Raw genomic sequence first — 121896 nt, 5'->3', positions numbered from 1 at the left:
TTTTTACTATAGTAAACAATGATTACATTAAAAAAATATATCATCTTGCTGGAATAGTGTGTTATTAGTTTTTTTTATATGTATTTATTTATTGATAGTTGTCCTTTAAAGAATAAACAAAAATTGTGTGCTGCAAGTATACTTTACAGTGACAAAATGCAATATTGTTTCAATTATAGGAGGTAACTTTCCTAAAATGTTCATTCCTAGAGGACAGCCATTGTGAAGTAATGTAGTCAGCCACTCCACAAATGTCAACTATTCAATCAATAAATAAAAATTGTTTCTAGGGATTTTTAGAGGAAAACTATATAATAAATAAAATACTTATAAATGTAAATGCAGGATCCAGATATCAAAAGCAATTTACATGGGCTTTAAAGTTAGGGATACTAATTTCTCAGTGATGAGTACATGTTGAATGAGAATTGCATGTGGCTGTTACTTAGTAACAATACAAAATCACCTTATTCATATGAGAGGTGGAAAAAGCATCCCACCACACAGATGTGACTGAATCATTGTACCTTTAATTCATGAATAGTGCAAGAAATCTGAGTATGGCAAGGATCCCATAAGATGATGCAAAACTATTATTAAGGCATACTATAATATTGTGTGTAGCAATTAGCTCACTACACTAAAATATATCCGGTCAGGACTACATAACATTTTAAACATACAAAAATTGTTTATTGGTATTACACTAAAAACATGACTAGCTTTAGCAGTCAATCACCATCCATCATAAAATAATATAATACACCAAGTGTTACCATATAATAATCATTCACAATTAATTAATACATACAATAATTACCATTCCAATACATATAAATAATTTAAAACTATTTTATATAAAATATGACTTTTTCAACAAATTATAGTATGTTTATAGATATAAAAATTAGAAACACACCTCATATTTTGTAACCCTATTCAAATCAACTCCAAATTGTAATCTAACCTAATAATCGAATACACTTCCCTTGATAATAGATTATTATACATATTGTATTTTCTACTTTTCAAGCCCATTTATTCTCAATCTAGTTGTCAAACTATTATGATTAATGCTGCTCCATTGCTATTTCCTTTACTTTTTACATGAGAACCGGAAGAATTCAACACTAGCTCCTGGTGACAGCTGGCAGGAATCAGTTCACAATGATAGTTACAAACACTGTCTCTCAATCCTGTAATCAGCGCTAATCAAAATGCAACTAGCTCTGCATCTGTAGCACATGCGCCAGACTTACTTGTACTTACACCTACATAAACATGAACAGAACCAGATTGACTCTGGGCCTAATTCATTAAGGAATGGAAAATGAACGTAAATTGCGTTTTTTGCTTTTCAAAATCACACATAATTCAGGCATCTGTATTTAACCAGGACCGGATCTGAATAAACGTCTTTTGTTGAATACAGGTCTAGGTCCGCTCTGCTCTAACAGACAATACACTGCATGATACATCCAATATACTGTATAAGTGGAACATAATAATCCAAGCAGAACGCACAGAAATAAAAAAAACATTCAATTAATGTCACACCTGTTAATAATATTGTCATTAATGAAAAAAACGTTTTTAATTTTTTTTTTTCATCCTCCTGCCCCATAAAATACATTTAACAGGATGTTCTTAATGTATATGAAATTAAATGCAGTCAATGCTAAAGCAGCTAACACAATTCCATTGCAACAGCAGGAACAAGAAACCATGATTACCATGTTTAGCTGAGGAGCAGGAGTTATTGGATACCGGTCACAACATGATAATTGCAGGTAGGTACTGAATATCAGGATTACCAGGTTTAGATAGGAAAGCTGGGGACACTGAATGATTCATGGAAGAATCAGATAGGAGGAAGGTCAGGCAAGCCAGGGTCAGAAGCTGTGAAATCCACAAATATACCATGGTCAAACGAATCCAGAATTTGGGTCATAAAAGGTGAAAAATGATGGAACAAACAGGAGTCAGATATCAAGGGACAATCAGGACCAGAAGACAGAAGTATTAGAGAGAGACCAGCAACAGAGAAAACTGAACTGGAACAGTTTGCTGGAATAGGCAGACTTATAAAGGCCACACACAGGTGATTAAAGAGATTAACTCCTGCAGGTGAGGAGAAAATGGCCGAGTGTAACAGCAGCACCTATGGTATCACAGTGGTACTGAAGACCTCATTCAAAAAAGGACAGGGTCTGTATATTGTACATAAAATGCATTTTTTACAGTTGTTCCTAACACGTTTTAGCGACCGTCATCACTATCACTCGGCACTTACACCTGAACTGTAGCTGGTGCAACTCATACGACATAAAAACCTTACCTTTGAGCTTTGAGATAAAAAGTTTGAATCAGGTGAAGTTGTGTGGATTCCAGCTTGGCACATCATCTTTACTGTACATTGACTACGTGCATATGTCCATTCCCCTCCCTGTTCCACCCATGAAATCATAGGCTGTCGTAAGGGTCCTTTGCGTGCGGAGATTAATTGGATGTTGACTGACTATAGTGCGGTTCTGGGCATGTGCAGAGGGATTTTACGCTAAATATGCTACTTCTCTGCATTTTATGAATCAGGCCATTTGTGGTCACCTACAATGTGTAATCCCTTGAAGTTTATATATATATTTCATCCTACAACACACAATCTCTTTGCACGTAGGTGTAATACAATTCCTGCACGTAGAATGCATTTAGCTATAAACGCTCCATTCTGACATGCTCCTTCGATCAGAAAGAGCAAACAATGTCAGTCCATAGTTGCCACCATTTGCTCTCCTTATAACTGGGCCTTTTTTTATTTCATATGTTCTCTCTGCTTCCAACATCAAAATGTATTACATGTTGGTATGCAACATAAATTTATGTAACATGGATTACTGTTTGTAACATGTTATATTACACTGAAAGTATCATTTGAGCCCTGACATGTCTGTCACCCATTGCTCTCTATGATAATTTAAATTTACATTCTTTTTTCATCACAATACAATTCTTTGAATTGCTATTTGTTTCTGTGTTGCCTCCTGATTTTTTTTGTATTGTTGCACGAGCACACTTCTACTGATGCAGACACAAACAACTTCTCGCGTTATTGTCAGAATGGCAAAGTAGTAGACAACATATAAGTTTCACACACTTTCTGGTGACCCTAACAAAACTTAACAGAGACCAGCTCTCTAGACACTAGCCAACTTATTGAGCTTCGATCACCCTGAATAACGAAAACCTGCATGTTTTTATACATGACACTCCTCCCACAACCATAGCTTGATGGGCAGGTGACACTCCCACTTTCCCATTAAAAGGGAGTTCTCATCAGCTACTCTTGTTTGATTACTCTGACTGCAGACACACCCTGTCAGCATACTGTTAGCTATGGAAAAAGACACTTTCAAACCATATAAGTGAAATCAGACTCTATACTATTAAGTTTGTCACACATATGTCCTCCACCTGTTTATCTTTAAACTATGTGCACTGCTGCACAAATGTGTAACTCTGTTTGCATCATTTCTCAGCAGATTGCAAGCTAAATACCTTTTTTGCCATAGGAGCATCAACTCTGGCAGACATCACTTTAGAGTGGAGGGACATATGATTGCCCATTACTGCAAGTGCACAAATCAACAAAGTCTATAAGAAGACTACTTTTGCAAGAGATTCCCAGCTTCCTGAAAGTTAAAACTATGTAGAATGGAGATGCTAAAACAAAGTAGGAGATCAGCTCCTCTATCACCATCATCATCATCATCACCATTTATTTTATATGGTGCCACAAATTCCGCAGCGCTGTACATTCACATCAGTCCATGCCCCATTGGAGCTTACAGTCTAAATTCCCTAACATACACACACAGACAGAGAGAGAGACTAGGGTCAATTTGATAACAAATCTGCATAATATGCAAAGTAAATAGATCTGTACCACCTTAAAGGGATCATCTGGTAACATTAGAATGTTAACTTCCTTACCACCCTTGCAGCCAGAGGAGTAATGATGGGTCTTAGTGTCCACATTTTGTTATAATCTGCATGATAAACATGTGGAATCAACCAATATCATTGTCTGATGTTGTTTTTATTATTACCTGTGAGTATCTATACAGAGGAAAGCAGATTCCTGTATATAATAAAAACAGACTCAAACCCCTACAATCTATTTTGCACGCTGCGGCAAGATTGATTGTCCTTGCAAATCGTTATTCCTCTGTTGAATCACTCTGTATGTCTCTACACTGGTTGCCTGTTTTCTACCGAATCCAATATAAAATACTCTTACGAACCTACAAGGCCATCAACAAAGCAGCACCAACATACATCTCCTCTCTTGTCACAAAATATCTCCCAACTTGGCAACTCCGTTCTGCACAAGATCTGCGTCTCTCATCCACACTCATTACATCCTCCCATTCCCGGTTACAGGACTTTTTTCGGGCTGCACCCACTCTATGGAATTCTCTCCCTCGCACAATAAGACTTTCCTCTAGTCTACAAGCTTTCAAGCGTTCTCTGAAAACCCACCTCTTCAGACAAGCTTATAATATTCCTCAACCACCCTCTTAACCTCACTACACTACCCTATTACCACCTGTTATACAACTACCCCTTGACCAACATTGTTGTGTGACAGGATCATTTAGCTTATGAGTCACTTTTACCTTTGCAGTCTGGCTGGGTTGACTGCAAATGTAGACTTAACCTCATGTGTCAAACTCCCATTGTCCAATAGATTGTAAGGTTGCGAGCAGGGCCTTCTCACCTCTGTCTGTTTTACCCAGTTTGTTTATTAGTTTACTATGTTTGTCCCCGATTGTAGAGCGCTACGGAATATGTTGGCGCTATATAAATAAATGTTGATGATGATGATGATAATGTGCTCTAAAGTCATGATGCCTTTGCCAGACTGCTGTGCAGGAGTATTTTCTATTTCTGGCCCCAAAAATGCAGAACAATTTTATGAAGAAAAATGGATTGCTGAAAACACACTGTGGAACACTTATGAAAACAGATGCAGAGGTATCTCTGCATACATGTGATGTAACCAAAAGCAGCCTGTCAAACTTAATTATTTTAACTGTACTACAAATAATATTATTAGAATCTGATCTGGTTACCTTGTGTTACCTGTGCACCAATTTTCATCAGGCACTTGCTTTTATAGTGTAACTTTCACATAATCAATCAAAGCTAATTACTGAATGGTTGTTATGGATTACTGCACTTTCACACTTTTGCATCTATTTTAAATAATGACTTTACGCATTCTTTGTAACGTCTGGACTGTTGCATTAAAATGATTGACAGGATGTCACAAATTAACTTGTTGCTATATCCGGGAATCTGACAAGTAGTGTCAATGGCACTGTAGTTATCCAAAAACATACATCAATAAAATGAGACATAAATGCAATATTTATTCATTTGAAGCAGTTCCTGAAATATGGTATAATTGCTCTGGAGATTTCCATTTTTTATGCTTTAATATCTATGGAGGAATATTTTATTTGAATATCCAAGACTCATTGCACATGAACATCATCCAATAGGTAGATGAAAGCACACATTATAAATTTAACAATGTATTTGCTTCATTGTGCTTAGCACAGGGGAAGGTATATTCTAGATGTGTTTTTTGTTACAACTCATACAGGCTATGAGCAAACCAGCGCTTACAAGTGGCACAACTCATGATAGGCATACCTGCATCTTTTTGCAGGTTTGCCTCAATCACAATTATGCAAACACGACCTTACTGTACTTGGTTTGGGTTTGCCTGCCCCTTCCCCTCCCCATTCCATCTCTCAAGTCATAAGCAGTCCCAAGTGCAAGATGTGAAATCAGCTTAGGAGTATGCTTGTGGGCATTCCCAGTACCAATATGCATATTTTACGCTAAACAAACAGACATACAGTATGTACAACTCATCATCAACCCCAAAGTCTTTTGAAAAAACAAAGTATGGTCTGTGTAGGTGCTACACAGGAAACATAACTGCCATTGACCAAAAAGGCTCAGCAGTGAATGAAGGGGTTAAAATACATCTTGCATTCCTGACATTTATTTGTGTCACATTTTGTGAAGAGACAAATAAATGATCAAACCCCACAAATAGAAAACTTACGCAATTTAACTTTATTTAACTCACTGTTTATAGGAGAAGTAGCCAAAGCAATCATTTGTATCTGTCACTCAGAGATGATGTAGATCAAAATCCGTTCAATAGATATTTTCAGTTTTGTAGGAACAACAAAGCACACACCGGGTTACCTTTATCATTTTTTAATGTGAATGCTTCAGTTTTGTTTATGGCAAAACACACGTCTTTACTTTCAACCGATTTTGTCCGCCTTCTTGAAAACGATCTCCCTGTTATCGGCTCATTATCCATTCCTGAAGGGTTGTTCTGAAAATGTAAAAGAAAATATTGGTTGCATTTCATGTGTAAAACAGATTGTGTACATAAAAATGAACTGCTACATGTCTAGTTATTTTAAAAGGTAAATAATATACTAATTATAATATAAATGATAAACTATTTTATAAACTTTACTTACCTCGTCTTTGGCTTCATGTTGGGCCAGTAGCAAATTCATCTTGTTTTCAATGAGAGTAAAGGCATGATTTACAAAATGTGTCATTTCTGGTGAGAGTTCAGTAGGTTCATCATCTGTAAAAGTAATTGATAAGATTGTATATAAGTGTTTATCTACTTTATCCTTTATTTATAGGTGTTTTATATATTCCAAACCTGAAAGATGGCATCCTATATGTTCTGCTGTTTTTGTCCATTGATTCCAAAGCCAGACCTGTGTATTTTTTTCCATTTTCTCATGTTCTACAGGACTCATGTTTGGAGAACTCTGGATATGGCAAAAAATACAATATGTGAAAAAAATGGCCAAAATTAATACATAGAAATAGAAGAGTGTTATGCAGACTATTTAGCTTTTGGAAATAATTAACATTTAAAGAGGAACACAAAGCAAAAAAATTTAAACTCTTCACTGAGATAGTAGAAACCGCAGTTGGATTAAACCATAGGGGTCACATGTCCTTTCTATTTGGAGGAGGGGAGATTAATATTCAAAATTTATAATAAAATGATCAAAGTGCTTGATCGATGGGTCTACAGACTGTTATTATTGCTCAAGAATGTTTTCAATAGAAATTGGACACATCTCTGAAATAGTGTGATAGTTATAAGCCATGTTGCCTGTACTTTAGCATACATAATAAGCGCTAGATACTGGTGTGGAAAGATAATAATCTGGCAACCCAGTCATCCAGTTGCTTAGTCAATATAGTGGGTGAGGCACACTAGACACCAATGATGACACAACACTCTAATAATTAACTGCACCTTCCTTTTGTATTGCAGCTTGCTTAATGTGCATAACTGATTGCTCAGTGTCCTGACCACCGTCGGCTGTCTGGACCCGCAGCATCCTCCTCCTGCAAAGTCTGTGAGTTATACTTGGCAGATAACGGTTTGTAAAACCCACGTTTGAAAGCATAGGTAACTTTGGACTGACAGACAGAAGTAGGCCCAAATAAGGCTGCTGTTTGTGATAAGCACACAATTATTTAATTCAAAGTACATTAGGTATATTCAACTTATAGCCTATCGGTGTATAAAAGTTACTACACTATTTTGCGCACTTTCCTTGTTTTTATTACCAGATCAAATCTTTTGCTTGCTGTCAATGAAGAAAGGAGTAGCTGCAACTGTTATGTTCATTGTTGTATTCTGTATTGATTTTAGGCCATGATATTATTATATTAACATTAATATTGCAGTAGTTAAAACAGCCTTTCAAGGATTCTGTCATTACTCTTAATTCAAAATGTAATAATCTATACCTATCAGCCATATATATGCTAATAATTTTATCTAAGATACAAACTTTTCATCAGCTTTGAGATAGTGGTTGCATTAAACAGCTGTTTCCCAGAAGGCACCTTTGGTCACTTTAGATACACTATAATTTGTGATAATGATATATGTCTCCTTTAATTATTTTTCTATTTGCAGGTTATATAGTGTGGCAAGAGCCCGCTACTGCTGAAGCACACGCGAACAACTTCTTTCTTTTTATGTAGTTTTACTGTCAGGATGGTAAATGTTTTGACACCGTACAGATTTCACAGCAATACTTGGAGACCCTAAACGCTAGCTAGACATAGCTCAGCTCTCTCAAGACCAGCCAGCTTACCCAGCGTTGATCTCCGTGCACAAATGATATAAACAAGCTTTTATACCTGATACTCCTCCCCCAGCCTTAGCTTGATGGACAGGTAACACACCCACCTTCTCTTTAAAAGGAAACGCCCATCACTGGCTCTGTAATTCAAACAGACACACCCTGTCTGTTTGCTGAGAGGAAGGATTTCAAGTCATATACCTTTTTTACAATGTGAGTGTGTTTTTTTATGATACATGCTGAATAAATTATTGTACATAAGTACTACACTATATAGCTTTCTCCTCTCTCAATACACCGAATGAGTGGAGTTTGTGAGCAGTGACTGTGCTGTGGCCGATGATCCAGTTATCATATATCCACATAAGATATCTACACGCCTGTTCCTGACTTCTTAAGCTGACTGGAGCCTACTTCCAAGCACCTCTGATACAGATAAGCTGTTTATTTATATCTTTTTGGTACGTTACCACCTATCACTTGCTACTGATTGTCACGGATACATCTGAAATGCTGTTTTCTGCTTCCTTCTGTCTGTATTTCGGCATATGGTCAGAGATTATGAAAATTGGTTGATACTGCTTTCACCAGCCTGACATGATGAACACTCTGTACTTGCATCTCTATATACAGTAATATTGACTGTCTGGACGATTTGTACCAGCTAACACTACCGTATTTGGCGCCATCTTCCCTCTTTTTATGCTAACATATATATATATATATATATATATATATATATATATATATATATATATTATAATATAAAATATAATATAATATTTTGGGTTTGGGTGTACTCACTTTTTCACTTTATTTTTATGTCGACACTTATTTGCAACCTAAGGTTGGAGCTTTCAAATCCTATATTAAAGACTCCACCCATTTATTGAATTTGTTGCACATTGAATAGAAAGGCAATTATGCTTTTTAATTTTTTGCATTCCTTATATAGCAATATCCCCCATGATTTAGATATTAAAGCTATTGAGAAAATGCTTTGTTCAGACCCTACTTTCACGGAGGCACATTATAAGTTAATTTTGCATTCTATACATTCCATTCTTACAATTATTTTGTGTTTGAGCACTATTTTTCTCTACAATGTATGGGGACAGCCATGGGGACCTCCTTCATCCCGAGCTACATGGGTGATTTTGAGACCACCCATGTGTGGGGTGGCCCATTTGGGATGGACCTGATCCTCTTTCACCGTTATATTGATGATCTTTTTATTATTTGGAGTGGGGATGAACCGCGTGCACTTTCTTTTGTTCAATCACTTAAAGCAAATGATTATAATTCAAAAATATTTCACCAATTACATCCTTTAGCAATTGATTTTCTGGACATCTCCTTGTGAGTTACAAAAAGTGGATGTTACTAATTATATCAATTACTCATTTTAGGCCTTGAAAAAATAACATCCACAAGGGCCAACTGTTGCGCTTAAAATGCAACCATTCCACAGAAAAGGTTTTTACTTTTTCAAACCAAGGAGTTGCTCTTGAACTTTAAGAATAGAGGAAATTTGATTGATGTTTTCGAGAAGGCCTTTGAGAAAGTTAATAAGGTAAATAGAGACCTTGTTGTGCTTGAAATCTGACTATGATTATAAAACAACTGAACAATGAGAATCAGTTGTTGTTCCTTGTATTGAAAAAGGTTGTGTTAACCTGCATTCTTATAATTTGGCCTTTATTTTCAGAAATAATAAGAGGACTGTGACAGGATGGATCTCCTATGCCACCCTGTCCGTGTTGCTGGGGACTGACAGGACCTGCCTTGCCAGCATCCCCTTTCTGTATCTCAAAACTGCGTCCCTCTAAACACAGTATGAGGGGCTTGCTGCTGTTACCACTAGGCTCCATCGCCAGCACGTAGAACCACTTCCTTCTGGGTAACTCTCGCTGTGTACCCCCTTGCTGGGCACCTGGGCCGGTACACCTAACCTCTTCCTCTAGATCAGAGTTGCTGTGGATGGTTCACCCTGGCCTATCACACCAGCCAGAGCTGCAAGGTAGTGGGCAGAATCAGGCTAGATTGGTACTGGATGCTAGGTTCCAACCTCAGAACAGCTGGACAACAGATTCGATTTGGTCTAATCTGTAAATCACAGGAATTTACAGTAGGCAAGTAAGCGTCAAAGCAGGATCTTGAAGCAGTGATATTTTATTAGTTCAAGTAGCCCTTATAAGGACAGCTACACACTAGTTTGTGTTACTCGTGATCTCCAGAAGGTAAAGATGAAATAGTACATTTCAGGGTAAAACAGTGTTCTTTTTATACAGTTTTGTATATTAAGCCTGGCAGGAGGTAATCCAGCCTCCTGCCCTTTTAACCAATCTAGCCTGATTCATGCAGCCTGCATGTGAATCAGCCTGGAGGGGTTAACACCTTTTTACATTGAAGTTAGTGGCAGGGGGGAGTGTACTTCCCCCCTGTCCACGAACTGCCAGGGAGAGGGGGGCTCAGGCCACTCTACTCCCTGGTGCCAGTGAGTCTACAGTGGGAGATTTATTCTGAGGTCTGGCTCTCCCCCTGGTCGAAAATAGTACCAGAGGGAGAGACAGATCCTGGGGCAGCAGTCCATTGTGTCGCTCCAGCAGCAGGAGATGCTAATTCCACCACTTTGTTTTTTGAAAATATATTTTATATAGCCAATATATTTTTCATATATTGTTCAATCTTACTTTGTGCCATCAGGAGGTTGTGTTTCTTTTATCCTTTTACACTGGCTTAACCGGTTTCCCACTACATTCTGTTTGGGGGAAGTTCTCCGAGGACTTCATTAGTGTAGATGGGTTATGCAGTCATTTAGTATTCAACGTTAGCTGCTACCTTTTACTACACACCCTTTGAACCCTATTGCACTTATACAGCCAATCTTATGTGGGCAATCTCCTACGTATATATCATACAATTCTTGTTTCAAAATAACCTGAAGACTCATAAATCTTGATAGGAAGCAGGCCTCAACCTATTGGTAGATTTAAAGGACTGGTTGAACATCAGGTGCCAGACAGTGAAATGCTCCCTGAGCATACTGGTATGAGAAAACTCATACAAAAACTACAATAGGTGGTATTTTATTCTTCATCACATCTACCCAGAGACTTCAGACATATGCTGGAGAATGGGTGGCCTAGAAGGCAAATTCAAACATTTCTGGTGGACATGCCCAAAGATTAAGATATATTGGTATAAAATGATTGATCTAGTGAAAATAATCACTGTTGTATTTATTCCAATGATCATGTAGTCCTCCATGAAGTTTGAAGAAAGTGGTACTCGTCTTATGAAAAGTCCTTGCCTGGGAGCTCTGTGTAACCTTGTCAACTTTTTTTGGGCCTATATAAATACTGCGCCCACACAACCTTCTCTTTCTCCAACCTCCACTGCATGTTCCTGTCCCCTTTTCACCTCCCAAAGGAACAGAGAAGCTCCCCTAAACATCAACTCCTGCTTTCTCTTTTTTTCTCCATGCTTCTCATTACAATACTCCTGAATCACTTTGAAACGCATATATTACTTTTAGAGAGGTAGCAAACAATAGATCTTAGGTTAGGTATTTTCTTTGTTTAGCTTGAAAGAAAATGACTAACCAAAAATATATAGTTTACATGTTTTTGGACATAGTTACAAATACTTATGAAGCAGAGGTTCAAGTTGCACCTCTGTTTCATACGCCATTGATATACCAGAAGAAAATAAAGAAATAAAGAAGTTAGACTTTTCTGAAATTCCCTATTAAATAATTATCATACCAAGCATCAGATGGACCATGAAATTGCACTTTGAGGCGTAAACCTATTTTCATTGTTTTATTGTGTAGGCATACCTATGCATAAAAGTATGCTCTATATTGCACTATTGTTTTCCATTAAAAATAAAAACCCAATATGGCTATTTATTTACAATGCATTTAGGTGTAAAGTGAACTAAACCATAGCAACCAATCAGATATTTGCTTATATTGTCTAACTTACTCTTTACACATAAAAGTTAATTCCTGACTGGCTGCTATGGTAGGTCAGTGGTCATCTATAACTTTCCATTACATTGGAAGGATTTCCAGTTCTAATGTTTTTCTTAGAAGATTCATATAGTGATCATACTGACAGTTTTACATACATTATTCAATCAACTACATAAAAATAGGATATTAAAATATTTCTGCAATGTTAATATGTCAATGATGACATGGTTTGTTGTTTCTTACCAGCAGGCTGGGAACATTTGGATATTCACTGAAATGTTTTTGCACAAAATCTTTTCCTAGGAGTTTGAATATAATTTGCCTTTCTTTGGGATAATTTAGTAAGGGCTGCACTTTTTCAGCAAAAACTACACCAATTCTGTCCAACATCTAAAAGAAAAAAATAAAGTATTAGTTAATAAATGCCTACCAAACATACTTAGTTTCATAGCTGGTTAATCCTGACCAGAAAAATGTACAGAAAAGAAGGTGCATATCTAGTGTAAAAATTGGAAAAACTGAATTGCGCAAATGAGCCTGTAAATCATGCAGTATATTCATAAACAATGTATCTATAAATATGCAACCTCAAAAAGAAAATAAGTCTCTATCTTAAGAACCAATACATAAAACCACATTATTTATTTATCAATATATAACACACATAATACACATAATTTAGAACATAATCCAACACTTCTATCTAAAATTACTGGCACATGCAGTATATATTCCACCTGGTGGCTAAAAAACACAGACACATAGATATCTAAATATTTAAATATGTAGCAATAAAATAACCTACTAGACATTCATGCTATAATACTGTATTTAATCAAAAAACATTAAATGCAAAAACCCTTTTTGACCTTCTCATTATAAACTTACACTGATAGTGATTTATATCCCTTGTAGTTAACCCGAATAATATCTCCTATATAATAACAGCAGCAGACTCTGGGATCAACTCCTTATTGATCAACCAATCGAGTGCTTAAATCCAGGACAGTAATAGAGAAATCCGGGAGTGAGTGAATTGAGCACATCCATGTACTCCTTACATTTTATCCAACAATTTCAAAAGTCCATCATGCAAATATATTAATTTGCAAAAGTCACTCAATCAGGGCTCCATTAACCTCAAAGGAATTGGACTAAATTAATAGTCCACTTACTGGTTCTTTATGAGTTCTTTCTGCTGTCTCTGGGTCTCTGCAGTCTGTACTTAGCGTTCCAATTGTTGCTTTGCTTCACATGTTTTGAAGGATTGACACTTCCTTCAATGGATTGCTGCATAATTGCTGCATAATTCATACTGATCATTTACACTTAGCACCAGAGACAAATTTTGGTTTTCTGGCAGTGTAGTATTAATTGTTGCACGATAAAAGCCTACAAAATGTTTCAGTGGAACTCTGTCACTATGACAGACTTAGAGGCCAAGCAAGGCCTAGTCACATGGACATGACAATATGCAGTACAAACAAGTAGCAGTCTATTCTTCCAAAAACACCACCAAAATTACATAAACAGATTAATTACTTTACTTTACTTTACAATAGAAATAAAGAAAATATAAGATCAGCAGGTATCTGCACACTAGTGTGTTTTCCCAGTACAGCAACACTGGTACTCACAAATATAGCTCAAAATTCCACTAGCTCTAAGCAGTCTTGCCTTTCATTAATATAAGAACAAAGCTGTTTACTTTGAAAATTCAGTTAAAGCAGCTTACTGCACGCTGCCATATTTAAACCCTATTTTAAGGAGTACTCTGGTATAGCCATGGCAGGTCTCAATGTTTTTAGTCTCTTTCTTTTGTCCCCCTAAATGAGTGAACAGTTAGTTTGCAGCTGACAGGATGTTATAGAAACATAATATTCTGTACAAGTTTCAATCAGGGGAACCTATTAAGAAATAAAACAGGGTAGACAGTCAGTTTACCAAATATCAAAATGTCATAATTCTTAAAGGTATTTTAGTGAGGTAATTCATTATAGTCATAACTCATAGTACTGAGGCAACATGCTGGTAGCAATCTCCAGGTGAAAAGGTTGTTCAGCTATCCAAAGCTCTGTGGGATAGTGTGGGAGCCACATTAAAAGGTTTTCAATTGCATTAACAGGGGATGTGTTGCTTGCTTTCTGAACTGTGGCCCACTATTGCATTGGAGATCTGAATTGTCTGGGTTGGAGTGGAATGGCAGGGACTTCTCTCCATGGGATTCTTGATGGGATGACAGAATGATATTTTCAATTTCGGCAAAAGTGACAACGCTTTATCCGGGGAATGGAGCATGTCTATAAATGTAGCGGTCAATGAAGTCCTCTCAGCGCTGTCACAATACACAATAATAGATCATGGGGATACTTAACATCTTGTTGTGGTCTGCTTGAAATTGTTTTCCGTCCTCTACTTTCTTCTTCCTCTCCAGCCAAATGTAGTCCAAATCAAAAATAAAATAGATCACATGGCAATATATAAGTATGTTTTGACCAAAGAGTACACCCAACAGATGATAAAAATAGCAAGTATCAGTGATCAAAATAATCCTAATAGAATATTCCAGAGTAAATTCTCCAAGTAGAATCCCAAAGATGCACACAAAATACAGTTCCACTGTGGAACCATAATCAGTAGTTCTCAATTGTGTAATTCACAAGATACATAATCCTAATTCTCATATGGAATGATATCAATAGTTAAACATCTTAAATAAACAGTATTAAAAAAAGTCCATAACACACTTAATTTAATTCCAAAGGCTCTGTTTGTCGCCATGGAAATCCAGAAACAGTAATAATCCTGCAAGAGATTTCAGATGGTTAGATTTATCATCTTCACTTTATATTTTAAAAACTACAGACTTTGTAATGGCAAAAAAAATATTTTATAATTACAGATGTTAATTTGTGATACTTGATAATTCAACACACTAAAGGTCTGGGAGCTATAAACTTTTTCCTTAATTTACGTACATATATAGAGAGTCTTAATACCTTTTTAAAGGAATGTATCACTTACATTTAATGAACAATTATTTCTATTTTAATGGAGATTATTTTATACAGGAGATTGGAACTGCAATGGGCACCAGGTTTGCACCACATTATGGCAACTTGTTTATGGCTTATTGGGCTTACTGGGAAATAACTTTCACATGGGACTCAATTCATTTGGGGTAAGCCTGGTATCCTGGCATAGGTTCATTGACGTTTTATGTATTAGTAAAGGTGACAGAGCGGAAAAAAATGTATATACTAATCAAAATGATGAATATTAAGTTAACATTTCACATCAGCCAATGTTCAATATATTCCTAGACATGAATATATATATATATATATATATATATTATGGATGGCAAATTAATATCAAATGTTATAGAAAACCCACTGATACAAACTGTAACAAAGAGACCTATTTGCCACAGCTCTCCTGCATAGGGACAGGTGAGATCCCGGGAAGTCTGCAAGGGAAAGCTGCATATAGAGTTAATTCCCACACAGTCTTTCCCATCTCACACAAACACACAGGTGTACCATATGCAAGTTATTGATTTATTGTCTGTGATTGGGTTGTAGTGTTTGGGTGGGAGTTGAAGGACTGTGTTGTTCATTTTATGTGTGTGACTGATGCTGGGAGAGCTGGCCAGTCAGTAGAGAACTGGACTGTGTGTAGCTTAGCATTAGGGTCACCAGGAGGTGTAAACAATGTGGCATTGTTTACTGGTGTCATGCTGACTAAGAATTGCTCTTTATTGTGATGCAAACAATAAAGCACCGTTTGGTTTGAAGCTGTCTGTGTCTGATGTCTGCGGGGTATCAGTGTCAGAAGTACTACAAGTGGTGTCAGAAGTGTTACAAAACATTTATATATATATATATATATATATTTATATATATACATAGCACTACGGAATTTGCTGTCACTATATAAATGTTGATCATATATATATATATATATATATATATATATATATATATATATATATATACACAAGTTAACCCGTGCATGATACTCATGCATTCTAGTCAAATCAAGCTACTTAAGGTGTCAAAAAGGTTCTTGTCATGGATTTGGGGCTAGACCAGACCTCCTCAGGGGAAGAGCGTTACTTCCCGACGCAAGCGCCCTTTTTTAACGGTTTTGTCCACATGTCACCACCTCATCATTTTTCTCCATCACCTCATCCTTCATCTTTATCGCCACATCTATCCAGATGTCTATCCAGACACAGGGATCTTTCTCAGCGGTCCTGAGTATCACACTCTTCTCGCTCTGTCACCCTCGGCAACCACCAACCACTCCCAACTGTCACCCCCGGCAACCACCAACCACTCCCAACTGTCACTTCTCCTTCAAGAAATATATATATATTTTTTTAAAATCTTTATAAACACTTTTAACAACAAATTAAATTAACAAATTAAAAACATCTTAATATACCAAATTTCAGCCCTTTCTGAGTTTTTTCCCACACACACTAAGAATTTAGTAGGTCAGTGTATTACTCTGCCCAGCAGGTGGCGCTGCAGCTTGTTTTTTTTTTTTTTCACACACACACAGACTAACACACGCCACTAGGCTGATGGAAAAGTACGGTATCTTCCTTCACTGAAAACTCCAGCAATGAGAACATGCACACAGAAATAAAATCATAGCATAATACCATTTATTGCAAATGAGTTCCAATGTATAAAATATACAGAGATTGATCTGCTTCTAGGAGCGTACCTCAGAGAAACATAAAAACAGCAGAATAGTAAATGAGAGATGGGGTAGATTTACCCGAAGATAATGGACTCCCAAAGGCTGCAGTATTCTCTCAGGTGGTCCTAGGCCGTTATCTCTGGGATTAACAGGGATTTTTATGTTTCTCTGAGGTAAGATCCTAGAAGCAGATTATTATTATGGTATTATGCTATGATTTTATTTCAGTGTGCATGTTTTCATCGCTGGAGTTTTCAGTGAAGGAAGATACCGTGCTTTTCCATCAGGAGACTGTTTGATGTGCTGTGTTTCTGCTAGGAACCCCTCCAGCCGGCACAACACAACCCGGAGTCCGAAAATAGAGCTTGCAGCTCTCCCTGAAGTTCCGAAACAAGGTTCTATTTCCGGAGAACCGATCCGGTAAATTCATTTTGGGCTCACAGATGGGATCTGGAGGAGATTGTGAAGCTTTTGTGGCTTCTTCTTGAAAAGACATACGCTCAGCCAATCCCTGCATCATCTGATACAAAGACTCAACATGGCCTGCTAGGGTTTGTGCCGGAGACGGTGTGGATCCACTTGCATCCATCCTAATCTTGTCTCCGTGAGTGGGCCGGTTATAATGCTAGGAACCCCTCCAGCCGGCACAACACAACCCGGAGTCTACTCTGCCAGTCAGGTGTTCACTGGAGCCCCTGATGGTGGGGACAGACTGGGCTGCAGACTGACAGAGGGTCGTGAAGTGTGTACTGGCTGGGGAGAACCCAGGCAAGAAGAGTCAGGTCCACGCAGAGGTCAAAGGCCGGCAGCAGGTAACAGTAATGATGAACAAGCTGAGGTCAGAGGTCACAGGCAAAGTAGCAGAACGGGTAAACAAGCCAAGGATCAGGGTCACAGGAAACACAAGCGAAGTCCAATACGAAGCCAAGGGTCATACACGGGAAGTCAAACGTAGATACAGGATACAGGAACTGGAACAAGCAGGTCAGCAGACTGGAGCACAGAAGCTATAACCGGCAATGAGGCAGCAGACCTCATTGCCTTAAATACCCAGCTGAACCAATCACAGGTAAAACACACTCCTGCAGGTTAATAGAGCAGTCACTAATAGAGCCAATCAGGGCTTGCCCCTGGCCTGCACAGTTGCAGGCTAATGCCTGTAATTGCCTCCTATAATCTGCCCATATTAATTAGCCCACAGGCTGTAGAACGCTGCGCCCGGCTTCCTCCTATTGCCGGGACGCAGCTCTGAAGCGTCTGCTGGTTGCCCCGGCAACGGCCGGGTTATGGCCGGAAATGACGTCCCGGTCGCCATGGCGATGGCCGGGACGCGGGTGAGTGAGTCGCGGCGGCTGGGCACCGCCGCGGCTCGTAACAGTACCCCCCCCCCTTGAGGAGGGGTCGAGGGACCCCGACATCCTGGTTTTCTAGGGAATTTTTTGAAGAACTCCTTCAGTTTCTTTGGGGCATGGAGTTGTCTCCGCGGAACCCAAGATCGCTCTTCTAATCCGCGATTCCTCCATTGTATAAGGAAATGCACCTGTCCTTGAACATTTTTAGAATCAAGGACCTTTTGAATCACAAATTTTTTTGGCCCACTGGAACCTCTCCCAGGCACACTTGAAGACTGGGCTTGACCAGGATAAAGCACTGGCTTCAATAGAGAACAATGAAAGGTGTTTGGAATTCTTAACGAGCCTGGAATCTTTAACCTAAATGCGACGGAGTTCACCTGCTTGATGATAAGAAACGGCCCGATGAACTTAGGGCCCAATTTCTTGCAAGGTTGTCTGAGCCTGATATTTTTTGTAGACAGCCAGACTTTCTGGCCAACCTTAAGGGAGCAGGGGGTACGGTGTCGGTCCGAAAAATTTTTTGCAACAAGTGAGGCTTGTTTTAAAGATGAATGTACTTTCTTCCAGACAACTCTGAGATCCCTGGCAGTGGAACGGATCTCCTGAATACCAACGGACTGGAGTGAATACAAAGAGTTAGATCTGGGGTGGAAACCATAATTGCAAAAGAACGGAGAGGTTTTCGTGGATGAGTGACAGGAGTTGTTACAGGCAAATTCTGCCCAGGGCAACAAGGAGGACCAGTTGTCATGGAACTCCAATATGTAGCATCGCAAGAACTTCTCCAAGGACTGATTAACCCTTTCAGTCTGCCCATTTGACTGAGGGTGGTATGCAGATGATAAACTGACCTTGATTCCCAGGAGGGTACAGAATGATCTCCAGAACTGCGCTATGAACTGGGAACCCCGATCGAAGACGATGTCTGTAGGGAGTCCATGGAGGCGGAAAATGTGTTGAATGAACAAGACTGCCAAATCTCGAGCAGTAGGAAGCCTAGTGAGTGGAATGAAATGCGCCATCTTGCTGAACCGGTCTACCACGACCCAAATGGTATTGTGTCCCGCAGAGGGTGGCAGATCGACTATAAAGTCCATGGACAGATGTGTCCAAGGTTTACCAGGGGCGGCCAACGGAACTAACTGACCTACCGGGCGAGTCCTGGGAACTTTGTTCCTGGCACAAACTTCACAGGACCGGACGTGACTCTTGACGTCAGCAGACAGAGACGGCCACCATACAGTACGGGAATGGATTTCCAGTGTTTTGTAGACTCAAGGATGCCCAGCAGTCCGACTGTTGTGTGCCTCAGCAAGGACTGTCTTCCTTAGATGAACTGGGACAAACAAACATCCTGCCGGAGTGTTATCAGGAGCCAACCTCTGGAACCTTTGTAAGGTACAGCTCAAATCTTGAGTTAATCCGGCATGAATCATAGACACAGGAACAATAGGCTCTGGGCAGGTGACCGGAGCATGATGTGCCAGGAAACTTCTAGACAGGGCGTCCACTTGAATATTTTTGGAACCAGGACGATAGGTGATAATAAAGTTGAACTGAGTGAAGAACAGCGACCACCGAGCCTGTCGGGGGTTCAGACGTTTGGCTGACTGTATATACTGTAAGTTTTTATGATCCGTTATAACGGAGATCTGGTGTGCAGCGCCTTCCAACCAGTGCCGCCATTCCTCAAAGGCCCATTTAATTGCCAGCAATTCTCGGTTTCCCACGTCATAGTTGGTTTCCGCTGATGAGAACTGATGGGAAAAAAAGGCACATGGATGTAAGCGGTGGGTCTGGGGGTCTTTTTGTGACAAGACGGCCCCAGCACCGACGTCAGACGCATCTACCTCAAGAACAAACGGTACCCTAGGATCCGGATGTCTGAGAACCTGAGCAGACACAAAAGCTTTCTTCAGGGTTTTGAATGCATTTATTGCCTGTTGTGACCAAACAGTTGGATCACCTCCTTTGCGAGTCAAGGTGACGATAGGAGCCACGATATCAGCAAAGCCGCCAATAAACCTCCTGTAGTAATTGGCGAATCCCAGGAATCTCTGGACCGCCTTGAGGTTATTCGGTTGTATCCAATCCAGAATTGCTTGGACCTTGGTTGGGTCCATGGAGAAACCTTCTGAGGAGATTAGATAACCGAGGAAGGATACCTTCTGGACCTCGAACTCGCATTTCTCGAGTTTAGCGTAGAGGTGATGTTCCCGTAATTTCTGTAGGATTTGTCTGACATGACCCTGGTGCACAGACAACGATTTTGAATATATGAGGATGTCATCTAAGTAAACAACAACAAAGTGTCCCAGGAACTCACGTAACACCTCATTAATCAAGTCCTGAAATACGGCAGGAGCATTACTAAGGCCAAACGGCATGACCAGGTATTCGTAATGGCCCGAGAGCGTGTTGAAAGCCGTCTTCCACTCATCACCTGCTCTAATACGTATGAGATTATAGGCCCCACGAAGATCAATTTTTGTGAAGATAGTGGCTCCTCTTAATTGATCAAAAAGAACGGAGATGAGGGGAAGGGGGTAGGTGTTCTTAACCGTAATAAGGTTCAGCCCTCGATAATCGATACAGGGTCTGAGTCCACCGTCCTTCTTGGGTACAAAGAAACACCCCGCTCCTACTGGGGACTTGGATGGCCTGATGAAGCCCTTCTCCAAGTTTTCGTCAATATACTCCTGCATGGATTTGGTCTCTGGACCAGAGAGAGGATACAAGCGTCCCTTGGGTAATTTAGAGCCCGGAATGAGCTCAATGGCACAGTCGAAATTGCGGTGCGGTGGTAGTGTGTCAGCAGCCTTTTTGGAGAAAACATCCCAGTAGTCATGATACTGAGAAGGGAGCTGCTCCGGAATAGACTGAATAATACGTAGAGGTAGTGTCAAGCAAGACTGTGTACAATGGGGGCTCCACTGGACAATTTCTCCTTTTGCCCAATCCATGACGGGGTTATGGCAGGATAGCCAAGGGTGGCCCAGAATTAAAGGAACCGAAGGACATTCGATAAGACGTAAGACTATGGATTCCGAATGGAGAGCGCCAATGTTCAACTGTAATGGTGGGGTCTCCCAAGTAATCTTGCCGCCTGGCAACGGACTACCATCTAAGCCACATACCGTAATGGCAGATTGGAGTTTAATCCGCGGAATCCCAGCAGAGCGGGCAAACTCGATGTTAAGGAAGTTGCCAGCAGCTCCACTGTCAATGAAGGCTGATAGTTTCGTAGAACGAGCACTGAACGTGAGCTGTGCAGGGACCAATAGTGCATTTTTCTGGGAGACAATTTGTAGACCTAAGTGAACTCTCCCCTCGTTCCTTAGGCATGCTCGTTTCCCGACTTGTTTGGGCAAGAACGGGAGAAGTGGCCTCTTGCGCCACAATATAAACATAAGCCTTGTGACCGTCTCCTGTCTCTCTCCTCAGAGGAAAGACGGTATGCTCCCAATTGCATTGGTTCCTCACCATCCTGGGAGATAGGAACGAAGGCGGATGGAGGTGATGACGTTTCCTTTTCAGTTTTCCGCTCTTTATATCTCCTGTCAATTTTAATGGAGAGGTGCATCAGATCCTCCAGAGAGCTAGGAGACGGGTATTGCACCAGCGAATCTTTAATCTGTTCAGATAGGCCGACACGGAACTGACTACGTAAGGCAGGGTCGTTCCATCCACTGTCAGGTGACCATCTACGGAATTCCGCGCAGTATTCTTCTGCCGACCGTCTGCCTTGTTTCAAGGACTTCCGCGGAGGCCACTCGATCCGGGTCATCATACAGTAAACCCAATGCCTCAAAGAAGGAGTCTACGGACTGCATGGCCGGACTGGTCTGTGGCAAAGAAAACGCCCAGGACTGGGGGTCACCCTGTAGAAGGGAAATAATAATCCCAACTCGTTGCTGCTCTGAACCGGAGGAGCGGGGTCTCATCCGAAAATAGAGCTTGCAGCTCTCCCTGAAGTTCCGAAACAAGGTTCTATTTCCGGAGAACCGATCCGGTAAATTCATTTTGGGCTCACAGATGGGATCTGGAGGAGATTGTGAAGCTTTTGTGGCTTCTTCTTGAAAAGACATACGCTCAGCCAATCCCTGCATCATCTGATACAAAGACTCAACATGGCCTGCTAGGGTTTGTGCCGGAGACGGTGTGGATCCACTTGCATCCATCCTAATCTTGTCTCCGTGAGTGGGCCGGTTATAATGCTAGGAACCCCTCCAGCCGGCACAACACAACCCGGAGTCTACTCTGCCAGTCAGGTGTTCACTGGAGCCCCTGATGGTGGGGACAGACTGGGCTGCAGACTGACAGAGGGTCGTGAAGTGTGTACTGGCTGGGGAGAACCCAGGCAAGAAGAGTCAGGTCCACGCAGAGGTCAAAGGCCGGCAGCAGGTAACAGTAATGATGAACAAGCTGAGGTCAGAGGTCACAGGCAAAGTAGCAGAACGGGTAAACAAGCCAAGGATCAGGGTCACAGGAAACACAAGCGAAGTCCAATACGAAGCCAAGGGTCATACACGGGAAGTCAAACGTAGATACAGGATACAGGAACTGGAACAAGTAGGTCAGCAGACTGGAGCACAGAAGCTATAACCGGCAATGAGGCAGCAGACCTCATTGCCTTAAATACCCAGCTGAACCAATCACAGGTAAAACACACTCCTGCAGGTTAATAGAGCAGTCACTAATAGAGCCAATCATGGCTTGCCCCTGGCCTGCACAGTTGCAGGCTAATGCCTGTAATTGCCTCCTATAATCTGCCCATATTAATTAGCCCACAGGCTGTAGAATGCTGCGCCCGGCTTCCTCCTATTGCCGGGACGCAGCTCTGAAGCGTCTGCTGGTTGCCCCAGCAACGGCCGGGTTATGGCCGGAAATGACGTCCCGGTCGCCATGGCGACGGCCGGGACGCGGGTGAGTGAGTCGCAGCGGCTGGGCACCGCCGCGGCTCGTAACAGTTTCAAGAATTGATTTTGTAAGCATACATCCTGCGGGGACCCCCTCACGTGGTTATCCAATTAGTGGCCACCTAGAATACACTTGGAAGAGGGACTCCACCTTGAGGATGCCTTAGAGACCCCCCATTATCTTGTTGGGACTTTACTGCTCAATAATGTTATCTTGTTCACACAAGTCTTCAGTGACCAGTTCTTGAAAGATTCCAATGTGTCTACTCTTAGACTTTAATGGATAATATTTAGAAGGTAACCTAAGACCAGATTTAGAGGTTGTTTCAAAATTAGCTAGAATGGCAATATCTTTCCTGGCAAAATGCCTTTTTAATGTTAACTTTCTTATAAATATATTAATATCTATATAAAGTTGGAATTTGTTAAGCTGTTTCGTAGGAGAAAATGTCAGTCCTTTATTTAATAATGATATTTCTGACTTTGTTAATACATGCTTCGATAGATTAAAAATACCTTCTTGTTTCAGTTTTTCAACATTAATTATATTTGTCTCCTCTTTTGAAAACTTTGAGCCTCCACGTTTTCTTCTACATTTGTATATCTGCATTTTAATGGAAAGGCTAGTCTTATATTGTCTCTGAGAGGATCATCATCAACATCAACATTTATTTATATAGCGCCAGCAAATTCCGTAGCGCTTTACAATTGGGAACAAACATTGATAAGACAATACTGGGTAATACATACAGACAGAGAGGTAAGAGGATGTTTGAATCTTTCCCGAGGTGTTGAGCCTGGAGATAAAAAATCCTCTCTTTCACCATACAGTACTGAGAATCTATTTCTACTAGAAGCTGGCTCAAATCATAGATGTTTCTTATCCTCATATCTCGGGGTGTGGGTTGGCCTAGGTTTCTTATAGGGAATAGTATTCCAAGAGGTTTGTGGCTTTGTAGGTCCACAAGAGTTCTGAGATTCTTTATGTGTATCATTATAGATTATTTTTAAATTTTTAACATTATTCTTGTCATAATCATGTTTTTCACGGATAAACTTACATTCTTTTATTTTAATCACAGTGGATTTAACTCTATCCAGCTTTTTATTTAAAACCTGTTCATTCTCAACAAAGATTGGTTTATCTTTATGGGGCTCTAAAGGCTTCTCCTTCTCAATGATATCATTTTCTATAGTATGGAACATTTTCTTTTTCTCGTGATCTCTATTTAAGATCCTGACCTGAGCAGTCGCATATTCTTCTCCTCCTGATGAAGTCTGATTTAAACAGACAAAACGCGTTAAGATTACTCTATATTTTTGGAGTTTTGGGGACATCTTACCTGGGACATCTATCTATTTAGCTGCAAGTCGACTGGTATGCCATACCCAGGATCCATCTATGCCAGATCGAACATACAAGGCAGTAACTCAGATAAGCTTATTCCCCTTTTTTAAAATGTGAGTATGATAACCTTATGTTATTATGTGTAATAAACCTATGTACTAAAAGTACTACACTATGTTGGTTTTTATCTGACATTTTGTATCCAAGAGCAACAGTGGATATGTGAAGATTCCATTACTACAAACAGAAAAGCAATAAAGTTTTCCTTTCTGGTACGCACAATCACTATTGGAGAGGCTTGGTGCACATGGTCAATGCATGAAGGCTACACATCTGGTTGTTTTGCTCTTGATCACTCTGTCTCTGATTCTGGTATGAGATCTGGAATATTCAAAAACATTTAATACACGTGGAATATCCTATTTATTGGTATGCACATGTAATATTCATAAGTATTGTTAGAGGTCTAACAGTACTACGCTATTTTGGCACCCTATCCCATTTCTTTTGTTTGTAGATAATTTCCAGAAACACCATCTGGTTTAATTGGGAACTGGCAGCCGTTCTATCTCTTCTTTGCAATTGCAAAGAAGAGACAGCATTTATAAAAAAAATGTCAAAGGAGAAGATATAGTGAAAAGTTATTAGAGGAAGCTATGGAAGAAACTTATAAAGTTGATAGATCTACTCTGCTAGAGACAGAAAAATTAGTAAAGAGAAGAAGGACTATGAAAGGCCATCATGATCCAATATGGCTGTTACCACAGAAAATTAGAACATAGGACACGCAATCATTGGGATATTCTTCTAAAGGAAATTTTCCTTAAGAACGCCCTTCCATCTAAACCCACGTTAATTTATAGAAAGGCACCAACCTTAACTGACAAATTAGTCAAAAGAGCATTGCTTGATTAATCAACAACATAGATTAAGACAAAGGGATTCCACAGATATGTCATTTGTCTAACTCTCAAAACTGTCTCAAAATATTTGAATAAATTTACTGAGTTTAAGGTAAATGAACAAACACACAAGATACAACAATTTAGAACATGTCAATGTGAATGCGGTCTATGGACAAGTTTGAGAGTACTAAAGGTTCGCATAGCTGAGCATATTTGGAATACAAAATAAAGGAATGGTACACAATCAATCCCTGCTCATTTTAAAAGTAAGCATAAATGCTCTGTAAAAATGTTTGGTGTATCCAACAGTTACTATAACGAAACTTATCCATCCACGTTCCTGTGTCCCGTCCTGTCGGCCGCGCAGCACTTCCTGGTGCGCGGCAGGTCCGATCATGTGACACACCGGCGGGGAATTTGAAACCTCCCCATCCTTTAGTATATAAGGTGTGCTCTGACACTAGTCCAGTGTCAGAGCAACAGGTTGCCTTCCGCCTGTCTCCTGGCTTCTCAACTGCTTGTTCCTGTGACTCCCCGCCTGCTGTTTAACCTTTCGTGCACCAGACCCGGCTTGTTTGTAGACTACTCCTTGGATCTCCCCCTGAACTGTCTGCCATCTGATGTGTGTACCGAGCCCTGTATACTCCTGAATACGATCTTGGTCCCCTGCACTGCTGATTTGTGTATAGACCTGGCTGCTTCGTGACTCCGCTTCAGGAACATCCCCCGTACCTCCCATTGTGGCTTGTACAGCTCCCATCAAGTCCCGTTTATACTTCTCTTCAGGACTACCTCCAGGTACCGTCTCTTATTTTAGGTCTCAGGTGCCACAGATCTCAAACAGAAGTACAGCTAGGAGTCACGAATTTGGTGAAAACACTCTGTGTTTATTTGCAGAGAGGTATTAACAACAGGTAATAAGGAGCAGTGATAAATACCAGGTTCCAGCTGATGCAGAAAGTAGCATGAATGTCCAGAAACAACCAGGTAAGGACAACAGGAAATTACATCAGGATTGGACAACAGGAAAGGACATCACAGGATGGGACAACAATAACCAGCCATGTGAGCTGGGGGAAACAGGTTTAAATGGACCACACCCAGGTGCATAGAATGATTGGTGAACAGGAGGGTTAACCCCTAATGCACACAATAGCAGCACCTCTGGTGAGTGGAGGTACTGCCAATACAAAACAATAATAGGACAAAAAGGCAGGAGCTGCCATGCAAAGCAGTATGTAGCGCATAAGCTGAGGGCAGATCGCGACAGTATCCCCTCCCTTAAGGGCGGATTCCAGACGCCCAATTATCAAAAATGTCTGAATTCATCGGAATCATAGTCCAGAATTGGGGGCCCGGCAGAAAAGTCCTCGTCCAAGGGCGGAAAGGCAAAGGAGACCATGCCAGTTGCCAGTTCAAGAACTGCAGAACCTCCTCTCCTCTTACGTCCTCCTCTCTTACGGGACTTTCTCGGAATTGGGGCCTGAGCAAACTGAGTGGAGCACAAAGGTATCTCTTGGCCAGGTGAGATGGGTGGTACTGGTGATATTGCAGAGGCCCCGCAAGATTGTATAGCAGGGACAGTTACGAACTTGTTGAAAACTGCCTCACTAAAGGATTGAAAGTCCGATAAAATGGGGTGATCCGTCTCAATAAATGGGTTTGCCCAATCTAATGCCTCTCCCCTAAAATGGGATATTAGAAATAACACCTGTCTCTTAGGGCTACTAACAAGGCTTGGTGTGGAGGGGATCTTTGAAGCAAATAACCTCAGAAGGGCATTAAATTGGGAAGGATGCCCCTCAAAGAAAGGTGGTGGTTCAGACTTGGCATCCTCGGTACCAGATGGCTCGGACTTGGCAGACGACTTGGCAGCAGGCCCGACAGGAGACCCGGACTAGGCGGCAGGCTTGGCAGGGGGCCCGGACTGGGGGGAAGGCTTGGCAGCGGGCCCGGACTGGGCGGAAGGCTTGGCAGCGGGCCCGGACTGGGCGGAAGGCTTGGGAGCTGGCCCGGACTGGGCGGAAGGCTTGGGAGCTGGCCCGGACTGGGCGGCAGACTTGGGAGCTGGCCCAGGCTGGGCGGCAGACTTGCCAGCACTTTTAGAAGCCTGCGGGCAGACAGCACTTTGAGAAGCCTGAAGGCAGACGGCACTTTGAGAAGCCTGAGGGCAGACGGCACTTTGAGAAGCCTGAGGGCAGACCGCACTTTGAGAAGCCTGAGGGCAGACAGCACTTTGAGAAGCCTGAGGGCAGACAGCACTTTGAGAAGCCTGAGGGCAGACAGCACTTTGAGAAGCCTGAGGGCAGACAGCACTTTGAGAAGCCTGAGGGCAGACAGCACTTTGAGAAGCCTGAGGGCAGACAGCACTTTGAGAAGCCTGAGGGCAGACAGCACTTTGAGAAGCCTGAGGGCAGACAGCACTTTGAGAAGCCTGAGGGCAGACAGCACTTTGAGAAGCCTGAGGGCAGACAGCACCAAGTGGTAACTCGGGCTGAACCGCATGGACTGGCAACTCGGGCTGGACCGCATGGACTGGCAACTCGGGCTGGACCGCATGGACTGGCAACTCGGGCTGGACCGCATGGACTGGCAACTCGGGCTGGACCGCATGGACTGGCAACTCGGGCTGGACCGCATGGACTGGCAACTCGGCCTGGACCGCATGGACTGGCATCTCGACCTGGACCGCATGGACTGGCATCTCGACCTGGACCGCATGGACTGGCATCTCGACCTGGACCGCATGGACTGGCATCTCGACCTGGACCGCATGGACTGGCAACTCTTCTGGAGCAGACTGGAGGGACAGGACCCCCTCTGGAGCAGACGGTAAGGGCAGCGCCCCCTCTGGAGCAGACGGTAAGGGCAGCGCCCCCTCTGGAGCAGACGGGAAGGGCAGCGCCCCCTCTGGAGCAGACGGGAAGGGCAGCGCCCCTCTGGAGCAGACGGGAAGGGCAGCGCCCCATCTGGAGCAGACTGGAAGGGCAGCGCCCCCTCTGGAGCAGACTGGAAGGGCAGCGCCCCCTCTGGAGCAGACTGGAACTCAGGACCAGAGAAAGCGGCTGAAGACTCTGAACTGGAGACAGTGGCAGGAGACTCTGAACTGGAGACAGTGGCAGGAGGAGACTCGGAACTGGAGACAGTGGCAGGAAGAGACTCGGAACTGGACACAGTGGCAGGAGGAGACTCGGAACTGGACACAGTGGCAGGAGGAGACTCGGAACTGGACACAGTGGCAGGAGGAGACTCGGAACTGGACACAGTGGCAGGAGGAGACTCGGAACTGGACACAGTGGCAGGAGGAGACTCGGAACTGGACACAGTGGCAGGAGGAGACTCGGAACTGGACACAGTGGCAGGAGGAGACTCGGAACTGGACACAGTGGCAGGAGGAGACTCGGAACTGGACACAGTGGCAGGAGGAGACTCGGAACTGGACACAGTGGCAGGAGGAGACTCGGAACTGGACACAGTGGCAGGAGGAGACTCGGAACTGGACACAGTGGCAGGAGGAGACTCGGAACTGGACACAGTGGCAGGAGGAGACTCGGAACTGGACACAGTGGCAGGAGGAGACTCGGGACTGGACACAGTGGCAGGAGGAGACTCGGAACTGGACACAGTGGCAGGAGGAGACTCGGAACTGGACACAGTGGCAGGAGGAGACTCGGAACTGGACACAGTGGCAGGAGGAGACTCGGAACTGGACACAGTGGCAGGAGGAGACTCGGAACTGGACACAGTGGCAGGAGGAGACTCGGAACTGGACACAGTGGCAGGAGGAGACTCGGAACTGGACACAGTGGCAGGAGGAGACTCGGAACTGGCCACAGTGGCAGGAGGAGACTCGGAACTGGACACAGTGGCAGGAGGAGACTCGGAACTGGACACAGTGGCAGGAGGAGACTCGGAACTGGACACAGTGGCAGGAGGAGACTCGGAACTGGACACAGTGGCAGGAGGAGACTCGGAACTGGACACAGTGGCAGGAGGAGACTCGGAACTGGACACAGTGGCAGGAGGAGACTCGGAACTGGACACAGTGGCAGGAGGAGACTCGGAACTGGACACAGTGGCAGGAGGAGACTCGGAACTGGACACAGTGGCAGGAGGAGACTCGGAACTGGACACAGTGGCAGGAGGAGACTCGGAACTGGACACAGTGGCAGGAGGAGACTCGGAACTGGACACAGTGGCAGGAGGAGACTCGGAACTGGACACAGTGGCAGGAGGAGACTCGGAACTGGACACAGTGGCAGGAGGAGACTCGGAACTGGACACAGTGGCAGGAGGAGACTCGGAACTGGACACAGTGGCAGGAGGAGACTCGGAACTGGACACAGTGGCAGGAGGAGACTCGGAACTGGACACAGTGGCAGGAGGAGACTCGGAACTGGACACAGTGGCAGGAGGAGACTCGGAACTGGACACAGTGGCAGGAGGAGACTCGGAACTGGACACAGTGGCAGGAGGAGACTCGGAACTGGACACAGTGGCAGGAGGAGACTCGGAACTGGACACAGTGGCAGGAGGAGACTCGGAACTGGACACAGTGGCAGGAGGAGACTCGGAACTGGACACAGTGGCAGGAGGAGACTCGGAACTGGACACAGTGGCAGGAGGAGACTCGGAACTGGACACAGTGGCAGGAGACTCAGGACCGGACACAGTGGCAGCAGGCTCCAAGCTGGAGGCAGATGATTTGACCTCAGAGCTGGAGGCAGATGATGTGACCTCAGAGCTGGAGGCAGATGATGTGACCTCAGAGCTGGAGGCAGATGCTGGCACCTCGGCACAGGAGACAGAGGCTGGCACCTCGGCACAGGAGACAGAGGGAATGGGTGCCTCAGGACAGGTGGCTGGAGCTGGCAGATAGGGTCTCTTCGCAGAGAACAGGAATGCTGGAGCATAAACAGATTTGGAGTGCCGAGAGGAAACAACAGGAGATGGTTCAGTAAGCTGACGTGGTCTACGGACAGGACAGTCCTACAAGAAATGTGCATTGCTGGCACAGTAGAGACACAGTTTGTTGCTTACTCTGCGCTGTCGCTCCACTTCGGTCAGATGGGGGGCGTGGCCCACTTGTGAACCGGGCATTAGTTAAACTGCAGTTGTTAGTTAAATGCAAATTTGACATGGTATTATTGCAAGGTGTTGGCGGCACAGATTCAGCAGCAGACAGAGTTGGCTGGGTCAAATCAACAGTATTAGATTTCAGTGAAACAGTCTCTGATAGTCTCCTGAGTGGGTCCAAAAGCAAAGTGGAAAATTTGGCCAGCTGGGAGCGTAACAATATAATGTCCATTTGTAAGGTTTCTAGCAGTGGTAATTCCATGACTGGTAAAACAGACATGGTGCAAAAGACAAATGAAAACTTGATTGCAGCAAAAAAAGTCCCAGAATAAAACAAAACTTTCACCTGACTCCAAAGCTGTTTTTTGGGCTGGTTATACTGTCACAGATCTCAAACAGAAGTACAGCTAGGAGTCACGAATTTGGTGAAAACACTCTGTGTTTATTTGCAGAGAGGTATTAACAACAGGTAATAAGGAGCAGTGATAAATACCAGGTTCCAGCTGATGCAGAAAGTAGCATGAATGTCCAGAAACAATCAGGTAAGGACAACAGGAAATTACATCAGGATTGGACAACAGGAAAGGACATCACAGGATGGGACAACAATAACCAGCCATGTGAGCTGGGGGAAACAGGTTTAAATGGACCACACCCAGGTGCACCCCTAATGCACACAATAGCAGCACCTCTGGTGAGTGGAGGTACTGCCAATACAAAACAATAATAGGACAAAAAGGCAGGAGCTGCCATGCAAAGCAGCATGTAGCGCATAAGCTGAGGGCAGATCGTGACATCAGGCTCTTGCTTCTCCTGTCGCTCACGTTAGGGATCTGAACCAGGGGCCGCGACCTGCAGTCTCCCAGCAGCTAAGCCCATCCCGCCTTGCGGCGGGTCTTGGGGAGGACTAGGGGGCTGTTAGACTCCGTGCCCTGCTAGGCCTGCACTCACCCCAACTGAGGAAACCCCTGTGACTGTAACAGTTACAAAATAATTGTAGATAAAGAAACCTAGAAACCAGTCTAGCAAAGTCTGAAATGTCATAGATTAAATACCTTATTTCCTCATGGTCTAAATTTGGACTTTGAGTTAAATCGTTCCTTACTTAGAAAAGTATAGAAGTTGCAATTATTATATCCTCTTAGAAAAAAACTGCTTTAATATATGTTATTTTGTATACATTATGTTCTGTAACTGCAGTCAGACCTATGGTTAATTTTGTCAGCATGCATACGTTATGTGATATTTATTTTGTATCACTGTGTTATTGAAGAGAGGTCAGAAGTGATTTAATTAATATGGATTTTTGTGTTTGTTTGTAGAGTGTATGTGTACATTACATACGATATATATGCCGAAATTATATTAAGCGGGCTTTACAGTTTGATGGATTTATGTAGAGTTGTCCCCGGAGAAGACCCGCGCCATCGCTGTGCCCCTGGAGGGGCTGAAAATGTTCCTGTGCCCGGTGCCCGTGAAGAGGGCGAAGACTTCCACCATCACTGCGCCCCTGGAGGAGCTGAAGAGTCCCCGGATGGCTGAGCCCTACAAGCGGGTGAAGAAGAAGAGAGGATCCTACTCACCGAGCCATCAATCCAGCGGTGCGTATCGCTTATTCTTTCTTCCAGGTCCTGTCTGTGGAGGAAGGATGACCCAATCAGGGCTCACCTTTCTCCGCTGGCCAATTAGCGCCCGGATATGCGAGCCAATCGCGGCTCGCGCCCGGCCATTTAAAAGATTGGCGCCGACGCGAGCCAATCGGCGCTCGCTCCAGCTGATGACGTCATGCAGGCGCTCGCTCCAGCTGATGACGTCATGCAGGCGAGCCATTTTGTCAGAAGTCCGTCGGCGGAGGAGGAGGCCGGACGTGTGGAGCGGCGGAAGACTCCAATCAAGCCGCCGGAGCAGAGATCGCCGTCGGGGAGCCCTTGTCAGGGCTGAGAGCGCTCCCGCCTCCAGAGCAGAAGAGGAGCCTGCGCTGAACGGGAGAAGAGGCACCGCCGGCTGGAGGGTCTGGAAGACCCGGAAAAGAAGAGGAAGACGGCGTGGCAAGCTGAGATTCCTGCCCGGAGCAGGTAAGTAGCCTCAGCGTTAAGTTGGGCAGTAGGCCCGTGGCCACGGTCGGGCACAAGGCCCGTGGGGACATTGTATTAGGGGCACAAGGCCCAGGAGTTGGGCATTAGGCCCCTATTAGGTGTTGGGCAAGTGGCCCATAATGTGTTTAAAGGGCACAAGGCCCTGTTCGATAGATAGGGGGGCTCAGAGGCCCCAGGTGTATAAGGGCACAAGACCCTTAGGTAGTTAGTGGCCTAGAGGCCATAGGAAGGCCACAGGGCCTTAGTAAGGGGCTGGTAGCCCATAGGCTGAGAAGGGCACAAGGCCCTAGTAGAAAGCTAGGGAGGCCACAGGGCCTCAGTAGGCAGGGGCTAGTGCCCCTAGGTAGAAGGGCACAAGGCTCAGAGCCCTGAGTTAGAGATGGGGCCAAGGCCCGTAAACAGAGCACAAGGCTCTGTGTGTAGCTGGGCAGAGGCCCATGGTGTGTAGGGCATAAGGCCCTGGTGGTGTGACAGGTAGGCTCTTGTTTCCTGTGTTTTCCTGTACTAACCCGTGCTGTGGGGGACAAGTGTAGTTACCAGCTTACACATAGTCAGGGAAGAACACATGTAGTTTTCCCGTCCCTTAGGTCCCTGGGGTCACGCTGGTTCCCAGAGGGGGTGACTGAGTGAGTTGGTGGCAGTGCAGCACACCTTGAGGCAGTTCCAGGGGCGGCCCGTGGTTCTGGTTGAGGGTCCCCAAGCCTGAGTTCCGTGCAGGTTATCCTGTGGTTCCGGGTGTAAGGACACGTGTTCGATACCCGAGTACAGGCAGTCGGGCGGTTCAGTTTCAATCGGCTGTTCCGTGCGGCAGTCGGCCCGCGGGTTAGTGTGCTGTTTCAGCGAGCCTCAGCCGGGCCTGGTGCAGCCGGTCCTTAGGGTCCGTGGGTGACCCCATAGTAAGGAGACAATCTCCTTGGTTAGACCTGGGTGAGGGGGTTAGGAACCGCCCTCCGGTATAGCTGGTGTTCCCCGTAGTGGTTAGTGAGCAGTTCCATTAGTTCACCACACCTAGTTAGTCATAGTTGTTTGACTTAGTTGCGTTGCCGACCATTAGAGCATTGTTAGGGTCGGGTTGCTGTTGTAGTTAGTTTAGCGTTGTGGGTGCCCATCTTAGTCTCACTGAAAGTGTAGAGGGAGGCTGTGTGTTCCTTGTCATCTGCAGGTGTCGGGGAGGTGCAGGAGAACCGGATCGGAAGTGGGAGTGTCCCGGTGAGTATCACGCTCGATTCCCCCTTTCGGTTGGGCCCTCACCGGAAGGTGTGCGAGGTACTTGAGGTGGGACCGTTCCTGGTCTCAAGTGCCTGTAGTCCCCCGTGCCTTGGCGAGAGCAAAGTGAGGAGGCGGCAAGAAAGTTTGGACTGAGAGTGTCCTTGTTCAATGCCGTGGTCTCGGACAGCCCTTTCCTGGTAGGCACGGCCGTAATCTATGTCTCTTTCCTAGAGGGACGTGGTTGGAGGTGACAAGGGTTGTGGCTGCTGATCTGCCGGGATCAAATCGCAGCTGGGATATCGGAAGCGGACTGGAGGTGACCATCGTTTACAAAGTAAGTTCTTTTGTGTTGCGTCTGTCCTGTTCCCCTCAGGCGCTACATTTAAATGTTTGGATAGAGTTGGCAATTAATTAAAAAAAACAATGCATTGATGCTGTTACTAGCTAAAGAATTATCAGACAAAACATTTAAACTATCTAGGAAACTTTGTTCCTTTAATAACAAACTTAAAAACAAATATTCCCATGTTGATTATAGAAAAAGGAAGCCAGATATATACTTGTGAAATGGGTTTTCATGACACTGAAATGCTCCAAGCGTCTCATGGGTACTTCCAGATTTGATAAGCCTATAGTCACAATTCTGGATGATGTCGCCTGACTTCATGGTAACAGCCTCAACTCTCTCACTGGATTATTACTGTTTCCGAATTTCCATGGCAACAAACAGAACCTTTGGAAAATTATTAAGTGTAATGTGGACTTTTTTATTGTTATATTGTTTCTTTAGAATGTTAAACTATTGATAGTGGCAGAGACTCCATATGAGAATTAGGATTACATATCATGTGAATTATACCATAGAGAATGACAGATTAAGATTACATCCCTTTTATAGAAATTCAAATGCTTATTGGACAGCCTCACTTTAAATATCATTAGTCTTTATGTGTCCTCATCCACCTTGAAAAAGACTGAAGTTGTCAGTCGAAATTTAATAGAGCAGATCAGGGGTTTAGCTGCATCCTGCCGAAGTCATTGTACCACACTCATAGGACTGCCATCGCTATGCCTATTCCTGGTAGGAAAGACTGCATAGATCCTATAGATTTTAAGCTTGAGGGCAGGGCCCTCCTACCTCTTTGTCTGTTTTACCCAGTATTGTTCATTACTGTGTTTGTCCCCAATTATAAAGCACTACAGAATTTCCTGGCGCTATATAAATAAATGTTGATGATGATACTGTTGATAGATAACTTAGGATTTCTCTTATATCATTTTATATGTTGTGGCAAAGAGAGGGGGTAGGCTGCTAAATTTCAAGAGAAATTGTAAGGGTTACACTGACAATCTGCAGAATAAGGTGGCAAATAGGGTTAAATTCTTGCAGAGTGATACTGCTAGGTTGAACATACACAGGTTGAAGATAGGGTCTAATGAAGTAATTAGACTAACAGGAGGGGTTGACTGTATGTAAACCTGTATTGTTGTATGGCACAGCACGACTGATGCCGAGCTAGTTGGCTGGTGACTACACAGGAGGTCTATGTCTTGCCAGAGCTAGGATCGCCTGGTGTTATCATGACAGGAGTGTGCTGTGTATTATTGGTGAAATATACAATAAAAGCACTGTCATTCAAGAAAGAAGTTGTCTGACATCAGCCAGGTTTCAGTGTCACAGTGTTTTTATAACTACTTATATATTGTAAGTGTTGTTCTATTAAAATCAAATTTTTCAATGATAATGCGCTAGATACATCATATATACATGGATGGTTTGAATCTTAAGAATCTAGTGGAGGAGCTGGAGTTTTGGCTCATTAAAAGAGATTTGGCTCATTATTTAAAGTTTTCCACAATATTTGTGGAATGTAAGTGTATTACCAAAGGCATAGACCACACTGGAACTGCATTTTGACTGCACCTTTGGGATTCATAATTATGAGAAGGGCCTTCAATTATCTTTTTATATTTTGTAGTTTGAAACTGGTGGTGTTTCCAAGTTATTTCTAGCTGCAGTCACTGGAGCATGGATTAATTTTCTGCATTTTCAATTTAAGTGGAATACGAATAAGCTAATTGGAATTCCCCATCTGTTTCACCTCATGCTCCCATAGGGTTTGGTCCACCATTTTTCTGTGTCAAATCAATGTGAATGGGACAATATCCTGAAAGTGTTGGATGGTCTATACTTCAATAGTAAGTTTTCTTAACTCCTGCGAAAAAATAAAATGCAAGCACATTATCGTATCACAGGAAGAGTTTGTGTCTTGGGACCTGGGCTTAAGGGCCCTATGAATGATATCCATGAGAACCACTGGGGAGCTAAGTCAGGGACCAAATTCTGAAAGAATCACGTAAGGTAATCCTCTAGATCCTTTTGCTCTATACTTTCCAAAAGTCCTTTAAGGGGAAGATTATTTCTTTCAATTCTGTTTTCTAAACCTTCTTGTCGGTTCCTCATAAATGAGATATCATTCTCAAGTTAGTAGTTGTACACGCTGATGAAAGTCCAACATGTTATGCCCTAGTGAGTTTGTACAGTTTCCTAACTCTGTAATTTAGAAATTCAGCCATCCGGCTGATTTATGGACTTTCTGTTGAATAACACTCTTAATCAAATTCTTGTCTCTGAGGAATGCTGCAACATCTCTTCTGGTAGCCAGGAAATCTTCCTTATCCACAAAGGCACACTTTCCCCGCACTGCATGGAAGATCACAGATAGGTATCTCTAGACCAGGGGGTTGATTTTCTGCTGAAAGTTTTAGACTTTTCCTGGGTACTTGCCGTCTTCCTCTTAGACAATGTGGTAGATAGTGCTTGTAATATCTATTTCATTAATCTCGCACATGCCTTACTTGTTTGCCTTACTTTCCTTAATGACTGAGGTCCTATGTGTTCATGCATTGGATCAGCACCATCCGTGGGGTTTGCAAAAGTTTGCACACTCTGACAAAAACTGGACAGGTCAGGCATTCTTAGCTATATGTAGGCTGGGTGTACTCATGAGCCTCTTTATCGTTTCCACATGCAAAAACAAGAATTGTTTTTATATATATTTAAATGAGCTACATGGAGTGGAAAAATAGAATTTATGGATGTCCTTAGGTTAGTGGGTGGCCTCAGAATCCCCTCTTCCACCCATGCAGAAGAACTTGAGTTTTACAGTTTTTGGCTGTAGGAGAGAATGGGCTTTGGCCAATTTATACAGGAAGTTGTAGACTCAATTCTAGCAAAGTAATTAAAATATTCAAAAGTACAATAGTAATACATGTAATAAAGACAGTCCTGACATCCCCTTACTCACAGTGCTTATTTAAAACGTGCAGAACTTTGAAGAGATGTTTATTTTTTTACCATACACATTTACAAAATTCGACAAAAGGTTGTGTAGAGCATTTTTAAGAGAGGAGTTCCAAAAGTGGAATGTGGCTGCTCACCTATAAATAAGTTAGGTGAAAGGTCATTGCAGGACCTTCACTGTGCTCCATTAATCCCTGATGTATCACTTCATGGTAAAAAAATTGTGTGATTCTTGTGGAAATAGTAGGTAGCTCTGTGCGAACCTATGCATTGTCTGCTAATGTATTAAATTAATATATAATATTGTTCTGCAGGGAATGACCATTGATATTAATAATCTATTGTGCTGCCATTTCCTTACCATCATCACTTGGCTATAATTAATTGACCCCTATATCTACCGCAAATGAATCAAATGCACAAAATGTATTTAAAATGAAAAGGCTTCTTTCTTATTTTTTTGTTGTCAATAGTTAATGGGGAGCAGTCCATGTTATTGCTATTAGATAAAAGAGTTATGCAAACTGACATGGAATTATTGTTCTCTAATGTATACAGCTATTCTAGGATTAATTGGTACTTTAACGCCATACATACCAACTTTAAAATGTTGGTATCCAAGAGCCTGCGGGGGAGGTGGGCGTGATGGGGACGGGCCTCCAAAATGTGCGTCATTTTGGACCGCAATTCACCGAGAATCGCGGCGTTTGGGACCTAATTCTGCCCACTTCACTAGGAAGTGGGCACTTCCTAGTGAAGTGGGCAGATCCGGGAGATTGCCACACTCTCCCGGGAGTCCGTGAGATTCTCGCAAAATGCGGGAGTCTCCCGGACATTCTGGGAAAGTTGGCAAGTATGAGCTACTGTAATATTGCAAAACTAATAAAGCTTTCAAACTTCAGCTAAAGGACATTTTACATAGTACTATGTTGGATCTGGAGACTGACTTCTGCTCGCTCCCTGGCAACTTCATCCTGTGTTACAGCTCCCCTGTCTCACGAGCACAGAGGAACTGTAGGAGGTTGCTTGGGAGCGAGCACGAGTCTCCAGAGCCGATAATTCAGCATTTGCATACAACACTTGGAGATAATTATGTTAATATTTCAGAAGCTTATCAGAACTGAAACTATTTGAAATAATGTTAGTGGGGTCAGTTTTTCATGCATATTGAGCTTAACATTTCTTTATTTTAATATTGCCTAAACTGCAAAGTACATTTGGTCTAGTACTGTAAGTATTTCGCACCCAATAGTCCAGATTTTTGTGAGACTGTCCTAAATCTCAGACCATAAATGGAGTGTGGTTCATCCGGAAAGAGGGCATGGATTCTAGTTATCTGAGTGCATCTGCCCAGCAGCATACTGTCTCTGGAAAATGCAATGTAAAACATTGGGAGTAAATTTATCAAGGTGCAGGTTTGAAAAAGTGGAGATGTTGCCTATAGCAACCAATCAGATTCTAGCTGTCATTTTGTAGAATGTATTAAATAAATAACTTGATAAAAAACCATAGATAACTTGAATCTGAATGGTTGTTATAAGCAACATCTCCACTTTTTCAAACTCGCAGGTTGATATTTTATGGGAACTTTCACATACAAATTTCTGTCTGTAACAATATACTTTCATAAATAATCAACTTGTATTTTAGTGTCAGTGGTTCTTTAAATAGCAATCTTACTCCTATATTGTTAGTAAGCAAACAAAAAGCCCATCAAATAAAAGAAAAATAACTTGTGTTAGCATCTGTTACATATTTTTCTTTAAAAATAGGGTCTAATTTAGAGTTTGACGAAGTCCATTTGTACCACGCAAAAATGTGACTCACATAAGAAATTAGTTGCACTATACATTCAGACAACATACAATCATGTTTTGAGCGAATCTTAAACTTGCAGCACTATGTAGTTGGAGAGGTATGCCAGGTGTATTCATGTGTAAATTCAGTACAGAAAAGGCATGGAGATGCAAGTGTAACATGCACTTTACAGATGTGTCTGGTTTTTTACTTTGTCAATTAAGATACCTTTTAGAATAAGTACCGTTGCACATCCTATAGACCGGGTGCCATTTTCTGTGTTGATGAGGATGATGGTTGCATTTTTATGATGGATTTCAAGCTACAGATATTTTAAGACATGTAGAGCTCAAAATACAGCCATAGAAATGCTAGTGTACAAATGCAATTTTGCTTGTATGTAAAAGTAGATTTTTTTACGTCCAACTCTAAATTAGGTCCAAAATACCTAAAAGCAAAGGATCTAAATAGAATAAATCTGAATCTTAAGCCAATTTGCTATTGAACACAAATTCTGTGAGTACATTATAAACATCAATTCAAATGCTAATAAGTAATACCTTGGCAAGTCTGAAATTTGTAGCATACATATGTCGCCATCGTGTGGAACAGCTGAGTACTGGCAAAAACCCATTTAAGCTAAAGATATAAAAATTAACAAAGTACCTAATTCCCTGTAGCTTTTATTACATATACTTGAAAGTGGTTTAGAATTTAGATGAATCTAGCTGTACTGATTCATGAGTAATCACATTCAAAGAGGAGTTTAATAGGGCATTCTATTTTTTGAAATGATCATTAGTGGGTATTGCAAATAGAGTCAAGTAGTTTTTTTCTAAATGACATGCTTTCGAACTTTTCAGGACGTCAAATCCGTCTATACATTTAAGGAGGCATGAACACTGCACTATGGGGTTGTGACTACATCATGATGGGGCATGCATGGCCACACTCTGGGGGTGTGTCCAGCACTTCTGGGATGGCAGACATCTCAATTCAGGACTGTCCAGCTGAAATAGGGACAGTTGGGAGGTATGAAGTGTACATATTCATAAAATTTGAAAACAGAGATGGCGCTACCCATCAACAATCTTATGAGCAAAAAGTGTAATAAATGTGAATTAAAATTAGAGATGGTCACTGACCCCCATGTTTTGGTTTTGTATTCGGTTTTGGATCTGGATTACCATTGTGTTTTGGTTTTGGTTTTGCAAAACCGCCATTGCGTGTTTTGGTTTTGTTTTTGTTTGGTTTTGTTTTGCTATTTAGTTGGAAAATCAATGTTTTTGGGCCTAAAATAACCCAATTTAGTGATCCACCTGTTTCATAGGTAAGTAATCTAATAGAAAAGCTAATAAATTATCAAAAAAACAGTTTAATTCCTGGTAGGTAGGCCTTCATTTATTCTACACACAAAACAGATTGTCTTCCTCTCCATCTATGCATATTGGCAATGCAGCCATCATCTTTGGATGTATATTACACCCTACACTTATAGTTAAATATGTAAAGAAATGGAAAAAGGCAGTTTGCTTTCTGTCTCTATTTTCCCCCCTCCACTTGTTGAAAAAACCAAAAAATTCAACCGTTATAGACTGTACAATATTAATTGAAATGGACAAAGCCAGTTCGGTTTCTGGCTCTCTAGGCCCCCCTCCACTTGTCGAAAATACAAAAAAATTCAGCTGTTATAGACTGTACAATATTAATTGAAATGGAGAAAGCCAGTTTGGTTTCTGTCTCTCTAGGCCCCCCTCCACTTGTATAAAATACAAAAAAATTCAGCCGTTATAGACTGTACAATATTAAGAGAAATGGACAAAGCCAGTTTGGGGTCACTCTGTCTATGACACCCTACCCTTAAGGAGAAATTGCCCAAACAGCAGCCTTTCAAGACGGTACGTGATATGGAAATGCCACAAGTCCCTTTCCTCTTTGGGGGTAGATTGCACCCTACACTTACATAGAAAGTTTTAAAAAGATGTTATCGTCATCATCTTCAGCTTCATCCTCGCCCTCATCAGTGTGTACGTCATCCTCACAGACTATCAATTCATCGCCGCTTGAATCCGCCCATTAGAGAACAGTCAGTGCTTGGATGTCTTGGATGGTGAAGGCCTCCTTGTGGAAGATGTAGTTCATTTTTATAAACATCATTTTCTCCACATTTTTGTGAAGTAACCTTCTACGGCGATCATTGACTAAGTTCCCTGCTGTGCTGAACACTCGTTCAGAGTACACACTGGAGGGTGGGCAGCTTAAGTATTGCAAAGCAAGTTTGTACATGGGTTTCCAAATGGCCTGCTTTTCTTCCCAGTAAGGAAAGGGACTGTCTGACATTTCCATATCAACTACCTCTTGAAAGTAATCCTCCACCATCCTTTGCATGTTTATACTCGTATTGGATGGAGTTATGGGCAAAGTGACACATTTTTTTTTGAAAAATCCTTCAAACCAGCCCAGGGGGTAAATGTATGAACGTGCGGGTTCTTTAACACCCGCGTGTTCAGCATGTTCGGCGATTAAATTTCAAGCGGCGCTGCATTGTAAAGGGAAACTTCCCTTTAAAATGCAGCGCCGCTTGAAATGTAATCGCCGAACACGCTGAACACGCGGGTGTTGAAGAACCTTCACGTTCATACATTTACCCCCAGATGTTAAATTGTTCTGGTCTGCCCCCTGCGTCTTCCCTGCTTCTTTTTGGGAAATTTAATTTTTTACGAGCAGCAGCAACTTGAGAAAGTGAAAGAGGACACGTCGTCAAGCCGAGGCCCAGTTCAGCGGCCAACTTGCTGAGCAATAGCTCCTTGCAAAAGTTCACATCTCGCTCATTTACAAGTAAAGACTCAATGTAGGTCTTAAACCTTGGATCAAGCACAGTGGCCAAAACGTACTCATCCGCGTTCAAGATCTTAATAACGCGAGGATCATTGTGAAGCGAATGAAGTACTTGATCGACAAGGCCAACATACTTTGCTGAAATGCTTGCTTTCAGCTCCTCCTTCATTTTCTCAAGCTGTTTTTCCAATAGTCTAATTAAAGGAATGACTAGGCTCAAACTAGCAGAGTCTGCACTCGCCTCACACGTCACAACTTCAAATGGTTTCAGCACCTTGCACATCACTGAAAGGATTCCCCACTGTGCAAGAGTGAAATACATCCCCCCTCCTTTCCCAATGTCATGGCTTGTGCAATATGCTTGGATGGCTTTGCGCTGTTCCTCCATCCTCTGAAGCATGTACAGTGTGGAATTCCACCTAGTTGCCACCTCTTGCTTAAGTTGGTGGCAGGGCAAGTTAAACTGCTCTTGGAGCTGCTGCAATCTCCTACATGCTGTGGCTGAATGCCTGAAATGGCCTGAAATTTTATGGGCCACCGAAAGCATCTCCTGCACCTCACGGTTATTTTGTAGGAAGCTCTGCACCACCAAGTTGATGTTGTGATCAAAACAGGGAATGTGTTGGAAATCACCCAGCTGTAATGCTCGCACTATATTGTTGGCGTTATCAGAAATGACATACCCTGGGTAGAGTCCAAGTGGTATAAGCCATGTATCAATCACATCTCTCAGTTTGCGTAACAAATTGTCAGCTGTATGCCTGTTAGTGAAGCCGGTGACACAAAGAGTGGCCTGCCTGTGACAAATATTACATAGAGGTGTACATGCTGCTGCTGTTCCTGCTGGTGAAGGTGAATGACCAACCCAGTGGGCTGTCACAGTCATATAGTCTTTGGTTTGGCAACTTCCACTTGTCCACATATCTGTGGTTAAGTGGGCAGAATGGCATTTTTCAGCGCAATCTCTACATTTTAACTAGGGATGAGCGCACTCGGATTTATGAAATCCGAGCCCACCCGAACGTTGCGGATCCGAGTCGGATCCGAGACAGATCCGGGTATTGGCGCCAAATTCAAAAGTGAAACTGAGGCTCTGACTCATAATCCCGTTGTCGGATCTCGCGATACTCGGATCCTATAAATTCCCCGCTAGTCGCCGCCATCTTCACTCGGGCATTGATCAGGGTAGAGGGAGGGTGTGTTAGGTGGTCCTCTGTGCTGTTTAGTTCTGTGCTGTTTAGTTCTGTGCTGTTTAGTTCTGTGCTGTGCTGTGCTGTGCTGTGCTGTGCTGTGCTGTGTTCTGCAGTATCAGTCCAGTGGTGCTGTGTGCTGTGCTCTGTCCTTCTGAGGTCAGTGGTGCTGCTGGGTCCTGTGCTGTGTCCTGTTCAGTCCAGTGGTGCTGTGTCCTGTGCTCTGTGCTTCTAAGGGCATAGTTATTTCCCCATTATTCCCAAGTTTTTAAAAAATAAAAAAAAAGTAAAAAAAAATAAAAAATTAGAAATTAAAAAAAATATATATAATTATAACCAAATGTGCAAAACCAATCCAGCAGTATAAGTCCATTGGTACTGCAATATTACCAAGTTCACACATTCTGCAGTATCAGTCCAGTGGTGCTGTGTCCTGTGCTCTGTCCTGCTGAGTTCCGTAGTGCTGCTGGGTCCTGTGCCGTGTCCTGTTCAGTCCAGTGGTGCTGTGTCCTGTGCTCTGTGCTTCTAAGGGCATAGTTATTTCCCCATTATTCCCAAGTTTTTAAAAAAAAAAAAAAAAGTAAAAAAAAAAAAAAAATTTAAAAAAAAAAAAAATATATAATAATTATAACCAAATGTGCAAAACCAATCCAGCAGTATAAGTCCATTGGTACTGCAATATTACCAAGTTCACACATTCTGCAGTATCAGTCCAGTGGTGCTGTGTCCTGTGCTCTGTCCTGCTGAGTTCCGTAGTGCTGCTGGGTCCTGTGCCGTGTCCTGTTCAGTCCAGTGGTGCTGTGTCCTGTGCTCTGTGCTTCTAAGGGCATAGTTTTTTCCCCACTATTCCCAAGTTTTTTAAAAATTAAAAAAAAAGTAAAAAAAAATAAAAAATTTTAAAAAAAAAAAAAATATATAATAATTATAACCAAATTTGCAAAACCAATCCAGCAGTATAAGTCCATTGGTACTGCAATATTACCAAGTTCACACATTCTGCAGTATCTTGTGCTACATATAATGGAGACCAAAAATTTGGAGGATAAAGTAGGGAAAGATCAAGACCCACTTCCTCCTAATGCTGAAGCTGCTGCCACTAGTCATGACATAGACGATGAAATGCCATCAACGTCGTCTTCCAAGCCCGATGCCCAATCTCGTAGTACCGGGCATGTAAAATCCAAAAAGCCCAAGTTAAGAAAAAGTAGCAAAAAGAGAAACTTTAAATCATCTGAGGAGAAACGTAAAGTTGCCAATATGCCATTTACGACACGGAGTGGCAAGGAACGGCTTAGGCCCTGGCCCGTGTTCATGACTAGTGGTTCAGCTTCACCCACGGATCTTAGCCCTCCTCCTCCTCCCCCCCCCTACAAAAAATTGAAGAGAGTTATGCTGTCAGCAACAAAACAGCAAACAACTCTGCCTTCTAAAGAGAAATTATCACAAATCCCCAAGGCGAGTCCAAGGGTGTTGGTGGTTGTCAAGCCTGACCTTCCCATCACTGTACGGGAAGAGGTGGCTCGGGAGGAGGCTATTGATGATGTAGCTGGCGCTGTGGAGGAACTTGATGATGAGGATGGTGATGTGGTTATTGTAAATGAGGCACCAGGGGGGGAAACAGCTGATGTCCATGGGATGAAAAAGCCCATCGTCATGGCTGGTCAGAAGACCAAAAAATGCACCTCTTCGGTCTGGAGTTATTTTTATCCAAATCCAGACAACCAATGTATGGCCATATGTAGCTTATGTAAAGCTCAAATAAGCAGGGGTAAGGATCTTGCCCACCTAGGAACATCCTCCCTTATACGTCACCTGAATAACCTTCATAGTTCAGTGGTTAGTTCAGGAACTGGGGCTAGGACCCTCATCGGTACAGGGACACCTAAATCCCGTGGTCCAGTTGGATACACACCAGCAACACCCTCCTCGTCAACTTCCTCCACAATCTCCATCAGATTCAGTCCTGCAGCCCAAGTCAGCAGCCAGACTGAGTCCTCCTCAATACGGGATTCATCCGAGGAATCCTGCAGCGGTACGCCTACTACTGCCACTGCTGCTGTTGCTGCTGTTAGTCGGTCATCTTCCCAGAGGGGAAGTCGTAAGACCGCTAAGTCTTTCACAAAACAATTGACCGTCCAACAGTCGTTTGCCATGACCACAAAATACGATAGTAGTCACCCTATTGCAAAGCGTATAACTGCGGCTGTAACTGCAATGTTGGTGTTAGACGTGCGCCCGGTGTCCGCCATCAGTGGAGTGGGATTTAGAGGGTTGATGGAGGTATTGTGTCCCCGGTACCAAATCCCCTCGAGATTCCACTTCACTAGGCAGGCGATACCAAAAATGTACAGAGAAGTACGATCAAGTGTCCTCAGTGCTCTTAAAAATGCGGTTGTACCCACTGTCCACTTAACCACGGACATGTGGACAAGTGGTTCTGGGCAAACGAAGGACTATATGACTGTGACAGCCCACTGGGTAGATGCATCCCCTTCCGCAGCAACAGCAACAGCTGCATCAGTAGCAGCATCTACAAAATGGCTGCTCATGCAAAGGCAGGCAACATTGTGCATTACAGGCTTTAATAAGAGGCACAACGCTGACAACATATTAGAGAAAATGAGGGAAATTATCTCCCAGTGGCTTACCCCACTTAGACTCTCATGGGGATTTGTGGTGTCAGACAATGCCAGTAACATTGTGCGGGCATTAAATATGGGCAATTTCCAGCACGTCCCATGTTTTGCCCACACCATTAATTTGGTGGTGCAGCATTACCTCAAGAGTGACAGGGGTGTGCAGGAGATGCTTGCGGTGGCGCGCAAAATTGCTGGACACTTTCGGCATTCAGCCAGTGCCTACCGCAGACTAGAGGCACATCAAAAAAGCATGAACCTGCCCTGCCATCACCTCAAACAAGAGGTTGTGACGCGCTGGAACTCCACCCTCTATATGCTGCAGAGGATGGAGGAGCAGCAAAAGGCCATTCAGGCCTACACAGCCACCTACGACATAGGCAAAGGAGTGGGGATGCGCCTCAGTCAAGCGCAGTGGAGACTGATTTCCGTGTTGTGCAAGGTTCTGCAGCCATTTGAACTTGCCACACGAGAAGTCAGTTCCGACACTGCCAGCTTGAGTCAGGTCATTCCCCTGATCAGGCTGTTGCAGAAGCAGCTGGAGAAAGTGAGGGAGGAGCTGGTAAGCCATTGCGATTACACCAAGCATGTAGCTCTTGTGGATGTAGCCCTTCGTACGCTTTGCCAGGATCCGAGGGTGGTCACTCTTTTAAAGTCAGAGGAATACATTCTGGCCACAGTGCTCGATCCTCGGTTTAAAGCGTATGTTGTGTCTCTGTTTCCGGCGGACACAAGTCTACAGCGGTGCAAAGACCTGCTGGTCAGGAGATTGTCCTCTGAAGAGGACCGTGACATGCCAACAGCTCCACCCTCATTTTCTTCCACATCTATGGCTGCGAGGAAAAAGCTCAGTTTTCCCAAAAGAGGCACTGGCGGGGATGCTGATAACATCTGGTCCGGACTGAAGGACCTGCCAACCATTGCAGACATGTCTACTCTCGCTGCATTGGATGCTGTCACAATAGAAAAAATTGTGGATGATTACTTTGCTGACACCATCCAAGTAGACATGTCAGACAGTCCATATTGTTACTGGCAGGAAAAAAAGGCAGTTTGGAAGCCCCTGTACAAACTGGCTCTATTTTACCTGAGTTGTCCCCCCTCCAGTGTGTACTCGGAAAGAGTTTTTAGTGCAGCGGGGAACCTGGTCAGTGAGCGGCGAAGGAGGTTGCTTCCTCATAACGTTGAAAAAATGATGTTTATAAAAATGAATAATCAATTCCTCAATGAAGTACAGCACTGCCCTCCAGATACTACAGAGGGACCTGTGGTTGTGGAGTCCAGCGGGGACGAATTGATAATGTGTGATGAGGAGGAAGTACACACTGTAGGGGGAGAGGAATCAGAGGTTGAGGATGAGGACGACATCTTGCCTCAGTAGAGCCTGTTTAGTCTGTACAGGGAGAGATGAATAGCTTTTTTGGTGTGGGGGCCCAAACAAACCAATCATTTCAGCCAAAGTTGTTTGGTAGGCCCTGTCGCTGAAATGATTGGTTTGTTAAAGTGTGCATGTCCTATTTCAACAACATAAGGGTGGGTGTGAGGGCCCAAGGACAATTCCATCTTGGAACTTTTTTTTTTGCATTATATGACCAATCAACAGTCGTTTGCCATGTTCAAAAAGTAAAACCAAATGTAAAAAAATTCAAGAAATTAAACCAAAAGTAAAATGCCGTGTCATAATTTAAAACAAGAGGTATTGACGTGCTCTAAAACTACTGTATTGTTGTTTATATTTTATAAACACTACACTTGAAAGCTTGAGTCTTTCAATAGAAAAGTAACTGTCCATTGCATGAATATTTGCAACAGGGACAATTTTAGGGTTAAGAAAGTCAACTAATAACACTTCGACGCTGTCTGTCTTTATAAACACTACACTTGGAAGTTGGAGGAGGTATTGTGGCCCCGGCACCAAATTTACTACCAGGGCCACTCCACTGTGCAGTCCATATTTAGGTGTATCAGATATTAAACAACGGTGACAGTTGATGCCCAATTTTTTAATTATATTGTGGCCTCGGTACCAAATTGTGTACCGGGGCCACCACACTACGCAGTCCAGAAACTTGTTTGGTGGAATTCAGACCAGTTGAGGGTTTTATTATTATATTGTGTGGACCACTCTATCTATACCACACTACAACTCTATACCACTCTATTTCATACTTTAATTCTATTTCATACTTTAATTCTATTTCATACTTTAATTCTATTTCATACTTTAATTCTATTTCATACTTTAATTCTATTTCATACTTTAATTCTATTTCATACTTTAATTCTATTACTAATTAATTACCATAAAGAGGAACAAAATAAACCAATTTTACCAAAAGTATAATATGACTTAGACTTACAAACACTACACTTGAAAGATCGTGCCTTTAAATGAAAAAGTCAGTCTTCATTGCACGACTATGTGCAACAGGGACAGTTTTTTGGGTTTACAAAGTCAAACAATAACACTTTGACCCTGTCTGTCTGGGATCTCAATGACGAATTGTCTGTACCATGTTTGGAGGAGGTATTGTGGCCCCGGTATCAAATTGGGTACCGGGGCCACCCCACTATGCAGTCCAGATACTTGTTTGGTGGAATTCTGACACGTGGAGGGTTTTTTTATTATTATATTGTGTGGACCACTCTATCTATACCACACTACAACTCTATACCACTCTATTTCATACTTTAATTCTATTTCATACTTTAATTCTATTTCATACTTTAATTCTATTTCATACTTTAATTCTATTACTAATTAATTACCATAAAGAGGAACAAAATAAACCAATTTTACCAAAAGTATAATATGACTTAGACTTACAAACACTACACTTGAAAGATCGTGCCTTTAAATGAAAAAGTCAGTCTTCATTGCACGACTATGTGCAACAGGGACAGTTTTTTGGGTTTACAAAGTCAAACAATAACACTTTGACCCTGTCTGTCTGGGATCTCAATGACGAATTGTCTGTACCATGTTTGGAGGAGGTATTGTGGCCCCGGTATCAAATTGGGTACCGGGGCCACCCCACTATGCAGTCCAGATACTTGTTTGGAATTCAGACACGTGGAGGGTTTTTTAATTATATTGTGGCCTCGGTACCAAATTGTGTACCGGGGCCACCACACTACGCAGTCAAGATAGATAGATGCGTATTGCGTATCATAGATAAAGTACATTCAGTGGTGTGGGGCAAATTGAAAAATATTCAAAATGCACTGACATTATCAAAAACAAGAGGTTGTCACACGCTAAAACTCCAACATGTATATGATGGAGAGGATGGAGGAGCAGCCGTATGTGTAGTGTAATGCAGATCTGTTGAAGGTTTTTTATATATTTTATTGTGGTGCCCAGTGCCCACTCCTCTACGCAGTCCAGGTACAATTATTGGTGCGAATCATAAAAGTTCAGGGTTTTTAATATATTGTGGTGACCCACTCCTCTACGCAGTCCAGGTACAATTATTGGTGCGAATCATAAAAGTTCAGGGTTTTTAAGATATTGTGGTGACCCACTCCTCTACGCAGTCCAGGTACAATTATTGGTGCGAATCATAAAAGTTCAGGGTTTTTAATATATTGTGGTGACCCACTCCTCTACGCAGTCCAGGTACAATTATTGGTGCGATTCATAAAAGTTCAGGGTTTTTAATTTATATTGTGGTGACCCACTCCTCTACGCAGTCCAGGTACAATTATTGGTGCGAATCATAAAAGTTCAGGGTTTTTAATATATTGTGGTGACCCACTCCTCTACGCAGTCCAGGTACAATTATTGGTGCGATTCATAAAAGTTCAGGGTTTTTAATTTATATTGTGGTGACCCACTCCTCTACGCAGTCCAGGTACAATTATTGGTGCGAATCATAAAAGTTCAGGGTTTTTAATATATTGTGGTGACCCACTCCTCTACGCAGTCCAGGTACATTTATTGGTGCGATTCATAAAAGTTCGGGGTTTTTAAGATATTGTGGTGACCCACTCCTCTACGCAGTCCAGGTACATTTATTGGTGCGAATCATAAAAGTTCAGGGTTTTTAATATATATTGTGGTGACCCACTCCTCTACGCAGTCCAGGTACATTTATTGGTGCGAATCATAAAAGTTCAGGGTTTTTAATATATATTGTGGTGACCCACTCCTCTACGCAGTCCAGAAAGATACCTTGTTGCAACGTTTTGGACTAATAACTATATTGTGAGGTGTTCAGAATACACTGTAAATTAGTGGAAATGCTTGTTATTGAATGTTATTGAGGTTAATAATAGCCTAGGAGTGAAAATAAGCCCAAAAACTTGATTTTTAAACTTTTTATGTTTTTTTCAAAAAAAATCCGAATCCAATACCTTAAATCCGAACGGAGACCTTTCGTCAAGTGTTTTGCGAGACAAATCCGAACCTCAAAAATAACGAAAATCCGGATCCAAAACACAAAACACGAGACCTCAAAAGTCGCCGGTGCACATCCCTAATTTTTACACACTTTTTGGTATAGTTGTGGAATTGCTTTACGGGAGAAATGGTGTCGCGATGGAATTCTGTAATGCGGACACAAAACCTCAATTAACTGTGAAAAACCAGCTGCGTTTATTGTGGAGATTGGATGCAGATCTAACACTAACATTGCAGCCATGGCGTCTGTGATTCGCTTGGCGACTGGGTGACAGCTGTCATATTTGCTTTCCCTAGCAAATGATTGTTTCACAGTTAATTGCTGAAATGTAGGACTGCTCATTTTCTTGCCACTGGACTGACGATTCACCCCCAGCAGCAGCAACAGCAGCAGCAGCGGTGGGACTAACGCTTTCTTCAGAGGAATCAATAATAGTGCAGGAGTCATCCAACCTTAACAAGTGGGATGCCGGGCTAACTCTGAGCGCTACTAAGAATATTGATGAGGATGGTGTGGTGGGTGTATTTTGTAGCCGTTGGGATGTCGGTGAGCGGAGGGTCTTAGCTGATGATGGAGTGCTTGTAATTTTTTTGGAAGAACTTTCAGCTTTTACCAACACTTTGCCATGAACTCTTGTTAAATGGCATAACATAGACGAGGTTCCAAGATGGTTAAGGTCCCTCCCTCGGCTGACTGTGGCTTGACATACACTACAAATGGCTATACAATTCTTGTCTGGATTTGGGTAGAAATAATTCCACACATAAGAAGTGGATTTTTTTGTTTTATGCCCAGGCATGACAATGGCCTTTTTCTTGTCACATGCCAGAACTGCTGCCACTGGTGCAGGACTTACACAAACAACCTCATCCTCATCAACATCCTCATTAGCGCCCTCATCGCCTACACAAATCTCCCCCTCATCCTCTTCTAATTCCAAAGTGGCATCCTCAATTTGTGTATCACCGGCTACAATCGGGCTATTAAGGCACACATCATCAGAATGCTCACGATTAGACATCCCACTGTTGGATGGACTCTCCACAGGGATTGGTGTCATTTCTGAATCAGAGCAAACATTATCCTCTAATGCCTTACTGTTATCTTGCAGCTCGGCTTTGACGCGTAACAGTAGTTGTGCACCAATTGTAGGCTCTGTAACTTTTCGGGATCTGCCACTAATAGCCAAAGGTGAAGGCCTCATTCTCTTTTTGCCACTGTGTGTGTAGAATGGCATGTTGGCAATTTTTTTTTTATCGGCACTTAACTTTTGCTCAGTAACACTTCTTTTTCGCTTCAACAAGTAAAAAAAAAAATTGTTTTGGTTTTTTGGACTGATTTCGAAACACTGTGTAGTTTGACATCGCCTTGCCCAGATGATGTACTGGGAACACTAACATCAGGACTGGTGACAGAACCTGGTTGCTCATTCTGATCATATGTGGACTGCTTTGAAACCATTCTGAGCCCAAAGCACTTGCAGTGCTAAAAATTATTTGGTAAGATACAGCTGACAGATAGTAATTTTGAGAGCCAAAAATATTTATGCACAATTATGGGGGACACCCCAAAAGCACTGGGGAGTGCTAAAAATTATTTGGTAGATACTGCTGACAGATAGTAATTTTGACAGCCAGAAATATGTATGCACAATTATGGGGGACACCCCAAAAGCACTGGGGAGTGCTAAAAATTATTTGGTAGATACTGCTGACAGATAGTAATTTTGACAGCCAGAAATATTTATGCACAATTATGGGGGACACCCCAAAAGCACTGGGGAGTACTAAAAATTATTTGGTAGATACTGCTGACAGATAGTAATTTTGACAGCCAGAAACATTTATGCACAATTATGGGGGACACCCCAAAAGCACTGGGGAGTGCTAAAAATTATTTGGTAGATACTGCTGGTTATTGAAATTGACACTGTTGCAGGGTGTGGTAGGCTTCCAATGGAGAAAGTGGCTAAGTTGAGGGGTGTGATTGATTCGTTTCAGGGTGACTGTAAGGTGCAGTAAAAACAGGTGCAGTCACTGCTTGGCCTGCTTAATTTTGCTTGTAGAGTGATACCCATGGGTAGGGTTTTTTGCCGGAAGTTAGAGAGGGCTACGGTTGGGATTACAAAATCAAGGCATTTTGTGAGAATATCCACAATATATGTAATATGTAATTTTGACAGCCAGAAATAGTTAGGCAAAATAATGTGTGACACCCAAAAAGCACTTTGAGTGCCAAATATTGGAAAAAAAAACAACTCCTCTATCCTCCTCTCTTCTATAGCGATTTTTGTTAGCACAATTGGATTCAGAATATTGTATTTTCTGTCCCTGCTCTAATCAGCCTGTGACTACACCCTGCTCTCTCCCTCTGTCAAATGTTAAAATTCGCGAGAACCGAGCCCCGAGATCTGACGACGTCACAATGACGTTCGGCCTCGATTTGGATTCCGAACGGACGGGAGAGTACTCGGATACCCAAAGTTCGGGTGGGTTCGGTTCTCGGGGAACCGAGCCCGCCCATCTCTAATTAAAATCAAACTTTCTGTGAAAAGTATTGAAACTACAAAAACAGCAAAACTTCAAATCTCCAATCTCCAAAATGTACAACCATTCCAAAGCTTGTGTAGTCCAATTTCTAATTGATCAAAAAGTCCAACAAAATGTCTCGGACATCAATTTTTCTTAAATCTTCCTCCCACGTGATATAGATATAAAAAAAAAACGGAAAAAAAACAACAACATAGAGTAATACTGTAAATAATAATAATTTACATTGATATGCTCCTAAAACAATCTTCTTCTCTTAAGTGAATAATAATAGTGATCAACACCACCACAGGAGCAACTCAACACCCCTGTTGTGAATGCACTCACAGCATTCTGATTGTAACATTGCGTTGTATCTCAAAGATGTGTCTTCTTCTTAAAGCCAAATACATGCAATATCCCTTTAAGATCAGCTCACTCCATGTATAGGAAAAAAGAAATACCACGAAAAGTGCATTATCATTTACACATTTATTAAAAATATAAGAACAGTCATAAAAATAACAATGACAATGATCCCCAGATGGAGATTAATCCACACAGATAAAAGGTGGACTCTTACTCCAATCACATTAGACATACGCATATAGAAATGTACTCCCCACAATTGTATTGGGTGGCCGGCTTTTCTTTCTGCAGATATCATGGATGGAGGAACAGTCTACCAACTGTAATAGCCACTGACGCGTTTCAATTTCAAAAAATCTTTATCAAGGTATATGGGACCTCTTCACATAAGAAACCATGTGTTGAAAATCTTTATCAATATATATGCCTTGATAAAGACTATTCCTCCATCCTCCATCCAAAAAGCAAGAACTTTTGTGTTTTCAACTGCTCCCTCAAGCGGTTTTCCTTTACATGAAACAAAAATGCATCCGAAGAAACGTGTCTCTGGGTTAGGCTCCCATAAATGCCCTCGGTTTAGGCAGTCTATGAACTCTGTCTATGAGGAGGTCACGTTCCATAGCTGAAGGATGTAGTCTACACAAGAGCGCCACAAGATAGGAGTGGAGATCAGCGTTGAACACTGATTCCGGGACTCTGATTTTAAATGCCATCTTATCCTTGAGAGATTCCAATACCTAAGAGCGGGATTCATGTCACTGTCACCAGGTGCTTAAAGTAATTTGCAGCAGGTATGGGTTTGGAATTCTTAACTTGTTTCGCTCCCACCATCCACACAGATAGATAGAGACAAGGCAAAGCAGTTTGTTATACAGATAAAATAGAGGATTATATCAAGTTGACATATCAGAATGGGTGATAATGATATGTAGACATGGGTGGGGCGGTAATAGATACATTAGTGCCCAGACATATTCAAAAGGAGATGATGGGTAAGGCGGCCCCAAGAGGAGTCCCACCTTTATGCACTATGAGTACCGAGGTATAGGTAATCACTGTATGGTGGTGCAAATAGTTAACTGAGCCCCACATCCAGCACTCATATCGAAATTACACTCTATTAGCAGAGTAAGCTCAGGACATACAGAGTGCAATATTATGAAACAACCACTGGGGGTGGCAAAGCCTCACGTTTAGAAGATTAATGAGAACAGGCCATCAATAGCAGGGGATACAATGCCAATTGATCAGAAGCTGACATCTGACAGGACTACAATGGACTGATCCGGGATAGCTACAATGGCCCCAACAGGTTGTGTCTCTCCACAGGGAAGCTGGTAGAAGAACCTTGAGGAACAAAATGGGGGGCAGCAGGGGGCCGAAGCGCGCCACCGTCGGGATGTATTGCAGTCTGGAAAGGGTAGAGGCTCACCTCGTGGATATAGGTTATGAGCCTGAAACTGAAACCGCCAGAGCGGGCACACACAGCCCAGCTTTGTCCCGTCAGTGACTGTCCAAGATGGCCCCTGCAATCACGCAGTGGATTGGGTCAGTCTGACACTCCTGACTACGTTTGGAGACTGGAGAGACGGTATATTCAGATATATTTCTTATTGAGGTGTATACTCCATTACCCTGCACACCAGTATATGATTTTATGTGTTTTATATATATTGCTTCCTGTGCATATGGGCATTAATTCTGTCTTTCACAGCTAAACTGAGTAGAGATGGAAACTCAGATATAGACTATTTATAATTGCAGTACGTGTTCATCATCATCATCATTTATTTATATAGCGCCACTAATTCCGCAGCGCTGTACAGAGAACTCATTCACATCAGTCCCTGCCCCATTGGAACTTACAGTCTAAATTCCCTAATATAGACACACACTCACAGACAGACAGAGAGGGCGAGACTAGGGTCAATTTATTTATTTATTTTTTATAGCAGCCAATTAACCTACCAGTATGTTTTTGGAGTGTGGGAGGAAACCGGAGCACCTGGAGGAAACCCACGCAAACACAGGGAGAACATACAAACTCCACACAGATAAGGCCATGGTCGGGAATCGAACTCATGACCCCAGTGCTGTGAGGCAGAAGTGCTAACCACTAGGCAACTGTGCTGTCCTACTTTCCCAATCCCTGTTCTAACACCTGCCTTGCAAAAAGAGTTGTTTATATTGCATCAGCCTCTCCATACAGAGTAGTGATCTCTATGGGAGATTCCATCTCTCACTTGTTCAACTATCTAAGGTTGGCCACATACGCTTTGTGTGGCCACAAAAGGACCACAATGCTTAATATTTAATATATCAAAATCAAAAGAATCATTCTCAGACATGGCAAAAAGCAAAGTTGTCCGAGGACTGTTACTGGATTGTGTGTACATTATCCTGACCACACTAACAGGTTGCAATGAAGAATTAAGTGGTCTGGCCAGAGGCAGAATGGATATAGAAGGTGGCGTCACAGGGGTTTCCTCTAGGGGGTGGCGTTGGTGTTATCTCTCGACCAGGGCAATAAAATGGCAAAAATATTTGCATGTTTCTTCCCAGTTCCTTTAACTTCCTTAAAGATATCCTGACATTTAATCAATTTGTGATGTTACCAAAAGATGCAGTTTATATTGGATCTTTCAGTGCTGACAGGAAGGGGAAATCTGTGCATTCCTTTACTCAGTGAAATCGCTGATGACATCAGTGATGTCACAGAATTTGCTCAATCAATGCAAAAATGCATCTTCCTTGTTGTAGCAATCGGTTGCTTGGGAACTGAAAGTAACATTAACTACTCATTGGAACCCAAAGCTGTTATTGAGAACTCAAGATCCTTTGCTCCTCTGCATCCATGCACTCCTGATTGTCATGGCTGTTAGGCCCACTGTGGGTCGCAATTGCACATGTTGGGCGCATGCTCCTAAGTCAACAGGCCTCTATTTAAACCTTTCACTATTTACTGAGAAACAATTTATGTACCTTAGCTGTCTGAAGTGCTCTACCTTCTACTGAATTACTGTGCACCAACTTGGCATATTCTACTACATTTGTTTGCTTGTGACCGTGATCCTCTGCCTTGTTATTCTGTTTAGTAACTAGGCTGTTTACTACTGATCTTGGATTGGATTATGATTTTATACCTGAGCTGCCAGCTCTGACCCCAGCCTGACATTCTGTTAGCAGTCAGCTTGCACGCCTAGACAGGGGCCACCAAACAGTCGGTTCCCCACTACAAAAACCATCTATCTTCCTGTTGAGGACCAGTGTTTTCATAGACTCTACTCCCTGGATTTAGCCAGCTCCTATCTCTAGTGGCATAGTGCGTCCACATGTGGATTTGTTGTGACAAGTTATGGGTTTTTGTTTTGTTTGTGTTTTTATTTCAAATAAAGAAAAAGCATTATTATATTAACTTAAAGTTTTCCAAGAATTGAATATGCAAATTGCTCACTCAGATCTTCTAAATTGGGCTGAAAAGTCTGCTGCTCTCTCCACCAAACAACCACCCACTTTACACCACAACAAAGAGTGCATGTTCAGGTTCAGAAAGCACTGGGAGGGCTTACTTAATAAGGTGGCCAACAAGGAATTGTTAAGAAATGTCTTTATTTAAAAAAAAAAATATATAAAACGTATTGAACTTAGTTATTAGTGAACCAGTCTATTTAAAGAGACCACCCAGGATATATATAAGTATACTGTAACAAATACAAAGCTTAAGTTATTTGAATGTGGCACTTTTGTAGAGTTTATATTTCCATTTTTGCTCAAATATTTCCAAAGATTGTTATTACAGGTAGTAAAATCTCAAGATGTGACTGTGCAAAAGTGTAAACGTCACAACCAACCTCTTAAGAAACCACCTCTTTCATTATATTTTCTCTTAAAATACTGCACAGCCTCATTTAGCCTCAATTAAGGCTTAAATTAATCATGAGTCAGGGGATATTGGATCTGTCTTTATTAAATATGACACTGTTTTTGTCTTTGAATCTTTTTTTTTCACCAAAACATCCTAGTAATGCGTTTCTCTGCCAAAGTGCAACAGGAAGGAGGACAAAATGCATCCTATCAAAAGTTTAAGGTAAAAAACCTAGTTCCACCATCTCAGAACTAGTGCAAAAATCAATCTCTTTTGTAGAATGGTAATATTTGCTCATCCTTCTGCATAGCATAAAATGTACCCAGTTGCTCTTTTGCTGTATTCCGTGGCTTCCTTAGTGGCAGAAGCTGCTGCCATAACATCGGCCAACATAAGGAATAAGTATCCTGGTTCTCTTTCCAGTAATGAGCATGATGGCAAACAAATATTCTGGGCACACAGATACTCTGAGCTGTTGGATAACCATCAAAGTGCCAATGCAGCACAAAAGCTACAGCCTTCTCCAGAACCAAACCAGGAAGAAGAGTAGGATAATATAAATGGTAAAAGATAATCATAGTAGCCAGAGGCTGATGGTCTTAAGGTTTCTACAATGACTAGATCATCTTCCATATATCTACCTTTTACTGTCTCTCCGCATTCCAATCATACTACACCGCTAGTGGTTGCACAAAAATGCTGGTTCCTGGTCCCTTAACTAGGAAAAAGACTTTAGGATGTCACTTTCTTTTTGCACGCTAGCTTTTTACTTGCACTTCTTAGACAAGAAGTGTACTTAACCTCATGTATCAAACTTCTATGTGCCTATACATTGTAAGCTTGCTAGCAGGGCTCTTACCGCTTTGTCTGCCGATACCGTCTTGTTTACTGTATTTGTCCCCAATTGTAAAGTGCTACAGAGTATGCTGGCACTATATAAATACATGTTAATAAATAAGTATTGATCTATAGGCTATAGCAGTTTCATATCTAAGATATTTTGTATTTAGGGATGATTTCTATTTCGGCGTTATATCCCAAATACTTGCTGAAAGCATTATCTGCTATATATCTGTTATTCTTATTCATAATGTCTTCAAATATGGCCAAAATAGTGTAGAATTTAACCAGTCAGTCAAATATAGGAGCCATCAAGATCTTTAAAGAGCAAAGGAAAATGTGTATTCATTGACATCAATAGAAAAGACTCAAAAAAGATTGGCACCAGCAATCATTTTTTAATAGCATCGGCTATCTGACTCATGGCATTTGTCCAACCCTGTTTTCGTTAATCTACACTAACAGGTCAACTTATTTCATATGTTTCTTATGTAGTTGTGACCACCTGTTTCCCCGTTTCCCTCAAAAATGGAGAGATTCCGGCGCTCACAACGAGGAAGAGTACTCCAGTAATAGACAAAATCAATCTATTCTATTACCCAAACGAGGAATATCAAAAACACCAGGTATTATATATAAACATTTTCTTTATCTACTCTCCACTGCAGCTGGTTCAGGGACTATTGCAAAACCTAAACCAACAAAACAACATACAAAAAAGAACCGCGCTGTGGAGAGTATAATATAGACTTATTATACAGCCAATTTGATGTTAAATAACAAGGATTGGTTTACTGTATATATAATAATTTATTGCACCACAATCAATATCACACATATAAAACATGTAAAAAAAACAAGGACATAAAATAAAATGGAGCAAGCTCCCAATATGGGCTGCTAAATCTGATATGATGATATTCAGTCTGTGAAACCTCAATTCCTAATTATACCTAAAAACTCATAAGGAATCCTCCATAGGTAATTAGAGAAAGAAAGCATTCTCAAAAATCAGTACCAGTCCGTTGGAGTATTGATCCCCAAGTATTGCCCACAAGTAAAAATAGGTATGAAGATAATACATATATAAATAAATTCAAGAGGCGTTTCAAATGTATTTAGACAACTGTGTCTATTTTAGAAATCCATTCAGTCGGGATAGACAGTTCATACACCAAAGATTAGGGGAAAAGAAATAAACTTTTCCGGTAAGTAGTTCTATTTAGTACAGCCTCCAGAGGAATTAATAAAAGCGCTATAGAATAATTCAAACAGCAACTCCGTGAGTAACGCTGTTGATCCCCTATTATCATTCGTCCGGAAACAAACAAACAGAATTTTGGATCCACATCAAAATATTCCCTGCACCCGACAATGTAATGGAGCTTGCATCCACTACTAAAAACAATTACCCGACGCGTTTCGTCCTGTGTCCCCAGGAATAAAAATAAAAAATACAAACTAAATTACTATAATTCACAATATAATTCATAATTTACAGAACCAAACCTTTTCAATATTAATTATTCACAGATTATAAATTCTAACACATTTAGATGAAATCTCATATTGTCCAATATCTCCCTTTATAGCAATTTATTTTGTATTCTTTACACAGCAGAGAAGATATTCTGCAGCAACGGCTGCTAATGAAGTCCTGTGGAGCTAGGAAGCACCTTTCATTCTGGAACACAGCAGAGAAGAGGTTCTGCAGCAGCGCCTGCTAATGAAGTCCTGTGGAGCTAGGAAGTGCCTATGAGTCAGGAACACAGCAGAGAAGAGGTTCTACAGCAGCGGCTGCTAACAAAGTCCTGTAACCAGGAGGAGAGACCTGAAGATCTGGCACCCATCTAATGCAGGAGGTGCCTTTTATAGTGGAGCTGCAGCTGATTGGTGTCCGAAATCTGAATGAATGAAAAACACTGGGTCCGCGCATGCTCAGAACCTGGCAACATGGCGCCCACATCAAAGACTGCGGAGTTCGCCCGGAGGAGAGCTGTCGAGGAGAGAGGTAAGTAAACACCCGTCTGATCGACACGTCTGAGCGGTGACAGTGTGAATGATACACAAATTTATCTATCTTCTTCTAATCTTTCACCATCTGTGTTGGCCTGCGTTACTGACTGTCTTTCTCCCATTTCATATTGGATGTCCTCTCAACAACTCAAACTCAGGAACACAGCAGAGAAGAGGTTCTGCAGCAGCGGCTGCTTACAAAGTCCTGTGGAGCTAGAAAGTGCCTGTGAGTCAGGAACATAGTGGAGAAGAGGTTCTGCAGCAGCGGCTGCTAACAAAGTCCTGTAACCCGGATTTCAGGCACCCATCTAATGCAGGAGGTGCCTTTTATAGTGGAGCCGCAGCTGATTGGTGTCCAAAATCTGAATGAATGAATGAAAAACGCCGGGTCCACGCATGCTCAGAACCCGGCGAGATGGCGGCCGCATCAGAGAGAGGTAAGTAAACGCCCGTCTGATCAGCAGGTCTGAGCGGTGACAATGTGGATGATACACAAATTTATCTATCTTCTTCTGATCTTTCACCATCTGTGTTGGCCTGTCTTTCTGCCATTTCATCTTGGATGTCCTCTCAACAACTCAAACTCAGTCTTTCAAAAACCAAGTTAATAAAATTCCCACCCACCAACAGAAGTTACCTACCTGACATTTCTATTTCTGCTAACAACATGACAATGAATCCCACCCCATAAGCTTGCTCCCTATGTGTGATCCTTGACTCAGAACAGTGGCGGATCTAGAAAGTAATTGCAGAGGGGGCGATTTAGACACCAAAGGCTACCTGCGACTGCACACTATGTGCTGGTCTGTTTGGCAGAGACAGGCAGGGACAGTGTGCTGCCCAACCGCGGTGATTGTGTGAGCAGCCGGGCAGCACACTCTCCGTGTCTGTCTCTGTCGAACGGACCTGCACATAGTGTGCAGCCGAAGGCAGCAAGCCCCTGATAGGAGGGGGGTGGGGGAGGGGGGGGATAGTCCTGATAGGAGGGGGGTGGGGGGGGGGATAGCCCTGATAGGAGGCAAGCCTGCGGCTGCATACTATGTGCAGGTCCGTTCGGCAGAGACAGACAGGGAGAGTGTGCTGCCCCATGGATCCGCCACTGACTCAGAACTATCCTTTGTTCCCCACATTGAATCTATATCCAATTCATGTTGCATACATCTAAAAAATATTTCCAGAATACACACATAACTCACACAAGGCACTACAACAACTCTAATTCATACACTCATCATCTCCAGCACTGATTATATTCCCTCCTTACTGGTTTTCTCCGAATCAGATTCTCACCCCTACAATCTATTGTGCACACAGTGGCTAGATTAATTTTCCTTGCAAATCGTTCTTCCACTGCTGATTCACTCTGTCAGTCTCTACATTGGTTGCCTTACTAACACACAAGGCACTCAACTAAAGTGCAACATACATCTCCTCACTTGTCTCTGTTACAATTCTGTTCCACCAACTAGGTCCTTGTAATTACAGCCATGGAGTCAGACACATGTTGAAAACATTAAATTGTTTATTGCAATGAAAATACAGTCCAGGTCAGAGAATAATCAGACTTCCAAGTATTGCAGAATAACAGGTGTAATGCAGATTTCAGGTTTACCTCCAGGAGACAAGATACAGGTGAGTAGTAGATGCTTTACAGAGAAGCAGGAACTGGCTAAGCAAGAATTTCCACAGGAACAGCAAAAAGGAGTCCAAGGGTAAACAAGGAAAAGGGAATAGGGAGGGGCATATATAGGACATGCTCAGGTGCAAATGATTAACTAGCTGCAGCTAATTAACGCCTGGTAGTGGGACGATATGACAAAATAGCAGCACCTCTGGTGGAATCAGGTACTGCAGGGTAAATACAAAAATAAAGTCCAGAAAGTCCTAAAGGAAAGAGCTGCCAAGATGAAGCAGCATCCTTAGGGAAGATCCTAACAGTCTCAAATTATCTCCCAACTCAATACCTCTGTTCTGTGTCTCTCATCCACATTCATTACCTGCTCCCATTCTGGTTACAGGACTTTATTTGGGCTGCACCCACTTTGTGGAATTCCCTGTCTCGCACAATAAGACTTTACTCTAGTCCTTAAACCTCCAAGCATTCTCCGAAAACCCACCGGTTCAGGCAAGCTCATAAAATTCCTCAACCACCCTGTTAACCTCCATAGGTTATCCTATTATCCCCCCTCCCCCCCCCCCACCTTTACACAGTTCGCAAAAGACAACAACCCTTTGACCAAGATTGTTGTGTGACTGGATCATATAGCCCACTGAGCACTTTTTACCTTTGCATTCTTGCTGGACCAATTTGCAATATAAGGCACTTAACCTCATGTATCAAACTCTCTTTGTCCCATAGATTATAAGCTTGCGCGCGAGGCCTTTTCACTTCTTTGTCTGTCTGTTTCACCCAGTATTATTTTATTATTGTGTTTGTTCCCAATTGTAAAGCACTGTGGAATTTGCTGACGCTATATGAATAAATGTTGATAATGTATATGTATAAATAAATGTTGTTGATTTGTATATAGTTGTTCTTTTCACTTGTATTTTCGGTGGTAGAGTTCTGCTGACCTCTGGTGGCCATTTCCAGAACTACAGTACACTTACCATCCACAAGAGGATATAAAGATAATCATCATCATCATCATCATCATCACCATTTATTTATATAGCGCCACTGATTTCGCAGCGCTGTACAGAGAACTCATTCACATCTGTCCCTGCCTCATTGGAGCTTACAGTCTAAATTCCCTAATATAGACACACACTCACAGACAGACTCATACAGACAGGTAGAGACTAGGGTCAATTTTGATAGCAGCCAATTAACCTACTAGTATGTTTTTGGAGTGTGGGAGGAAACCGGAGCACCTGGAGGAAACCCACGCAAACACAGGGAGAACATACAAACCCCACACAGAGTAATATATTGTGCAGCATGATAAACATTTCCAGCACATTGTTTTTAAACATCATCAACTGAATGTAGTTCTGTTGATTTCTAATAGTCTTGCAAAATACCGGTAAGTATTTGGGGCTACACTCTATCCCAAAATCTGTGTAATTTGAAGGATGCCTAAAGCTATTGAAAACCTGGATGTACTACTTGTTACTTCAAACTCCTAACACACAAAAAGAATACTAAACATTTAAATACCGATCAAATAACTGCTGTCCAGATCTCCTATCAGGGAAATTGGCCAGTAATAATCTTCTCAAACAACAGTATACCAAACTACTAAAATGAGACTTTCTGAGAGCTCTTGGTTGTATTTAACCTGCAACTTAGATGGGGAAAGATAAGAAGGGTCCTTCCAAAAAGAGCTCGGGAAAAGCAACAGACACAATACACATCCAGACTTAAGGCACTTCCTAAAGATAGAAAGTATCTCAAATATTTGTGACAATCCCTTCCATCATCGCCCACCCACTTTGTTACCTCCGAAACAGCTGAAGGACAGAACTATCATACCATCTCTGTCAACAACCATGATAAAGGTGAGATCATGCAGCTTCTTAACAGATTACCTACCATTGTAGGTGTCCTCTCATTTAACTTGCAAGTTATACACAGCTCTCTATCAGGTCCAAAACTACAGTGAGACAAAGGGCGAAATTTATTTTAAGAAAAAACTGGATGATGAAATCTCTAACTGTAAGCGATTTGTGGCAGTCTGAAAAACTCCAAAATCGCCAGAAAAACTGTGAAAAATAAGCGGTGGTTGTGAGAGGCAAGATCACTGCCGCATGCTGTTTGGTCTATCAGGCCAGTCAGAACATAGCAGCAGGCACAATACACATAGTAATTATGAGGCAAATCATTAGTTATTGATTAAGGGGATACAAATTATTAATAAATATCTTACGGGACACAATTATTTTATGAGTATATTAGCGGGTGTAAATAAATGCATGATTATCATCATCATCATCATCACCATTTATTTATATAGCGCCACTAATTCCGCAGCGCTGTACAGAGAACTCACTCACATCAGTCCCTGCCCCATTGGGGCTTACAGTCTAAATTCCCTAACACACACACACAGACAGATTAGGGTCAATTTGTTAGTAGCCAATTAACCTACCAGTATGTTTTTGGAGTGTGGGAGGAAACCGGAGCACCCGGAGGAAACCCACGCAAACACGGGGAGAACAAACTAACTCCTCACAGATAAGGCCATGGTTGGGAATTGAACTCATGACCCCAGTGCTGTAAGGCAGAAGTGCTAACCACTTACCCATCGTGCTGCACCGTGATTATGTATTTGTCCAGGAAAATCCTATGTAATTTAACGGAGACAAGGGCATCACTGAATAAACTAATCTAATATATAAAAGAGAAAATTTGTCCTTCTGTCCTTCTGTCCTTCTGTCTGTCTTTCTATACAAATCCACATTTTTCAAGCGAAGATCATGAAATTTTGCATACGAGTGTATTAAAACATGACGGAGGCAACTAAAAAAAATTAAAATTGAAATTCATTACGGGGTGGGGGTGGCAAGGGGGGTAACACCTAAAAATCATCGAAAACGACCATAACTCTGGAATGTCTGGAACAATTTACACCAAACCTGGTACACATATGACTTACAGTCTGACAACAAATATTGTGGGGGCAAGACACCCCTAGCACTCCTAAGGGTGAGGGTGGCGAGGGGGGTAACACCTAAAAATCATCGAAAACGACTATAACTCTGGAATGTCTGGAACAATTTACACTAAACCTGGGACACATATGACTTACAGTCTGACAACAAATATTGTGGGGGCAAGACACCCCTAGCACTCCTAAGGGTGGGGGTGGCGAGGGGGGTAACACCTAAAAATCATCGAAAACGACCATAACTCTGGAATGATTGGAACAATTTACACCAAACCTGGTACACATATGACTTACAGTCTGACAACAAATATTGTGGGGGCAAGACACCCCTAGCACTCCTAAGGGTGGGGGTGGCGAGGGGGGTAACACCTAAAAATCATCGAAAACGACCATAACTCTGGAATGTCTGGAACAATTTACACCAAACCTGGTACACATATAACTTACAGTCTGACAACAAATATTGTGGGGGCAAGACACCCCTAGCACTCATAAGGGTGGGGGTGGCAAAGGGGGTAACACCTAAAAATCATCGAAAACAAACATAACTCTGAAATGTCTGGAACAATTTACACCAAACCTGGTACACATATGACTTACAGTCTGACAACAAATATTGTGGGGGCAAGACACCCCTAGCACTCCTAAGGGTGGGAGTGGCGAGGGGGATAACACCTAAAAATCATCGAAAACGACCATAACTCTGGAATGTCTGGAACAATTTACACCAAACCTGGTACACATATGACTTACAGTCTGTCAACAAGTATTGTGGGGGCAAGACACCCCTAGCACTCCTAAGGGTGGGGGTGGAGAGGGGGGTAACACCTAAAAATCCTCGAAAACGACCATAACTCTGGAATGTCTGAAACAATGTCTTGGAAGAAGTTCCAAAAAAAAGGGGCAATATATTTTTTCTGGATGCACCCGGAAGAACAGGTAAGACGTTTCTCATCAAGTTGTTACTTGCTAAAATTCGAGTACATTCCAAGATAGCTATTGCTGTGGCCTCTTCTGGAATTGCTGCAACTTTGCTCCCTGGTGGAAAAACAGCACATTCAGCTTTCAAGTTACCGCTTAATCTGGCCCGAAGTGAAACTCCCGTCTGCAATATCACTAAACTAACAGAAAAAGCTTAGATTCTGCAGGAATGTCAGGTCATTGTATGGGATGAATGCACCATGTCACACAAAAATGCTTTACAGGCCCTCAATCAAACACTTCAATTTTTAAGAGGCAATGATTTACTAATGGGTGGAGTCACTGTTGTATTGGCTAGAGATTTTCGACAAACATTGCCGGTCATTCCAAAAGGAACAATGGCGGATGAAATTAATGCATGCCTTAAATCATCACATCTTTGGAAGCATGTTCGCACTTTGCGACTAACCACAAATATGAGAGTTTCTCTGCATGGCAACACAATAGACGGTCAGTTTGCTGATCATTTGTTAAATATTGGAAATGGTTTAATGCCGCTTCATCCAGTAACTAAAATAATTGTGTAAACAACAACAACTTAAAGATTTAAGAAGAGTTGCCTGGAGAAGCCATATTATACAAATCAATAGATACCGTTGTTGAACAAAATGAGGCTGTGCACTATCCTACTGAATTTTTAAACTCTTTAGAACCTCCCGGAATGCCACCGCATAACCTGGTACTGAAGATTGGATCACCCATTATGCTTCTCAGAAATTTAAATCCTCCAAGACTTTGTAATGGTACAAAATTAGTAGTCCAAAAGCTCAATTCTCATGTCATTGAAGCAACTATTTTGACAGGCTGTGCAAAAGGTGACAATGCTTTCATTCCACGCATACCTCTCATTCCATCTGATATGCCATTTCAATTTAAGCGTCTACAATTTCCAGTTCGTTTAGCTTTTGCCATGTCTATCAATAAGGCCCAAGGACAATCTTTACATGTAGCTGGAGTCAACTTGGAATCACCTTGCTTTTCTCATGCACAATTTTACGTTGTGTGCTCAAGAGTTGGATCACCAAGAAATATTGTATGTATTTGCCCCAAATGAAGAAACGAGAAATATAGTTTATCAAGCTGTTTTGAAGTAATTGTTTATTGGTTCGTTCCATCATATACAGTTCAAATACAGTTTAACATTTTTACTTTTCACATTCTACTGGTCCAATTTTAACATGATATTTACATGTATGTTTAATATTTAGATTGATTTTTATAAATAAACATTCTTTAAATCCCGGGCAACGCCGGGTATTCTGCTAGTTTCTAATAAGAGTAAATTACATTTCCGTAAATGCAGTAATCACTTATTCTAATGGGAGAATAAGCCGGCTAGATTTATGGTGAGGGCTTTGCATGTCCAGTGACCTATTACATACATCCAGGATATTAGGGCTGATGAAGAGACTAATGTCGGACTACCATAGACAGGAGGAAACCCACTTTTCCAGACAGATCTTGGAGACACACATTATTGTTATATACAAAGAAGACAGACCCATCCCAATGTATCATTATTTAAATTGGATGTGAAACGATTTGCAAAACTCATTATAAATAGGTTAAAACTGATCTTGCCAAAACGTGTGCACTCTGATCAGGTTGGTTGTGTAGTGGGCAAGGAGGCACGTGATAATATACCAAGGTTACTGATCTAATATAATTAGCTTCACCACTCCGTCTATACTTTTAAGACAGATGCTGAAAAGGCTTATGATAGAATAGACTGGAGCTTTAACCAAAACTTGCTGGGGCACTTGGAAGTGTGTACGTCAGAAGTTCACAGAATTATAACATTATACAAAAACTCCACAGCTTGGATCAAAATTAATGGCGACTTCTCAGAACTGGTAGAAGTCGTTAATGGCACAAGACAAGGGTGTGCACTATCACCACTTATTTTTGTCCTTTGCATGAAAGCTATGGCAAGATCCATTAGGGCAAATCCTGTCATTTCAGGTTTCATAAACATACGCTAGTGCTCGTTGCAGATGATCCATTGGCAGTGACCACCAAGCCTATAGTCCCAATTCCGAATCTGGTGTCCGAATTTCAGACAAATTGGGAGACTTTACAATTTTAAAATAAATAATTCAAAATCTTTGGTAGTCAACCTAACCACCTTCTCTTACATCGTAGAAATATGGCTTCACTTTTATATGGCACCAGACTCATATAAGATACAAGTTAACCCATGCATGATACTCATGCATTCTAGTCAAATCAAGTTACTTAAGGTGTTAAAAAGGGTCTTGTCATGCATTTGGGCCTAGCCCAGGCCTCCTCAGGGGAAGAGCGTTATTTCCCGACGCAAGCGCCCTTTTTTAACGTGGTTTTGTCCACATGTTACCACCTCATCATTCTTCTCCATCACCTCATCCTTCATTTTCATTGCCACATCTATCCAGAGGGATCTCTCTCAGCGGTCCTGAGCAGGGCCGGACTGGCCATCTGGCACTTCTGGCAAATGCCAGAAGGGCCGATGGCTATATGGGCCGGCCCGACTCCCTCTGTCTTCTTGGTGGCTGGTTCCAGGAACCAGTCACCTCTGCTGCGCGCTCCCCAGCTCCCTCCCCCGTTATGCTGTGCAGCCAGTTACACTGGTGAGTTTACTTTTTTTTTAATTTGTTTTTTCTTTTACTGAAAAGGGGGGGTGCCGCGATTTTCGGGGGGGAGGGGGTCGCGGGGGTGCCGCGATTTTCGGGGGGAGGGGGGTCGCGGGGGTGCCGCGATTTTAGGGGGGGTCACGGGGTGCCGCGATTTTAGGGGGGGTCGCGGGGGTGCCGCGATTTTCGGGGGGGTCGCGGAGGTGCCGCGATTTTCGGGGGGGGGGTGTCCGCAATTTTCGGGGGGGGGTCGCGGGGGTGAGAGCCCGGGGTGCTGGGAAAGGGGGTGAGAGCGCCGAAGGGGGTGCTGGGAGAGGGGGTGAGAGCGCCGAAGGGGGTGCTGGGAGAGGGGGTGAGAGAGCCGAAGGGGGTGCAGGGAGAGGGGGTGAGAGCCAGGGCATGCTGGGAGAGGGGGTGAGAGCCCGGGGTGCTGGGAAAGGGGGTGAGAGCGCCGAAGGGGGTGCTGGGAGAGGGGGTGAGAGCGCCGAAGGGGGTGCTGGGAGAGGGGGTGAGAGAGCCGAAGGGGGTGCAGGGAGAGGGGGTGAGAGCCAGGGCATGCTGGGAGAGGGGGTGAGAGCCAGGGCATGCTGGGAGAGGGGGTGAGAGAACCGAAGGGGGTGCTGGGAGAGGGGGTGAGAGAGCCGTAGGGGGTGCTGGGAGAGGGGGTGAGAGAGCCGTAGGGGGTGCTGGGAGAGGGGGTGAGAGAGCCGAAGGGGGTGCTGGGAGAGGGGGTGAGAGCCAGGGCATGCTGGGAGAGGGGGTGAGAGAGCCGAAGGGGGTGCTGGGAAAGGAGGTGAAAGCCGAAGGGGGTGCTGGGAAAGGGGGAGAGAGAGCTGAAGGAGGTTCTGGGAAAGGGGGAGAGAGAGCTGAAGGGGGTGCTGGGAGAGGGGGTAAGAGAGCTGAAGGGGGTGCTGGGAGAGGGGGTGAGAGAGCTGAAGGGGGTGCTGGGAGAGGGGGTGAGAGAGCTGAAGGGGGTGCTGGGAGAGGGGTGAGAGAGCTGAAGGGGGTGCTGGGAGAGGGGGTGAGAGAGCCAAAGGGGGTGCTGGGAAAGGGGGTGAGAGAGCCAAAGGGGGTGAGAGAGCCAAAGGGGAAGAGGTGCTGTGAGAGGGGTGAGAGAGCCAGGGGTTGCTAGGAGAAGGGGTGAGAGAGCCAGGGCATGCTGGGAGAGGGGGTGAGAGCCAGGGCATGCTGGGAGAGGGGGTGGGAGAACCGAAGGGGGTGCTGGGAGAGGGGGTGAGAGAGCCGTAGGGGGTGCTGGGAGAGGGGGTGAGAGAGCCGAAGGGGGTGCTGGGAGAGGGGGTGAGAGCCAGGGCATGCTGGGAGAGGGGGTGAGAGAGCCGAAGGGGGTGCTGGGAAAGGAGGTGAAAGCCGAAGGGGGTGCTGGGAAAGGGGGAGAGAGAGCTGAAGGAGGTTCTGGGAAAGGGGGAGAGAGAGCTGAAGGGGGTGCTGGGAGAGGGGGTAAGAGAGCTGAAGGGGGTGCTGGGAGAGGGGGTGAGAGAGCTGAAGGGGGTGCTGGGAGAGGGGGTGAGAGAGCTGAAGGCGGTGCTGGGAGAGGGGTGAGAGAGCTGAAGGGGGTGCTGGGAGAGGGGGTGAGAGAGCCAAAGGGGGTGCTGGGAAAGGGGGTGAGAGAGCCGAAGGGGGTGAGAGAGCCAAAGGGGAAGAGGTGCTGTGAGAGGGGTGAGAGAGCCAGGGGTTGCTAGGAGAAGGGGTGAGAGAGCCAGGGGGTGCTGGGAGAGGGGGTGAGAGCCAGGGGGTGCTGGGAGAGGGGGTGAGAGAGCCAAAGGGGAAGGGGGTTCTGGGAGAGGGGGTGAGAGAGCCAAAGGGGAAGAGGGTGCTGGGAGAGGGGGTGAGAGAGCCAAAGGGGAAGGGGGTGCTGGGAGAGGGGGTGAGAGAGCCAAAGGGGAAGGGGGTTCTGGGAGAGGGGGTGAGAGAGCCAGGGTGGTAGGGAGTGCAGGAAGAGGAGTGAGAGAGCCGGGGGGTAGAGGGTGCAGGAAGACGTGTGAGAGAGCCAGGGGAGTAGGTGGTACAGGAAGATGTGTGAGAGACAGCGGAGAAGGTGGTGCAGGGGGTTAAGGAGAAGATGGTGCAGGGGCATAGGTAAAAGAAAGTGTAAAGGGAGAGACATCTTAAGAATGCGAATGTCAGGGATGCAGCCATCATAAAACACAAGTAGTAATGAAGAATGGAAATGCACAGAGGGGACAAGTGTTAAAAAAAATAAAAAATCAAGCCTTCATACTCCATTCACTTATATTTTCTATACCCCCACTCCTAAATTTCTGCTTCGACCACTGCCCTCTATTCCTGCTCCCCACTGCCTGTGTGAGCTGACAGCTGCTGATCCCTCCTCGCCCAGCGTGCCCAGTAGGAGAACAGAACACAGGATGCCATAATCAGGTAAGTTCATATATTTTCTCGTGTGGAATATGTTTTTAACCATCCTTTCTTGAACTGGGAACACTACAGCGTATCCAATAATGTTTAACACTATGTATTGCTCATTATTGCGCTGTAATGTTTTTTGCATATTTATCTGTACAGAGATTTTTAATTAAGAGGAAAAAACATTGCTTGTCATAAATTTTATCTGTAATTATGTCAATATATCTATTTTTGTTTGCATTGTAAATGATGTATTAAGCTGCTCTTGGGACTCACACTCAGAATCTGATATGCTGTACCAATTTTTATTTGTGAATGAGTTTTTGTCTGAGCTTTACTAATGATTTGGGGCACTACTATGGCATAATGTTATTTGGGGTCACTATTGTGGCATAATATGATTTGGAGGCACTGTTGTGACATAATATGATTTGTGGGCACTACTGTATGGTATATGTTTTGGGGGCACTACTATGCCATAATATGATTTGTGGGCACTTCTGCATGACCAAATATGAATTGAGGGTAATACTATGTGACATAATATGACCTTGGGGCACTACGATGTGGCATAATATGAACTGGGCACACTACGGTGTGGCATCATATGAACTTCTGCCAAAGGCAAGTTTTTCATTGTTGAATATGATGGGAGCCCAAAGAAGTTGCTGTATCAGGGTCCAAAATTCCTCTTGTCAGCCCTGCCTGTGAGTCAAGGGGGTAGACGTCTCCAGGTAAATAATCTAAATGTTTCCTATCTAATCAAACTGATGGATCATGATGGGTCACATCCAATTATTTCTCACCCACCTCCTCTATCCCCCTTAATTTATATACTGTGTTATTTAAAATGAATAGAAAAGACGCATATCCAATTACTGTAGTAAAACAAAAATATTTTTCTCTGACATTTTGCTGTAGATGGAAATACTTTTAATGCGGCCGTGTGAGTTCAACTGATCATTCAATAGTTATGTTTTTTTTAGATATATGTTAGTTTTATTTCATGTGGAATGATTCATGAAAATTCTGCCATTACTATTTCATTGAGGGAAAAGGGTACCTGTTACCTATATGTGTGTGTAAGTACTCTGTTCGTAGTTGCTATTTTGTGGGAGATTTGAAAAAAGCAAAACATTGTTTCCTACAGTGGCGTCTGTATAATTGGTGGTATTGCTGTAGTATGGGGTGGCGTGCTGGTGGCAATGTTGTAGTGTGTTTGGTGCTTAGTATTGCTAATAAGTAGGAGAGGGTATTGCTATAATGTGGGGGGTGACGCCGGTTGCTGTAATGTGGGGGGTGATGCTGGACGCTGTAATGTGGGGGGTGATGCTGGACTCTGTAATGTGGGGGGTGATGCTGGACGCTGTAATGTGGGGGGTGATGCTGGACGCTGTAATGTGGGGAGTGATGCTGTAATGTGGGGGGTGATGCCGGTTGCTATAATGTGGGGGTGATTGATGTAGTATGAGTGTGTGTGGGGGGTTATTTATTGCTGTAATTTGGGTACTAATAATGTATTGTCATGGTATTTATTGATGTAATTGGGGTGCTAATAATGTAATGTTGAGGGTCATTAGGAGAAATAAATACCCCCTCCCCCCCCCCACACACACTCATACTACATCATGTTGTACTGCGCCAGCATCAGTGTGCAACAATATAGTGCATGGAGCCCACGTGGGCCTGTGTGCTTTAAATGCCAGGGCTGATTTTTAGTCCCAGTCCGGCCCTGGTCCTGAGTATCACACTCCTCTCGCTCTGTCACCCCCGGCAACCACCAACCACTCCCCACTGTCACCCCCGGCAACCACCAACCACTCCCAACTGTCACTTCTCCTTCAAGAAATATATATATATTTTTTTAAAATCTTTCTAAACACTTTTAACAATTAACAAATTAAATTAACAAATTAAAAACATCTTAGTATACCAAATTTCAGCCCTTTCTGAGTTTTTTTCCCCACACACACTAAGAATTTAGTAGGTCAGTGTATAACTCCGCCCAGCAGGTGGCGCTGCAGCTTGGTTTTATTTTTTCCACACACAGACTAACACACGCCACTAGGCATTTATATTATAGATACCGTGTTTCCCCGATAATTAGACCTACCCCGATAATAACACCTACCCCTACTTTCTCCATATGCTCTAAATTAAGCCCTACCCCGAAAGTAAGACCTACCTAATTCCACATTTTGTCCGGTCCCCGCGCTTCAATTCTATGCCCCCAGCTCCGCCCCCCACCCCCCCGGATGAAATGGATGCCACTGTTAAACATCCAATCAAAGCTGCAGCGCGACGCTGGAGCCATTGGAGCTCAACTTCTTACTTTCTGCAAACAATTTGGTCATTTATCGATACCCCGGGGTAGGAATCCTGTAAAAAATTTTGCCTACACAGATCTGGATGCCCGCGGAGAGACTTGAGTTGTCAGCTGTCTAACAGCGATTCATTACACAGGTTGGAGTTGAATTACGCTATACTTTCCTTCACACAGGGTTTAACATCTCTCCGTTATACTGTGTTTATTTGAACTCATCGGAATGCACACATAGTTGTGTCTATTATTGAGATAACCAGCGCACTGATAGCTGGCAATTGATTATTTATTACCATCATGATTTATCCGGACTGTGCAAAGATCTGGGATCCTCCCTGCATTATCATTTTGAATTTTTTGCACTGTGTTCCTACTACGAATGATAACATTATTAATGGTTGTACATTTTGTTTGCTTTTCTACATATGTGCATATGTTTGCATTTTTTAATTATTCAAAGGTTTATTAAATATATGGTTAAAGTTCTGTGCTACTTTTCCCCTAATTTGCTTAATTAAAATAAGCCCTACCCCGAAAATAAGCCCTATGCAGTATTTTTGGGCAAAAAAAAAAATAAGACAGTGTCTCATTATCGGGGAAACACGGTATGTCCCAACTTTTCAACACAGCCTCCAAACTATTGTAAATAAATTACATTCCGATCTATGAGACTGGTGAAGTAAGAAGTTTTCCTGGATAGGGAGGATTAACATAATTAAAATGAAAGTCTTGACGAGAAGCTTGTATATTTTACAGGCCCTTCCCATACACATTTCCCTGTAAGTGGTTTCTAGACTTACAATGCAAGATTAGAGATTTTATGTGGAGTGTGAAGAAACATTTATACATATAGATGGAATTACCTGGGACACCTCCTACTCCTCTACTTCTCTACTTATTTTAATGCTATCATGCTTGGCAGGATTTTGCATTATACAAGAGTGAGGGAGGACAAAGCCAAGCCTCTATCTAATATTTACTTAGCTAGTTTATCACCCTTTTAAATATCACTGTCAAAATGCTATGAGAAGTTGAGGGAAGATATTCCTAACATGTATGAGGAGTCTTGGGGGTAAATGTATTAAACAGCGCTTGGCGAGTTTGACAGCTAAATTTAAATTACCAATGTTTTTAATGACAAGATTTACCCCCTAGATTGCATAATAGAGTTTCAGTTTCTACATCCGTTGTATTATACTATACACAATATTAAAACATATAAAATTAACTCTGCTGTAGCTAAAATGTGTCCTAAATGTCCTATAATTTAAGGATTATATTTCCATCTGGCTGGGTAATGGCCCAATACTAGACTTCTGGTCACAAATCACAGATTCTATGCCTGTCTTGCTGGACATTCCTATATCTGGATGCCCAGGTGATGCTCTTGTCCTGGTGGCCAATATTGCCTACATCCAATATACCAATTGCGTACAGAAACAGCATCTCGTTTTCAAATTGCCCAAATTGTCTAGTAATGTCCCTACTGTAAGGAATGGATCCACAGAGTAAAAGTGCAAAATGTAAAACATAATTTTACCAAATAAATGGAGACATCAAGTTTACTGATTAATATTTCAAGCTGACTTTTAAGGATGTGAGCTTGACCTTCCTTGAGGAAATATATATGCACTTACACAGTAAACAATGCTTATTTTTTATATTAGTAGCAATATGAAGTAGAGATATCCATGTTATATCATAATTTACTTCTCTGATTTAATTATAATAGACACATTTTATGCTTTATGCATTTCCCATTGCCTTATTTTTTTTTTTTGTTCCAAGATCTAATATTTTAACACCACCACCACCTCCCCCTCCCCTCCACACACACACAGAAATCCTGAGTTTGCCCCTGAGCAGAGTTCATCTAGACTGCAGCTCTGCCAGACGGCTAGCTAGGCGGAGGTAAGAGTTATTATTTCGATATATTTTTTCTATTGAGGTGGAAGAGGGGCGGTATGCTGAAACTCTGCTTAAGGCACTGGGAAACCTTGCACTGACCCCGGGAACAGGGTCAAAGACAGTTTTTGTCCATGTGACTAGGAAATGGGACAGGAGACAGTGAAGAGAGCTTTGACCCTTTCCTATTATACTTCATCCTTTACTACCATTGAGAGTATTGATTCAGATGACACTTAGGTAACCACCTTGTGGCAGAATTATTATTATTGTTTATTTATATAGGGCCAATCATATTGTGCAGCGCTGTACAGAAAAAATTTGTCATGCAGTCCTGCCCCATTGGTGTTACCCAGAGGAAACCCACACAAACACGGGAAGAACATAGAAACTCCACACAAATAGGGCCCTAGGTGATATAAAACCCATGATCAAAGTGCTGTGAGGCAGGAATGACAGCAATGCTAACCACTTTGCCACCATGCAGCCCACACACCTTTAGCTGCACATATATTGTGCAACCTGGTCTAACCACACATGCGAAAGCCAAAATGTCACATTTGGCTATTCAGATTTAGGACATTTATTTCAAATATGCACTGATCTTGGTCATCAGCTGACCTGATTTTCATTCTGTGCAATCAGTTTTCAAAGAAATGTAATTGCTCTGAACGCCCACTAGAAGGGCCTTACATTGTGCTGAAACAGATTTATTTGTTGACACAAAATCATTCTGCTCATTTATTAATGTTTTAATACCGCATAACAACTCTATGTATCGTACACCAAAATACAACTTTTGAGTCATTTAACATGCATACCTTATGCCATGGAGTTCCTGGTAACAATGTTTCATGAAAGCAAAAGTCCAACCATGGATCGTTAAAAAGAATTTCTCTGCTGTCTGAATTGCTACGTTGATTAACAGTTATTTCCATTCCTGATAATATACAACATAATATAATGTAATGAACATGTGGTACAGCAAATTCATGACACAACACTGTACACACATGGCATAATGCTGCTAGAGTTCAGGTAATTAAAGTAAAATTACAGGGATATATTTATAAACAGGTAAAAGGCTTGAAGTATTTTAAACCCTTTTCATAGTTCTAATAATTATTAGGAAATAGATTATTTTTTATGTAGAATGCACCTAGATAAACATATATGTTGACTAAAAGTCTGTGGGTAGTAAGAGAGTACAGACAGTTTGTCAATGCTTGTCTGTTTTTTTAATTTGACCATTTGCACAGTACCTGTTCTTATTGTGAATGATTTAAAACCTGTGATTTATGAAAGGACTAAAGGGTCTATTTATCAAATGGAGATAAGCCCTGAATCATGTCATACCTTGAGCATTTTTTACAATGTATCTATTTATTAACATTTATTTTTTATTCCATAATTGTATTGCTTTTTTTATTATAAAATCTGGAACTGAAAGCCCAAGTCTGGGCTACCAATTCCAATATGCATGTTCGAGCCAGCATTCCAACTCACACATGCGCAGAGGCTCCCTGCTCCAGCCTGGCAAGAGTATACTTACTAATGCAGGCAAGTGTTGCATTTTTTTGGGCAAATTGCATGATCAAGCTTTTCTAGAAAATCTTCATATCGGAATATTGGAGCAAACTTAATCAATAGCCCCCTATGTCTACCCAAAATGGTCTGATAACTGGATTTGAAAATAAAATTGTATACATACAGCAGCCAGACAAGTAGTACTAAGTATGTTGACAATATGAAGAAAAGGAAGGGAAAAAAAAGAAAATTCCTGGCTCTGTTCTGAGCTGGCAACTCTGTAATACGTTATAGTGTGCTGGGAGTGTGCAGGATGATAAATGTTATTGCATGCTGGAGTTCCCTCAACTTAACCTGTGATGAAATAGTGGTCAGTGTGATATACATGTTAGTTTAACTTTACTAATAGTTTTTAAACACTATCTCTATTAGAAAATCACACTAGCAGTATTAGCAAACTGATATTTCAAGTACAGTTAAACTTTAGCAACCTGTCATATAAAGAAAAAGAAAGTTTTAAATTGGTCAGCATCACTAAAATGGACAGTGATTGAGTAACAGAACTAAACTGATTGGGATAAAACACACTACATACACAAAAAAAATGAACATTTTAAATAGTAGTAGAAGGACACTTACAATTTTCTTTGTAAAACGAACATAAAGATTTTGTAATAACAAACTACAAATGTGCAGAAAGTTGCACAACCAATCAGCAATTAGTTTTGATTGACCTAGAAGAGATTAATCACTTGCCAACCATGGGCCATATTAAAATAGGACAACATTAACTGGTTATCCACAATATGCCATTTGACCTTTCCTGGGAGAACAGACACCAACAGGGTATTTAAAGATGGTACCTTGTTTGCAGAACATAGCATTCAAAGCGAAAGCTATGTGCTGCTTTCTAGCATAATCCTGTGTAGCACCATTGGAGCTATGTAAACCTACCTATTTAACACTGTTATTCTCAGGAGATTAAGCTTGTTACATTTTAGCTAAATTAATGGACTTACATTAAGTATGTAGAAGTTACAAAAAACATAATAATAACAAATATGTTTATTGCCAAAAGAAAGTTTTATCTATTCCAATAAAAACAATATTAAATGTACTTTGCTAAACAAAAAAAATAGTTTATTTCTGACAAACAACACAACTTTACAAAATTGGCTTAGACAATGAAAGACAACGTGCAGTTTGATAGTAAATAGATAAATAGTATGTTTGCTTTCAGTTAATACACATTTGCAGTCTTCCACTTGGTTAGTAAATAACTCCAATGTTCATCGGGGAACTGGGAACTTATACCTAAAATACGTATATTTAGGCGTTATACACATAGTGTTCGCATATAACACATAAAGATGAAACATTTACTAGAAATTCACAGCTGTGAAATGTGTAACATTTGTAATATAGAGATTACATATCATTCACCTGTCTGCGTAACACCAGAAACTCCGTTACTAAGGCCAATAGACGCTAACTATCTCTCCCTCGGCAACGACGCATGTACGTGCATACTCCAACGTGATGACGTCAGGTAGCGATCCGTCTTCTGTACGCTGCAGTCGGGCACACGCTCCTCCTTCGTGATGACGTCATTGCCGAGGTTCAGGTTCGGGACGTCACCCCAGCAGCACCCGGAACCTGAGTGTGTACTGCGGCTTACCTGTGACCGGGCCCGGTAGTGTCGCCTGGATATCGCTGTGTCTGGGAGACAGAGATGGGCAGCAACGTGCAGTGCTTCAGGGGACAGCATGAAACTACGGCCAAGTTATGAGCGGTGAGGACGTGAATTAGTAAATATTAAGTGTGACACGTTGAAGAGAGGTGTCCTGGTTGCCAAGCGTTAGTAGATTTACTGACAGTAACTGTTAAAAGTCAAAATAAATATCTGAAGCACTGCAGGAGTAACAGCAATGGGAGTCTGTCACACTGGGAACAACATCTGATAATTCCTTATTGAGATGATTCTCTTTTAATGTTCGGAGACACGTTGATAAATATAAGTAAATCGCATGACATTAAAATGCTGTTTGTCCGTAAATGTTTTATATTATCAGGAAAACCATTTCTACTAGGATCGACAACAGCTGATGCATTTGTCACAAACTTTTCTATGTCTGAATACTTAGCTATCTTAATGTTCCTTTAGTTGTAGACATTAATTAGAGAGGCATTCATTATTTTGTTTAGTTGGAGGGTAGAAGCATCTAATGTAAAGTTGGGTGCAGTTTCTAGCAAATTGATATTCCTGGGCTTTCTTAATATATACCATTCTTATTTTGGCATGTTGCCCATGAAGCTTGTGCAAGAAAAGTTTTTGATATTAGTGTCTGTTGGTGAGTATGTGGCTGAATAAGAGTTTAAAGCACCTTTAAGACACTTTGGTGCCAGTGATTTCCCCAAGTCAAGTTGATTGGGGCTTCATCTAACCACAATATGACTGGGATGTTTGCTGTGGGTATTTGTTGAAGTATCCACTTATCTGTTAATATTAGGTCTACATGCGAGTATGAGTTTGTGGAAAAGAATATGCAATCCTCTTCTGCTTTCGTAAAGTTCTTCAAACATTATAAAGTTCAAACTCCACTGTTAATTTTCTGCCGTCAGATGCCATTTTGGAGTTTACCCCATTGTGTCAAAGCAGGGAGCAAAGGAGCAGTCCCCTAAAGTGTCAGGAATTCTTTGCCTGTAATTTTGTATGAGTAAAAACATAGCTCTGTATCTACGCTTCCTTCTTGATACTTTTTTTCATTTTGGTTGAGCGTGCTTATATTTTCTTAATATTTGACAAATGTTTTTTTTAGTAAAAAGTTGCTTTTATTAGTATATCATAATGTGTTTCTGGTATTTATTTAAATTATATGACTTAAAAGACAACTCCAGTTAAATACATACTTTGCACACTTGTATTTGCTTATCTTACTGGGAACAATCAAATAGTTTGACTTATTTAAAACATGCAATACTAATAGTTTTATAGAGTCGACTTTTCTTTCAATTCTACAGTAAAGAATGTCAGTGAAAAAATATATAAATAACCCTTTCACATACAGTCGTCACTTATGCTCTGAACCTTACAGGCTTCGGAGTACTGGAAGCACAAAGTACAATTAATTTGTTGAAAACAAGTGTGTAGTGAGCTTGGCACATGACGGAGCAGGTGTCATGTACAGGCAAACAGGTGTCGGCTTCAATTCACATTTCTCAACAGCCATTTGAGTTGTACCTTATATTCTAGTCCTAAACAGCCTGCAGTGCTCAGAAAATAAGGTGGCTGGGAAAGCTCCCTGATAGGTACCTGGCGGCTTTTTATTAGCAGTAGTTAATGGAAGTTATCAAAAATAAGTGCTATATTTTGTTTTAGAACAATATTTAAAATACATGATTTGTTGTTGTAGTTTACATTTGTCCAAAAAGTTAGTTATTAAAAACATATTGTTGACTCAGTATTTACAACTATGCAATCATTCTTCGGATGCAATGTCTCTAACGATTTCACCAACGATTGAAGTACGGATAAACATGCCGAGTCATGTGTACACACCTACACAATTTACCTTTAGATCTGAGCTCTTCATCCCTCATAACCATCTGTTGAAAAGGTCATTAATGTACATCATAACTTGGTTAATTGTGATTTTTAGAAAGTTTAGAAAACCATATAAACAAACGCAATGTGTTTTGATAAAGCATGATCATGGGAGCGTACACAATCTTGCAATATTTGACCAAATGGTTGTGAATTGTGTGATCTGCAGGATAATTGCACAGGTGTGTGCCCAGCTTTAGCTTTCATTTTGTTTTTGTGTTTTTGAACTCTACTTGGAAAAGAATGCATGTAATAAATACAAACAATATAGAATATTTAACTGCTATATACTGCTACTTAATGGAGACTATTTGTACTGTACTTAAGTTTTGGGTATTGTGCCGTAGTTCATATTACTGTATTGTTTGCATTTTTGCTCTCAGATAGTTTCCTGGGTCTGAGACATACTTGCCAACTCTCCCGGAATGTACGTGAGACTCCCGAAATCTGGGTAGGTCTCCCGGGAGAGCAGGCAAGTATCCTGCATACGGCAACTTACTCGTAAAAATGACGCATTTCGCAGTGAATCATTTTTTGTCGCGGTGTGAGGCCAAAATGACGTAATTCACCATGTCCCGCCCTCCAACCACGCCTCCTGCCCGCAATCTCCCGGAATTCAGTTTTCAAAGGTTGGCAAGTATGGTCTATGAGGGGAACCAAGTCTGAATGATCTCTTTTCATGTGGAGTTCCTGTTGCCTGAGAACTCGTTAACCTGATTTTATGGCACTTTTTATATATAATTTGTTATCTTGTAGTTGTTAGAAGTTAGTTTATATAACTTGTATTTATTGAGCAAGACTGTATACTGTGAAACTTTAATAGTGCTATGATTCAAAAAGTCACTTGCTCATTGAAGGCTTTTAATTTGTATTGTATTTCTAACTCAGGAAATGTAGCAGCGAGGACAGTAATTTAGACGACAAGACTTCCATCATGCAGACAAGCTCTGGAAATGATGACTCTTCAGCCAGCCTTTCTTTTCCTGCTTCTCGTCCACCTGCAGAAGGTTCCTGCAATACAGGAGATGCATCAATAAATATACACCCATCGAATTCTGAAAGTGGCACAAGGTCTGCCTCCAGACATGCCAGACCAACCATACATATTCAGAGTCGCCATGGCCATACACATTCTAATTCTAATGATGCGGATGGGCAAGAAGATCCAAATAACACTGACACAAGAGAACATGGCAACAGCATCTCAGATGTCTTGCATGTCTATCAATGGCTCAGTAAAAGTTTTCCATACATTTTAATCTTTAGTGCCAAGCTGATTGTTCAGCACATAACAGGTATTCCTCATTTTCAAATCTGAATATTATTCCAAATAGAATATATGGTTAAATTACATACCAAGCTTTTTCTGTTGCTTACTATTAGAACTCAACGTCATAATGATTAGCAGAAAAGCTTTTTTACTTTTAACTTCAGCTTTAAACCAAATGGTATTCATTTTGCCGTGTTCGTATTTGACAGCTCAGGTTATTTTATTTTTCAGGTGATTCTTTCAGATGTATAGTTTCCATTTTTTTTATTTTCAGCTTTTTTTTTTACTTTTCATACGTTATTTCTTTTTTACTTCTTTTTATATTTTAACTGCTTTTATTTTGTTTTCTAATAGGAATTTCTGTTGGAATTGGTCTGCTAACAACTTTTCTGTATGCAAACAAATGCATTGTAAATCAGGTTTTTCTAAGAGTAAGTAAGCTCATATTTGAGTGTTATTCCTAGAGACAGCAAACACATAATATAATTGCTTGCTTTTGAGAATTGCAGTTCATTTTCTGTTTGGATTCTTTTTGTGCGGTGGTTTATGCATTGATTTAGATGTAAACTTGCCAGCAACTGTCATGTTTGTAAAGGCAGTGATTTTGTCACAGCAGGTTTGTATACAAATGCCTCTAAAACGTTAAATTGTCTTGTACCTCCAAAAAATACACACTTTTTAACAGGATGTGTATGTACCTATGTGATATATATTGGTTACATCCCACTGTGTCATATGGACACATGGAAACCATTCTGAGGTACTTGCAGATATTGAAGCCATATAGATCAAGTAGTTGTGCTGAGGAAGGGAATAGCTGTTTTGTTATTAGCACCTATGCTATGACATAATTCCACATGACAGACATGAATCAATTCTGCCTACTATCTGTGATCATTGTGGACTTGATCATGTGTTCACTTGAGCAGCATATATTGCTTATATGACCAGGGTCTAAATACCAATGGGACAAGTGATAACATGTATACAACAAACATCTTCTTATTATCTTTCTCCACACTTCACTTTTCTGATCTTGTTACAGGTAAATGAGACCACACCTCACAAAGACTATAAAAGTGTGCATTCGGCTGTATCTGTTCTGAAAACTTACAGTATCATCTGAAGTATTCTTTGCTTTTGCACTGTTTTTATGTCCCTGCAGTGAGTCATCTCCTTCTACAGAAGGGGTTTAATACATTTTGAAAATCTTGTGCAATTTTATAAATGTGATATTTTTGTTTTGCAGGATAAGTGTTCCAAATTGCAGTGCATTTGGCTCCTATTATTCTTGTCAGGCTCCTCAGTCCTTTTGTATTACACCTTTTCTTCTCAGGCACTTTATTACAGGTATGTTATATTTTTTTGTTAAATATTGTAAAATATTTATAAAATCTGAGATACCCTTAAAACATATCTGTTAGCGGAAAGTGTGAGACTAAAATTGGCAAATCGGGGCGGAAAAAGTCCAGTCATTGTTGGGGTGCTGATGACTAACTGTCGGCTCCGGTCTTCCGTCTCTAAGAGTGACTGATTTGTCAGTGTTGCCATGGGACACAGGTATTTTAGTGCAGATAAGCATTAAAGAAGTCTGCTGAGTCTGGGGAGGTGGGGGCCTATACTGACATAATTCATTGTGAATCACATCATTAAGTCCCACTCACTTTACTAGAGAAGTGGGCATAGGCGGGAGGTCAAACTGCTCTTTCCGGAGTCCGAGATATCTCCTAGAAATTCAGGAGTCTCCTGGACATTTCGGGAGAGCAGGAAACTATGCTCTAGAGTCGCATTCAGCCCCCCAAGCCTTCACCTGAGACCCCCAGCTAATTCCTGCTTTGATGCCAGTTTTGTTGTTCTAGCTTGTAACACTTGTTTAAGATGCCTGCTGATATATTATTACAGATAGGGATCTATTTCTTTGATTGTAATGTATCACTTAAACTCAGTAGTTTATTAAAATGCAATGTGTGGCCCTTTTTAAGATTAGAGGGCCACCCATGCAGCACCTGAAGTGTGATCATGTTGCCCATTACTGTGTTACGCTAATGTACACCCTTTCTCTACTCCCATTTCAAATGCACAGATTAAGACTTTCATTTCAGAAAATTATAACGAGAGTGAAGAGTAGCTGAAATCGACTACCTTGTTTTTATGTTTTTTGCAGCTTGATTTTCATGAACCCTACTCTTGGACCTTTGCAATTCTGGGATGCCCTGTGGGTTGTAGGCATCACAGACTTTATTGGGAAGTTTTTCTTCATGGGCCTAAAGTGCTTGATTCTGCTGGTGCCTTCTTTTGTGATGTCACATAAATGCAAGGTAAGGATATTTAGTACATATTCTGCAGTAGTTAACATGACACATGATGTATTTGTACATATATATATTTTAGGTGCTTGCATGTCGTCATACAGAAGGATATTTCTGTAATTTGATTAAAAAAAAAGGAGGATGTCGGATAGAGTAGTAGTTTTTATTCCAAACACAAAAAAATAGATTTTTCTACCTTGTATGTACTGTTTCCATACTGTACAGTGCTGCTGAGCCATTTGGCACTTTACAAATCTACGATAATAATTTAAAAAAATAAAGTATATTTAATAGTATTGACTTAATAATAATATTATTATTATTATTATTATTATTATTATTATATTATTATTATTGTAGATTGGTAAGGCACCACATGGCTCCGTAGCTCAGTACAGTAGAGAAAACAAGGACATACAAGGCAGACAAAATAAATGCAGACATGAAACCAAATGTTATGAAAGACCCTGCTCATTAGAGAGCTTACATTCTAAGTGGAAGGGGGGCACAGCTGAAACAAGAGCGAGTCAGATGGGGACAGCTATGAGGGTGCATTAGTGTGAATAGTATCATCCGGGATAAAGTAAGCTTGAAAGAAGAGATGGATTTTTAGAGATCGTCTAAAGATTTGAAGGCAAGTGGAAAGCCTGATTGGGCGTGGTAGTGAATTACGTTAGTGGACATCAGCACAGGAGAATTTGTGTAGGAGTGAGTGAGAGGTTGTTATGAGACCAGACAAGGCGCAGGTCAGAGGTAGATCTAAGAGGGCAGGAGGGAGAGTATTTTGATTTGAGATTTATGAAGGGGTGGTGTCATTGAGGGCTTTATAGGTAAGGGTAGGTAATTTTGAATGGCATTCTGGAGGACACAGGGAGCCAATGTAGGGATTTGCAAAGTGGTGCGGCAGATGTGGAACCGTGCGAGAGGAAGATCAGTCTTGCAGCAGTATTTAGGATGGATAAAAGCGTGGATATTTGGGCGTCGGAATGCCGGATAGCAGGAGGTTACAGTAGTCAAGACGGGAGATGATGAGAGAATGGATAAGCGTTTTTGTAGCATATTGAGTAACAAAAGGGTGTATTCTGGCAATGTTTTTAAGGTGAAATTCACAGGATTGGGAGAGAGTCTAGATGTGAGGAATAAAGCAGAAGGCGTAGTCAAGTGACACCAATGCAGCAGGCTTGGAAGACTGAGGAAATTATGGTGTTGTTAAGAGTGAGGGAGATTTGAGGGTAGGTGATGATTCTGGCAGGAGGAAGGATAACAAGCTGTGTTTTGGATATGTTGAGCTTTAGGTAGCGTTGTAATATCCATGTGGAGATAGCTGAAAGACAGTTGATTATACTGGAAAAGTCAGGGGAAGAAATATAGATTTGGGTGTCATCAGCGTAGAGGTGGTACTGGAGGCTGAATGAGCGAATTAGTGCTCCCAAGAGAAGGGGTGAAAAATGTAAAAGTAAAGGGCCAAAAACAGAGCCTGTAGGACCCTAACAGATAGTCAGAGTGGAGGGGAGGATGTGCCAGAGGTAGAAACATTAAAGGAGTGGTTGAATAGGTAGGAAGAGAACCAAGAATGAACTGTGTCACAAAGGCTAATGGAGTGAAGGGTGTGTTGGAAAAGAGGATGATAAACTGTGTCAAAAGCAGCAAGGAGGTCCTGGAGAATGAGTTTGCAGTTAATAGATCAGCGGTTAAGTTTGTGGGAGCAGTTTCAGTGGAATGTTGGGGGCGGAAGCCTGATTGCAGAGAATCTAGAATGGAATAAGAGGAGAGAAAGTGAGACCGGAGTTTGTGTACCAATCACTCAAGTAGTTTTCAGGCAAAGGGGAGGAGAGAAATAGGGCGTTAGTTGGAGAGAGAGGCTGGATTGAGAGATGGTTTCTTTAGAATTGGTGTGATAAGCGCATGTTTAAAGGAGAATAGAATTGTGCCAGTGGGGAGAGACAGGTTGAAAAGGTGATCTAGAGGAGGGTATGCAGTAGAGGAGAGGAAGTGGGGAAGTTGGGAGGGAATAGGGCCGAGGGAGAATAAATTAAGAGTGGATTGGGGATTCTGGGTGAAGGTGGGTAGAGTGAATGGAGTGTGTAGAAGTTGTCATGAGGAAATATCTTGTCGAATGGTGCCGATTTTTGAAGTAGGTGGCAAAATCGTGGGCTGTGAGGGAGGAAGGCGAGGAGATGCAGGTGGACAGCGAAGTGAGTTGAAGGTGGCAAACAGACAACGTGGCTTAGAAGACTGGGTGGATATCAAAGATTTGAAGAATGTTTGTTTGGCAATTGTAATTGCTGTAAGATGAAAGGATGAATTTATAGTGGAGGAAATCGGGATAGGAACGAGAGTTCCTTCAGTGGCGCTCTGTGGTGCAGGTAGGGTTTGGATCGTCAGAGACTGTTTATGGTAGCTGGAGCTGCATTATCTAGGGCTGAAGTAAGTGTTTTGTTTTAGAAAGAGGTGGTCTGATTAGGGCAGGACAGTGTAGACTTATTGGAAAATAGTTGTTTTAGTGAAGATGAGAAGCTGATTTGGTTAAAAGTACTTAGATGTTGTGTACATGTGGGTGCCTCCTTTCCTTCAGCCTCACCTTACCCATTAGGTAAGGTGAGACTGAAGGTAAGGAGGTTGTGGTCTGAGAGTGGGAATGTTAAGTTGAAACTAGAGATGGAGCAGTAGTAACAGAAGACAAGATCAAGGGAGCAATTTCACATTTCTGGATTAATGCTAGATGTTGCTAGTCTCTTGTTTTTTCTGTGGCGCAACCTGTGATGGAAATAAGATGGGGAGTGGGGGGGGGGGGAGGGAGGAGAGAACGGGCGAGAAAGTATACACGATATCAGCTGGAGCGGTGGCTCTGCTGCAGTGGGAAATGTTTATAGCTTGTTTTGCAGTTTTTGTTTATAGCTCTTTTGCTTTGGTTTATAGCTCTAGTTCTGTGTATACTATGATGATCTATGGAGTCCTCAGAGTTAGTAGCTCTATGGGGTGTGGCGGGCAGGGGGGGTAGGTTTGCCCTGAGTGGGTTTGGGCTTTAAATATAGCAGGTGTACTGCTACCTTGTGTGGAGGCTTGCTTTTCTGTATTTATTTAAAATACAGCTAATGGGTGATCTAGTGGAGCAAGTTCAGTTTATGAATTGGCTTAAATTGGTGTTTAACAATCTGAGTTAACGATGTGGTGAATGAAATTAATGTGAATGTTATGGGATATGTGTACTGGTATGTGCTATAGTGAAGATCTGGGCTCTGCTATGTGTGGGGATATAGAGGCTATAAGTGAGGGGGATATGTGTGGCTTAAGGCTCAAAAGTAGTGCAGATGGAGGGTGTTACAGCGTTTCTGCTTTCTTGCTCTTAAAAGGGCAGTTCTTGTGATGCTTTGTGTGGGATGGCTTCTCTGGGCAGGTTACCTCGGGTACTAGATGTTGCTAGTTAGGCTGTCACTTGCTTGGTCTTTACAATTACAGCCTATCTAAAGTAATTCAGTTTGCTGATTGTCTGAAGACAAGCTATATCTAAGCCTCTCTCTTAGCTGAAGCTGCTAGCACATGCATCAGTCAAAGACACTCCCAGAGTGTTTCATCACAATACAGACTGTCAAGGGATGACGCACCAAAATCCAAGGTGTGATTTGGTAGTCGTAGTAGTCTGGAGCAATCAAAATCTAGATAAAAACAACATCCCTAAAAATGACCAATATAGTGCATATAGGAGTCAATCATACATAGTTAATCTAAAATAAGTATGACACATTTGAAACCATTAAAACAATAAAGGAGAAAATTGTATAATTAAAATTGTGTCTGCCTTTTTGCATTGGCCTATTCATAATCCCTCCCTGTATAAATTAATGAGGATGAAATCATACAGGGAGGGAATATAAAAATGAGGCCACCATTTTGTAGTGGCCTATTGCACATTTCAATAAAGAAAAAATAATGGAGGTGTCCTAAAATACAGAGCCATAATTGTGTGGTGGCCTATTGCAGAAATCCTACATAGAAGATTGTTTTTTAAATAGCAAGTTAGCCTGGTCACTTTCCATAGCTCCTACAAATGATTCTCCTTTTCAAAAGCTCATTGGTTTGCAAACAAAAATGGCTATCAGACAGTCAGTCTGTTACACAGACACAAGCTCTGACAGGTCATGTGATGGCAGACATATCATGTGCCATATAACTGGTTGCAATGATAGTCCATCATCATGAATTGCAGCCTGAAGAGAAAAACAAGGTAAATTGTAAACCCTAACATTCTTCTTATAGCCTACCACAGTGATTTTTTAAAAAAAAAATATATATATATATATATATATATATATATATATATATATATATATATATATATATATATATATATATAATATTACACCTGATTTATTTATCTATTTTTTGCATGGAATTGCTCCATTAAATCAGTCTAATGTGATTTTTATATTTACAGTAGAGACTTCAAGGTGCAACAAGTCTTACATTGACTGTATCAATGTGAGATCTTTTACCTAGAGTGTTTGGGACATGTTTAAATAATGTTTAAAAAATATATTCCTGTAATTTGGATCACAATGCCTTAAAGGTAGTAAACACCATTTAAATAAGACCATACCACTTGATTCCTATACATAACATTTATCTCATTGTATGGTCATTTGTTTGCTGTTTAATGCAGTATATATAACATACTTGGTTGTGTGTCTATATATAAATACAATTTGCAACCTGGAACAAACTGTTTCCACAATAATCCAGTATACCTATCTGTGTAGTTTATATATTAGAAACAATGTGTTTCATTTTGTTTTATGCTGTTCTTGATGTAATGAGGTGCACTTTATGTAACAAACTTCTTGTCTATATGGGAAATAGTGATATAACCCCTGGTTTAACTCTGTCTGTGTATTTTTGTTTTTTTTCTATGTCCTTTGCATGCCATAAGTAGTGACACTATACTGTGTTGCTAAGTAATCCAATATATCTATGTCAGTGGCTTGTAAGCTAAAGCCCCATTGGCTTTTCCAAACAAGTTTGAGATGGTTTATTATCTTGCTTGCCTTGGCAATTGTTTTCTCCTCCTGTACTTGTATTACTATGGAGGTAGAAGAATTTCTCGTAGAACTCTGTAGACTTGTGCGAGCCAACTTGAGCCATATGGCATCTCAATAGGTCCAAGTTTAACACTGGTAAATATTTGTAGTAAAATGTAAAACATTTTCAGAGACAGTCACTTTGCAAGTATTTAAATTGCCATAGGACACAATTACAATATTTGAATACTTATGGGTCACATGGATTAATAACATTTTTTTTCTTCTTTCATTTTAGGGCTACTGGTACATGTGTCTAGAAGAGATTGCTCAGTATTATTGTACATTTGTTTCAACACCAGTTTGGTTCCGTTATCTGATTGATTATGGGGCTCAAACTATTGGCGTTCAATGGCATTTTGGTGTTTTGTTGGCTTTACTCTACCTCATCATAAAAGTAAGTAGGTTAAATTAGGACTACTTTCAGCTTCATTTTCTTACTTTCAAAAGTCAAGCTTTGCCTTACACATGACCCAGATGTGCATTTTCAATTACAAAGAAGAATAAGTTGCAAATAATGTGTGACACTTTTTTGGCTCTGTTTTTCATTGGCTTTGTTGCTTCATGAGGTGCATTTGACCGGAGCTAGAGGATGCATTATTGTCCTTTAAAACTTGGGACACAGCAATGAGCTGGAGATTAAGTGGGTATTGATAGAACTACCTTTAGCCATCGAAGTTCAGCCATCTATCATATCCATGTGTATGCAAGTGTGAAGTGGGGGGAACTAGAACATCATGTGGTTGACACAAGTGTACATTAATGAGGATCTGCCCCTATTAACTTCATACTTTTTTGGGGGGGGGTTTGTTTGTCTTAGTATCTAGTGCAACATGTAAGAATTAAATAAACAAACAAACAAAAAAGTCTATGCTCTCTACCCTTATGCAAGAACACTGAAAAACAGAGTACATTCTATGTAAATGTAAAGTTGGCTTGCATACTGCTTGATACAACCACATAACTGACTGATTTATCTTAAACAGCCACCCAAGATTGAGTCACACCATTTGCTTACAGTGCGGGCTGTTATTCTATGCTGCCTCTCAAGCAGATTTAGGAAATTTGCTACTGACAAAAAGGCTAGTATTGATCACTACCTCTGCGGCCAAGTCATCCAATGTAACAGAGGTCTATAATAAATGATGCTTCCGTGGACGCCGCCATCAATACTGGCCAGCCAGTTGTCTGAAACAGTCAGTTGGTGTCCAGCCCTGCCTGGTGAAGAAAAAATGGAAGGTACAGTCTGAGAACTGAATAGCGGAAAGAAGCACAGAGTAGGGATGTGATCCTCCTGTCAACTGGATGCTGGAAGGTTGTGGTGTCACACACATTTTATATCATGAAATGCATAATGTTTCAGTTCGTTCTAATCACCATTTAAAACCCTTGTTAACTTATTATATAATATAGAGAAATGTTAGTCAACATTACTTGATGATTTAGTAAGACACAACTTCTTTCTTTCCAGCTTTGTTTTGTTTTTGGACAGTGGAAAACATCTGCTGATGTGTTACGACTGTTTATTACTCAGCCCGTAAGTAATTTGATATGACTAAGCAAACTCTGAGGTGACATTAATATTATCTGAATTCCAAATTATGTACTAATGACAGCGTTACAAACTATTGAAAAAGAAAACGAGGCTTCATGTCTTCAATAGGCTAACCTGACACATCTCAAGAAATGTGTAAGTTTGGTCGGTTATTTGTGGCGCACTTATCCACAGTTCTTTATCTGGCTACCCTTAGTTGCAAAAAGCCTGACTGCAACGCTGGTGTTAAATCATATGAAAATGATGTCTTTGTCTAGCCATCAGTGCTGCTATGCACGGGGTTGTTTAGTCTGGCAGGAGATCTATCATGTAAAAATGTGTGCTTGCAATTTTACCAGCACCATTTCCATTTTCATGCTGTAAACAAGATGCCAGGAGCCAGCTGGCTGTGACACATTTTACCGTTGGCATAATGGAGTTTGCATGTCACGTTTCCACAGTGGATTTTCACATATTGTGATGCGAATAAATCTAGAAAAACATCAGCTCATATATATATATATATATCTATATCTATATCTATATCTATATCTATCTATCTAACTGCACTAACAGGTCCTCAAGTGTCATTTTGTTCATTGATAACTTGTCAATTAATGATCTTGAACTCCAGAACATTAATTTGACAGACTAACATCTGTTCTTTGTTTCATAGAATTATGGAACGGCTGCAACCAAAAGACAGTGTTCAGAAGCTGGCGTCATCTGTGCAATATGTTACGATGAATTTACAAAGCCAACAGTACTTATGTGTCAGGTAAGAAAAGTAATCTGGGTTGGAGATTGTATTGCTTAATGAGGCTTTATTAAAGACTATGCATCATTTTGTTTATATAAAAGTCATTTATTCACACAGCAGCTATAGATGGAAGGTCAAGTCAATGCAACCTCTCTTCTATGGAATATTTTTAAAACACTCCCTTCTTTAATTTAAAGTGGTAACATCACTTTCCTAGCTGTTTTAGTAAGACTGTCAAGCTGTTAGACACTATATGTACCAAGGGGCAATGCACCTAATTGTCTATGTAGTGTAGAGATGGCATTTTTATCGATGAGGCTAGATCGGCTTAGCCATGAATTGGAATGTTTATTAAGTGGACATGTCAGGTCACACGGCTTTATATTTAAGAAAGTGCTTTTGTTGTCTGGTGTTTATTGTTTTGTCTGCTCTCCACTATGTACCCTCCAACCTTTTTTTTTTCTGTACCCCTTCTCCCCATACCTTTTTAAATATTTAATAAAAACAATTGATGTTGAAAAAAAAAAAGAAAGATGGTCAGATCCACAGTATTAACTGTACATACAATGAGTTGCTACTACTGTTTTGTATTGAAATTTACAACACCGTACTATTTAAACAAATAGTTATATCTTAAGCTGTCCCATTTCGATGCCACGTGGTTGTTGCTTCTGATCAAATCCATGTATTGGTATCTTTAAACATTACATGCTTATTTTGTAACTTGGTGCAAATATATAAATATACCAATACAGCGCTGACAAAATGTGTTCATCTGGTACTCTACTAAATTTAGTGAACACATTTTGTCAGCGCTGTGTTGGTTTATCTATAGATTTGTTTAGCTAAGGACTTAGCAGGGTCCCTTTTAATTACAGCTGCAAATTAATGTGGTTAATATTAAAATGGATTAATTGTTGCCCAGCGCCAGTTTCTCTTTTTCCTTAACTTGGTGCAAATGTCAGTTTTCAGGTAATCTTGCATTTCTAACAGTCTAACATACAATCAAATGTTCGCTCACTGGTATAACTTCCCGTACTCTGATCAATACTAGTAAGTTTTCTGTACATTTGCACTATTCTTAAATGATTATATATATATAGGTCATTCCATGTCAGTTCAACCAGGGTTGTCCACCACCCATCTCAGATTTCTACGAAAAATTTTTAGTTAAGAGAAGATGTCAAGACAACTTTCTGCCAAATATCTCGACTGTCTGACAATTAGTTGATTATATATTGATTTTTCAATTTATTAAATAATTTACTAATCGCGGCTTCTTTATCCAGTTTTTTTGAAGTATTACGAGTGTTTATTAAGGAATCGACACAAAATTTGGACCCCTAAGGTAACTCTTCCTCCCGAACCCAAAAATCCAAACCAAATTACTTTATCTGCCTCATGTTTTGCGTTACGGCAAAAATGCACGGTTTTCGAATATCATTAAAAACGCTAGATTCAATTGATATTAGGGATCCCATTTTTTGTGGCGTGTTAAAAAAAAGGTATAAATTACTACCACAAAAAAAAGCAGCCGGGTACTCTCTTTCATAGTGGAGAAAAAAAAATAATGAAGTTGATGCTCGATTACTGCTGTACAGCATACATAATTTACACATTGTTAAAAACCATACCGAAAAAGGGAACTAAACTGAGGCAATGGGATAAAACTCCCATACAGGAAATTAAACAAACAAACTGATGGGAAGGGGATTCCCTTTAGAGAGACCGAAACTGACTCTTTCTGTGTCTCCCTCTCTCTTTCTCTGGAAAGTTTCAATCATGGCAGCTGCTCATTTGGTAGTCTTTTAAATACGGACTGCCATATTACTATTTACTCAAACCATTGGATTACATAGCTGGGACCACTCTACAGATGAAGAAAAATAACTTTTGATTCTGAGACCTGAAGTTTCAAATGCAGTAACCAATGACCCTGAAACCTCAGTCTGCTACCATCATGAAAAGCTTCTGCTGCTAAGATATGAAGAATTTCAGAAAACATGCTGTAATCATTTCTTGTCTCACAAAAAAGGAGCCGGAAAAAGCTTAAAAGTAATGTCACTGAAGTGGACCAAAGAACAGGGTAACTGTCAGCTTGTTGTATATTTTAGGCAAGATGATTGTGACACTTCAAGATGTGAGTCTGTGCGTTATTAGCGATAGTCATGACCATGTAGCCATAACTGTGCATGCCTTCATTACGGTAGCTATGAAACACTTAGTGATATTATTGTCAAAATTGGAGTATGTGAATTTAGTGATGGTGCTAGTGCACAATACAAGAACTGCAAAAACGTTTTAATTTATGCTTCAATAATGATGACTACAACATTCAAGCATGAATTTTTTGCCACATCTCATGGTAAGAGTCCATGTGATGGCATTGGAGGGACAGTTAAACATCTAGCCACACGCACCAAGCTGCAAGCAGTGGAAACCCATCACATCTTGACGCCTTTGGACCTGGGCAAATGCAAATGAAAATGTACATGGCATAAAGTTTTTTTATGTGTTGCTAAACGAAATACAAGACTGCGAAACCAAGGCTGCATAGCCATCTAGAAACAGCAAACACTGTGGCAGGAACACGTTCGCATCACAGACTTCGGCCTATTCGTAATGATGAGCTACACATATATCGATTGTCATCAGACGACATAAAGACAGGAGGGACCATAGTTAGTGTCACTATGACCACAGTCACAAAAAATGAGGACAAAAGTGTGCTGCAACCTGGAACATACATAGCAGCAGTGTATGATAACATCTGGTACATTGGGTATATCATTCAATGTAATGAGGAGGAACAAGAGGCCTGAATCATTAAGTATCTTAACTTGAGAAACTTTTTATTTCAGTCTCCTGGACCAAACCATGTTACAATGCAAGGGGTGCAAATTAGTATTCTGTTTTGCACATAAGTTAAATACTGACTGTTTTTTCATGTAGCACACAAATATCAACTTTACATTTCAGTGTACAAATAAGCTATCAAGTATTTGTGTGCTGCATGAAAAAACAGTCTGTATTTAATTTATGTGCAAAAGAGAATATTAATTTGCACCCCTTGCATTGTAACATGGTTTTGTCCAGGAGATTGAAATAAGAAATTTCTCAAGTTAAGATCCTTAATGAATCAGGCCCAAGATGTGCTGATACACTTAATGAAACCAATCAACAAATGTGCTGTCCTGGCCTTCAAGAGATAAGTGTTTTGTTCCTTTTATTCACGTCCTCTGTGTAACGGAAGTGCCTACTATCCAAGGAAGTACTGGAATGCAGTATACACTGTCTGCTGACACTTTTAGGAAAATTACAGACTGTTACAAGTTCCAAACAAGGGAAAAATAATGAGATTGTTGACTCAACTTTAGTTAAGGGCTTAAGTTATGTTAAAGGTTTTAAATTTCATGATTTCTTGTGTTAATTCTGTATGCGGTACAACAGTAATCGAACATCAGCATCAACTTCATTATTTTTTTTTCTCCACTATGAAACAGAGTACCCTGCTGATTTTTTTTGTGGTAGTAATATATACTTTTTTAAACACCCCCCCCCCCCCCCCCCCCCAAAAAAAATGGGATCCCTAATGTCAAATGTAAAGTGGTCCCAGCTATGTAATCCAATGGTTTTTGAGTAAATAGTAATATGGCAGTCCGTATTTAAAAGACTACCAAATGAGCAGCTGCCATGATTGACTCTTTCTGTGTCTCCCTCTCTCTTTCTCTGGAAAGTTTCAGTTTTGGTCTCTCTCAAGGGAATCCCCTTCCCATCAGTTTCTGTTTGTTTCATTTCCTGTATGGGAGTTTTATCCCATTGCCTCAGTTTAGTTCCCTTTTTTGGTATGGTTTTTAACAATGTGTAAATTATGTATGCTGTACAGCAGTAATTAAGCTTCAACTTCATTATTTTTTTTTCTCCACTATGAAAGAGAGTACCCGGCTGATTTTTTTTGTGGTAGTAATTTATACCTTTTTTAAACATCCCCAAATAAATGGGATCACTAATGTCAATTGAATCTAGCAATTTTAATGATATTCAAAAACCATGCGTTTTTGGCGTAACGCAAAACACGAGGCAGATAAAGTAATTTGGTTTGGATTTTTGGATTTGGGCGGAAGAGTTACCTTAGGGGTCCAAATTTTCTGTCGATTCCTTAATAAACACCCGTAATACTTCATATAAACTGGATAAAGAAGCCGCCATTAGTAAATTATTTAATAAATTGAAAAAATCAATATATAATCAACTAATTGTCAGACAGTCGAGATATTTGTCAGAAATAGTGGTTTTGACATCCTCTCTTAACTAAAAAATTTTCAAAAAAAATCTGAGACTGGTGGTGGACAAATCATGTTTTTTTTGGGTGATCTGATGTGGAATGACCCATTTATTACTCCAGTTATGATCATTGTAATTTAAGTTGGCCAATGCTTCCATTTTTCTTAGTTTTCCAAGTAAACTAGTTTAATTTCAATTGTCACACCTTTCTTTCAGCACATTTTCTGTGAGGAGTGCATCTCTATGTGGTTCAATAGACAGAAGACCTGTCCTCTATGCCGGAGAGTGATTTCCAACCACATCCACAAATGGAAAGATGGAGCCACGTCTCTACAACTTCGGCTTTTCTAGTCTTAACTTTTCCTGTGTATTTGTATGCATATACTGCTGAACATATTTTCATTTGAGGTGTTGGTTTTGGCGTTTTCTTTTAATGTATGATTTTTGCTTTAGAAAAAAAAAACAATGCCCAGAAATGACTTATTACTGGTTTGCTAATGAAGGGCTAGACATTAATGGGTTTGTTTGATTTCATGTTTACACCTAATGTCTCAAGCTTTTTTGTGTATGTTTTTTTCTTTTTTGTTTTATTTTTCTTTTTTTCTATGCAAACTTTACCCACTCGTGTCAAAAATCATGCTTTTACTAGCATTCTTTTAACGCTAGCAAAGGCGTGTAAACTGGTATGGGAATAGAACCTATTTGTTCCAATGATCCCTTGCAGTCATGAGTGGTGGCAGTAAAGCAGTGTTTTTTTAAATTCCGTCTGATTTACTTACGCCTACTGTAAGTAAATGCATTGTTATCATTGGAGAGTCCTCCATTGAGCATTACAAACACATTAACTTTTAAGTGCAGTCGCTTGACATGCAGTGTCACTGGTGTTTTCCACACTCCAGTGGGTAACGAGCCTTATGGTTTCATTTTAAAAAATATCTAGTGATTTATAAGACAACTTTTTTCAAACATTTAAGACACTCTGTTGTCTCTACCAGCATGTTTGCATTGCATAATGCAATCACATGTTACATATTTTTGGTGTATACATGATTCCTTTTAAAGTAGCAAATTAATACTCTTTAAGCTGGCTGCATAGCTGTATGTGTGCAGTGTGCCTGGAACACTTGGTTTCCAGATTCCTAGGGAATTTAGCCATTCCCAGATAGACACAATGTTGGACAATTTGAGAGGACTGTAGCATCAGTCACCAGGTGCTCTATCTTTCTTTCACTAGTCCTGCAGTATGAGGCAAGAACACTCTATTTGAGAAACTTGCAAATATACTCATGTAGTTATCAATGTGTTAAGGGCTTGATTTGAGAATAGGTTTGAAAACAACCATTTTAAAGGCCAACTGTTTTAAAAAAAAAAACAAAAAAACCCTAAGGATCGTTTTTTTTTTTTGTAAAGGAAAGAACGATCTATGTTGATGGTTCTTCTTTGTTTATCTGACTATCTATTAAAGGGTATCAGATCTCCTAATGGTTTGCAATAATTTCACTAGGAAACCATTAAGTGAACAGTCAGCTGAATGTGTTCCCTTTTCTCCTGGACATTCCCTATATCACCTAAGAAGGAAGGCTATTGCCATTCAGGATTTGAAAACTGCATATGACACAGTGGAGAGGGCCAGCGCGTCTGGTATCTGTATGTAAACAGAGCAGAAATTTGAATCTGAGGTGTTATAACTATAGCAGCTCAATCAGTGGTTCTATTAACAGAATTACACTTTTTGATTTAAATAAATAGAATCTACAAAATATGATCTTCACTTTTAAACATTAGCATTGTGCTTGAGGATTCAGTCCAAACCCTACAACACCCATCAAGCTTATTTTCAGGCAGTGGTTACTTTAGGTAATATAGGAAAAAGTTAACCCATTAAGATGGGGTGCATAAGTTTTCTTTTATTACGACCTGTTTGTTTAAAAAGTCACCTTCCACCTTTCTTTGTCCCGAGTAGCCACATTCATTCTACTCTCGGGCAAACCAGGAGATGGTTCTACACAGAACTGCAGAATATCTATAGTGGATGGAATAAATCCATGCTTTACTAGCTGGCATCCAGCCAAAACACGATGTGTGCTGTTTCTTTGCTGTCAATGCTCAACCTCATTTCTATTTAAAGCAGAAATCATAGTGAAGAGATTGATTTATACTAGTGAGGCAGCATATTTTATAGTAGTTCTTGTTGCCCATTTTGCAACAGAAGGTGTTCTGAATAAACTAAACTTGTTTCTCTGTTCAGTGCATGTATGGGGATGTACAAAATCCTGTTGCTTATTTATAAGAGGAAGTTTAATAAAATATATTTTTCCCTTTCAATAGTGTGGTGTCTGAATAAAAGTGGACCTTGTTTCGTAAATGTTTTTCATCTTTTTTTTTGTTTATTTTGTTATATAACCCTCTACATTCCTGTTTGGAGAATCAAGGCAAACATACCCCTTTTCCACCACGTCACAGCAATTTGTGCAAAGCCATACCCCATTCTCTCAGCTGCCAGCTGAAAATTTTCCTGTCCTCTGAAAACCTGGACTGCTGGCAGGTAGGATGGTGCCCAACCCTATGACACATCACTTCAACCCATCCAAATTAATCTCTTGTGTGTGACAGACATTTGTTATACTATTGGGAAAAAGTAGTCAGTGATTGTTCCTACATTTGACAAATTCACGATGCTGATAATAACACCATATTTGTAGACAAAAAAAATACCTATTCCCATAAACCCAACATGGAAATACCGCAGGTGAAATAAGTATTGAACACACCAACATTTTCCTCAGTAAATATATATTTAATGTGACTATTGTAATGACATTTACACCAAATGTCGGCAACAACCCTAGCAAGCCCCACATGCAAAGAAATCAAACCATAGATGTTCATAATTAAATTTTTGTGTAATAATGTGAAATGACACAGGGAAAAAGTATTGAACAAGCTTCCTGAAATTTATTTAATACTTTGTACAAAAGCCTTTGTTGGTAATAACGGCTTCAAGACACCAACTGTATGGAGAAACTAGTCGCATGCATTGCTCAGGTGTGATTTCTGCCCCATTCTTCAATGCAAATAGTCTTCAAATCTTGAAGGTTCCGTGGGCATCTTCTATAAACTCTGATCTTTAGTTCTTTACATAGATTTTCTCTTTCATCCAGTCTGGGGGACACTGCTTACCATGGGGTTGTGGAGAGGAGCACGGGAGTTGGCACCTAGCTAGTTAAGTTTAGCACTGCTGACAGACCCCTCCCCTCTACAATCCCCCTGCCTCTTCCTCTCCAGTTTTTTTAGGTGCCCATTGAGTTGGGCTGTGCTTTAGTTACTGCATTTAATTTTATTTATTTTTCAATTTAACTAGTCTTTTTTTTCATTAGAAATTTTTCTTTTGGTGGCAGACCTGGGAGTGAGTTCTATTATAGAGAACGCACTCCCAGAATAGCCGCGCAGGCACTACTCTGTCAGATGAGAGCCAGAGGCTCTCGCTGGCAGAGGATAGGGTGCCTAGATACAGAGTGACAAGCGGTCTCTCCGGATCGCTGTCACTCTTGGAGCCTGCCCGATAACCGGCGCTGCCACTGCAGGCATAGAGCGCCGGTTATCGGATATAAAAATGCCGGTGGCCATCTTGGATCCGCGGAGGGGAGAGAGAAGAACAGAAGGGGGCCATACCAAGATCCCCCCTCATATATAGGAGGGGGCATCGGGGTACAGAACAGCTGTGGAGACCTCAACTCTGAGGTCTCCACTACTCTGCCGCATACCCTTTTTTCTTCTTGTACGGAACCAGTAAAAAAAAAAAAAATGTAACAGAGACAGCATTATTGGAGGGGGGGGGAGCTAAGACATAGAGCTACCCTGCTCTCCTGCACAATTGGACTAGCCCGGTCTTCTGGCGCCAAGGAGAAGCCCGGGAAAGGAGACATGTCAGAGGGAGCAGGCACCAGGACACTGCTGTTGGACTTCTCCCCTGTTTGGCTTGTGGGCTAAGTATCTGATTTATTTAAATATATTACTGTATTTGCTCTGATTGCAAAGTGGGCTAGTAGGGGTTATATTGTAGTTCTCCTACTTGCCAATCTATTACATTGTTGTTTAACAAAAGTACAAGTACAACTTTTATGTTAGATTAGTTGATTACTTGTTCTTCACTGTCTCTCTCAATCTCTAAACTCAAGTCTGTGTGTTTGGTGTGCTTTTCCTTTGTAAAGATGACAGATAAAGGAAAAGGCCCTATGGCAAAATATTTTACATGTTTAAGATGTAAGGTTAAATTACCATGTGGGCAGAAGGACCCGTTGGCACTCTGCTCTGACTGCGAAGGACGGGTCCCCTCTGCGCAAACCCAGCACATTCCAGCCCCACTGACAGAGGAACCGGCCTGGGTGGCTTCCCTGACACAGTCGGTTTCCTCTTTAGCACAGATTATCTCCCAATCTACTCAGTTACTGACAAGTGTGGCAGCCACTGCGGCGCAGAATAATGCTGTTACACCCTTGGGGCTTCCTGCTGCCACGGTTTCTACTAAAACGGCCATAGCAGGACATTCCTCTTTAGTAACGGATCAGCCAGAACCTGCATGGTCCTCAGTATTTATAAAGGGTTTAGACATGCTAAACCAGTTACTTGAATCCCTAGACCTGCCCCCTGCTAAAAGAAAGTGGCTTAGATCCGCTAATCCTTTTATGGTCCTTTTCGGATTCTGAGGGTTTTTCAGAAGAGGAAGGGAAACAAATTTTAATCCTGACCAGGTTCAACCTTTGGAACAGGAAGAAAACACTAGATATCAGTTTATTGATGATTTGGTTTTAGCAGTGAGACAGGTGTTGGACCTCCCAGAAATGGAGGATCCTAGTCCTAGAGACAGAAGTCTTTTTAAGAAGGCCAAAATGAATGTTATCCGGTTTCCCCTTTCTGTAGAACTCAGAGATATTGCAGAGGGAGCCTGGAAACAGCCTGATAAAAGGTTCTCTGTTCCAAGGAGGTTCTCTTCCCTGTATCCATTGCAGAAAGAGAACGTGGCTCGCTGGGAGGGAATCCCTAAGGTAGATACTCCAGTAGCCCGTTTAGCCCAACATACTCTCCTACCAGTCCCGGGCTCAGCAACTCTACAAGATGCCACTGACCGCAGAGTGGAATGTCAGTTAAAATCTATTTTTGTAGCAGCGGGGTCTTCCTTTAGACCCACATTTGCTTCAGCTTGGGAAGCTAAAGCCATGGAAACATGGGCAGAACAACTGGCAGAGGCCTTACAGGACTCAGAATTACTTCCCCTAGCGTTACATTTGAAAGAGGCATTGGGGTACCTTTATGAGGCGGCTCAGAGCACAGCGTCTGTGTCCTCCATTCAAGCTGCGTCAATTTCAGCAAGGAGAACGTTATGGCTAAAATCCTGGGAAGGGGGGATTCAGAATCTAAAAAATCCATGGAAACCATTCCCTTTTCAGCAGCAGGTTTGTTCGGCCCGGAATTAGATACTATGATTTCACAGGCAACGGGGGGCAAAAGCACTTCTTTGCCCGTACTCTCAAGTAGTAGCCGGATCCCACGGTTTAGCTCCTTTCGTCAGCCCTTTCGGGGGACCTTCTTGCCTAGGGGACAGTCATTTAGAGGTAGACAACCCAATGCTTGAGGCTCCTTTGTCAGAGGCAGGTCCTCGTTTGCAGCTAGGCACCATGCCTCCAAGAATCAGGATAAGCCTGCGTCCTGACGGCCACTCTACTCTCCAGGAGGTAGCGCCAGTGGGGGGACGTCTGTCTTTGTTTCAGGAACAGTGGGCAGCGTCATCCCAAGACCCTTGGATTCGGGACATTATATCAAGGGGGTACACGATAGACTTGCTGGGTCCGATACCACATTGTTTCTTTGTAACCCCGCTACCCCGAGATCCACAAAGAAGACAGGCGATATAGGCCTGTGTCGCCTCTTTCGCAAAGAGTCATTTGCAGGGTCCCAGACAACCAGAAAGGAAAGGGATTTTATTCAAATCTTTTTCTGGTCAAGAAACCGGACGGGTCCTTTCGACTCATTTTAAACCTAAAGAACCTCAATGTGCACCTACGAATGGACAAATTTCGGATGGAGTCCCTGAGGTCGGTGATAAACGGCTTGGAGAAAGATCAGTTTATGGCTTCCATAGACATAAAGGACGCATACCTCCACGTTCCCATTTGGAGCGATCATCAGTCTCTCCTGGGGTCCTCCCACTATCAGTTTCAGGCTCTTCCCTTCGGCCACTCCACAGCTCCAAAGGTCTACACGAAGATCATGTCGGTGATGGCAGCGTGTCTTCACTTAAACGGAGTTCAGGTCGTGCCTTATTTGCTTACGTCAGCACTTATCCCATACCATAGCGGTTCTCGAGAGCCATGGGTGGCTGATAAACTTAAAGAAATCCCAGGTGGTTCCGCGCCAACGCATGGTCTTCCTAGGGCTCATCATGGACACCAGTCAGCAGAAGGTGTTTCTGCCTGTGGAGAAGATCAGTTCAATTCAGAGTATAACATCTCAGGTCTTGTCATCTCCCAGTCCCTAAATTCATTTGTGCATGCGGCTGCTGGGAAAGATGGTGGCCTCCTTCGAGACGATCCCCTACGGTCTGGCTCATTCTCGATGCTTCCAGTGGGATCTGTTGACAAAATGGTCAGGATCCCACCTACGTTTGGATCTCCAGAGGATCTCGCTGTCTCCGGGGGCGAGAGAATCGCTTCGGTGGTGGCTGAATCAGGATCGCATGTCGATGGGCAGGTCTTTTGCTCCATGGTCATGGGTCATAGCCACAACAGATGCCAGCCTGAGAGGTTGGGGGGCAGTAGTCCTGCACCTCAGGCTCCAGGGGCTCTGGTCAGTTCAGGAATCTGCCTTATCAATCAACACGTTGGAGTTGAAGGTAATTCTTTCAGCTCTTCGAGGGGCCCAGACTCTCCTTCAGGGCCACCCAGAGTTCAGTCCGACAATGCCACGGCTGTGGCACATGTCAACAGACAGGGAGGAACCAGGAGTGCAGCTGCAATGCGAGTTGCAGCTCAGAATTTTCTTTGGGCAGAACAGTATGTTCCAGCAATCTCGGCAGTGTTCATTCCAGGAATAAAGAATTGGGAGGCCAATTACCTAAGTCGCAATGCGATGATGCCAGGGGAGTGATCCCTCCATCCGGAAGTATTTCAGTCTCTAGTTCGGAGGTGGGGTCTTCTGGATATAGATCTCATGGCCTCCAGACACAACAAAAAGGTTCACAGGTTTTGCGCAAGGGCAAGAGACCCCTTAGCGGTGGATGTGATGACCATGTCATGGGTTTTCAAGTTGGAATATGTTTCCCCCGATTCCCATGCTTCCTCGAGTACTCAGACAAGTGAGGCAAGGCGGTCGGCCGGTAATTTTAATGGCTCCCTCATGGCCGCGTCGAGTGTGGTATGCGGACATAATCTCCATGGCGGTAGGACAAGGATATCGTCTTCCGTCACGAGGTGACCTTCTTTTACAAGGTCCCTTTCATCACCAGAATTTACCTCAGCTCAGTTTACCGGCATGGCTGTTGAAGCCAGCCTCTGGAGAGCTAGGGGTTTCTCCCCCAGTGAAGTGAACACTATGCTGCGAGCTCGAAAACCGGTTTCGGCTTGCATCTATCGTATTTGGCGAGCCTATATCAGATGGTGCGAAAATATGTCCTGTCACACGTCTTTTCGTCTCCCTCGCTTATTGGCTTTTCTTCAGGATGGGCTGGAAGCAGGGCTTCAATTAGGTTCCTTAAAGGTTCAGGTATCGGCGCTTTCAGTTTTCTTTCACCTGAAGTTAGCGGACTTGCCAGACGTCAAGACTTTTCTTCAGGGAGTCTTACATATTTAGCCTCCCTACGTTCCGCCTACAGCACCATGGGATATTAAACCTGGTACTTGATATGCTTAAAGGGCCTCCTTTTGAGCCTTTACTTGCGGCAGATTTTAGGTGTCTGACCTGGAAGGTCGTCTTTCTTTTGGCAATTGCATCTGCACGTAGGGTTTCGGAATTGGGAGCTCTGTTCTGCCGGGAACCATATCTGTTTTTTCACAAGGACAGAGCGGTATTAAGAACACTCCCTTCTTTTTTTTTCCAAAAGTAGTTTCGGCATTCCATTTGAACCAGGAAATTGTGGTTCCGGTCTTTTCATCGACTTTTCATTCTGATCAACAGTCTATAGATGTGGTTAGGGCTCTCCGTATTTATGTCAAAAGAACTTCTCAGATTAGACGTACCGATTCTCTGTTTGTTTTTTATGATTCTAACAAAAGAGGCTGGCCAGCCTCAAAACAGTCCATTGCAAGATGGATTACAGCAACCAATAAGCAGACTTACATTAGGGCTAACCATCCTGTGCCATAGAAACTTACAGCCCATTCCACCAGATCGGTAGGGGCGTCGTGGGCAGCGAGAAATGGGGCTTCTGCAGACCAGCTTTGCAGGGCAGCCACCTGGTCCTCTGTCCACACCTTTACCAAATTTTATCAGTTTAATGTATTTGCATCAGCTGATGCAGATTTCGCTCGTAGTGCTCTACGAGCGGGGCTTTCAGAGCGGTCCCACCCTTAGGGGGCTGCTTTAGAACGTCCCCATGGTAAGCAGTGTTCCCCAGACTGGATGAAAGAGAAAAGAGGATTTTTGTACTTAAGTTAAATCCGTTTCTCTGATTCCGTCTGGGGCACACTGCGATCCCTCCCTTCTGCTTTTCCTCTGTATGCTCTTGGTTGATTGACCTTTTCTCCTTGGGCTTTTTAATTAACTGAAGAGGAAGAGGCAGGGGGATTGTAGAGGGGAGGGGTCTGTCAGCAGTGCTAAACTTAACTAGCTAGGTGCCAACTCCCGTGCTCCCCTCCACAACCCAATGGTAAGCAGTGTCCCCCAGACGGAATCAGAGAAACGGATTTAACGCAAGTACAAAAATCCTCTTTTCAATTGGATTCAAGTAAGCTGATTGGCTGGGCCATTCTAGCAGCTTTATTTTCTTTCTCTGAAACCAATTGAGTGTGTCCTTGGCTGTGTGTTTGGGATCATTGTCTTGCTGAAATGTCCACCCTTGCTTCATCTTCAGCATCCTGGTAGATGGCAGCAGGTTTTTAAGAATATCTCTGTACATTTTTTCCATTCATCCTTCAATGACATGCATTATGCCAGTACCGTGTGCAGAAAAACCGCCCCAACACCATGATGTTCCCACCTCCAAACGTCACTGTTGGTATGGTGTTTTTGGGGTGATGTGCAGTGCCATTTCTCCTCCAAACATGGTGTGTATTATGGCATCCAAAGAGTTCAATTTCGCTCTCATCTGACCACACTATTCTCCCAGTATTTCACAGGCTTGTTCAAATGTTGTGCAGGAAACTTTAAACGAGCTTTAACATGTTTTTGTTTTTTTCAGCAAAGGAGTCTTGCTTGGTGAGCGTGCATACAGGCCATGGCGGTTGAGTGCATTACTTATTGTTTTCTTTGAAACAATTGTACCTGCTAATTCCAGGTCTTACTTAAATTACACAAATCTTGCGAGGTGCACCTGGTCGTGGCCGGTTTATGGTGAAATGATGTTCTTTCCACTTCTGTTGGGGTCATAATCCAGTGCTCACTGGAACATTCAGCAGTTTAGAGATCCTTCTGTAACAATGTCATCGGTGTGTTTTGCAACAATAAGGTAGCGAAGGTCTTGAGAGAGCTCTTTGCTTTTACCCATCATGAGATGTTTCTTGTGTGACATCTTCTTAATGAGACACCTTTTTATAGGCCATCAGTTGTGACTGAACCAGCTGGCAGGATTGCTTTCTAATTACTGATTTCAGCTGGTGTCTTGGCTTTTCATGCCATTTCACATTATTACACAAAACTTAAATTATGGACATCTATGGTTTGATTTTTTTTTATTTGATTTTTTTTGCATATGTGGCTTGGAAAGGTTATTGCTGACATTTGGTGTAAATTTTATTACAGTAGCCACATTAAATATATATTTACTGAGAAATATGTTGATGTGTTCAATACCTATTTCACCCGCTGTATATAGACTTAAGAGAATACATGTCTGGCACAGCTGACCTAAATTCCGTCTGGTGAAAATGCCGGGCAGTGGAATTCACATAATTTACAATTGTGACTGATTAATTTTTTAAAACAGCAATGCAAGTACCCCCCTACATCATCCAGCACTCTTAACCCTAATCCTTAGATTAGATAATCTATACTGCAGGTCTTACCATTCGCACTTTAAAAAGCAAAAACCTCACTGTTTAAATTATAAATGACGTGAATCCCAGTGGACGGCATTCTCACCAGCCAGAATTTACATCAGTGGTGCCGGACGTGTATTCTGTGTGTGTGTTCTCGTAAGTCTATATATTTTCCATGGCGGGTTTATGGGAATAGGTATTTTTTCGTCTAAATACATCGTGTCGTTATTCGCAGTGTCACTATAACGACTACCACCGCAACTAGAGCAGACCTAGAAATATACACCAGTGAGTGTAAGGGAGGATAAAGGCTTTATGTGAGTTCTCAACAGTCATAAGCTGACACCATTGAGGTGTTTGAGGCCAATATCCTTGTGAGTGGCACATAAATTTGCATGACTTAAATGTGATTTGTTGTGATGTGGAGGTGTTTCTCTCCAATATTCTTCAAATATAAACTATCACATCATATGCTTTAATGTGGGATCATAATGTAGGACCCCTGTTTCTGTGTTTGTAGCTCTACTATCAGTGGTATTGCTTTCAGTGGTTACCATGGTTACTCTTTATCCACACTTCAAAACATCAGGAACACACCTGTAAAACGTATACATTTTTAACAGGAAACTAAATATCAGAATAAGGAGCTTACCCAAAGCTGACACTAGTTCTATCACCTAATCACCAAACCCTGAGGTGGGTTGGTCTGTGAATACTGAGCATCTTTTCATGTGATAACGTCATGATCTTAGAGTCTATCCTTCCTATGACACATACTCCTTTGCATGCGAATATAACCATTTATAAGCATTACGCCTGCAGATAAAATACGCATCCTCGGGGAGAAAATAAGATACATTGTAACCTAGAATAGTGCTACATAAGGTTCTATTAAATCTGCCCAAGCCCAGAGTCACCATCTGTTCAAAACAAGTATTTACCTGGATAGTCATTAGACAGTATCCAGTATGCACTTTACTAACAGACACTTTTCTAGGTTTACTCACATATCCTGTTATCTGGCTACCAGTTGTACCTTTGATAAGCGTTAACTGGTTGATATCGCTTGGTTTCCCATCAACCCAACTGGAGTAGGTCATTTTCTGATTGAACCACACTACTTCCAAGTATCCAGGTTTCTTGGTGTTTTTGAAATCTATACATATCAAAGACCTGTCTGAGTACTGGCAAAGTTTCAAACTAGGGGATTTAGTAACATTATACTTTAGATCCATTGGCCTTCCCATTTTTAATTCAAGAACATTTAATGGAATAGGCACTAATCCTACATTGTCTTGTCCCTGAGGTACATGGGAGCACACCCAGCAAAAACCTGTCTGTCAAAATCAAGGATACTGTTAGACTGACACCGCTGGGTGCACCTTTCTTCTGTTATAGGGCCACAATATTTGCAAATGCAGTACACTTCAGACAATAACCCCTCACATTGCTTCTGAACTCCAGGGTGGGCAGATCATTTATTGACCCCTGAGTTGAGTAGAGCGTGGGGCTAAACCAAGTGAACTACCAGTTTATCCTCCATCTCCACATCATCAATCCCATTCACAGAACTGATTTACATAGCCTTGACGTCACTCCAAAAATATGGGGTACTATAGGAAAAAAAAAAATGGAAAAAGAAAAAAAATTGATGCTCCTTGCTAGGGTAATATTATTATTATTATTATTAATTTTTATTTATAGGGCGCCACAAAGTATCCGTAGCGCCGTACAAGGACAAACAATGGCACAGTACAAGGTGAAACAGCACAGTACAAGTAACAGTAAGCACTATAACTCTGGGGGCTCAGGCACAGCATGAAAGAGAGGGAGGGAGGGGAAAAGTGAGTATAGGCAGGTAACTATGGCCCAAGAGGGTGGGCATGGATGACAGGTTGAGAGTCACTGAGGGGAGCGGAGAGAAGCGAGAGGAGACAGAGGGCATAGGGACTGAGAGGAGGTGAGCTGAGTAGCTGGAGAGCGCTGTTAAAAGTGATGGAAACAGAAGGTAGGAGAGCCCTGCTCAAAGGAGCGAACAATCTAAAGGGAGGGGAAGACAGACATACACATGGATGAGACGGAGAGATGGGAGGAAGGGGGAGAAGGGAAGAAGGGATGAGAAAGAGAGGTAGCCGACCGGTGGGAGTTTAGGCATGAGACTGGAAGGCTTTAAGGAAAAGGTGGGGTTTTAATGTTCGTTTGAAAGAGGACAGATTAGGGGAAGTTCTGATGGAGCGGGGGAGCTTGTTCCAATGGAGGGGAGGAACGGCGCGGGAGAAGTCTTGGATACGTGCGTGAGAGGAGGTAATCAGAGGGGAAGAGAGGCGACGATCGTTGGACGATCGCAGTGAGCGGGAGGGAGTGTGAATAGAGATAAGGTTAGAGATGTAGGGAGCAGTGGAGTTGGTGAGGGCCTTGTAAGTCAGAGTGAGGAGCTTGAAAAGGATTCTGTAGGGGAAGGGGAGCCAGTGAAGGGCTTGGTAGAGTGGGGATACAGAGGTGGAACGGCGAGAGAGGAAAATAAGCCTAGCAGCGGCGTTAAGTACAGATCTAAGGGGAGCGAGATGAGAGAGGGGGAGGCCGATAAGGAGAAGGTTGCAGTAGTCCAAGCGGGAGATAATCAGAGAGTGGACGAGAGATTTGGTGGCATCCTGGGAGAGGAAGGGCCGAATGCGGGCAATGTTGCGAAGCTGAAAACGGCAGGATTTGGCGAGAGAGTGAATGTGAGGGGCAAAAGAGAGAGAGGAGTCGAGGATGACACCTAGGCAGCGGAGTTGGGGAACAGGGGAGATAGATGAGTGTTCAACAGTGATGGAGAGGTCAGAGGGGAAGGAGGTACGAGAGGGAGGAAAGACAATGAGTTCAGTTTTAGCAAGATTGAGTTTAAGAAATCTAGAGGACATCCAGGAGGAGATGGCAGAGAGGCATGCGGATACCCTGGAAAGAAGGGAGGGAGAGAGATCAGGAGAGGAAAGGTAGAGTTGAGTGTCATCAGCATAAAGGTGGTACTTGAGGCCGAAGGAGCTGATGAGTGCACCCAGAGAAGAGGTGTATAGTGAGAATAGTAAGGGTCCAAGGACAGAGCCCTGAGGGACCCCGACTGGAAGGGAGGAAGAAGGGGAAAGAGAATCAGAGGTGGAAACAGAGAAGGAACGGTCGGCAAGGTAAGAGGTGAACCAGGAGAGGACGGTACCGGAGAGGCCAATGGACTGAAGGGTGTGAAGCAGGAGGGGGTGGTCAACGGTGTCAAAGGACGCTGAGAGGTCGAGGAGAATCAGGAGGGAGTAGTGGCCCATGGCTTTACCTGAGAGGAGATCGTTCGTAACTTGAGCCAGGGCAGTTTCAGTGGAATGGAGGGGGCGGAAGCCTGATTGGAGAGGGTCAAGGAGGGAGTGTTCAGAGAGGTAGGTGGAGAGACGGTTGCAGACAAGTCTCTCGAGTATTTTGGAGGCAAATGGGAGAAGGGAAATGGGGCGGTAATTAGAGAGTGAGGTGGGGTCAAGATTGGGTTTCTTGAGAATGGGTGAGACGAGAGCATGTTTAAAGGCGGAGGGGAATAGAATTGTTCCATTTTCAGCTCAGGTTACTCTCACTGCAATTTAAATCTCTTGAAATAGGCTCACAAGTGACAGTGTTTTATCGATCTTTGCTTCGTCCCAAGCCTGTTCCAGATTATTGGCTCTCCTGCATTGAGTGGAATGGATCCAAGTGGCTACCTTCAAGGATGTGGTGCTGGTCATCAGCACTTGATATGGTCCTTCCCATCTGTCTACTAGATAACCTAAGTGCAAAAAGTAGTGGAAATATTGTAGGATGATTACATATTCTCCAGGTTCAATATCATGACAGTTAGTTCCTGGTATATATGGAGACAGCAGTTTTAAACCTTTCTGCTGGTGTGTCAGCTGTGTGCTCATTTTAATTAGATATTGGACAATCACTTCACTCTGACACTTTAAATCATCTTGGGGATCTACAATCAAGTACGGTTGTCGACCAAAAAGTATCTCAAATGGTGACAGGTTAAGAGGTGGTCAAGGAGTGATTCTGATACAGTGCAGTACTAGTGGCAATACGTCTAGCTATGCTTAACCAGTCACAGCTATTACTTTAACACAACTTCTTCTTGATAGTAACTTTAACACACACTATTTTACCAATGCTTTGTGGCCTGTAGGGAGTGTGTAATTTACTATCAATGCCCATAAATTTACATATGAACTGAAAAATCACCAAGAAATGGGTAACCCGATCAGTCTCAATGACTATGGGGATACCAAACCTACACCCAAATTCCTGTACAGTAAATACACAAGTATTATTTGTGAACTGTTAGGGCTCTAACCAGTTAGAAAACAAATCAATGCAAACCAACACGTACTTTAAATTCCTATAAGGAGATAACTGTCTGAAATCAATCTGGATTAACTGGTAAGAGCCATTTGTGGGAAGGATGTGTGACAGTTTGGTTGGTATAGCCTTCCCTGAGTTCTTTCTCAGACAAGTAAGGCATGAAGCAGCTTTCTTGCCAGTATGCGTTGACTAATCTACACATACCTTCTTTACCCAAATGCATCAACCCTTGTACCACTTACGTTAAGCTCGGAAAGTATGCTTTCAGAGCTACCTGCCTACCTATTCTATCTTTCCATAAGCCTGTTGCATCCTGTCCACATCCCTTCAACTTCCAGAGGACCTTTTCCTGTGGGAAATAAACTTCATGCATTCTGATTAGTGTGAGAGCTTGAAATACCAGCAATTGATTTGAGTCCTCATTAGTGTCAGTCTCTATGTTTCAATTCACAGGTGAGGCCGCCTCTCTTTTTGCAGCCTCATCAGCTCTTCTGCTGCCCATAGAAACTGGGTCAGTGTTGTGAGTGGGTGCTTAGCATTTTGATGACAGGTACCGTCAGTGTAAAATTTTAAGTCTGCGTCAACTAAAGGGATGTCGCTGATGACAGGCCTCCCTGTGAAAGTCTGATCATAGCTACTCCATACAGTCATGTGTATCTGCACAAACGTCAAAATGAATTTCTTCTAAATTTACGTTCTCACCCTCCACCCTTTGTGCCTTATGAGGCATATATAGTAGGAAATTTACGGGATTCAGCACTTTTTGGTAGTGATGTTTTCAGGTGCCATAAGAGCAAGTTCCCACTTGGTGTCTAGCAAATGAGACAAGCCTTGTCTGAGCTGAATTTAAAACTGCAGACACTGCATGAGGTGTGTGGAGAGTAAAATCATGATCCAATACTATATCCTAGCTCTTCTATACTAGCAGCGCAGCTGCTGCTACTGTCTTTAAACAAGTGGGGAGGGAATGAGCTACAGTATGTACCTATGCACTGTAATAGGCTACAAGTCTGCTACCACCATGTTGTTGTGTGAGGACACCTGTCTCACAACCAGCACTTTCCATACAGAATAGGTCAAATGGTTTAACATAGTGTTCTGTTTCTTCCATGTATTGCACTCGATCACGCTTGGTGAGGACACTAGCTTGTGCAATGTTAGCGCCAGTACAGAGAAACATGGGAAATATTGCCTACAAGACCCACACAATCCCAGAAATATTCACACTTGCTGCTGGTTTCGTGGCAGGTTCATATCTAGTACAGCCTGTCAGGTGTCAGAAGATTAGTGTTGGTCAGGGAAGATTTAAACAAGTCTGAACACAACAATAAATCATCAACATACTGCCTTAGAACAGACAGCAGGTAGGCTAAAAAGACTGCAAACAGTCATACAAGGCTCGAGAAAATATACTAGGGCTGTCTATGAACCCCTGAATTAACTGTATCCAAGTATATTGTACCCCCTGACAGGTAAAAGCAAAAAGGTACTGGCAGTGTAGAGGAACAGAAAAGAAAGCAGAACAGAGGCCAATTACACTGAAATAGGTAGCAGAAGGAGAGATTTGAATCAGAATGACAGCTGGATTGGGTACTACAGAGAATTGTCGCTCAAATAATTTGTTAATCACCCTTAAATCCTGCACTAGTCTATAGCCCCTCCCCCACTCTCCTTGAAAATGGGACTATTGGCTGTACAGGTAGTGCTCATTAAAATACCTTGTCGTAACAGCCTTTCAATAACTGGAAAAACACCAAGTTCGACTTCAGGTTTCAAAGGATATTACAGTATTTTTGACACTTGCTTCCTCTTTTTAATCGGACCACTACAGGAGCTACATTTACCATAAATCCTGTGTCTTGTCAATCCTCAGTCCATAGGGAACCAGGTATTTGTGATAGTGCTTCTTCTACCCTTCTTCTTTTTGCGATCATCAATATGTCCTGCACTTCCTGGACATTATTTTCTGGAATAATTAAGAAAATTCCTTCAGGAGTACAGTATATAATGCATCCAAATTTACACAACTAATCTCAGCCAAAAAGGTTAGTAGGAGCTGCAGCTGCATGGTAAAAATGGTGTTCAGTATGGAGTGGCCCAATGGTCATTTTTGCCGGTGTACTCAAAGGATTATGATTCACCTTGCCTGTTACCCCCACAGCCGAAATTGTTTCTCTGGTAACAGACAAATTTAAGGGAGAACTGGCTGCCCTGTATCTACTAAGAATGTTAGTTTACTCCCTGCAATGTTAATTTCCACATTTGGTTCCTTATCAAGCCTACTACTTAACTGTACTAGTAGTATCTTATAGGTGTGGCCTATTCCTTATTGACCAAACCTCCCCTGATCCTGCCTGTCCATATGGCGGTAGTGGGCAGCGTTGGTCATAGTGCATGCTTGTACCTGTTCAATTGCATCGTTTGTGTGTACACTCACGTCGTTCATCAACTATGGACTATTTGAAGCTGTGTTAGTAAATCTCCTGTATTTGATACTTTCAATATCAATTTACAACTAGCAAGTAAATCTGTATACAAAAAGTTTGTTACTATGGCAACTTGAATTAAAGAGACAAAACTTAGAGAGTTTGCAAACTAATAAGAAATGCGAACATGCGCATGCGTCCCTACGCATCAATGATCTTACATGTGTCCCTATGTAACAAAAATAAAAATACAACAAGATATCAGACTATACCACAATTTACCTCCGTCACAAGTTCCTTTCAGCAACTTCGCAACGCACAAAGCAGAATATTCAGTTTACCAATATCAGATAGTAAAAATGTAAACAACTAATGTTCGTACCTTAGTAGGTGCATTTCCACCCTTTATTGTTAAATAAAAATCTGGAGGTTAGTGAGTTTGGAAGTTGAGAAAGGTAAATAAGTGATTGTCCGACTCAATCACTGTGGTTTCAAAGCACAATAACTATTTATTAAATACAAGGGGATCACACACTTAAAACAAGCAGATTTTACACTAATGATCAGATGAAGGAAAAAGGGAGAAATGAACAGAACAAAGTATTACCAAGACTAGCATGCACAGCTAGCTAGAACTAAAGCTTCTCTGGAAAACTTTACCTTCCAATGGGTCAGAGTAGTACAATATATTAATAGTTGGGGTAAAGGGAAGTGGACACGGTCGCACCAATTATGTGGAGTGAAAAATACCCTCTAAATTAATTTGATTTATATCTTAGTATCTCAAATCTCTGATTCATAATTAAACAAGGGGTACATCATAACCCATGGGCAAAAATTGGGGGTAACAAGAAAACAGAAAAAGAAGGGTTTAAGTGTGATGCACCATTCACATCCACAATGTATAATCAGTTAAGGATTATACGAAGGTATCAAAATATTAAAAAAATAAATTTTATTGGTATTTTATATAAGATGACAGCGAAATATAAATGAAAAGTGTGTGAAATAAAAATCAAGTGATTTAAAATAAAATGATTGTCCCTTAGATCGTCTCAAATTCACATTATATCTGCGGGTAAAGAAATCATTCCCTGCAAGTATGTATAAAGTAGCTTAATCCTTAGTTCAGAATCTGTTTTAGGTCTGGGGGTCTCAGAGTCTCATATTCTACGGGTAAAAGATTATTCCCTGCTTGTTTCATATGAAGTAACTCAACACCTTACTCAAAATCAACTAAGCCTATTAAGGGATCAATGCCGTACTGAGTTAAAACTCAGGGTATTTCAGATCCCGCCTCGAAGGATATTATTATCAAGATAGCCATATATTGGGGCACATTTATCAATATTCACATAAAGTGAAAAGTAGTTTTCAATCCTTATCGCAATGATAAGGATTGAACTACTTCTCACATTTATGTACAGCCCTGCACAGAAACAGCAGTTCCGAAAAACTGCTGTTTCAGTGATTAAAAAAAATCATACTTACCCCCCTCTTCGGAAGCGCTGTCTTCGGGTCTTCTCTTCACTCTTCAATTGCGCATGTCCAGTTCCAAGAACTGGACATGCGCACACAGATCCCCTCTCTGTCTCTGCAACGATAGTTGCAGAGAGAGCGCGCTGAGTGACATGGAGGGATCATGTGATCCCTCCACACATGCGCTGTCCAGCTCTGCTCTCCGGAGCAGAGCTGACAGCATTAGATTTCCTCAATTCGGATGATGTACGCCAGCTTCAGCTGGCGTACATTAACATGACAAGTTCCCGAAAAAAATGTTTTTTCGGGACTTGTTAGATTGCGGCCAGGAGCAGTCACCATTCTGTTGAATGGTGACTGCTCCCAAAAACGAAGAGGAATGCAAAGCAGCAGATATCCATGATATCTGCTGCGATGCCCCCTTAATAAATTTGCGGAGGACACTGTGGGACCTTAATGACCCGTTAAAAGCACTATCGTGCTTTATTAAATATGCCCCATTGTATTAGTATGGCTGCAATCTGTGATATAACAGATGAACATTTGCGGTATTTATAGAACCAGAGGGGGCCTGCTAAATCAGTTTCCTCTCATCCGTAGTTAGGCTATTCTGATTATCCCTCAGATCATCCACATAGATCAAGTTTATTATTTAAAGCACTATATTATTCAAGAAGCGGACGAGTACAAAGATATCCTGATTATGATCTCAGTATATTGTTCACCACTGAATCAAGTATTCTTAATCAGAATCTCATTTTATAGTACCCCCGTGAACCAACTGTCTGGCTTTAATCCCGTATATCATGTCATACAGGGATTATGATTTTATACCTGTATAGCGGGACATGCTGTCAGTATGATCTATCTCATTCATTTCTATAAGACAGATCGTAGGCACAAATTGACTATCATAATCTTTTAAAGTGCCACAAAATCTATTGGGAATCTGATCCCTATTATTGGTGGATAGATAGTCTTAAATATAGAATATTGCGGATAATTAACATTGTTCCGCTTAGCTCAGTGTTGGAGACTGTACATCTGACTAAACTAAGTTATGGTTTAAAGTTACTACCTAATATAAATTGGACGCGCGTTTCGATGATATAGCTTTTTCACGGCATCCTTCGAGCCGGGATCTGAAATACCCTGAGTTTTAACTCAGTACGGCAAGTGTGAATGGTGCATCACACTTAAACCCTTCTTTTTCTGTCTTCTTGTTACCCTCAAATAGTACAATATATTCACAGACATAGGGTCATAAATTTCATTATAGCGAACATCAGCTTTCAGGTACATACAAGGACAATGGTCATTGTTACAATGTTGAATTTAGAATAAAAACTAGTGAATTTAATATATGTCTAAAGTTAGTATTGCATTGGTATTGATTGTTTTTGAGTAAAACCCCCTTCACAGGGAGAAACACTTTCATTGTCCTCAGACCACTTTGATGAATGGAATCTCCCGCCGTTAGCAATGCCTCTGCATATGCTATTTTACAATGAGCCTCAATGTCAATATGATGTTACAGTGATATTAATCCAACAAGCAATGTGGTTACATATCGCAGCTACTAAGCAATTACATGCAGCTGCATTTGTGGTGGCATGCAATTACTAGTCTCCTCGACTTGCGATCACACACAGAAACCAATTTATAAGCAATTCAGATTGATTGATTTGAGCGATATTTTAATTTATCTTTAACAGGCAATCATAGCCGGATTAAGGGGGGGCACAGGGGGCACATGCCCCCCCCCCTCTGAGGGCCCCCCTGCATTCAGTAGCCCTAAAACCACCCCATCTTAAATTAATAGTCAACACTATAAAATTGCCGAACCATTACCCCACAAACAAAATTGCACCATTAATTAGCCACCACCCACCTCACACTACAGTACCACAAGCCCCCTGTGCTATTACACACACATTACCGTGCCCCTTTATGATCACACTGAACCCTCCATGCTGCTTTTCCCCTTCACCTGGCCTCCCATCATCACACTGTGCCATGCTGCTCTCCCCTCTCCTTCATCACTGTGCCATGCTGCCCTTCCTCTCTTTCATCACTGTGCCATCCTGCCCCCCCCCCCTCTCCATCACTGTCCCATCCTGCCTCCCCTCTCCATCACTGTGCCATCCTGCCCCCCCTCTCCATCACTCGGTGCCTTTCTGCTGCCCCCCTTTTTTTCCTCATACTGTACCTCTCTCTCCCCCCTTTATCCTCATGGTGTGCCTCTCTCTTCCCCCTTTATCCTCATGGTGTGCCTCTCTCTCCCCCCTTTATCCTCATGGGGTGCCTCTCTCTTCCCCCTTTATCCTCATGGTGTGCCTTTCTCCCCCTTCCCCGTTGTTCCTCTGTGCTTTTCTCCCTTTTTTTTTACTTACCTAGATGTTTTTCTCTCTTCTCTTCTCTTTTCTTCTGTCTTCTCTCTACTTGCTTCGTTCCTGGTCCTCTCTGCGCTGCTCCTCACTGACTGTCAGGCGTGACTTGATGACGTCATGCCCGGCAGTCAGTGTAAACAGAGCAGAGAGGAAGGAGAAGCAATGCCGGCGGCGCGATCACGCGAGTATCTATATTTTTTCTTACTACCCTGCTCCCCCCACCAATGAAGGGGCGGTGCCCTGAACCGCCGAAACACCTTCCACCCCCGCGCGCAACAAAAAAAAAAAGATTTTAAAAAAGTTACGTTTAAAACAAAGAAAAAACAACAAAAAAACGTAAACAGTGAGGCATGCCCGGGCCCGTGTAATTAGTACCCGATCCCCAAGTCTCTATTACTTGGTGGTTGGTCCCTCCTCCGAGACCAGCCACCTATCATTGGCTGTGGATCCTTACGATCCATCCCCCCCTTCCCCTATGTGTGGCCTGCTATTGGTGTCACATGGGACGTGCACCACGTGACAGGTGCCATCTCATTTGTGAAAAGAAACAAAGTCCTACAGCGTGCGGATAGAACAAAGTTAGAGATGGGGTAGCATGTTAATATAATGTGTGTGTGTGAGAGGGGGTAGTATGTTAATATAACGTGTGTGAGAGGGGGTAGTATGTTAATATAACTTGTGTGTGAGGGGGTAGTATGTTAATAAAACGTGTGTGATAATATGATGTGGGAGGCAAGGGGGGTTCAAAATGTAATGGTGGATTGCAGGTGGATGCTAATTATTTAATGGGTGCTATTTTATATGTGGGGTGATGGTGGGGCAATTTAATTTTATAGTGGGAGCTATCAATTTAATGCTGGGGTGGTTTGGAGCTCATAAATGAATGTGGGGCTGTTTCGGGAAAATTAGGTATTTTTATTAAATGTGAATATGAATTATTTAATGCAGTGGATGGTTGTGAAAAATTGTTATATTTTTTAAACGTAAATGCCATTTAATTTATTGATAGGGCTGTTTCGAGGGAGGAAAATATGTTTATATATTAAATGGGAATACTATTGATTTAATGCTGGGGCTGGTTGGAATTTTCTAAATTTCATGTACCCATTTTTTTTTCCAAATAGGGCCTCCAACATTCCAGGATCCAGACAAGCAGCAACTGAGCTAAAGACACCAGCAGCCACAAGTGGAGAAAGTGACAAGAACAGGTAGGAGAGAGCAGGACAGTCTGCCAACTGTCCTGAATCTGATGGGGCAGTCCTGAATTTGGGTGACTGTCTCGCATAGTCAGGATTGGGTCCGACTACAAGGACAGTTGGAAGGTATGTCCTGCTTCACACTGTACTGCTCGTAAAGGCAGAGCTGCATGCACCTAACAGTAGTGCACACAGCATTGCCTGTGTGTTTGTCTAAATTGATAACCATGTTACATCATAGGGGCCCCCTTGCCTAAAGTGCCCTGGGCCCCCCAGAGCCTTAATCTAGCTCTGCAGGCAATGTATACCAGGAACCAAGCAGTGCATCAACAAAGGATACCAGTACACATTAGATATGTTCACTGACCTCCACGTTCTGGTTTTGGTTTTGGATCTGGATTAACTTCGTGTTTTGGTTTTGGCAAAACCGTCCTTGCGTGTTTTAATTTTAGTTTTGGATCCCTTTTTATTCTAAAATCCCTATTTTTTTTGCTAAGATCACATAATGTTGCTCTTTATTTCCCTACATTATTATTAACCTCAATAACACTCATTGCAAGTCATTTGCAGCCAATTTTGACCACCTCACAGATCACAATATTATTTTCATACACTTTCAAACAAAGACTGCAGCGACCTGGCTGGATACTAAGCCACAGAGCAATGACACAAACACACGGCAGTTCATATCACATCTAAGAAACATTGCCACACAGCAGTGGCAGAAAAGAAAAGTGGTGCAAGATTGAAATGTCCTTGGGCCCAACCACCCACCCTTATGTAAGAAATTGAAAAGGACTTGTACAGTTTAACAAAGCAAGCACTCCAGCGACAAGCAGTGCCACTTTTGTGGCTGAAGTGCTTGGTTTGTTTGGGCCCCCACAAAACAAGCTACTAATTGCTTAGCTGCCTTAAGCCTAACAGTGCTGTCAATGAAATCTACATTATTAAACCATGTCTGCTCATGCCGCATCTTTAATCTCCTTTTCCTCTGTGGATACCTCCCTCTTATCCCTTAAGAACTGCTAAACTTATGTAGACACAGGAATGGATATTACAACTGGAGTGGCATTAGATCTGCTTCAGACAGACTCTGACATGGAACATATGGGCAGCATGGAAGCTGTCATGTTTGTACAGAGGAGGCCCTGAGACAGGACGATAAATATGTCCAGCTTAAAGAACAGCTAAGAGACCAGAGAAAACAAATGGGTGTGTCACTGGCCCCTGCAGACTAAGCTTTGGAAGATGAAGACGAGGAGATCGCCATCACCCTGCGTACATGGCCGATACAGTGAAACTGAGAATGAATCATGAAATGGTTCATATGATCGCTACACCCGTTCCTTGGATAACTCTGGTAATTCTACAGCTAATACATGGCGACGAGCGATGCCCCCCTCCCTCCCGGGATGCGTGCTTTTATCAGACCAAGACCAACCCAGGGTGCCAGACAATGCACTAAAAGAGCCATTGAAATTCACAGCAAAAAGCAAGTTCATCACTGAGCTTCGAATCAGCCCCAATTCCCCAAATATTATAATATAGTTAGGTACCTTTGACGTAAAGTGCAGATTACAAACAGTTTGTGCAATACTGATGAAACAGCAGCAAAGTGGAAGGTTGAGTAATACATATACACGTGTATTTAGACATCCATGCTTACATTACTTCTGCAAGCAACGTTGTTCTTTTTTTAATACAACTGATGTCTTTATACCGTTCAAAAAATTTTTGATGTTGATAGTTCATAGTCGGATCAGGTGGAGTTATAGCAGAGGTGTCACTAATTTTGGTCAATTATTTTTCAGTAGACAAGACCAAATGTCAAAATGTTGTGCTAAATCATCTGCATCATCAATGGGTGTCTACGATTTTGCAAAGCACACAACAGTATATAGCACATGTAGGTAAAAGTACTGTTAATGAACTCTACTGTGGTAAGATGCTGCTGTTGTCATCATCCTCAGCCTCATCCTCACACTCATCAGGTTGTACATCAGCCTCACACATTATTAATTCATCATCGCTGGAATCCTTCATTACAGAAGTCTCAATAATTTTATGTAATTTTTGATGTAATTGAAGGCCTTCCTCGTGGAAGTTCATTTTTATAAACATCATCTTTCCACATATTGAGGAAGTAGCCTCCTACGCCGATCGCTGACAAGGTTCCCAGCTGTGCTGAAAACTCTTTCACTGGGGGGGTGGGCAGCATAGGCAGTGCAAAGCGAATTGGTACATTGGTCTCCAAATTCCCTTTTTTCCTCCCAGTATGTAAAGGGACTGTCTGATGTGTCTATTTCTATGCTGTCGTTAAAATAATCCTCCACCATCCTTTGGATGTTGATAGTAGGATCAGGTGGAGTTACGGCAGAGGTGCCACATTTTTTGATCAATTCTTTTAGACCACACCAGATGTCAAAATGTTGTTTCCCTTTGGAAAACTACGTTTTTTCCTAGCAGCAGTTGACTGAGAAACTGAAGGAGACGCCCCCCTGTCACGTAACACTTGAGCTTTCATTTTGCTCTCTTGAGATCTGGGGCAGTTGGAAACAAAGAGAAGACATAGCTCTTAAACCTAGGATCAAGCACAGTCGCCAAAATGTAGTGATCCGATTGCAAGATTTTGATAACTCTTGGATCCTGGTGAAGCTAATAAAGTACTTGATCTACAAGTCCGACATACTTGGCGTAATTGCTTTGTTTCATCTTCTCCTTCAGTTTCTCAAGCTGCTTTTCCAAAAGTCTAATTAAGGGAATCACTTGGTTCAAGCTAGCAGTGTCTAAACTCACTTCACAGGTGACTACATCGAATGACTTCAACACCTTGCACAACACAGAATGTATTCTCCACTGCGCTAGAGTAAAATGTATTTTTATATATGTATATATGTGTATATATATATATATATATATATATATATATATATATATATATATATATACATATATATACACATATACATATATATATATATATATATATATATATATATATACACATATATACATATGAATATATACATATACATATATATATATATATATATATACAAATACATATATACATATATATATTATTAAAGTAATTTCATCATTTTCCAATAAATATTGTCTATGCGATTTGTGTGACTCCAAAGCACAAGCAATTTCTTTAGTAAAGTATAACAGTTCAATAAATAAGTACAGCCGATACATACGCTGTGCGGTGCTGCGCAATACTGGGTCCAGCATACAGGCATTCAGTCCTGAAGTCTGTGGTTAATGTGACTGTCTGCTGGTCCCAGGGCCTCTGTTTATATATATTCAGTGATACAGTGAGAACAATACAGATGATTTGGCATGTTTACATAGGTTCAGGCTTCAGGAAGGTCCAGTGTGAAGTAGTCCATAGGTGAGCTCAAACGACACCCTCCAAGGGTGGGTGATAACTTTACAAGGGTGTTGGTTAGCTCTCAAGAGGATGAATACTAATTTTCCTGCCAAGAACTAGTTCCAACTGGTCTACTAGCATTACACAGACAATATCACTCTAATAATTTATTCCCTATCATCCATAACTAACATACGCAATGTGCGATCCTTTCGGCGAATGAACCGGATGTCTGCGAATAAATAGGGCATTAGAATGATACCAGACATGACATGTTTCCTGTGACCTGAACCTTAGATCTCACTAATAACCTTGTAATATTTAACTATAAACCAAATAACATCTGCTTATAAACAACTATGGATTGGAACTAATATAAATATGAACTATATACAAGTCAATGTGTAAGTGTGACTGTATGTGTGCGTTATTTATCGTGCGATTGCGCCATGACACGTGGCGTACTGATCACAATCACACGGTAAAACAATATTAATCAATATACTTTCTTTCATCCAATTATTCGACTTTGACAGCACCACCCTTTGATAGTACACAAAACCATCATCTTAAAGATTTTATTGCAGGATTTCAGTAGTACATTGTTCAGTAATATATGTTCCCCTTTTCGTATGACCATACTGTCTGTAGATTCTCAGACAGGTTACCATGAAAGAGAAAGAAAACGAGAGATGACCAAATGGGGCACTCATTAATGGGTGTAAAAATATATATTGTTATTATATTGATATGTTAAATGTGATAAAATCAATCTTTATTCATATCTGGTTAAAAACAGTTGTCTAGTAGCGAAATATTAAAAGATGATGATTGAAGCATACATTGATATGAACAGAAATTCAGTTAAGATAGACAATAATTAGTTGTCTAGCCGCGAGGCTACTCTTGTATCTTAAGACTTGTTTAAATAAATTCTATAATAGATCCACCTTATTTGATAATTCAAAACTCCTGACCTAGGTCTTAATACTTTATGTTGCCTCTGTTGTTACACCTTTATAATATGTTCTCATGAATAGAATCCAACATTGAATTGTATAGACTCCAATTAACCCTCAAGCACCTTTCTAGGTGATAGTGATTTCAACATAATCTGCTTGTGGATTTGTAGGGTTACGTATCCTATAATATTGAACTTAATAAATTTCAACATATGGGGATGATCGCTAATCATATCATAACTCCACTCCCTTAGATGATGCCATAAATAAAGACATCAGAGGAGTTAATTAGAATTGCCTTAAGCTATATGATAATTGTCCCTCAGGATTGGACTGTCTATATAGGGCTATTTAGATTTGGATTTTTTCATAGAATAGGTCAGATATAGCTATCTATTACAGCACTGATAACCCCAGAGATACTAGAAACCGCTATTGCTGACCGCTAATAGATCAGTTCTATCTAATGTTTCAGTGGCATATAATAAATAGAAGGCTCAGGAGTTTTCATGAGTAGCGAGTGCGGCGATATTACGGCTGAATACAGTATTTAAAGGAGAGAACCCTCCCCTCCGATGACGTGTTACTTGGCAACGTTGTAGCAACCATCGGGTTGCAATGGATGGACTCCGGGAAATAAATATTGAAGTCTACTCCCCTTTGATGACAACTTCCTTGGTAAAGATATAGCAACCATCGAGTTGCTAGATGTATACTCTTTTAAGCAATATTGATTCACTATTAAGGAG

At 41.8% G+C, this 121896-nt stretch overlaps 2 protein-coding genes across 2 annotated transcripts; one reads left to right on the top strand and one right to left on the bottom strand.

Moving 5' to 3' along the window:
- Positions 1 to 6207: 6207 nt before the first annotated feature.
- Positions 6208 to 77664, bottom strand: LOC142138550 (uncharacterized). The gene is made up of 6 exons (XM_075195304.1): positions 77386 to 77664; positions 75237 to 75355; positions 12442 to 12588; positions 6767 to 6878; positions 6573 to 6685; positions 6208 to 6421 (listed from the first exon to the last, which is right to left on the bottom strand). The coding sequence occupies exons 2-6, from the start codon at positions 75351 to 75353 to the stop codon at positions 6248 to 6250; spliced, it is 663 nt and encodes a 220-aa protein (XP_075051405.1). The 5' UTR covers positions 75354 to 75355; positions 77386 to 77664; the 3' UTR covers positions 6208 to 6247.
- Positions 77523 to 97103, top strand: RNFT1 (ring finger protein, transmembrane 1). The gene is made up of 9 exons (XM_075195303.1): positions 77523 to 77734; positions 80435 to 80841; positions 81171 to 81247; positions 82066 to 82166; positions 82981 to 83134; positions 88439 to 88597; positions 89672 to 89737; positions 90411 to 90512; positions 94995 to 97103. The coding sequence occupies exons 1-9, from the start codon at positions 77709 to 77711 to the stop codon at positions 95127 to 95129; spliced, it is 1227 nt and encodes a 408-aa protein (XP_075051404.1). The 5' UTR covers positions 77523 to 77708; the 3' UTR covers positions 95130 to 97103.
- The last annotated feature ends 24793 nt before the right edge of the window (positions 97104 to 121896 follow it).

Source organism: Mixophyes fleayi, chromosome 2 (assembly GCF_038048845.1).
Source record: "Mixophyes fleayi isolate aMixFle1 chromosome 2, aMixFle1.hap1, whole genome shotgun sequence".
NCBI classification, from domain to species: Eukaryota; Metazoa; Chordata; class Amphibia; order Anura; family Limnodynastidae; genus Mixophyes; species Mixophyes fleayi.
This window is presented reverse-complemented; position numbering and strand designations above follow the sequence as displayed.

Excerpts from the sequence above, each read along its gene's own strand:
- LOC142138550 (XM_075195304.1), bottom strand. The coding sequence starts at position 75,353 with ATGGAAATAACTGTTAATCAACGTAGCAATTCAGACAGCAGAGAAATT. Across the intron at positions 6,686-6,766 it reads TATAGGATGCCATCTTTCAG|ATGATGAACCTACTGAACTC; the intron begins GTTTGGAATATA and ends TTACTTTTACAG. Across the intron at positions 6,422-6,572 it reads AACATGAAGCCAAAGACGAG|AACAACCCTTCAGGAATGGA; the intron begins GTAAGTAAAGTT and ends TTACATTTTCAG.
- RNFT1 (XM_075195303.1), top strand. The coding sequence starts at position 77,709 with ATGAAACTACGGCCAAGTTATGAGCG. Across the intron at positions 77,735-80,434 it reads CTACGGCCAAGTTATGAGCG|GAAATGTAGCAGCGAGGACA; the intron begins GTGAGGACGTGA and ends TTTCTAACTCAG. Across the intron at positions 89,738-90,410 it reads GACTGTTTATTACTCAGCCC|AATTATGGAACGGCTGCAAC; the intron begins GTAAGTAATTTG and ends TTTGTTTCATAG.